General features: G+C 34.8%; 1 long non-coding RNA gene across 1 annotated transcript; it reads left to right on the top strand.

Moving 5' to 3' along the window:
• Positions 1-12,263: 12,263 nt before the first annotated feature.
• Positions 12,264-67,291, top strand: LOC141485923 (uncharacterized). The gene is made up of 4 exons (XR_012467536.1): positions 12,264-12,636; positions 12,719-12,865; positions 66,829-66,878; positions 66,962-67,291. It is a non-coding gene; the product is annotated as an uncharacterized lncRNA (long non-coding RNA).
• The last annotated feature ends 65,569 nt before the right edge of the window (positions 67,292-132,860 follow it).

Genomic DNA, 132,860 nt, shown 5'->3' with positions numbered 1-132,860 from the left:
GTTTCGAGAAGGAACGAAGCATCATCAAAAATGATCTCCTTCGGAATGTTCACTCCAAAGCGATAGTGGAAGAGACAGCAAGAGCCTGGCAAGGAAGAGAAGCCGTCGCAGCCAGTACTTGATTTCCCTACATCAGAGAATTGTCGGAAAGGATGAGAAGAATTGGGTCCAAGTACAACATCAGAACCTGCTTCAGATACGGAAACACTACCTTTAGCAACCTCACGAAAACCAGCCCATCAAACGCGGACTCCGATTCCAAAAATTGCATTCACCAGATACCCAGCGAGTGCGAAAAATCTTATATCGGTGAAACTGAGAGATCATTGAAAGTTCGCATTGCCATGTGAAAAAAACAAACACAGCGGGAAGAAACTAGCAAATCGAGAACAGCACAGCATGTTTGGACTCATCAACATAACATCAAGTGGTCCCAAGCATAATCAAGCCAAAACCGGACCACTCCCGCGAAATGGTCAGGCCCCGCCAAACTGGCGAAGCGGAGATAGGGATGACGGGATAGGTGGGAGAATTAGAATGACCTATAAATAGTCATCTCTCGAAGTAATGAGTCGAGTCATAACCCGAAGACGATTGTTCAATTTTCAATTGTTTCTTGTATTTTATTTCATTGTAATTTCATATCTGCGTTCTTTTGATTAATATAAATATTACTTTCAGCTTCTCATTTTCATTTCATTGATTTTTTCAGGGATTTCGAATCATTTTATGGTTGAACGGAAGAGCAATATCTGCCTAATTCATCATATGCAGATGTTGAATTCTGCATTTGTTGGGTTAGTTTAGTACCTCCTGTACTGAACAACCTTTCAATAAAATAGTTTATTATCGTCATTATTATTATATTAGACAATGGATGTCTGAAGTGATGAAAGTATATCGAATAGTTCTTCGTAAAGCATTAAGTGTCCTTAGGTAGGAATCTTCATCAAAATGGAAGTTGAAAAATATTGACTATGTCTGCACCAACTCAAATAAACAATATTTTGGTTTAGTTTTATTCATCCTGTCATAATCTTCAATATTTCAGAACATATTTTTCAGACTTCAGCAATATATTTTATTTCAGAAAACGCTAACAGACCTGAATTATAATGAAACATTATGAAATATCTATGAAAAAAACCATTCACTAGTATTTTCATTCATAAACTTCTTTCTTTATATTGACAAAAATTGTGATATTCTCAATCGTTCAACTAAACCAGAAAATCAATTCGTCTTCGCGATTATAGCATCGTTTCATTTTAACAAATCTACATACAACATTAATGAATTTTACATATCAACCTACTACTTGAGTCATTCCGACCATTGATTATTACGTTATGAAAATCCGTTCGATAGTTTGTAAGTTCATCATTGCTTTTTATCGTAACAGGAATCGCGCGTTAAAAAGTGAGACCTCGTTAATACCTAACTCGCATGGGTTTCGACTTTTGAGAATTGTCGCTTGCAGGAGGACGAGAGCTGGATCATAGAAAACAGATTTCAACATATATGTGAAGTATTTGACCAATACTTGATGAAAGCACAATATATAATATCGCTTCAGATATCTAGATGCAGCGAAAGGATTTGTGTCTTGATATATCATAATGATGAGTACTTTCAATCAATTCGATAAACCTACGAATAATCAATATATTCCATGTTTTTTGTATGGTCCTATAAAGTGCCTATTGATATTCATGGAGTTTTTTTCTTTGTTTTCTGCTTTCAAAATATGTATAACTCATAATGCAAACAACAGCCTCTCCGAAAGGAATATTTTTTCAGGATGAAAAAAAATATACAAGTTAGATTGGAATATTTTGAAGTTAACAAATATCGAGAATTACTGAAGTTGGAATTGGTAGCAAATATCACCCCTTCAAATATCAAAAACTGTGGGTGAGGATAAAATAACCTTTGGTTCATATTGAATGTGGTTTATGAGGATGTGAAATGCTAATAATAATAATGAAATCCATTATACATTGACTCACACTAGTTTTTTGTACGATTCTTCGTGATAGTAGTTTATGAGTCATTGAATTTGATGTGTATTCGTGAAACGGATGAGCTTTTTGTTACGATCGTCAATGGTAACAAAAAATCGTTAATCGTCAGTCTCTACCCAACCAGAATATTTTTGATGATGCGGTGTTGCCATCTCCATCACCCTGTATATAATATAATTTTTAGAATTCACAATGATTACTTGACAACTTTTCTTGATATTTACCCATACCTATCTGTTACCGTTTTCGAAACATCAATTGAATTAAAAAAAATTTCCTCAGAAACCTTGATCTCTAAAAATACTGATAACTTCGATTTGCAGAATTTTATGGCAATAAAATACTCGGAGGCCTTCCATACTTCGGCGTAATCTCCGTTAATTCTATACAGAATGGTGAAAAATACAGTTTTTTCGTTTGGTTGAAAAAGTATCTGAAAGTTAATCATTTTGAATGTAACACCCTGTGTATTATTGAAATTCCCGAAAGCTATTGAAATTTGCTTTCTTCCTATGCATATAGCTAACTTGTCAAGTTTCAGACTCATGAAAATGTCCCTTCTAAATAGTATTTCCATTTGGCGGGCCATGATTACTATTTGACAATAAGGTTGTGACATTCTCCTGATAATATTGAAATTTTCGTCAATACTCGAACGAAACTCTCATGAATTTGTTCATTATTTTTGGACAGTGTGATAAAATTATCAGCAGAACATGTAAAAAGTTCAACGGAAAGCTTCAGAATCTACCGCTAATGAACCTTAAGAAATTTGGGCGGGTTTAGAACAATTTCAATATGTTTGGGCAAATAAAAAAACAACGAAAAGAGTTAGAAGTGGAAATATTGATATGAATAGTTACGAAAAAGTAAAACATTCATGTGGAATATTTCAAAATATGTACAAATCGCTACCCGTTCACTCACAAGCACTTCAAAATGCGGGTTGACTGCTTCTATTTTAGCAGATATGATTTCATAGGGATCCAAATCTTCAAATTTTTGGTTAATCCTTTCTAACAATTCATCTCTCGAATGCACGTATGTTTCGTAAATTTCTTATTTGAATACTCTCTACAGATGGTGATCTGGTGGATTGAGATTAGGTGATTTCGATGGCCAATTCCATGGTTCCAAGCGCCTTATCCTCTGATCGTTCAAAAGTCTGTCCAGTTCTGCGTTCACTTTCCTTTTACAATGTGCAGGAGCTTCTTCTAGTTGGTAACAATATTTTCGATATCCTTCAGTTACAGATTATCGACAAAGCTCTCTACAGCATTTTCCAGAATATTCAGGTAACTTCTGGATGGTAATAATTCCTCGCGTACCTCAATACCTTAGCAATATTGCATCATGGCAACTTTCCCTATTTCCATTCTGTTTTTCTAGACCATCTTTCCTTCTGAACTTATATTGATTGTGATCCCAATAGCCCTATCTGTCGTCTCAAAATGTTCATTGCATGGTAGTATCAACTCATACTCCACTGAGGCATCCCATATATTTTCTTGCACGACTTCGATGCTAGGAAGGAGCTCATTTCTCCATTCATTTTCGGTGATTGGTTGAAAACTCTGATAATCATCTTGTGGCAATCTTTTCTTGTAGTATCTTGTACTGTTAGTACTCTAGTTTTTGGACGATGTCTTACCTTTTGAGCTGAGCGCCATTTTTCAGCACTTTTCTATGCTTCTGTTGCTCTTCAAATTACTGTTCATGTACTTGCTCTATTTACTCTCTTGTTCATCTACTTTTCAGTTTTTCAGAGCAATTAGACAATACACTTACAGACTTACAGCATATCTGAGTTTTTGTTCAGAGTTGAACATTTCTCCGAAGACTCCATTCAAATATTTTATTTCTGTCTGTACTTTTTTCAAAATGCTCTTTGGTGATTTTCCTTCGGGCTGCTGGTACTTCTTTTCTAGTTCTGTTTTCTCTGTCGTTAAAGTATTTCGTCTTTGGGATCCCTCTGGTAGTTGGTCTTCTGAGTTAGGTAGAGACAGAGGTCTAATCCTGGGCAGAGTCCAGACTCTTTGGTCGATTTCAGTAGTATCTTCACTCTCTCCAGCTTGGAATGCCACCAGGAAAGAACCACACTCACTGGCTGATTCGACACCCCTTTCCTGGACCAGTACTAAGTCTACGACATTCTGAATCGTAGGATTTGAAATTTCTAGGTTTTCTATCATGATTGTTCTGTTCTGTATTTGTCTGGCTTCTCACCCTCGATTTGCCTGGCAGAGGAGGCCCTATCAGTAGCGAAGCTACAGCTCAACGTCATCGTATAGTAATGAGCTAAAAAGATAGAGATGGTGATTTATATTTACAATAAATGACCAGGGAGCATAATTTCCGAATTCAAATACTAGACAGCTCAAACGAGAATTGTTTTCACACCAAATTGTAAAATCAGGAAGGTTGTTACACTTCCCCTATGAAGAACCGACGCAGATTGCCGCGAAATATCATCAAAAGCAGCAGATGAAGAAATCTGTGTTTATTGGAATCAAGTTATTAACGCGTATATTAGGCAACACTCTACATTCGATTGCTATGCGGGTAGCCTGTTTTTCAATTACGTGAAATTTCAGCAGGCAAGATTTTTCTAAACACAAACAATGGTGATGATAATTCCAACAAAGTCGAAATATGAAAATGCAATGAGATTGTTTGATACAAATTGTAAAACACGATGATATACATTCATTTCATAACTGAGTGACTGAGTGAACAAAGCACCCACGTCGAACCGCCCGGCTACCGACCGACCATACTCCATCAAATAGTGCTTTATATTTGATTTACATTCAGAATTGAACTAAACATTTTTGAGAGCTTTTGCGCTGAAGCTTGCTCAGCAAGTGACTCGCGAGGAAGAGAAGCCGTCACAACCAGAACTTGCACTTTCCTACATCAAAGGATTATAAAAAAAAATAAGAAGAATTGGGTCCAAGTACAATATCAGAACCTGCTTTAGATCCGGAAACACTATCCGTAGCAGTCTCACAAAAACCACACCACCAAACGCGGACTGCGATTCCAAGAATTGCATTTACCGGATACCCTGCGAGTGCGGAAAATTATATATCGGGGAAACTTAGAGGCCATTGGAAGTCCGAATTGCCGAGCACAAGAAACACACATCAAGGAGAAACCAGCAAATGATTCCAGCATGATTGGACTCATCAACATAATATCAAGTGTTCCCAAGCTGAAACCATCCTCGTGGAGGAACACTGATTCAGGAGGAAATTCATTGAAACCGCATATATGTTGCCCAACAACGCATTCAGCCAAGCTAGCATAGAAATACGTAACATATGGAAATCCATAATTGATGTGAAAATGGCCGCCAAACGGTCAGCTTCCGCTAAAGCGGTGAAAGGGAAGAGGGGATAGGTAAAAGCACTCAAATAGCCTATGAATGGTCACATTTAGGAGTATTAAGTCTAGTCATTACAATTGTGGATACTAACTATCGGGACGTCGTGAAGTAACTTGGCTTGAAATCTTTTATTTTTTTTTCATTGTTCAATTTTCAATCGTAGCTTGTATTTAATTCAATAGTAATTTGATTTAAGTTTTTTTTTCTCAATATAATTGTTATTTTCAGCTATTCATTTTAATTTTGTTGGATTTTTCAGGGATTTCAAATCATTTCATATATTATTAGACAATGGGAGTCCCAACTAATGAGATTCAAGTTGAACTGTAATTGAAATTCGATTATTTCATCAGTAAAAATATCGGAATTTCAAGTTGCTCAGCGTCGTCACCCGGTATACAGCAAACATTTTCCAGTTAATATTACAATATTTGAGTTCTGATTTGTCTATGAATGGCTGTTGAAACTACAAAACTACTTTTGCTTATGCCAAAGGCTAAGTACCAACAAGATATTGGTGTAAATTGGGTTTTTCAGACTAATTTTTGATGTTGAGTGAAAATAATTTTTCGTGAATCTTACATTACAATACTCTCAATCCAAAATATTCATCAATAGGGAAAATCCAATATTTCAATGAAAAGGATTCCAAATCCTTGTCTTCCACATTCATCGTCAAAGAAGTAAAGCCATCCTGTCCACCTAAATCTTTATTTCAACAGACGTTTGAAAGTCTAGTGATCCATGTAAAGCTGGCGGAATGCAAATCGCCGCAAGATTTTCGCAGCGTTGCCAAAATGGAATCTCATCTTTATCTGAACTAGTAGGTAGGTATTATAAAAAAATGTTTGGTAATTGTTGATGTTAATTTATCCACATATATGAAAAAATCATAAATCAATCGTATGCATACTAAGAAACTCCCCTATTGGAGAATATAGTAACTAGTGTGTTTGAATTACTGAATTCTATAAAGTCTGATACAAATTTCAGAGTCAAGTATAAACATCTAACAACATCATCAGTCAGAGTTTGGGTCCATGACCATAGTCATAGGCCGTGATAAAATTCAATCTTAACTACCAAACGTTTCATCTGTCGAGATATAAACTTGTCCTCGCAGTCAACGCAAATCCACTGATGATGTCTGCCGCAGTAAGACAAAAAGTCTGTTACATCATGTTCCATTCAATAACGACCCATACCCCGTATTTTATTCTCTTCGAACTATGTCGCCTTTTTATATATTTATTTATATTAGAGATATTATGTTGTGATACGATTTTATAAGGTTCCTTTACGTACAGTGACTATGCCCATAGAATCACAGTTCCATATCATAGTGATTTTTCGGAGTCTTTTCATCTATAAGTTTTTCAAAACGAACCTACAGCGATATGAACCACGAAACAATTGATAATCTCAATGTCTCCTATAGATCGATGGGAAATAAAGTAGTTTTATAAAAAACTCGCGCAGTTTTTAGAGAAAACTCGATACTTTTCAATAAAATGTCGAGTAGTTTTCAGTCAAACTTCTCAAAATATTAAACTCACTACTAAACGTTTGAATAAACAAGAACAATAGACAAGCTCCAAAAATTACTAACTCTTGTCAAATAGAAGTCCCTACTTCATCTACTTGTACATCGGAATTAGAAGAGTTTTCATCTAAAAAAGGAAACATGGTACAAATACTATTAACTACTGAACCAATTGTCGTTGGTATTCTAGCGGAGCCCAAAATTGACATATGTTTGATACAGCTCTTCACCGAAGATTATAAACTATTCTATGTTTCGAAGGATGAAGTTTGGGATCATTATGATGGTAAAGTCACTTGACCTCTTTTAGCAGAAGAATCGGAATCCATTATTGAAGTTCACCTTATTCAGAGGATGGTCTTCAAGAGTGGAAAAAAGATCCGCGAGAGTGGTGGAGAGAACATGCCTACAATTACCCATGTTTGTTAGAGACAGAGACAAAATGTCAAGTCGTGAAATCAAATTTTTCTTATATTACTTCGTGCTAGATTCTGCGAAGACAGGATATATTTGCTTATTTCATTTTAGACGTTGTTCTCTTGCGAATTTGGTATAAAATGAATAAAAAATGCTCTTTGTCGTTTCGAATCGGAAGTACAAGTATATTTGTTTGAAGGTGATTGACAATGTTTCATGATGAATTTGACTTATATTGTCTGATATTATATGAAATGAATTGAAATCCCTGAAAGAACTAAAAGAAAATTTAAAAGGAATAGCTGAAAATAACAATTATATCAAGCAGAAAAACCTGAAATGAAATAACAGTGAAATAAAATACAAGTAAAAATAGAACAATTGAACAAAAAATAAAAATCCAACCTGTACCAGTGTTGTAGTGTTTTGTTCGTCTTTCATCAATGATCAGTTGGTGTTAAAAGAAAGTAAACCGGCTTCCTCACACAAAAATACAGTTGAACTTGAATCGAGGTTTACAGTTGTCTAATGAAATGTCAAAACAAATAATTGACTATTTTGAACAATAGAAACCCCATACCAACAATATTGCATCTTAGTATTTCAGAGATTCAGAAACAGGGATAAACAGTATCGTTTGAGTATATTTATTAGTAGATAAAACGTAAAAATGTATTTGAATGCACTCATTTCTGATCCTTCTCGACACGTAAATGGTTCGAAACCAGACGCTTAGGCGAACGATTTGTCTGTATTTTTTTTAATAGGTATGCCATGGATGCACCGTGTTAGTTTATGCAAAACCGCGTTCACCAAATCGCAACAAAATATTTTTATTTGTGTTTATTCATATCGGAGACCTTTTCTTCCAGCTTTCAGCAGGAACGAAGACTACCATCAGAAACTGAACCACCACGGGACTGAACATCAGAAGGTACCTAATCGGTGAGTCCTTGTGGTCACGAAATCATTCAAAATTACTCGATGGTTGCGAAATCTTATGATTTGAATCATCAATTTCAGACTTAGAGAACATCGGATTACCATTTCATTTCTATATGGCCAACTACGACTCTTCTACTTTCAATTACGTTGTGTTATTTCAATCTTTTTCATATATACTTTTGTTCGGCATCATTTATCGCACTCTATATTTTCACTCGACACTCCTGTAGGTTTTATTGTCAAACAACTCTTTCAAATAAACTTCTGTAGATATCATCAGGTTTCTCTAACAACCTTTTATCAACTGAGGCTAAATAGCTTCTTCCAGAAAATCCATTCGATATGTTTTTCCATAATTTGCATGTACGTAATCATATGAATTTTCCACAGTACACTCTGTAGAATTATGTCTGTTCACTGAAATGTTGAGTAGGAGTTGGCAACAGAGCACTGTCATAAAGTAGGATCTTTCGAAAGAAAACCAAAAGAGGCGAGGCGGAAATAGGCCCTTGTGGTCGAGAACAATGACGGTCATTACTAACGATGGAAGGATACCGTTTGTAAACATCGAGGGAGAATTCAGAGCAGAAGAGTTAATTGGGTCACCTTTGAAGTTTGGCGAAGAATGGAAATTGAATTCGATGTCAGAGTTGAGAAATGATGTTGATCGACGTTAACTGTTTCCAGGATTACCGGGCATGGAATAATTGACTAGTAAGTGGAGTAGAGATGCAAATAATTGAATAAGATTATGAATAATAAACAAGAAGTTACATGCCACCAATATCATTCAGTATGTTTATTGTTGTCGCCAATGTTTACAAATGATCTAAAGTTCTGGGTAATACACAAATAGGTACCTTATATTGACTTTTGAGAAAGATTCTTTCGGATTTCTACTTCTACGTCAATAAATTGGAGTAGACTATTATGCGTTGGAAACGTTCCAGATGAAACTGGAACAACATATCCTTTCGTTAGAACTTCTTTATATTATGAACGTCGAGTTACACAAAAATCACTTTTTTTCATCCAGCTTGTAAACTGAACATTTATTTCACAATTCATCAGATACTCTACACAACATAATATATGAGTTTTGGTTTCAATTTCTCCATTTTTATACAAGAAATTGTAGAAAGGAAGGAAGATTTCCATTGAGTTATGAATAAACTCTCCACAAAGATATGTAGATTATGCCTAGAATGTACTTTTAGACACAAACTAGAGAAAACAGTACTCTAGAAACGAATACCATCACATGCACATTTGATCACACGAGAGAAAAAATACTTCTAAATACAACTACTTTGAATTGAAGGGGTTATATTTTTAGGAGTGATTAATTTTTGGGAAAGTTTTTGGAGTAGTAGAAAGCCAAGAACTTTCTTTCCCAAATAACAACTACTTCCATATGAATAATGCTATCCTTGATAATAATCAAAGAATTTCCACAATTTTTTTTCTGGTCAGTGTTATTGATTTTCATCAAGTAGTGGATCAGTCCATTATTAATATGAATATTGAATCATACGATAATCACTTTTTTCTTTTCAGTTTGTACCCCAAATATTTTTCATTATATTGCATCAAGTATCATTCGTACGAACGCTACATAATATTATACAGGGACAAATAATGATAATAAATTTCACTTGTGTGAAATACTATAATCTTCAATGGAGAAAAGTAGTAGTTTCGGGATTGCCTTCTTTTCATTTTGTGTTTGAAAGCAACTCATATACATTATCTACAAAACAAAACAGTATATTCAAAACTCGATTGCCATCTCTCCCTTTCTTTGGAAATTTCTCCACAATTTTCTGTACGAAAATGGAGAAGTAGAAGCCAGAAACTTTTACCAAAAAAAACTTATTTCTAATGAGAATATATTCGTAAATCAAACATAATAAAATATGAAATATTCTAAATGTTAGGTTTCATCATTTACTTCAATGATAATAATATTCAATATCAGTAATAACTCTGATCATCAAATATTCGTTCAATATCTGTTATTATTATGGGAGCGAAATTTTCCAAAAATATCTATTTATTCATCGATTTCCATTTTGTCTCCTTCAAAGTAGTCGCCCTTGGGTAAAAAACACTTGTGCAAGCGTTTTTTCCAATCCTTGGAGCAGCTCTGAAATGCACTTTCAGGTATGTACCTGATCTCTCTCAGCGATTATCTCCCCAATCGTCGCGAAACAAGAACGCTGTCCTTCCATGGATATTTTGAAACTTGGGAAAAGAAAAAAGTAACAAGGGGCAAATCTGGTGAATACGGTCGCTAATGCATGTTTACGGTGTTGTTATTGGCCAAAAAATTACGAACAAGCAATTACGATTAAGCGTGAGCTGGTGCATTATCGTGATGCAAAATACATGAATGGTTTTTCCACAATACTATACGTTTTCTTCGTATTGCTTTCCGGAAGCGTACGACCATGTGTCGAGAACTCCTGATATACTACGTCAAAGTAATCGAAGTAAACAGTGAGCAGAACCTCGATATTTAATCGAACTTGGCATTCTTTTTTGGTCTTGGCTCCATTAGGACCATTGGACTTTGGTTTCGATGTCATAATCATATATCCATGAATCGTCACCAGTTATGATCCTTTTGAGAAGATATGGATTGCCTTTGACGTCACTCAACAATTCCTGAGCGATGCTCATGCGACGGACATATGGTCAAAATCCATTTTGGAACGAAATTCGCTGCTACAATTTCCATGACTAGAATTTACGAAAAAATTGCATTGTTTGACCAACCGATATGCCGACATTCTCAGCAAGTTTTCTAATGGCGAATTGACGATTCCCCATAACAATTTTCTTCACTATCTCAACATTATCATCGGTTGTTGATGTGCTGGGGCAATAAGGGCAAGCGTCGTCATTCAAGTTTTCTCGATCTTCTGTGGAAAGCTTATACCAGTTGCTTTTCTGAAGCTATAAAACAGATCCCCACGTTGTTGGTAATCTTTGCTCATTATCCCTCTTGTTCATATTACTAGGTCGATTTTCAATTTCGATAGCCTCTCTGATTGTTCCTTGGGACTCCAGACATAGTCCGTTCTGGTACGAATGAATTTGCTTTGTTGTGTTGGCGGAGAATTCTGCTGATTTTGTCTATAGCTCCTGCAATATATGGTAGTGTGGTTGTTATGACCGGTGTATCTCGGGTTTTCTGCTGTTTCCGGATGATCTTGGAAGTCACAAGCTGAAATTACCTTTTCATCAAATTCAAAGGGGTACATTGTTAAAAGAGATGATTTTTTGGAAAAAAAAAAGATTTTGGATTTCTCCTTCTCCATCTCCATACAAAAAATGTGAGAAACTTCCAAAGGAAGTTTCTCGTCATTCTCAATGGCGAACATCGATGTTTCGAAGTTGAACACTCGTATTATAGCTTGTTTTATACTAATCTGTTCATTGGATTGCATTTACCACTGAAACCCCATTTACTGGCATGGAATCTATTGTAACGGTACCAATTTGTTCCACATGGTATAATCATTCGTAAACGTCAGAATAACAATTTTCAAGCACCCGTAGATCCCTCTCTCCTTTTTCGTTTGTAAACTGGTGGGCCGTGAGATTACAGATTTGTTTACTTTCATTAAATTGATAGACAGTACCTTTCCAATTGTTATTGAAGTACTTTCAATGTAGATGGAGTGCGATGTACCACCCTGCTCCAATCTTTAAATATCCCTTTCAAACTCTTTCAAGTATATTTCGGCATCCTATTGGCGAAATGTTACACATTTTAAGTTTTTTTTGTAGAACCGATCCCTATGAAAATATATGTTCATACTTGCAGCACACCCAGTAGTCAAGGTCATAATTAAAGATCAACTACCGTATCCCTGAAGGAATGTTGATATTTCATTTCATATTATATTTTGAATATCTCAGCGGAATTGTCTCTGAGAGGAAATATTCCCCATAGTATTCATCCCTGCTTTTCCAATCGTTCAGTAGATTGTTCCAGTTTGGAAAATGCATTTAAATGATTTGGATATTCTGAAACAGCTCTATTCGATTGCCCATTGGTTCATCACACCTGTCCATGACGTATGGTCATGCGCTGGAATTCATATTATTCCGTTTCAATATGATGATCCTACGGATTCCATTTTTGAGGTTGCTTTGTGAATGTTCGAAGAATATGTTTATAGAAACATCTCTTTGAGGATTATTTCCGAGGGTCTTCACTTAGTGGAAACAGTGCCTAGTTTTGCTTGCTTGGATATAGCATTTGATGTAAATTGGCCTTTCACTCTCTTTGGAGGATAAGAGAACTTCACGTAAGTGGCACCAAATTTTCCCCGACTTTTCAGCATCGCCATTTTGGACCTTCAACTCATGTACTTTTCCTTCCTCTTATAGGACCTGTTATCGTTTCATAACTTTCTTCAGTTGGTGTTCACCATACAATCGGTTGATAATTTACTGGAAAAATTGAAGCCATTGCCCAAAAGATTGTGAAATAAAATTCCGATTGGGATTTTTGGAAAACCCTTCCGAAACTTGAAGGTAGGTTTCATTATGGTTCTTCCTTCTGTATATATCATAATAAATGTATACTTGTTTGACTTTCACGAGCTTGTGGTAAATTTATTTTCTTTATTTTTACATGTGAGAATAATCACAAAGGTTATATATTTTTTTTAATGAATCGGAAACAATTCATTCGGGTTATTCGTAATTTTAAAATAAATTCGGTTAGTGGGTTGAAATTTCAATTAATATTTATGTTAGAATTTTTTTTAGCTAGGAAGAGGTTGCTAATTAATTTCGGAGGAAATTATTTTCCATCAAAAGGTGAATTTTATTTATCAGAAATGGTAGCTACGAAGTTGATTTGCAAATAATTAATTTCACGATTTCTGCAGTCCTCCGAATGTTTTTTTAATTGCTTTTTGTTTCATTCGTTATCGGCATAGATTTTGTCCTGACCTTCCGATCGAAATCACTAGCGAAATATGTATTAGGTTTTTTAAATTCTCATCATATTTACCGTTCAGGGAAAACATTCGACCGGTAATTTAATTGAATAGTTTATTTTTTTTTACATGGAACTTCATCCAAGAATATTTATTTTAGAATCTAGGGAAGGAAGGTGAACAATATTGGCGACAATTAATGTTTTCTTTCCTCAGTTTTTCAGCTTATACCGGTAAGCTGAAATGTGTTGTTTTTTTATCAAATGATTATTCAGCTTTATTTTCATTATTGAGTTTAGTTACGTTGAAATTACTTAAATGAGTAGTTTTGTTAAATATTCCACGGCGAGGTTGCCAGATTTCATGGAAAGCACAGAATTTCGTAAAATAAAAATGAAAGGAACATCGATTTTTTTTTAAAAGAATTGAATCAGCACTTCTGTTGTCCTGGTGGAAAAAAACAATTCATTATGTTTATATAATTTTGTAATGGTTTATTGGAAAAAAAAAATTCATGCAGCGATTATTTTTAACGGCCATTGAAAGTTTTCTTTTTTTTGTATCTGAATGCATTTGGTTTTATTCAAATGGGAGAAATTCTAACTCTTTGAATTCTTCCTAGCGTTTTATGGGGCAGTGCGGAAGCTGCATTTTTATTTCATTTGAAACATCCGTTTGCCGAATATGAATGAGAGCTGTTCACTCAATAGTGGGAAAATTATAGAAGAAGGACTTTGTTTTTTTTCCTGAATTCAGTGAAGTCAGGGGTTTCAACCTTGAGTTCGGCACTTCAGAATATATCAAGCCACGCAAGTAGACAGTAGACAGTCGCTTTTTTTTAATATTTCTTTTCTCGCCACTTGCCATAATACCTTTATATATAGACAATATATTGTACAAAGGGGTAGAAATTAGTTTCATACTGATGATTTTATTTTATGTTTGACATACGTGAAACGCGCCTTTCGCTCTGGATCCAAAGCTAGCGGCTGTTTAATTTTGGGGTTATTTATGGTTTCTTTTGGTTATCTTGAAACCTACATTAATTTCTACCACAATTGATTGTGACTAATAATATTTCAACTCCAAATACAAATTGTATGTACATAAATATCATTTATTGATATGAATTCATATACTCAAAAATAATATGATGTTTTCGTGAAGTATTCATAATAAACCAGATCATTATGTAATTTTTTTTCCTTATTGATGATAATTCAGTCCATTATACCAATTTTTTTTTGTGACAGGTGTGTTTAAGTTCATTTGGTAATTTAGGAACAGGGTTCAGACAAGCATTCGGAAGGGGTAAATTACCTGGCGCCCACAATTAAAATTCAACTTGCATATTTCTCCCACTTCAGTCTTCACTCAGTTAGCCGGAGCCGAATTCTTGGGCTGTCACAGTGACTACCCAACACCGTAGCGTGATCGAGCGTTACATTTTGGCGCCCAACGTGGGGCCTGTATAAAAAATATTAATATAGAATTTAGGAAAAAAACAGGGTAAAAAAAAATTTTTTGCGAAACTTTGATTTTTTTTTGATAAATTGGAGATATTTTGGAAACCTACTCTTGCAGTTTGTGCTGAATGATTTATTCATAAGTTTATTGACAAGCTTGAAAGATTTTTTTTTATTTGTTGAGTTGTTATCATTGACATAATCATTTGGTATAATATGGCTCGTAAAATGCAGATCAATCGGTTAGACAGAGACGAATTATGTTACGAACTAACTGTTCGTGGTGTCGCAGTGGGTACTGTCGATGAAATGCGTCATAGGCTCTCTGTAGCCTTACAAATGGAAAAAGATGGGGACAGCTTACGATACCCGGACTCCTCTTTCATCTTTTCTGATGATGAGACGGCGGTTAAGACGGCTTTGGATGAGTTGACAGTCCTCTTAGCGAATTTTGATGGACAAAGAACTAGTGGCGGAGGACTTAAATTTCAAACGAAACTTTCTTATGTATTGGGACGTATTGATAGGATGGAACCAAAGGACTGTACAGAAAAGACTACTAAGGCGGATCTTGTGGCACAAGCTTTGATTTTCATGCCTCTAGGACAGTTCCCTCCGGACTTTCGCAACTACAAAATAGAATCATCAATCAGGCTCTCAATGCAAATATTCAACCAGTAGCCCACTCGTCTTTGGCTGCCGTAACCTTTCCAAATCAGGTCGCTTCAGATGGAAAAATGATTCCACCATACAAGTGGAACATAAAGAAATTTACAGGTGATGCTAAAGGAGTGTCAGTTACGGCTTTTTTTGAGATGGTAGAAGAGCATCGATTGGCAAGACACGTTCCCGAGAGTATTTTACTGGATTCTGGCATGGACTTATTTGCTGAAAAAGCTTACCAATTTTATAAGGATTGTCGTGGTCGTGTTGATAGTTGGGAGGAACTTGTTGGCGAATTTCGTGATGAGTACTTATTTGCGAACCATATGGACGCACTGTTTGAGGAGTTGCAAAGGCGAACTCAGCACCCGATCGAAAGCATTGGAGTCTACTTTGCGGTTATGTCTAACTACTTCAGTCGTTTGGGATGTCCGATGTCCGAAGATTCAAAGTTAGCCATCATCATGAAAAATCTCCATCCATTTTATCAGGATCGTCTTAGGGATCCGTTACCTATAAGTATTTCTGAACTTCGTGATACCTGCAGGAAAATGGAGTCCAGGAGAGACGTGATCAACAGTTATGTCGAACCATCGATTCGTAGGGGAAATATCATTGAAAAAGATCTGGCGTTTGTGGACTTAGCTGAAAATATCTGTGCAATGAATGTAGCTTCTACTCAACCTGCAACAAGTGGACAGGGGTCCTTTCAAGTAATTTGCTTCAGATGTAAACAGCCAGGACATCGAGCAGTAGGTTGTGCTTCATCAGGGAAACGGCAATGTTACGGATGTAATAGAGAAGGATTCACCAAAAGAAACTGTCCAAATTGTTCCAATAAGGGAAACGGACACGGGCATTCTTAGAAAGTCGAGATAGGAATGCTCGTTCAAAGTACTCGACTACACCTCTCCAATCGGTATTGGATTTCATTATTGATCATGCAAAAAATGATGAACGTCCATACCTCAAAGTGGAAATATTTGGAAAGCAAGTACTGGGTCTTCTTGATTCTGGAGCGTCTGCTACGATCAGGGGAAGTCGAGGTTGGGATATCATAAAGGACTTTAACTTAGTACTGGACACATTGAAGCATACGACATGCACTGTAGCCAATGGAAATGTTTGTCATAGTAGTGGTGAGTGCGAGATACCATTCTCTCTTCGAGGTCGAGTCAAGTTGGTTAAGGTATTATTGGTACCGGAGTTGCATCATACATTGATACTTGAAATAGATTTCTGGAAAGCGATGGGAATTGTACCTGATCTAAGACATAATGGCTGGCAGTTTTCAAAGGAAACCTATCACCTGGGTGCAGTTGATCATCTACGTAGTCAAACTATCCTAACAGAAATGGAGGAAATTAGATTGAAGGCAGTGATCGGTAGGAATATGGAATTGATGGGAACCAGATTAGGGTGTACCAGTATGGCGGAACATGTGATTGTTACTCATTCCACTCCTATTAAGCAGCGATATTATCCCATTTCATCAGTAAATCAACAACATATCAATAAAGAACTTGACGAAATGCTGGCCAATGATATTGTGGAGCCATCAAGAAGCGCCTGGTCTTCTCCAGTTCTTTTGATTAAAAAGAAGGATGGGAGTTATCGATTCTGCGTAGATTATCGAAAATTGAATGCTGTCACTGAGAGAGATAGTTACCCTATTCCATATGTGTCACACACCTTAGATAAATTGGGGAATGCGCATTACCTTTCATCACTTGACATTAAGTCCGCTTACTGGCAGGTGCCGGTTGCTGAGGCATCTAGGCCATACACTGCGTTCACAGTTCCTGGGCGAGGATTGTTTCAGTTTAAGCGTATGCCATTTGGTCTTCATAATAGCCACGCTACCTGGCAGAGACTTATTGACTCTGTCCTCGGTCCAGAATTGGAACCTCATGTATTCGTCTACCTAGATGATGTGGTAGTCGTTACTCAAACCTTCGAAAAGCATCTATCCGTGTTGGAGGAAGTCTTCAGGAGACTTCGCGAAGCTAACTTAACCATAAGCATTGAAAAGTGTCAATTTTGCCGGCCTCAGATGAAGTACTTAGGTTATGTGGTCGACAGAAATGGGTTACACGTCGATCCCGATAAGGTGAGTGCTATGATACGACTACCTTCTCCTCAGTCAGTTAAAGACGTCAGAAGAGTTATCGGTACGTTCTCCTGGTACAGAAAGTTTATACCTGATTTTGCCACAGTCATTTCTCCGATCACCGCTCTACTGAGGAAGGGGAAAAAGTTTGGTTGGACTAGTACATGCGAGGAGTCATTCCGGAAAATTAAGAAGTGTTTAATATCAGCACCTGTTCTGAACTGTCCTGACTATGATCTTCCTTTTATTCTTCAAACCGGTGCATCTGCGTATGGTATTGGTGCCGTTCTAACACAAGGTCTAGAAGGCGAGGAAAGAGTTATTTGTTACCTTAGTCGCCCACTCACAAAACAAGAGCGTAACTTTTCCACAACGGAAAGAGAGTGCTTGGCCGTCTTATGGGCCGTGGAAAAGCTGCGTCCTTACTTGAAAGGTGTACGTTTTACGGTGGTACCAGACCACTATTCACTTGTTTGGTTGCAGAATTTGAAGGATCACACCGGAAGGTTGCCAAGATGGGCGGTGAGGATGCAATAATACGATTTCAAAATTGTTCATCGGAACGGGACTTGGATCCAATATGAAATTTTTTTTTTAATTTCGTCCCAAATGTATATTTGAAATGAAGAACAACAAGAAGCTATAATTATCAGACGGTTTGAAGTAAAAAGAATACTTCCTTATTAGTCAGTGGGCTACTGTGTAGGTATATCGAGACTGGCTTGAATGTTTAAAGTTCATTTGCTTTAGAAAAAGAATACTAGTATTTGAGGGAATCAGCCGATACTTGATGAATATCCATAACGTAATCAAAAAACACTTTTTTGTCAGATTTTCATCAAACAGTTTTACAAATACGGAACACGTTATTTGCCATACAACGGCTTCTTCAGGCGTTATTCATGCCTTAGCGGCACAATTGACAAAAAATAGAAATATGCATATTTCCATTAGCATAGAATAGGCTTATGTGGACTAAGCAGATTATTGGCGGACACAGAGAGTCATAGCATTCTGGAAATGTATTCTGACTCAGTGCTTCAAATTATCAACTACAATCTACAGTGAAATGAACTCGAGACAAATTGCAATGTCTAATGTCATCAACACTCTGTTCAGGAGGCTTCATCGTGATGAGCTGAAGACTGTTACTTAGGATATAAAAATCAAAGGAATTTTTGGAAACACCAGTAGGGGGAAAATGATCTATAGAATAGTAGAGGAGATGACATACCTCTCTAAGGAAACGCCAACTATGGGATCGACAGAAGAATCCGTCTTTGAATAACAAAAATAAAGAGGCTATTCAAAGCTATTAGTTGCATTTCCACATCAGAAAATAGATTTAGAAGAGAATAATCAAATTTCATTTGATCATTCGGTAGATTCTCAGAATTCTTGAATTTCTAAGCACTACCAAAGATTAGGTTTGAAACATTCCTCTTACATATGTAATACTGTATAGTTGTGGTTAAACTCATGCACATCGATCAAAACATAGTTTGCAAATATGGAATTGGTCTTCACATTTGAGAAAATACTCTTATTCTCTTTTATTCTTTGAATTAATTTTTCCTCGTTTGGTAAATATAAAGTTTTGAGCAAAAATCACAAGTCAACTGATATAGGTGGCCCGTTTCAAAAAACGAACGCCAAAAAATGTCAATGTCCTATGATGCTTATTATTGCACAGTAAAAAGTATTTCTTTTAAAGATCATAGGCTGCTTTGAAATTTTTATCTCTATTGGAGAAACCATTAAAAATGTCACTTTTAATGACAGTTGTACAAAAAATATTTAAATATAACATAATATAAATTGATTAAAATAAAATAAAAACAACAATAAAAATCAATTGGCGCTCCGGGGCAACTTCGTTGATTCCAGTGGCACATTTGATTTTTCAGCTGCAGGAAAACCCGGAGAAACTATTACTTCCTGCCAACAGCGCCATGTTCACAATAGAATCACACTTATTTTACTGAAGAAAACAAATTTCTTGTCCTTTCAATGACATCATTCGTTTGATTATATATTGCGATGATGAACTATTTTGAATCAAGAAAATATAATATTATCTCAAAATTTACCACCTATCTGAAGAGGAAAATAAACTGTTTCAAATGGAGAGCAATATCAACTTGATCTGAAAATATATTGTTTATTTGAATTCAAAACTGTATCCCTTCAAATAACACAATTCGTTTATAACAAGAGTTTTGTGTATCTATATACAAATCTATATTATTATCGACTGAAGATAACAGGAATTTTGTATAGAATGAACAGGATTTCTTTTGAAGTATTTCATTCATTTCAGTTTAAAAAAACTGTTTTATTTCAACATAGATATTATTGGAAAGAATTTAAATTTAGACTTATGAGAAACTAACAATGTAGAACAGTGTTCGCATACGCGCCAGTATGTGAACGAAAGTGACGTTGGTGTGTTGTGATTTTAAGGAGGAAGTGTTTCATGTGTCTGTAGGTAGTGCACTTCTTTTCCGATTATTTTGTATCTGCCATAATGAAAAATATTTTACAAGACTGGAGACTTACACACTTGAAAGATATTTTCATGGGTAAGTATTATAATTGGATGAAATTTAGGTGTTTGGGTTACTTGACAAAAAAACTCCGCTATATCAGTAAGTACTGCGTTGTATACCTAGTACCGAAAAGAAAATGGTAACCTTTGACAGCAACTCTTAATTTTGCCCTCATTCTGTGAAACTTACCTCAATGCTTTATGATTTTTCACACATGCATTATTAAATTTGGCGAGCTCTGTTAGTGTATATTAATTTGAACTGAAAAGTCCTCAACGTTGATTGAAATTCGCCAATCTCTTGTTTTGAACATAACTTTTATCTTGTTTTAAATAACATTACTGGAGTTTTTTTCCCAACTTGATGCATTTATAAAGTAATAATGATAATGATTTCGCTTTTATTTTTCATAGTGGCTTGATCAAGCCACCCTAACAGATAAAACAACACAACGATGGACATCATTTACGTACGTAGGACACCAAACCAAAAAACTAACAAATATCTTCAAACCACTGAACATCAACATCACATACAAGCCGAACACGAAGATAACACAAAAAATAAACAAATATGAAAAAGAAGAAGACAAAGACCAAAACGGGATATACAGTATACAATGCTCGGACTGCAACAAATTCTATATCGCTATACGAAACAAACATAATTTCCCCCCATCAGAGAACATAAAACTCATAAAACAAATCAACAAGGGAAACCGCATGGACATTTGGGAAAACTTGAACATCCATAAATTTAACAGTCATAAATCACTCATCGAGAAACAAGTACAAATCAAAACAAAACAAGATCTCACATTCAATATATTAAACAAAACCATACACATTCCTAGAGAAGATCTAACACAAAGAATAGTACCTGATGCAGTACAAATACAGGCAAATTTACCTGAAGTACCTGAAACACCTGAGTTGAGACGTTCGGACCATATAAAGAGGCAGACGACAGGATGACAAGTTCAGTTTGAGGAGTGCCTAGAAGATGACAGTACGACCAGCTGTCGAAAGCGCTCGCAGATAATTGATAGAAGATATAAAACTTCAAATTGGTATACCTGTATGGGTGGTACGTCTGGATGGTTTACCTGTATGAGATACCTATATAGCATGATTAGGGCTAGCTCGCATTAGTTTCTAGTTTTAATCTTCCTCTTTGAAGATGATCACTTGGTGATCGAAACACGTGTCGATGTGTTAAAAATAACGATTTGGTGTAATAATCATTACCTACTTTCAACACTGAACTTTTCGTTCATTCATCAAATTTCATTTCTCTACAACCTAGTGCCTCAAGAAATCTATAAAAATACCTGAAGTCGAAGCATTTCAAGCTCCCTACATATTGACATATTGATATCATCTTAGAGGTGAACTTTGTTTTACCTTTTTGCTAAAACAAGTATGCCTCGTTATATGTTCTATAAGAACAAATTTTATTGATATATTTTGTTTTCAATAAATAATATACAGATTTATTAGGGCTAGTTTTCAATATGATTCTACTCAATAACACTGCAATATATAGTATTATGACTATGAAAAATGAAAGCGAAATCATTATCATTATTACTTTATAAATGCATTAAGTTTTTATTGAGTATAAGATTATACTCAATAAAACAATCGCATAATATCTCAAACAAAACTATTTTTCTAATACTGAGTGAATTGAAAATCAAAAATATATGATTTCATCAACAGTATACTTTTTCATGCAATGCTCCCCGTGAAAATATGGACGTTTTTCTCCTCAGAAACAAGTTTTGAAGTATTTGAAAATAATTTTCTTTTAATTTTTTCAAATAAATGTTATGTTGTTTCAGAAGGCTCAACCTTTTGATATGAAAAATGAGCGATGCTACCCAAGACGCCATAGGTTCAATGGCATTATTATTTAGAACTGGGGTATGGTCTATAGACGTAAAGGTAACAGGTTCATTGGCATTATTGTTCACAACTGATGAATTTCTAGATGGCATGGTCTGATCTATATGTGTACCTGGAATAAATAATGGCTCTTACTTCATCATTATCGACGATGCCGGTGTTGAGATTTGGAGTGATGGTTCTTTCTATTAGATTTTCCACAACTTCTGAAACAGATTGCCCTAGTTCTGGGTTGGGACGATCAGTGACTTGACTTGGCAGATGGTCTAACATGATTCTCAAAATTCTCAAGGAAAACTTGAAAAGCATCCTCTTGCATTCAACTTGATCCTTTAGCTATTACGATTGAACCTGTTGGGCCGTCCCGAATGAAGTAGTCTTGGATTCGTTTACGTCAAAATATAAACAGAGGTGGTTGCTGAAATATGTGAAAGGGACTCCCAACAAAGCATCTGATATATATTTTTTTTTGTAAGATTTCTAGCGGTAGAATATGTCAGTGTCGTACTCCTCCCAGCCTGTTATTCTGTATTGCAGTAGAGATTCTACAAGAGCATGGTATGGTGTATTTCATCAGTTCGGACTTCCATTGTCTGATATAATAATAATTAATTTGAAATCCTTGAAAAAATAAAAATATTCACCAAAAATAACAATTTTATCAAACAAAAACTTAAATTACAAAGAAATAACAGTTATCACCTGAAGACCATTGTGAATACTAACAATCGTAACTTGGTTTGGAATCCTTCAATTTTTATTTTTAATTTTCAGCTTTCATTAATATTTCAATTTTTATTTTTTGGTTGAAGCTTGTATGTTATTTTCTTGTAATTCCAGTTTTTGTTTAATAAAATTGTTATTTTCGGTTAATATTTTTATTTTTTCAGGGATTTCAAATTAATTTATATTATATTAGACAATGGAAGTCCGAACTGATGAAATACACCACAAAACATTGTCAACCACCTTCAAACAAACAGCATGGTATAATATTTTCAGTTTGGGAAAAGGAATAAAGTTCTTGAACTAGTAAAACCTGTGAACGAGGGACCGAATTTTCTTTGAGAGTTCCGTAATGTGATTATTCCATTTCAAGAAACTATCGATATAGACTCCTAGGTACTTAACCATTTTCTCAAGTACAATTTCTTCATTCACTATCTTGACGGTGAAGCTTGGTAAGTTCGATTCATTAGATGTGGAAAGTAAGTGTTCTTCATATTGACAGTCAGTATATTCAGTTTGAACCAACCAGTAATTTTTTTTTTATGTATTTTTATGGTTGTATGAAGGTGGTTGACAATGTTTCATGGTGTATTTCATCAGTTCGAACTTCCATTGTCTAATATAATATAAATTTATTTGAAATCCCTACAAAAAAAATCAAAAAGATTAACCGAAAATAACAACTCAATCAAACAAAAAACTGAAATTACAAAGAAACAACATACAAGCTACAACCAAAAAAATTAAAAATTGAAATATTAATGAAAGCTGAAAATTAAAAAATATTATTCACAAAAATTGAAAAACTAAAATTAAAAATTAAAAGATTCCAAACCAAGTTACGTCACGACGTTTTGATTGTTAGTATCCACAATCGTCTTTGGTTTATAACTGTTTGATAACTGTTTGATAAATTTGTTATTGTATAATCTCTTTTAATTTTTTTTTGCTGGGATTTCAAATCAATTTGTATTATATTGTACAATGGAAGTCTGAACTGATGAAATGTATTTTCTGCTTCCTCTTTAACTTCACCTAAAGAATCATCGTCATAAATGAGTGCCGTGTCATCAGCAAAAGAGAAAACAGTGCATATGGATCGTATTTTCAGTAAATAGTTTATATAAGTAGGAAACAAGACAGGTCCCCTAGCAGGCTTTTGGACGGTAGTTATTCCAAAAAAGAATCACATCTCTTTTATTAAAATTAGTAGCGCGAGCTATGCTAGTATCGTTGCATAAATAGCTTGAGCCACACTTCTCCTGCTTTTTTCATTTTCCTCCAATAACTCTGGATTCTTTTCCATTATATATTTTGGCTAATTTATATGCGATGACTCTTGTTTCTTTCGTCGTCAGCTCATAATTAGATGCTGCACATGTTAGCAAATACTCGCATAATACATTCTCCTCCTCTTCGGTAAAAATTTCCGGTCTGTTATAACCCATAGATGGAGCCTCGCCTATTGGGTTTACTTGATGAACCTCTTTCTTCTCGATATATCTTGACGAAGACATGTAGTTTAGATTGTGAGAGGACGTGGCATCTCTTAGACTTTTATATCTCAATTCAACCTCTTCAAAGGTAAAGTCGCAAATTTCGTCACTAGCAGTTCCTTTCTCAGTCTTTCGTGTATACTCGTAAGGCATTCTGAAATAAAAAAAATAGTCATTCAACATGCAAACATCACACCTCAAGACTAAATATTATTTTTATCAAAAATTCATTTTTTGAGAAAAGCTATCATTGCAGACTATACTTATTAGGCTAATGTACGAAGACACAAACGAACATCGCAAATTAATAAAAACATTGTCAAAATAGCCCAGCAGAAAAATGAAGTCAAATATAGAGGACTTGTGACAAGCTGTCACAACGACTCAGTCCGAACAATAATTCATATTTTCTCAACATGATGCAAGGAAAAAAGATCAATGCAATGCTTTGACATGACATGATTTGAATCCTACTGAAGTTTCGAAGTAAACCTTACTTTTTGCTTTTTTTGCACAGAAACGTCGTAGTTCCACAACCGTTCCCAAATTTTTGAATATTATGTGATATGACTATTTTTTTTCTCACACCAAATATGAATATCAGACAATTGGATTTTTATCCTGTATGCGAGAGTGAGATTAGATCCATTCAGAGTCTCTACATAATGAAATATTGATAATAAACTTTGACTCACATATTGTTTTTTCGACATAGAAGCCAACAAATTGTCAGATTTAAGTAAGAAGAAGGCACGTTGTAGAGGTCGGTCAATATGACCTTCAAATCGTAATTCACAGTCTACTGGAACACCTGATTTCCTTGTTCATCAACTGAAATGAGAGGTGAATCATCGATTATAACTTCAATAACTTCAGATGTTTTTCAAAACTATCTTACAGAATTATCTTACACAACCGATATATTATATTTTTCTTAGGAGATTCATAATGGTTTTTATTTCTGCTAACGATGCAAAAATCTTCTCCCGACTCCTCTGTTCCAGAGCTGGTCGTGGAGGTCATCATATTGGAATTTCAAACCCGACATGAAAATTCAAAACTATGACAAAACCAGTAAAAGTCTCAAAACTGAAATAGAGTCCATTAAACGAAGTATTTTCTTTCAGACTACTTTCGAAAAAAATTTTATCAATTCAGACGACACATCATCTCACAGTTGTTTTTGAAGTTATGTATAAACCATGAATAAAAGAAAATTCAAAGCATATTTCTCAACTGGAGAATTTGTTGTTGACATCTCCTATAACTGATATATTCAATCAATCAATTTATTTGCATATTATCAATACAACAGTCTCTTTCCAGAACATTTTTTTTGAAAGAGAGAATTTCTGACCTATCATTATGTTACGAATGGGGAAGAAGAGCTTTATTTTATTCTACAAACGAGTGGAATGTTTGAATAAACATTTCCTCATTATATTTTCGCAAAATAAACTCTCAAATACTGAAAAAGTTTACAGAATGAATGAATTCGAGTGCGAAGTGAATATAATAATGGATTTTTGATGGAGTTTGGTAATTTGTACAATTTAGTTTGAGCTATTACAGTAAGTTTTATTTTCGTAGTTTCTTATTGAAAGAAGTATGTCACATACTTTTCCCATAGAAGGAATATGCGAGGCAGTGAAATAAAATGTAGCAGCAGATAAATGGAAGTATGGCAATAAAAAAAAGTTGAATATTATGTGGATTGAACTTTCTTGTACAGACAGAAAATATATATTATGCTTTATATAAAATCACACAATTCACTCAAACTACTCTGAATTGGATATAAATATATCGTTTGCAATACTTACTCCGATGTAATTTCATCCCAATTTCGAAAACAAATTGTTTCCTAATAGTACAATCATGACTTGAACTTGAAAATCAATTCCAGGTATCTAGATGTAAAAAACGAATGAAGTGAGTACAAAACGATTATTAATGTAATGAAATGCTTGTTGTTATTGATATTTAATGTTTTCTTGAGTGATTCAGTTTTCTAGTTGCTAAAAATAGTTATCATAAAATTAGACTCCTGATATATGATTGTATTTAGTCTAATTATTATGAGCTAAGGATAGTTTCATTAAGAAATTATTACGTGATGCAGATATATTCTTCATATAAAAAATTGTTTTTCGAAACATCGACCGTTGAAGGAAGTTATTAGTATAAATATTCAATTGTTTTCTTTTCAATAGATTTTTTTGATGCATAGGGAGAATTCATGGTTATAAGTTACTGACTTGGCTCGGAATCTTTTAATTTTTGCTTTTCATTTCTTTTTAATATTTTTTTTAATTTTCATCTCGTGTTGATATTTCAATTTTTTAAATTTTTTACAGTATATTGTGTATGATATAATATCATACTATGAGGAATTCTCATATAATGATGTTCTGTGCTATGGAATTTTCTAAAGGGTCCTATTCCGTATGTTATTTTCGTTTCTAGATCCATTTGTCGCAAGTATCGATGAGTTAAGTCTAGCGAACATAACACTTTTCAAAATGAAAATCGAAATGAGGGATAAGTTTTTTTTCTATGAAGGTAGGTCGGCATCTATTTCCAAATTCATATTCAATATGAAATTCAGAATATTTTCTGGATGCACAACAATTTTGCTGAAATCCATTGCGCTTTCATAAGCCACGATTTTTAAGCTGAGATGGAAGTAAAACATATACTAAGCAGGCAATATTCATCTAGGCTGGACATCATTAGCTACATAGCATAAAAATATTCAGTGGGATTACCACCACTTGGATGATGTGTGTTTTCCAATTCAGGATGACATCAAGATGGGTTTTTAGGAATTTGACTTCTTTGGACAAATTGTTTTGTATTAAATAATCTGGCACCAGGAATTGAAATCATCGGTGGAGGTTTTCATGTTCAAAAGTTGAGACTGACACTGTAATTATAGTATTATCAGCAAACATCGAGTTGTATGGTCGTTCTTCAATATCACAATTTGCTAGCATTTAGTAATAAGATAATTCATTCAATTGAAGTTTTAGAACTGACAGATTGAAGGCTCTACTTTACAGAATTTTTGCCGAGTAATTATTGTCGAGTTATTTTTGGCGAAGGTGCAGGTTCTCTCATAACTGTTAAGATATTTTTTGTTACCTTATCTCTTGATGATTCGATCAGAGCAATATGAACTGATTGAAACGCGACACTATTCCACTATCCATGCTACAATGAAACGTTTTTCAATTACGATGCATTTATTTTATTTCCACTGTTAAAGAATAAGAATAAAGCACAAATCAAAAAGCGGTAAGTGATATATCACTTGTTCCGCTTCAAGAAACGAAAACAGACAATATTAGTGTGAAATTCAAGATCGATGTGCATTAAAGTACAGAAAAAATGAAATAATTAAATCTTTCAGAATATAAATAAGTATGTGTGAATGATGACTCACTTATTTGGTGATGATTCATGATCTCTAAAAATGGGTATCATTAAACCAATACATAACGGAGGTAGTAAATCAGAAGTTAGTAACTACATACCGATATCATTAATTTGAACTTTTTCTAAAATAATAGAAAAAATGCTAAAAAGTAGAATTTTATGCTTCATAAATGCGCACAAAATCATTTCAAATCATCAATACGGATTCAGAGAAGGTAAATCCACTGAAGATGCTATATATGCCTCCACAAAACTATTATATGAAGCAACGGATAAGAAAAAAACAGCTTTAGGTATTATTGTGGACCTCTCTAAAGCATTCGACACCGTTAATCATGAAATTCTACTAAATAAATTTTATTCGTATGGCATTAGAGGAAAGGTACATGATCTCTTAAAGAGTTATTTGACTGATCGACATCAACAGATATGCGTAAATGGAGTCATCAGTGAGGTGTGAACTGTCACGTGTGGAGTTCCACAAGGAACTGTGTTAGGACCAATATTATTCACTTTGTATATTAACATTTTATTGTCTATGAATATAAGGGGAACAGTTCTCAGCTTTGCTGATGACACAACGATAGTATATGCAGCGCGTTGCTGGGAAGATGTGAAAGTCATGGCCGAAACCGATTTTCAGTCAATCAAAAAATGGTATCAGTTCAATAAATTGACGCTCAATATAGATAAAAACCGTAATCTTCCATTCACATCCTACATTAACAATTTACCTCAACTGGGAAATCTGTATGTTAACAAAAGTACAACAATACCAGAAGCAGAGTCTGTCAAGTATCTCGGAATCATAATAGATAGCCACTTACGCTGGGATAAACATACTTATATAACAAAAAATATTAGAGGACTTATTGGCAGATTCAGATGCTTAAGACAGTGGAGTACTTGATTGTCATCTGGAAAAGGTGAATTTATTGCGAAAATGAATTCTGAGAATTATTCACAAAAAAAAAAATTACCTTTTTCAGTAACGAACTCTTTCTTTTGAGTGGAACACTAGATATAAGACAACTATACTGCCAAAACGTTATTATGAACATAAACAAATCTAAAATTGAACTGAAAGCCATCGATCATAGTTATTCTACTCGAAAAAGAAATACAACTGTGCAAATTCTCAAATGTGAAAAAAATATTGGACAACGATGTACAAGCTTCTTAGGTCATAAATTGTACAATCATTTTCCTCCAGAACTTAAATTGATTAATAACATCAACTCATTCAAACATAAATTAAAAATTTGGATGCAAACCACCGGAAGACAGTTTTTTAGTGATATAGTCAACAACAAAATTTAATGAAAACATAACTTTTGTAAATCATATATTATTCCATATCTAATCTGAATATATGATGATGAAATTTATGATTACGACAAAATGCCTCGATTGTGATGAAATTTCCTCGAATATGACAATCTCACTTTTATTGTATTCAATACTCAAATTGAATAGTGAAGTTTCCACTTTCGACAAAATACCCCGATTCTGACGCAAATTTCTCGAATATGACTCCTCATTATTACCGTATATATTTCAGTTATAAGTGTTAACCTTATTTTCGCTTTTACTGTATATAGTTTAATTATAAGTGTTGTCAATATATTCATCTATTTTACAGTTTACGTATGTTTCTATATTATGCTTACTAATATCTAGCAAATGCATATCATACTCGTATAATTGTTCAACTACATATTAGGTGCTCTCAAAATAAAAAAAGTATTATGAAATACAAAAGTCTTATTATAAAAATGAATGCAGTGTTTTTTTTATTTATCTGTAATTTGAAATGTGAAATACTTGAAAATATCAAATCTCATACTTGATTTGAAATCAAAGGTGGTAATATTGTTACAACTTCGGTTTGGGGGGTGACTCAGGGGTAGCTTCATGAGGAAAATACCATGAAGGAGTCACCAGCACACTAAGATTCTAGGTTTATTGCCTAGGAGTTGTACACGGGGGTTCTTTCCCAATCAGGTCTTATCAACAACTGTCTTATTATAATACATACTAAAAGCATCAAATATAATACATGTTGACATCATCAAAATTATCAAGTCGAGGAAATCAGCTACCGCGGTCCAATCTCGCTCCTTACGTCTCGTGTTGGTCATAGTGACATTATGTCGCGTCGTTGCATCGATGCTAAATTAAGGGTAGAGTCCTTGACCGCCATAGGTCATCATCTTGTCACACTCCCCCTTGCAACTGAGACATCGACCCCGATGTCCGGATTAGATTGACGACATGTATCCAGCGTCCAGAGTCTGTGGCTTTCTTGATAACTGATCCTGCTACACAAGAAAAATTACGGCAGTACACAAAATCTTAGACTCAAGGTCTAAGGTTTTCAGGCATCTATCTCACAATCTTATACTTATCATTATGGAATATTTTCCTTGCGCAAGGAAAAAAAATCTATGCTAATATTTCTTATTCTATTCTTTTATATCTTTTAGTACAGTATGAATTAACATTAGAATGGTGTGTTATGTCGACATCTTTTGTTTACCTTTTCTTTCAGCACTACTTTCCTTTTTCTGCATTTCTATAACTTTCTCTTTTCCCCTTTCTAGCGATGACAATTCACGCGATTGCAAGATCTGTTTCTTTGCTCTTAGTTTTGCCAAACAATAATACGCACTCCAACCAGTAAAGACTACTAGAACTAACAAAACAAATATGCACTGATATTATTTAACGCTGTCGCTGATACTGTGGGAATCGTGCCAAATCCTAACAAGTAAGGATTTATTATTATTATCACTATGATTAAAATAGTTACAACGCAATTAATAGAGCTCACAATTCTCCATCTTATTGTGTGGAAATACGGATTGTCCATAAATAATGACTGACTTTCTCCAGCACTAGGAAATTTTTGTTTTTCGAAATGATGTACAAATTTTGGAATTTTCATAGTCCAATTCTCATTTAGACATTCCGAAAAGTTTTCAAAATTCAAATGAGTATATGTAGTCATGGAATCTAATTTAAATGAATCAAATTTTGACCACATAGCGGGTAAAACATGCTTGAAATTATAGTCACCTATTCCTCTTGTATCAGAAAGAAAAACTTCTGAAATCAATATTTTTTGTCCCAAAACTAAAGGAAAATCATATGGTATATTAATTTCAAGAGAGCCTAATTTATCAGCTTGGTTACTTTCTATGTTTTTTGTTTGATTGGAAACACCAAATCGGCTAGGACATGCGTTATAAAGAATTTGATTTACTAGAGTACCGTTGTATAAAAAACAAGTCAGTTTGCATACATCTATCAACTCTGGTGCCACTAGCTCTAGATAATAAACAAGGGTTGTCATTTTCTAAGCATGCTTTCACAGCAGGTGCAACAATAATTTTAATTTCTTCCTTATCTTTCGCTAACAAAATATCGTTTTCGTTGAAAATACATGTTTTATCAATCCAAGCAAAAGGCGTGAATGTGAGACGAAAGATTTCCCAGTTACGTTTTATCAGCTTTACCGGTAATTTCAATGAGATAACAACGGCGTCGCTCATTACTACGCAAGGGCAATAGTGAGCCGTAGGTATCCTGTTACATCTTCTGGTTCTATTACAAGTTCATGTCCTTGCTTTTCCAATGACTTTTCAATTCGAAATAAATCTTTTTGAAACGTTTTTAAATCTATAACGGAAATTTTATCGAAAGAAAATCGGTATCCATCGCAAAATCTTCTGACTGGTTATTAATCACATTACGAATTTCTTTAAAGGTTTCAGCTATTCCGTGAGCATGATAATTTGTGTGGGATACGACCGAAGCTATGTCAGAACTGAAATTTCTGATTGAATCAACTATTCTATCCGATTCCATAGTAGATTCTTACACCATGATTCGTTAAATAATCTTTAGATGTTGTGAGAACTATCCGTTCAAGAAGTGGATTAACTTTGAATGCTGGCAATTGGCGTCCATATTTTTTATACAACATTCCATATCAGGTATTAATCTCTTCCCCAATTGTCCGTTGTTGGAACTTGTGTCTTATAAACTAGAGGGACGTACGACTGATAAACTAAGAAATTTGGCAACTTAGCCCAATGAACTCCGGATACTGTACTTATTTCGGAGTGCCCCCGTATTACGAATGAATTCAGCAGTAAAAATCTTCATATTGAATTGTTCACTTTTTTTGCTATCCGCAATGAAGCTGAGATTGATTTGATCGATTAACTTTGCAAGATCGCTAGAAAAGTCTGAATAGTTTTTCAATTTTCTGAAATTCATTTTTCAAACAATAATTATGCAATGATAACACATCGCTAGAAAGTAGCGCGATGAACTAGTGAGATGAACTCGAGTTATGCTTTCGCAGCGCCTTCCTTGAACGGCTTCATTCTTTCAAAGTGCACTTGGTCTTGTTTTAAATTCTTACCCTTCTTCATTTCAATCTTATAATTGACATCATTTATTTTTTCGATTATTTTATACGCACTGAACCATCGATGGATTAATTTTTCTAACTTGCCGACTTTCCAAATTGGCGTATATACTAAAACTTTATCGCCTACTCAATAATTAACATGTCGAAGCGTCTTATCATATCTGGATTTCTGAGTTCTGAAATTCTTCGTCGGATTCTTCGCTTTCACTTGCAGTCGGTAAACCACTTTCGCACTGGAGTTTTTTGCGTCGGAGTCTACTTATCATCAAGTTGTCACACTTTTACAAATTGTCCCTGAAGTTCACGGGGTGCCCGGCGCATCCACCATATTTCTTACAACTTCGGTTTGGGGGTGACTCAGAGGTAGCCTCATGAGGGAAATACCATGAGAGAAACATAAGAATACTCATATACTAGGTTTATTGCCTAGGAGTTGTACACGGGGGTTCTTCCCAGATCAGATCTTACTATCAACTGTCTTATTATAATACATACTAACATCATCAAATATAATACATGTTGACATCATCAAAATTATCAAGTCCAGGTCAGCTACCGCGGTCCCCTCTCGCTCCGTACGCCTCGTGTTGGTCATAGTGACATTATGTCGCGTCGTTGCATCGATGCTAAATTAAGGGTAAGTCCTTAACCGCCTTAGGTCATCATTTTGCCACAATATTGTCATCGCTCAAATGAAATTTTCATGGTTTTCTATTTTATGAAATACTTATTTAACTTTCTGAACTTACATCATTTCTTATTGGTTGTATTATTGTCGGTATCGTGTTGTATATTTTGAAAAAGACATACAAGTACTTATGCTATTCGTAATATCGAATTTCCAACCATAGGACGGTTTGTTTTTTTGTTCCTTGTGTTAAAATCGTGTCCAAAAATATCGGCTTGTTTTATTAAATGATATTTAATATTCGCACAAAAATAATAGCTGTCTCATTTCCATTACCTGATAGTCTTTGTACAATTCATCAGAGGAATACCTTCAGTTTCTCGATGTGAAGGAAATCGAAAATAGAAAATTTAAATCATTTGAGATAATTTCAATAATATATATTATATGTGATAGCAACAGTGTACAATAGTGACAGAATCTTTGATTGCTTGAAATGGGGTGATATGTCATTATGAAAAAATATTTCTAACCAGAGTTTGAAAATGAAAAGATTCGTGATTCAACATAAGACCTGAGCAGCTGAATAAATAGTGCTCTCTGGTGTAGGATAACGCAGGATATTTTAAGCTATGGTTTCATCCGATTGCTGTACGATAAAAGCTGCAGATTTATGAAATTTAACAAATTTTGGCTAATAGCAATTCCAGCTTTCCTTCAAATATGGCCCAATTTGAAAACATAAGCCATATCTTAAGGACATAGTCTCTAAAATCACACACACAGACGAGTTTCAAAAAAATATTTGCACTCGATCAATTTGAACATACAGAAAAAAACATACAGAAAAAATTTCATATTCTTTATATGTACTATGTTATATCATCATTATCAGCTTCAGATTCAATTGAACCTCCCCGTCTAATCCCCTACGCACAGACTTGATCTTCTGTAGGTTTGCCCATTTATTCCCCTTCCTTGCTTATCTTCTGCACTGTGTCATATGTATGTACAAAAATGTAAAATAAGAGGAGAATAAATTATTATTATTATTATTATATCCAAAAAAATACCTTCACATATATTTGTGGTTACTTGATGAATAAATATGATGAAAATAGTGTTTCGCTATATAATAGCTTCTCTAGGCGTGTCTTTACGCCTGAAGAAGATATTTGAGGATGAAAGTATTCATGTTAGTGGAATTTTACTCCTAAAGATACTTTTTTCAATTTGAGAAAGGCAATATTGTAGCAATAAAGTCTGAAAAATTTTCTAAATTTATGAGGAATCGGGCAGAATAGAGATATCGGAAGATGAAGAGTTATCTCAATTATGAACTCGAAAGTGATATTCAGTAAATGAACGAGTCAAAACAACAGAGATAGGTGCTAAAATATAGTTTTTGAGTGAAATTTTAAATTACAGCTACCCAATCGGGTGAAAATACATCCGACACTTACCATACTTTACAAACATAGCAATCTATTAATGGGTATCTAACATCAATGTGAGGTCCTACCAGATGAGCAGATCAATATGATTATATAGAGAGAGGTTGAAACTAAAAATGAAATCGGAAGTGGATGCCATAACATCTAGGAATTATAGATGAGAAATGGAAACGCTGATGAGTCTTCCACAACGAAACGTTTATTCATTTATTCATTTGTTTTCGAATAGTTAAAAACCTCATTACATTAAAGCAATAATTCGTATAGAAGGTGTCAATACAATGTAAATCATAAATAGAATTCTGATATGTATTCTGATTGTATCTACGAGTAGTTATTACACAAATGGAAGGAAAATGGAAGGAAAAAACATACATAAGTTATTCTGAGCTTGAAAAGTATTTTCAAAGGCGGTTTTTTTTATTGGTTGGGAAAGGGACCAAAAATGTTCGTAGTTCACTGAGAAAACCCATTATTGTACCTATTCTGGTGTCGTATCAACCCAAAAATTATATTAACTTTGCCTGGTTTGGTGATCCAAAATATTTTCAAAGGTGGTTTTTTTATTGGTTGGAACATTTTTTATCCCTTTTCCAACCAATAGAAAAAACCGCCTTTACCAAACCAGTTAAAAGTATGTTTTGAAACTATGATAAACTTGTTTGAAGATAGAACGAAGTTGATATCAGACATTTACAGAAAGGTGTTCGCTATTTTGATCATTGTAATGTTGGGTGAACAGTTGTTTGTTGATACGTATGGTACATCAAAGAATTGAATGAGTCTTGTTCTGCCTTTGGGAATCATATATATATATATATATATATATATATATATATATATATATATATATATATATATATATATATATATATAGGGTGACCCACCACATTCGCCTCGGTATTTTCACCACAAAACTATATTAGGGTTCCGTATAACTATCTCTTCTGGTTTTTACACAGAAGGCGTTTTTATATTTTACTTATTAGTAATTTTTTCATCTTAAAAATGGAACACCCTATATTATTATGAAAAGCGAAAATGCATTCTTGAAGTAATTTCATCAAAAAATTAGGAATCTTAAATAGTTTATTATTTCAATATATGCTCAAAATGGTGTCCATTATTCTCGATGCATAGGCGAACTCTTTCTTGAAATGGGTGCTGAACTCTGGATAACATATTATGCGAACGAAACGCTCTTCTCATTCGTACTTTCATATCCTGAGGTGTAGTTGGCGGTGTATCATGAACAATACTTTTGATTTATCCCAAAAAAAAATAGTCGGGACTTGTAAGGTCCAAAAAACTGGCTGGCCAGTTCTGTGGACCCTCTCGTCCTATCCATCTATTTGAATATTGTCGATCTAACTCGTTTCTAACACGTCTAGCAAAGTGTGCAGGAGCACCATCTAGCTGCATCCACATCCGTTGACGAATAGGTATACTTTCCAACAGCATAGGCAAATTAACCCTAATAAATCCGTGAAACATGACGCCGTTTGAATGACCATAAAAAAAGTAAGGACCTACTACTTGCGTTCCAATTATTTCACCACACACATCAACAGACCCTCTGTGCTGGAGATCAAGGGTTCTATAAATATTAGGGTTTTCGTCAATGTAGTAGTGAAAGTTATGTATGTTAACTGATCTGTTGTTATGGAAAGTTGACTCATTGAAAAAAGCACATAATCAAAAAAAATTTCTTCATCACCAAACTTTTCTAAAATCCATAAACAAAAGTTTAGTCGTCGATCTTGTCTTCAAAAAACAGTTAATGTAGTTGAATGCGATACAGGTGGAATTTGTAATTTTTAATTATTCTTTGGATACTCTGCCTGCTCATTCCAGTTGTTTCACATATTTTTCGTTGACTTGTGTGAGGGTGTTCAATTAGAGATAACATCACTAAATATTCATTTTCCTCATTTCCAGTAACCGGTTTTCGCCGTTTTTGCAACAGACAGGCCGCCTGTTCTTCGGAAAAGCTGCAACAACGTTTCCAATGAACGCTTGTTAGAATACCTTAGGCCATATACTCTTGACGCTAATAAACATTTTTCTTCACACTCACCGATTATCAAAATCATCAAAATCAATTCGTTCTTCCTGGGGATAATTTCTCATTTTACAATATTTCAAAATGACAATAAATTTAAACTAGTTAAAACAATCGTAATGGTTTGATTAACAAGTTGTGTCACTGTCAAATACTTTTTGTTTCATAATAATAAACGTAAGCCAGAGCCTTCTATTATTGAAAAAATTGTAGAATAGGTTTGAAATAGGTATTTATTCCAATATGAAGTCTAATATATTTGCTAAGAAACAATAATCAAGACACATGCAACTTCTCATTTTGAAGAATGCTTTTCAATATTTCAGAAATGGCAATAAATTTTGGTTTTTACATTTGCCTGCATGTTACTTTAGATATACCTTATTTTCAAAAATTTAAACTTGTGCTTCTAGCAAATCCACGTATTCTTAAAAAAAAAAGGTGTTTAAAAGGCTTTTCGAGCTTTTTATTATAATAAAGCGTATTTCATTTTAAAGATAAAAAAATTACTCATAAGTAAAATATATAAACGCCTTTTGTGTAAAAAGCAGAAGAGATAGAGAAACCCAATATATTTTTGAAGGCAATCTACTCGTGCGTCAAATTACTTCACTAAATACGAGGTGTTATTTAATTAAATGTGTGTCCAAATTTTGAGGCCATTTTTGTCGCCACTCGGAATGATATTGCATTGAAAATTTCATGTGGTAGTTAACTTCAACCTTTGAGCTGAGCAGTACATTTAATCACGAGCAGCTCGTTACACGTTACAGGGTGAAAACAATTTTTGAATTATGGTCTGTATTTTTAAATTTCTCGAAATATCTCAGAAAGGGTCAGTTTCAAGTATGGCAAATATAATAGTAACTCACCTTTATTTTGTCTATAGTATCTAAAAATGTGAAAAAATATAGGGTGTTCCATAAGAAAAAATATAACTTTAGTATGTAACTTTTTTGGGTATTTTTGGGTATTTTAAAATACTTTTGTAATATGCTCCTCATGGAGCCACATATAACTGTGCTGAAAGTTTTTCTCTAATAACTGGATAATTCAATACCATTTATCAAGTGATCGTGCAGTGTCTTAGTTGGTTTTCGGGAACAAGACAGGACAGAACATTTGGATATATTGAACGGAAACTCATTTTTCATACTCCATCGATGAACATTATTGATGTTCTCTTGCAGTTTGATACAATCCTGTGAATTTTCAATCTGACTATAAAATTTTAGGTGGTCTGCGAATAACGGAAACTCAAAGTACTTCAAATTCCGAGTTAGATCATTATTGAAAGTAAGAACATATAGTGGAACCAGGTTTGAACTTCGAGGGACTTCAGAGTTTTCGCGAAATTTCCCTGCACATTTACCCCCATATTTGAGGGTTGAGGATGATGAGTGAATGTTAGATTTGTTGACGTCAACTATTTTGGAACAAATCCGTGCTGTTCATCACAAATGTTTTCGCCAACCTCCCCACACTCTTGTATAGACGATCTATTCAAACAGTTTCGCAATAGTACACAGCACTTTTATTGTCCTATAGGGGCATATATGGGCTGCAAACCAGCTGGAAAAAAGTGCGCGTATCACAACGGTGAGTTTTTGTTACTACGAATACCCACTACATCTAATGTGGAGAGTATTTGACTGTGTGAGAATTTGACGTAGGAAGAATGATAAAGCCATTGTTACGAAACCAGATTAGGATGAATTCTCCATGCTGGATTGATCTTTGAGATGCAATTGATTACACAATATACGACGATTAGTCAATTTATTCACAAGCTGATCTTTTGAAAGTAGTTTGTGAGTAAATTTTCCATTGTTGTAGGAACTTCAGACCGGTAGACAGGTTCTGGAAAGGATTTATTATTTATTCAGGACAATACAATTCACGATACAAAAACCTACAACAGAACAGTGAAATCATTGAAATGAATCCAACATAATATTGAAGTATACTCTTACATTTGAGTATTGAGTGGAGTCAGTGATTACGTGAACGTATTACTCACCAGAGAGTCCATGCTTGCAACTATGGACTCTCTGAGTCATATAAATTATCACATTCTTCTATACTAACACTTTCATACTAGCACTATATTTCTTGCGTGGAACTTGTACGTAATTTTTATTTTACCAAAATCATTAAACGATATTTGGAATTGTAATTTAACATTAATCCTTCCGCGAAATATTTTAAGAATGTTATTTCCCATGTGAATAGCAATATCACAGAATATTACTGCTAGATGGTGCTGCCTTTTGATTACTAAATTCATTTTACCACACGGAGAAAGCAGAAACTACCATACAATATGTATATCAGGATTCAACAAAGAGCAAAAACATAATGAACGGAACTTGATTCTGAGTTTATCTGTATGAATTAGTATCCCTGAACTATTCGTTATTCGCAGAGTTCACACAATGAAGTAGGTGGAAATGGGATGCAATTATGGAATGAAGCGTTTGCCAAATGAACTGGGGATAAAATCGATGTTGAAAATGTCAATTCTCTCATTATCATATCTCTTTATCATATTTCCTCATGGTTTCGGGTTTTTGAAACACATTGAATCATTTCAATATCTCATTCATTTACAAAATTAACCTATTCTTTATCGTTTCTTACTATTATCTTTGTCTCCGTCCATGTTGATCCTTTCTTCTGTGATATTTCACTAATGACTCAGCTCAACGTATTTTTGTCTTCCTCTATGTCTCTGTGTTTCTGCTTTCCATATCTGTTCGGTTGTTCTTGTGTTATTTATCATTTGTAAATGTCCCCACCAAGCTAGTTGTTTTTTTTCTATATATTTTAGAGTTTATATCTTGCCCTTTTCAAAAGCATGTATAGTATCTTCTCTATTCTATTGTAAATATTAACTGTCTGTTACTACTCCTAGAAATGTAATAGATTTCACTTGTTCTATATATTCACGACAATAATTTTTGTGTCTATATTATCTTGTACTTTCCCTACTGCCTTTTCCAAATAACCTGTTCGAAAGAGACCAAACTATTGGTTACCGTCTCTAATTTTGATACTGAAATAGAAAATGGTTCAGAGTCATTGTTTAAATAATGATAAGTACAAGACGCTATCCCTACATTTGAGTCCTTTGATGAGTTGTTTCATCAGCTTCAAGAGTTATCTCAAAGCATAAAGTATGGGTCAGGCGATAATAAATGAAGCTTTTGTACAACTATCAAGACACACTGGCTTGAAACGTGCCTTCGAAACACGCATGGAGTCTCAGAGTGAGGATGAAACTAACATGTAAATAACGTTTGTTTCGTGAGTGGAACTCACTTATTAACTGGCTACCGTCTGGAATAAATGAAAACCGATATTTTTCGTCAATAGTGTCCACACAATGTGTTGCATGAAAAAGTATTCATACGAAATTTGCTTTCTTATAAATTGATTATTATGTGGTTTGTATTCGGTGACAAACCGATTTCTTTTGTCAAAAGCCCCTATACACAACGTGATGAATGGAAAAGTATTCATACAAAAGTTACCTTGTGATAAATTGATCATTATTTGGTTTGTATCCGGTGAGAAACTCTCCGTATAGAGTGGTTTCTACATATTGAAAGGTGATTCATTTCAGAAAATGAATTTGTCTCAAAACTATATTTTTCCTGTTCTCCCTGTTTCCCAAATGCCGGAGGCAATCACCGGTTAAGATAACGGAAACAATAGAATAATACAATATAACGAAGTTCTTGAAAGCAAAACCATAATGAGTCAGTTGGATTTAGTTCCCGAATACCAATCGCAATAACAAGTTAGCGAAACCACCTTTCATGGAATAACCTAACCGGATGAAATACGAGTAAAATGCCAAAATGCGATATTAGTTCGAGGGATAATGAACTAGCGAGTAGAAAGTCCTTCGAAAACAATGTTGTCGACCACGATTTCAGTTCAAAGTTTTCCCCTTGCCTCGAATACTCCATGATTGGTATCATCTTTCTCTGCCTGATTGGAGTATATTGATATTTTCGTAGTTACTCTTCGTCTACAACGTCGAAGTGAATACAAGTATTTGTTTCTAAGTATCTGTACATGTGGTTTCAGTGGAATCAGTAAATGAAAAAAAAAAACATTTCAGTTTAGATTTTCAAACTGTCCATAACCACAATCCATAAATGGATGAAAATATGCTCCCAGCTACCTTCGACTTCAAGTGCGCTCCGTCAACCAAGATGGCATCATCCAGAAATTAACTGTTCAGTAGTTCAATCTATGCAATACAATTCATCTCCTGATGACGCCAATTCGGATGATGAAACTTACGTTGAGTATTTTACTCTGTGGGGGCAGTGTTTACTATGCATTCTTCATCAAAGATTCATTTCTACTTTTCATTAAATACATGTCTGCTTTTGTGGATCTTCTCACTATCTCCAAGTGTGTGATAATGAATTTTATCATTATTCTATTTTTTTCAAACTTCCACTAGCACTGAATCACTAACAACATGAATGAGATTCGCACGAGAAGTATACATATACACCTGTCATAATGTCACATCAGCTGGTACCTGATAATTGATAGAAATAACTTTCAATAAACTTCAATTCTGAAATAGGAAAGTACATATCTATCTCAAGACATATGTACAGTACATGTCCACCTAAATATACATAAAATACAAATTCGACTTTCACCTGAAAAGCGATTCGCTACTACGTTGCAACCTCGTTACATCACGCGTCTCGCTCGCTCTGTAGGGCCGCTTAAATTTAATTTGTTTTGTGATAATTTCAATTTCGTGATAACTTCTAAGATATTGATTTTCATTTTATGGCGTAATGGACAATTAAAATGTACTGGTTGCCGGAGGTAATTGATGTATTTGACTCATCAAGAATCGATAGCGTATCCTTCTGAATAGTAAACGTTATTTCAGTATTTCGGTCTTTCAGGATCTATGAACTGAAATATAGTTCTCGAATTGAAATATTCTCCATAGGATTTCGCACCGTCATCCAAGACATTCTGAAAATGTCATAAGGATTCTCTTCCAAATGTACTCTACACAGAAGACATTTTTTTTCAGAAATGATCCACAGGAATATGTCCATTCAGAATTTCTTCCTTCACCTCTATTACTTTCATAACTGTGTTCTTTGAAGGTATACTTCTGGTATCGTATATCAGCCAATGATGTTGATATTGACGAAGAAATACTTTGTCTGATGGAAGCTATCGGCTGAGCTACAGGAGCAAACATTTCGCGATCTGACCTTATATTCCAATATTTTCATTATTGTTTAACATGATTCTGATAGAAAAAGGTTAACATATATCTCAACATATATCAGAACGTTTGCAACTTAGTCTGGTATAATCTAAGAATCAATTTTTCATGTATACATACTGTAACATTTCATTTTTCCACGTTTCATATTATACTGTTTGCGAGAAAATTTGAAAGCAAAAAAAATGTTCGTTGATTTGAATTGCAGATTGTAACATTCTAACCATTGAATTTCACTAGTTCGGACTTCCATTGTCTACTATATAAAATGATTTGAAATCCCTGAAACAAGTAAAAAAGAATAATTAAAAAAGAATAGTTGAAAATAACAATTATATTAAGAAATCGTCTTCGGGTGATGACTGGGTCATCACCCGAACGATTGTAGATACCAACAATCGAAACGTCGTGAAATAACGTGACTTGTTTCAGGGATTTCAAATCATTTTATATAGTAGACAATGGAAGTCCGAACTAGTGAAATTCATCACGAAACATTGTCAATCACCTTCAAACAAACATTCTAACCATTCAAAATTTCAATTTTTTATTTACACAGATCTTGTATTTTTATGAGCAGTATCCAGTCTTGTGATGCACTGTTTGTAACCTTTGGTGTGGTAATGAATATCACTGGCGTTTTTTTCCAACACCAAACCGTTATTTGATCAAACAGTTTGATCTTCCCCTTGTAGATGATCACTTGGTGATCAAAACACGTGTCGAGGTGTTAAAATAACGGTTTGGTGTTGGGAAAAAACTCCAGTAATATTCAGTCTGCAGTCTATTTAAAGTCCATATTGCTTATTTTGATTATTGTTATGCATATTACGGTTAGGTAAACAAATTAACGTAAACAAAATCAATGGTTGGTGATCAAAATAGAGTGAGAAGTGAGGTACTGAGTCAGATATCTAGTTTTAGTAATTTCATACTTAGAATCCGTGTATATGTTTGGAGAGACTGGCCATAAAGGTGTTAACATACGAGTTCATGAACTCACTTCTATGTATGGAAAAATTTAACTAGTAACTAAGTGAATTGTACGAAACTCTGATAGTTATTGAAGTGAAAGTTATTATAGATATAGTCATTAAATGTCAATAATTGCTTGGAGGAAATAAATATTTAACGAGTTTCTCTTCCACAGTTTTTATTTCTCTGGATTGAGAAGATTATATTTTTATTGTTTGTTGAATATTTTGGTCCGTTGACAAGAAAAGTTGTTGATCGTAACTTCTTTTGGAGATAATGCTCGTCGAATTCAGACATTAATGGTAGTCAAGCATTTTATTGCAGGAAAGTTCTACTTTTTCACCTCATAACAAAATGAAACGATAATAATCCATAAAGAAGACACATCATCTGTTCTGCTGAAGATAATGAGTTTGCATAAAATTACAGAAATGAAAAAAATTTTTTTCAGAAAAATATTTGGCATCTATGATAATAATTAGGTATACAATTTGCACAACTGAAATGGAAGACATCATGAATTCAACTTGGAAGAAGATGTTTCGAGTTTTGATACACACTTCCACTCGCCAAATTCATAAAACCGATATTTCAATTTGTGTTGCGGATGGAATTTCACCTGAACACAACCCGATTCAATGAAAAAATTCAGGAAAGTTTCCTTGAATGCCAATTTTTCTCATTTCAAAGGAGAAATCTTCTATAGATACAACGGACATCATTCCCAAAATCTCTCAGAAATTATTTAATAACAACACGAAAATATTTGCATGTTGTTAGGCTAGACAGTGAAAATCTGAGACAGAAAACTAAAACCAGATCTGTGAAATGTCTGTCCTGTTATACATTTGAAACGAGATAATAGAGTTTGGCAGACATAACATATTTGGCGATACAAATTGAAATAAAAAACGCGATTGAATTAGTGGTTTGGGTCGTTGTATACGAAAAAACTACCACTGTTGTTGACGATAATAGTTGCATATAATGGCTCATGTTCCAAATTATTTTCATTTTCTTGGTTTATATTTTGAGACTCAGTTTTCTTTCTGGGAAAATATCATTCAATAGTTCCAACAATGTGAACGATCTGAAAGGAAGCAAAGAATGGAAATTTGAATTCGCACCATTGTGGCTTCTTTATTTCAGACATTTGTACAAGATTACGACGGAATAGGTTTAACATTTTAGATTTGAAATTTCTAAATCTTGATACTCTTCAATAAACTTTCGAAACATTCTACCAAATAATAGACGGTTGGTTAGTGTGAGTGCTCAGTTTCACTCACTGAATGTAATTATATGAATGCAGGACCAATCCCTACTCTGAAACACTTCTCACCGTATAGTCTCATTCATAATGGGATTGTTTTTCCTATTGTATATGGTTCAAAATATCTGATTGTCAAAAGTATCGAAATGATTCATATTTCATTATAGAATATTGGGTTTATCTCTAACAGATGTATCGAGGTAAGTACGGAGTTGGTGAGTGTTCAATGAAAGAGCTCCGAAATTCAGTAATTCTTTTTGTGATGATGAAATCTGTAAATGAATTAATAATGTGAAATGGAAGTTGTTAGTGATACAATAACGTTATTTCAAGTCCGTTTCCGATAAATCATTTCAGAGAAGTAAGAAATGCCCATTAAGTAGATCTTTTGTAAAACAACTTATAACTTATGACCTTCATTTAAAAAAACACTGAACACTATCAAATACCTCACGATATTTCAGAAGAATATGAAAATGTGTATTTTCTCAGTCGAAGAAATACCTATATTGATACGGATGTATTCAAAAGAAATTTTCATTATCGTATCATTACAACGAGATGATCATTGATATTTTGAAATAACGTTATGAAAAGGTCGTATGATAAATCATCATTTCGAAAATATTTGAAAACTAATAATTTTTGTTCCTCATAGAACAGCTCATAAATCATGTGATTATGACTATCATTTGTTGAATGTTCATTTTGGGACGTTATATGTACACTATTTTGATGCATTGAATATTCAGTAATACATAATACCTCACGAAGTGGCTTAATATAAATCATCCATCATTTTTTATTCAATATCTCCAAATATATTTACACGATGGCAGCGCAAAGTATCATTACGAGAAATTTTTTTTTTTACATTCACTGCACACCATTTATATATTTATACACCTTACGATTATGGAGAGTTTTTGAATGCTATAATGCTATGGATTATTCGTACCTCATTTCCCGATAGAACATAGCCTTCCCCACTCTCAACCAAAGTCACATGTAACTTATATAACAAGCTCAAGGCCATTTATTGAGAACGAAGTCTAACATTGAGGTCTAACTACATGTTGAAAGTCATATGTGGGCTGACGTCATTCAAGGCCAAATACTCGGAAAGACCCGTGTTCAAGGTCATACAGCGCACACACGACCCGAGGTCAAGGTGAAGTGGTGAGGAGAGTTCAGTTTATAAGATGAGAATTCTGTACATAAGTCCATCGTCGTCTTTTCTATTAAGTACTGAATAGCTCTACCGATTGCTAACTGCTGCAGATATGCTCTTCTAATAATTTCATTATATTATTTCATTATATTATTAAATCAGGCACCCTCAGCATAATTTTCTATAACGTTCAAATGGAGCACATATCGCAAGTCGAATTATTACTCACCAGAGTCACCTGACCCACTACTCCCAACTTGATTTGTTTACAGAAGTTTGAATAGTAAACAGATTGTTTCCGAAATTCAAAATTAAAATTCAATCGACATAAGTTTCCTCATTTTCATGTAATAACTGTAGGAGTGAATACATTGGTAAAATATCCAGATTACCCAAAAATCGGATTGCTTTCCACAAAAGTGATAGTAGATTTCACCTTGAGAGACATGCTGTCTGCAGCTATGTTTTCAGAAAAGTTTATAAAATGAAATGCAACTCAACTTAAATTATTGATAATTGAAAAAGTATATCTGAAAGATTATTCCTGGAAATGTCTTTTATATTAACATCCGAGAATTGTCTCAACAGAACGTTGTAGCGTTTAGTTTGTCTTACTTTAATTTTCTATAATTTTTGAAATAAATCCAAGACAAGTCAGCTCATACAGGACACCATTCGAACACTTTTGTGTATGGTTAGTTGCCAGCTCTCAATTAATGAGGAATTTTAAAATATCTCACCTTCCATTTGTCTGATAACTGAGGTGTATTGAATTCGATTGGTAAAACCAAGCACGATTATTTTCAAGGATAAGGCTTCAGTTCGATGATTTTTTCCTGTGAAGGCAGATGTGCTAAGGTGGTTGTGAAGGGACACAGTTTTTGGATTTGAATTCTTCTTTCTGTCCTTCCTGAATTGAGTAAAATAATATTCTGGCTATTTTGTAAACTAGCCTTGAAAATTCCAGTTTTTTGCCTAATCAAACCCTCTTTAGAGGTAAGTCTTTAAGAAGCCCCAGAAATTGGAGAATACTCTGGATACCTTTTTGTGTTAGGTTTGCTTCAACTAAAATTCAGGCAAACAAGTAGTTTATGTTGAAAAGAGTGAATCTATGTTACGGTTCCCAAAATGCAAGAGCGGATTTATAAGATAACCGAAATGTAATGTATTGAAATCATATATTTATGCACAGCATCCACCCTGTATAACATTCAAAACAATTCAGTTCAGTTTTTTGTGCCTAAAGACAATCAGAATAATTCGACCTTGAATAACGTTGATAGGGAAAAAAGGAAAGGAAAAAGGAAAGGATTTTTTTCTCTGGGAATGAGAGTTGAGTTTGGTTATCTTTTCTGGAGCAAGAATTTTGAGCTCATCACTTTGTGGATTTGAAGAAACCAAAATATTCAATACGGGAATAACTATATTTGGGTTATCTAAAGGAATAACTCGCCCACAGTATTGGGGATTTTTATTAAGTACCCGTTCTCTTGTCAAATTCCAATCTTCAGGCCACACAACAAGTACGGCCTTCTTATTACCACCTCAAGTCGATTTTGTGAACTATATCCTGGTATATCTCTCGCAAGGCTAGACCACTACACCCTTTATATCTCTGATTACGGTCTTCCGAGGAGCAAGTTATCTGCATGGAAAATATCATTGCCTGAGTGGACTGCTTACATGGGTTGGATCGTGCTGCTGGAGACTATTCCCCCATATCCCATGCATGTAAGGTCTTTCCTGTTATGTATTACACCCTCTCGCACGACTTCGAATGAACATTGTGGCACAAATTGCGAATTCTAGAATAAACCAAGTATTTACCACACCTTAAGTTTAATCATAAGTTGCTTACATTTATATCTGTGAACCCAAAAGTATACTTCTGGGCCATAAGCCTGTAATCACCACAAGCTTGGCGTGTTTGAAGAAACAATACACTTATCCTCCAAGTGGACCCACCATCCCTCTCCGCTGAGTTCCGGCAGCCCATAATTTAGTTCCTACGTAATAAAGTAACCCGTTTCAATCTACGACAACGGATGTTACATCTAATCTCTTTGCTGTTGCATATGCTATTACGTCCAACTCGGCTAGAGGCTAAAAGTACAGAACTTTCTGATCTTTCGCTTTTCTTCAATTGTGTGGAAAACGTCCTTGGTGGTGTCCAGCTAGATAGTGTTCTACCTCCATTTTACTGTTATGTGAAGAGGACCGATAAGGCCAGAACTTATCATTTATCTCAACTTATAATGTTATTTTGAACCTATTTCAAATTTTTATAAAAAATATAGGGGAAGTGCTACATATAAATCTCTATAAAATATCATGATTATGATGCTATAATGTTGTGAGCTGATGGGTAAGCATTTTTGAATTATGATGTGATATAATCTTGCAAAATTGAGTTCTCAGTCTTCCCCAAAAATATCTTCGATTTCAATATCACAGAAGCCTTTTGTTTCACATAACTTTAATGTACTTGTATTTATTTCAGTTGTTTACTATTTATGATATTACTTAACAACCAAACTCCACAAAAATACGTTCCCATCAATTATCTCCATTTAATTTCCCAGCTTTATAAATGGTTGCTACTTGTGATTCAACAAAGTTGGGTGGCGCCCACTTCAATGTTAATTTGAATTTGATGAAAATAATCTTTTAACGAACCCATAATGCTCTCCGGCCAAAAGCTGCCGTTCGCAAATAAATGTACAGCGGATTATTGACTTATCAATAATTTGCTGTTACAACATCACCTCGACAAAACATATGCCTTTTTGCTTGTTACAGACAAAGATATATATATATATATATATATATATATATATATATATATATATATATATATATATAAATTCCAAAGTAGTACATTTATGAAATCTTGCCATAATAATTTATTGATTTCATGTCCCCTTTTATATATAAGTCAGTAATAGTTTTTTTTTTCTTATAGAGTTTGACATTGGTGTTTTCTCATTGGGGTAGACACAGTTTAACACCAAATTTCTCACCACTCTTGCACCAAAACTGTTTTGTTGTATTTTGTTCCATAATTCAGTATGGACTAACATATTTCAAAGTGAAATCTTTGACATTTGTCATTGTCATGATTTTTGTCTCTCTCTTTTCTTTGAACTTGGCACAGGGTATTCTACCGGTGAATTATAATTTGAACACATTCGAATGTACTAATTGCAATTATTCATGAGGAATCGAGTTATATTTTAACTTAGTGACGTATTTTATTGTATTGACATGTATTTCTTTTATTGTTTGTTATTTTTGACACGGTTATCCTCAACAACAGTGAGTTTTTATTTCATCTTGTGAATTAACCGTGTTTTGCAATGAAGAGCAGATAAGGCAAGTGTCTTACGGCGAAACATCGGATTTATACCAGTAAGGATGACAGTGTTCCATGTAAGTGAAATTTTACTTATTCATATTGTGAAGGAATCCTGTGAATGATATCTAATTCGATTTCATACGGATGTTTGGAACACATACGGAATGAAGAAAAGTGTTTTCCATATAATTCAGCGTTCATATAAAAATATTTGTTTCGATAGTATTTCCCTTTCATTTCATTCAATGTTTATATGGAAATAGTTGTTGCGAAAGAACATTTATTTCCAGTTTGTGTTTGAAAGTTATATCGTTGCATGATCTTCACATCTTCATTGTTCGATATTTACCAAACACGGCATTTCCTTATATGAATATAGCTTATGCATCTCAATATGGATATGATTACCAAAACTTTTATGTTTTTAGTTTGGGACCATCAAAATTGTCTAAAACCTTTCTACAACAATTTTGGTCCTTTGGTCCTTTCCGATGTCGCTTTATTACATAAATTATATCACGTCATGAAGGGATACTTTTATTAAATGAGTCTTGTCGAATGTCATTAGACTGATGATCAAAGATTTTCACTCAGATTTTCATCAAATATTTCCCTTGATAAAGATGAGGGGAAACCATCAACTAAATTTGAAATCTGAAATCACAACCATTCAATTCTGAAAAACATATTTTTTGAAAAATTCAGAAGTTATTTACTTTTGTAGAGTTGTCCACAATAACTGTTCCATATTTCATTTCAAATTACATGAAATATAATCGAACGGCATGTCACTTGAAACTTCTAGAAGAGGGTGAAATATAGACTCAGACACAAACACCCACTTGAGGTTTGAGATTTCATATATGAGTGTTTGTTGTAATGGAATATCCGGAATAGCTTTTCTTACGACAGAGATCGATTCGGTGACAATGGTGAAAAAATCGGTTGCCAGATATTGTTTTCGTTCAGATGACTAACGATATGCTCTTTCCGTTTATATGATATATGGAATGGAAAAATCGTTGTTCATCATTTATAATTGAACGTTGACTGAATTGAGAAATATCATGAAATATACATAGACAAGATAGTATATTAATAGCAATCAAAAATATTTTTATGAGAAAAGATCCCCAAATACTGTTTCTCAATTTACATTAAAGTTATTCAGACTTCGATGGAAAAAAATTTCAATGAAGAAGCATAAGATAAATTTCTGGATGTTTCGAAAAAGTATATGCAGTACGATGCAAATGTATGAAATAAATAGGATATTATAAAATAGGTGTCTTTTGAAAAAAATTCAAAAACACGTCAACTTTCATTTCTGACGGCTTATCTTGTGATATACAAATGACGTTTCGTTGGCGTGATGACGTGTCATGTGGTACCTCATTTAAAAGGTCTACTAATCGTTCATTTAACGGTATGATTTTTCCAACATTCCTCTCTACAGGGTGAATAAATTCGACACTACACGTTTCCCACAACGGATTCAATATACCCGGAGCGTAGGGCAACACCGGTGTCTCGTCGATACCGTGAGAGTATCGTTGATGGTAACATAGTACTCTTAGGGCCGCGTTATGTCGATGGATATAGGCAGAGACCGCATATGCTGGACATGCTGATAGCAAGTGCATTAAGGTATCAGACGCCCCGTGACAGGCCCTTCACCTTATGTCATGAACCTCTACGAGTATACCCATCACGCGATTGCGGAAGACTAAGGTGTTGAAAACACCATCCTGGCAAGTCATGATGAACCCCTCAGTTTCCAATTTCAGCCCACTAGACCTGAGGAAAGCGGAAAGTCAGGCACTTTGTTGAGCCAAGATCTTCAATGTTATTGAAGGAAACCCCACGCATTAGTTCATTATCGTGTTTCCGCAGAAGAGAGGTGATCTTTCAGCTTTTATATGAGCTTTTTGCTGAACGTGTTCCAACTCGATGAAAAAGTTGTGATCACCTTGTTGAGTGTCGAAAACTAACGAGTTCATCAGCTGCTAGGGCAGCTGTCCTAAAGAGAAATGCTCCAATTCCTGCTTTTTCATGGTCTCGAACGATGCGGAGAAGGGCATCCGAACTCATGACAACTTTGCAGGTTACATCCAGTGAAATTCTGGCATGTAGACATTCCAAACTCAAAACTCCACAGCCTCCCTGATATCGGGGAAAGTACAATCGTGGAATGAGCGATTTGCTATGCAAACTCCTACAGAGAAACATCATTTTTTGGGTCTTCACGTCGAGTTGATACAGCTCCTCCCGAGTCCAATTCACTACTCCAAACGAGTAGAGTAAAATTGGAACGGCAAGCATATCTGTTGCATAGCATATCTACAAGCTGCACATCCTTACCGTAGTCCGCGCATCGTCCTCTTTCGAAATGGACCATTGCACATTTGTATATCCCGAATTCCATACCGATAGCATGCGTTTACCCTTTCACCACCCTCAAGGACTGATGGAGATTCTTCTCTCCAGATGCATAACGTTCAAGATCATTCACATAAAACAAATAAGTGACCTTGTGCCCGCGGTTTCCAGGGGTGCCACAATTATACCCTCGAATATTTATGAGCGCAACGGATACTGGCAATAGTGAGATGCAGAAGAGAAGTGACCCACCCTGTTTGGACTCTTGCTTGACCAGATGTTATGGTGAAGCGAATTCGCCAGAGTGGTATCAGTTGTTCAATACATCTCACTATTTTGTGGGGCACTGCAAGGCATCTGAGCAAATGCAAGATGAGCTCATGCGATGATGTATCAAATGCCTTGCGGTAATCGATCCACGCCATAGAGAGGTTACGCTTATATTGTATCGAGTCTTGCGTTACACATCTATCGATGAAGAGGTACTCTTTACATCCAGCAACTCCTCTTTTTGACCCTCTCTGCTCATATATGAGTTCGTACACTTGATCAACTGCGGTGAATATTCATGTGTAGAAGATGCTTGTAAACAACTTATAACACTAATTCAAGCATGTTGTCAGTTTGTAATCCTAAGAAATCGTAAATCTCCGCTTTTGGGGATGAGAACGGTCCTTTCCTCGACAAACCAATCCGGAATCAGCTGTTCTGTGCCCAGACATGAGTCGAAAACTCTGGCTAGATGGCAGTAGGTGCTTGTTAGTTTTTTCTACTAATAAGTGTTCAGCCCATCTGGGCCTGGAGCAGGAAAGTTTTTGGTACCCATAAGAGCTCTTCGAACATCATACGGGGTTGTCGGCTTGCGCAGTTCATTGAGCTCAAGCTGTCGAAGCTCTCTGTTGAAAGCTTCGAACTGCGCTTGGTCTGTAGTGGCTAAGTTGAGTGGCTGCGTGTGTTCATAGATATCCTTCCGGAACGATTCCCACTGATCAGCGGTTGGCGGATTATCTACAACACTTGGAGGCTCTTCAAATAAGCGAGAAGGTTTATCGTGGAACCTAAGGTTTTTCGCGATGGTTCTCTCATTATTATCATTATCAGTATTATAATTATTATATAAGAAATAAAAAATAATCATTACCAAGGATAGATACATAAGTATAAGAAAATAAATGAATTGAAATAAAGTAAATATTAATCTCTATCAACTACCCACACAGTAGGGCCTGATAAACGTCTGTCGGAAGACCACTACTTTTTCGGCTGATACCATGCTGGATATCAAATCATATCCCACAAGATTCCTCACATACGCCAGTCCTGCAGATGTTTCGAAATTTATTTCAAAATTTTTATTTTCTCTATAACGTATGTATATCTCACTTTCGATTTCTATTTTGGTATATGGGATATTTTTTTCCGGCTTGAGGCTTTGTTCACGAGATATTTCGAAACCGCGGTCTGCAGGTGATCTACTTGGATAATTTTAGCATGGTCCTGCTGTTGCATGAACGATGTTGGAAACAATTCAATATTCAGCGTGGTATTAGTCGGGAAAGTAGTTGTTTTCTGACAGATGTTTATCAGACCCCAATGTGTAGGTGATAGGGAGAGATTATTATTCCAAAATTCATTTAAAAATATTCATTTCTTCTTATACGTATATATCTCTTTTCGATAATATCCACTTTTGATTTTTGAAGCTAAGGTATCATTGGCCAACATCATGTATGCATTCATTTTAGGACTAGACATCAAGTTCCTCTACGGATTCGTCGGGGACATAGTAACAAACTGTTTTGGAAATGAAGAAATTCGGTTTGACGTGCCCTCTCAGCCTTTTAGCAGCATCAAAGTGATGTTACTGAAAGATTCTGGAATCCGGATTCCGGGCACAGCTATCAATGCTGTGGCAGCATTGATAGAGCTTGCTTTAAAGCAACAATTTTCGTGACCACATCTCTCATAAATGGTAGCAATCAGACCCATCAGAATAATCCACCCTATAATAATAACAGAGTGACTTTCAAGGAATGGCCATTATCAGGCACTTGTACCGATTCTAAAAATTACCAGAATCAAGAAAGTACTTCCTCTACAGCGTGCTCTACAACCTGCGAATGAACTCATTGAATCTATCAGGAAGACGTGGAGCCATCTGTCTAAAAAAGATGTAAGCAAAGCCACCCGATACGTATAGAGAACGAAAAAAAAAAGAAAAAAGAACGAAATGTTTGTGAAGGTCAAAATCAATGGTCGCCAGTATCGATCCAAACATCGGGTCGATACTGGCGATGCCAAGCCCATACGCCAACCACCGAGACGACTTCCCTTAGCAAAGCAGAACGAAGCTTCATCCATTGTTAAGGACATGTTGGAGTAAGGAGTAATCAAGGAATCAAACAGCCCCTGGTCATCACCTGTTGTGTGGTGACTAAGAAAGAGGGATCGACGAGATTATGCGTAGACTACACTAGGCTTAATGGCGTCACCAGAAGATATTCTCTTTCCAGAATAGATGACACCCCGATCATTTTAGTGAATGCAGATGGTTTCCAACATTGGACCTGATAAGCAGATATTTCAGAAATGGAAATTTTGGGCTTAAATGTCACCGGATGTGATATAGAAGAGAAAAAACTGAAGAAAATTATCTCCAGCTGTCCACGTGAAAGCTGCCTGAAAACCCATATTCGTACAAATATAGTTATAGAGGAAAATTACTCATTATCAATTTGAGATGAGTTTCATTTTGAATACGTGTTTGATGAATCGTTTCACCTATTCCCTTGCCAAACGACAAAATCCATTCAGTCGAAAATTGGGGTATTTATCCATCCTCACGCGTACAGAACACAGCCGAATATTATGAACACCTGTGCGATTTCGTAACAGGAATTGACTGCTTACAAATGGCGAAATTTTCCAACGGTTTAAATTTTCATCACGAAGAAATGGAATGTAACGAGCACTGGAAAACTCAATGGAATTTATGTCACAGATGAACAATGAAATGTTCATGATGAAACATTAATTATTTCAAATCGATACATTTCTGTGGATAAAATGATTTTCATTCACATTTTTGATCAGTTAAATGATTTGACGAATCAACAAAGAATTTGATTAACACTTCCGAAATACAAATTGAAATCATAAAACAACAATAACAATCAATTGGCGCTTCGGGGCGAATTCATTCTGGAAGTGTAAATTCAAACCCAATTTTGATTAGAATTTGATTTCAAATTTGAACATCATTTTTTTCTCTGAAGCTGAATTTATGACAGTTAAATACTTGTGATGCATTGACTATTACTGAAGTTTTATTCCAACACCAAACCGTTATTTTCTAATATATCAACACGTATTTCAATCACCAAGTGATCATTTTCAAGAGAAAGAGTGAATAGGTAGATACTCAAAAACAGCAAGAATAATTTTTTTCATAATTTATTCTATTTTTTCAATTACACATATCGCCAAAATTCTTGGAATCTCCTCGTAAATTGTAAAACAAAATATTTATCATAACTGGTTTCTCGTACATTTCATCTTCATTTCTTTCACCTGTGCCAGGCATACAAAAATATTCACAAAAACAATTTCCTCTAATTTTAGATACCAATGTTTAAACAGAGGTTGATTCAGCGTAGTTCTTCTTTGAAATTTTACCTGGCAATAGAATTTCAGTGTTTCATAGAGCATCATGCAGCTTTGCATGATGAGGGTCTGCCTAATCATCAAATCGCGGATAGACTAAAGATTCCCCGCACTTCAGTTATCCGAACAGTGCATATATACCAGGAAAGTAACAGCATTAACTGTAGACGTGGCACCTAATGCAAGAGAAGATCAGTATCTAGCAGGACATGCAAGTCGGAATCGAACTATAACAGTTTCAGCAACCCGAACTCATTCAAGAAGAACGATTGGTCGATTAATTTTCAGTAACACAATACACAATTTGCATTTCATGAGTCCATTAAGAGTACCCAGGCTACGTCCCAGACACACAGCCGCTCGTCTACAGTAGGCACAGGAATACAGAGACTGGATTTTAGCTCAGTGGCGAAATGTCTTTTTTTCAGACGAAACCAGATTTGGTTTAGTTAGTGACAGTCGACGACAAAGAGTTTGCTAGAGAATTCGTTCCATACCAAGTAGGATCAGTAATGTTTTGGGGAGGCATAATGCATGGTCGTCGTACGCAGCTTATTCCAATTCCAGAAAATATGACAGGTGATAGATATGTTTGAAATGAAATTGGAGCCAATTTCATTTTCATGGATAACAATGCTATGCCCCATCACGCGAAAAAAGTACAAAATTTACTAGGGATTGAGAATATTGAAAGATTACCGTGGCCAGCGAATTCACCAGACATGGATCCCATTGAGCACATGTGGGATTTCGTTAAACGAGCAATCACCAACAGAATTAATCTACGTAGCACCCTCTCGCAACTTACACTCGCGGCCCAAGGAGAATGGAACAACATCCCAATGGATATCATTAACGCGCTTTTTCCATGCGCTTTTTCCATGCACAGGCGAGTTAACACCTTACTGTAGAACAGGAAAGGATACACCAAATATTATTGAATTTTTTATTTCGCTCTAAAATGGTTTTCTTCTTCATTTCAGATTCAGATAATCAATTTATTATGCACTATTTTTCGTTTGTATTTTTTTTCTTTTTTAGTAAAATCAAATTAAATGTACTTTGTAATACACTTCTTGACTTATGATAATAGTGTCTCATTTAGACAAACATAAAGGGGTCCAAGACTGTGAAACAAAAAATTATAGAGAAGGTACGCGCCGCACCGGTGGTTCATCATATTGGAAAATTGTCAAATGTTACTGGGATCAAACACGTTTCTTTGGAGTGTTTCTCGTAATATTTCTTGGTCCTATGCTAGTTTGCAATAGTATTTTTCCTCAAGTAGTTGTAATTGAAATTTGGTGAATTCTGTGTTTGGAATCCATTACAGAACATAATTTTGGCCCTATTCGAGTAGGATTGGTGTTTTCAAAAAATTGCATCATTTTTTTCTCTTCTCCGTATTGGTTTTAAGTATAAAAACTGTTTGAAGTTGTCAAGCCTTCAGCGGTGTTATCAGATTGTTCAGTATAAATTTCAGTTCAAATATTGATATTGGCTAGGTTTGTATTTTCTAGTTTCCTGAAAGTTGTGTTTGGAATGTTGGAAGGTGAAATTTCCAACCAGATATCAGGATTTGGGAAGATTTTTCTTGGAAATTATTGAAGTCAAAATGGGTACGGTGGCAGATAGAAAATTTAAAGTGGTAATAGCAAAAAAAATATCTTTTTTCTATTTCCCAGGAACTGTATGATACATAAAAATCATTGGAAACGGTTCAAGGAGTTGAAGCTCTAGATACTATTAGGGGAGCTCTGAGGGGAGCTTTGAAATTGGTATAAAACCAGATCAATGAAGTGAAATTTGAAATAGATGATGAATTTGTATCAGATTATAAACTTCTTTCAACAATTGATCAATTTTGTTGTAACATTCAAATGGCTACAAAAGAGATTCAAATACCTGCTGATCGATCTAGTGAATCTAGTGGTGATTACGGCAATATTTTTTATAGTAGATAATACTACCTCTACCTCTGTCAGAAATTGATTGAAGTACCATAATTTTAAAGAGAAAAGCTTTAGTGCAAAAGTATGCCTCTTTGACATATTTGGATAAAATTTATTATCTAATGTGAAGTTAACGAGGATCAGCCTCGGGAAATTGTGCGGGATTTTCTTTCACCGGCGATGATTATAATATTTTGAACAAGGTTCTGATCGAAGAGAATAAAAGAGGGATGTGTGCGGAAAGTTATTTACAAAAAATTTCCAGACTTTGCAGAGTGCATCTGCAAGAATTTGTATTTATTTCTAGATAACGTAGCTGTTTCGGCCATGAAAAAATTGTATCTACCAGATTTATCAGATTGTAGATTGCTTTAACAGATTTAAGCTGAATTAGGTCACGATACAGTTAGGGCTTTTGGAATAAAATAAGATAGGATAAAAATTTCAACTTATGAAGATTTGATAAAATTACTGCAGAATCAGACAAAAAATTTACATCGGATTAAAACACCATCGATGTCGAATGATGATAATAAACAAATAGAACAATCAAATCAAATCTTTTTTGGTGAAACAGAAAAAAAATGGAGTGACTTGCGTTTTCTGTCAGAAAGCAGGTCACTACTTGGGTAGATGTGAAGAATCCAAATCCTTGTCACCGGGACAAAGATATGAAGAGAAAATGGCTGGTAATAAAACTGTCAAACAAACACAGGAAAATATTTTTACCTGACGAGCGGTTATGTACAGTGTGTTCTAAAATATATCACATTTCGTTTACATTTAGAAAAAACAAATTCGGTTAGTGGATCGAATGGGAATGTGACCTCAGGATCAAACAATGAGAAGGGGGAAACAGTTAATAATGATACATCAGCAGTTGATGTACATTAATGTTCGGAACCTAATGCGGTATATCCAAAGGATGATTCAAACTATACAATTGTATTGTGGGTATTGTAGAAGGTTGGTCTTGAAAATTTCGAAAAGTTATTCTCTGTTATATGGTTTGGGAAGTACTCTTCAAAAAAGTAAGGTAAGAATCGTTTCCATAGATGCTTCACGGTATAATGCAGCGAAGAATTATACAGTTAGGGCATTAGTGCTTGATACAACCACCAACATGTTACCAAAATTCAAAATAGATATGAGCGCATTTCCTGCGTAAAAAGGGGTAGAATTAGCGGTTGATAATTTCGACCAATCTGCGGAAATTGATGGGATTTTGGGAGTAGAAATGTTTGCTGATATATTTATTGAAAGTAGGTTGGATTATTGAGGAAGCGGGTACTAAGGTAGCGGTAAAAACAACTTCTGGTTATGTTTTAATGGAACTAGTTTCAATAGTATGATCAACTCATTCATTATTTTTCTTGGTACAGGAGAAACATTCGATTGATCAACTTGTTCGTAAGTTTGGGGAAATTGAGGAAGAGCCTAAAGGTCTTGTTTCGATTTGGAAAGATTGCAAAAAAATGTAAGTTAGTTCTTGCAGTAGGAACTCTTCGAGACGCTCTTTGAATTTCGGGGGACCATTTGAATTTTGCTGGAACGTTTGGATAATTTTGCGAAATAATGCACAAGTTCGGGTACTCTCTTTGGGAAAGAAATTTTTATATAACATTTGTGAACTGAATACAATAAAGCAATGCACGATTTCATGAACCAAGATCATATGAAATTATTAGATAACGACACCAAACGAAATATCATCGTATATTGATCATCATCCAGTCATTGAACCAAATAGTACAAGCGCTCCAATGCGGATAGTTCTAGATGCTGAGCTACAACGGATGAAAGTGTTTTCTCAAATGAATAAGATGTCATTTGGCAAATTATAGGCAGACTCAGTTACTTCACGATTGAAGTAACTGAGTATCATCGACGTTATCAAATGTTACTGATAGGTATCAGTTCGAATCGCCCAATAGACACTTACCTAATTGAAATATTTGCTTTTGGATCAATGTATTCTTCTTCTCAAACGGTTTCATCCAGCTTGCCCTGTTTGTTTGTTTGGATTAAATTTAGTTATTTAAGTTTAACCCCTCTCCTGTTGGTAGATTCATTCGATATTTGATACCCACCTTTAGTTTTGATGACATTACGATTTATTGAATTCTGTATCATTGTAAATCCAAGTTGGCTTCAGCTACAAAATGGCGGAATGTATATTGTTCCACAACTACCGCAATATGAATATCAAATGATATGGCTTGACTAGTAGAATAGTAGTACACTTTGAAAAAGATGCAAATTCAAGATGGCCGCAGCTATATAAACAAGCCGATCATATATTTTTCACAACTACTTCATTATGAGTTTCAAATGACAGGGCTTGACCAGTGGAATAGTAGTACATTTTGAAAAGATGCAAATTTAAGATGACTTCAGTCACAAAATGGCGGATTCCATATTTTTTTATAGCTACCTAAATGTAGGCATCAAATGACAAGCTTTGATTAGTAGAATAGTAGTACATTTCGAAAAATATGCAAATTCAATATGGCCGCAGCAACAAACTGGCGGATTACATATTACCTTGTATTACTGAGGCACTGAATGAACTGACTAGAACGAGAACAATTGGGTAACAAATGGTAAAAATGAAATAAAAAAAATGATCATATTCAACGGTTTCATTGGAAAAATAATAATAATGATGTAGACAATGTACTGAAAAATAATTCGAAAGGTCCTAGATTCACTACTGTCCTCAGCAATCTACGGTATTGATCAAACAAAAAATAATGATTTCGTTGGGCGTATTAGTGACATATTTACTGAGGTTACGCTACGCCCAACGATTTCATTATTTTTTTTCGGATCAATACCGTATATTTCTGAGGAGAGTTGTATGATGACTGCTACCTTGGACCTCCCGAATTATTTTTCAGTTTTAGGTACATAATTCTTTTTTTAATTAAAACGATTAACATATTTGTTTTACTTATTTTATTTGGCTTTATGCACTCTCAAACAATCGATTGGAGAGAATATTTTTCCGGTGCGATATTTGTGTCCCGTAATATTTACAGAATATTGTCGAAATTCAATGGAATTTTTTAATAAAATTCCAATGTAAGAGCGCTTATCTGGAAATACTTTTCTCCTCAGATACACAAGTCGTCTTAGGTATAATATAACATACAGAACGTGACTGACGTTTTAAGTTTCAAGATGGACAAACCGGATCAGAAACGAATCGATCTTTTCGAAAACCTAATAAATCACTCAAATAGAATTTTTTAGGGGTCAAATAAAACTATTTCATGCTGAACAAATGGATTTCAAAGGTTTTTTATGCCTAATTTGGTAGGTATTTGAGTAGTGAAAAATTCATAAAGCGAATAATCTTCACAGTTCTTTAATGAAAATAATGAGAGAAACTTGGATAATCGTTCTTGACTCATGTTGTTTCAACAAGAAATGAAGATAGTGGTATACAGGCTGATTCACGGTGGATGGCACATTAGACGTTTCTGGTGAACCAGACAACGGATCACTTTGAAAATTTAATGGAGGGCATATTCGGACATTCTCTAGCCAACTAAAATATTTTCGGCAATGCGATGTTGCCGCTTCTATTAGAAAGCAGTAGCAACTTTGATTTTTCAAATGGAACACTCTGTATATAATATTATTTTTGGAATCTCCAACAATTGCCCGACAACTTTTTTTGATATTTCTCTATACCTATCTGTTACCGTTTTCGAAATAAAAATTAATTTCAATTTTTTTCTTCGAAAATCATGACTTCTAAAAATGCCGATATCTTTTAGTTAAGAAGTACTATGATATCGAAATTTGGTTTGGAGTTAGGTGATACTTGGACACTTCCCACACGTCAGCCTAATCTCCGTTACTTCAATACAGGGTGGTAAAAAAATACAGTTTTTTCGTTTGCTTGAAAAAGTTGCTGAAATTTGATTATTTCAAATGGAACACCCGGTATATCATTGAAAATTCGGAAAGCTGCTGAAATTTGCTTTCTTTCTATGTATATCATACCTATACCTAACTAGTCAAGTTTCGGACTTATGAACATTTATTTGTGAAAATGTCCCTTCAGAATGGTATTTCCATTCGGTATTTGGTAAGCAGGCCATGATTACTAATTGACAGTAGCGTTGTGACATTCTCCTAATAATATCGACATTTTCGTCACTTCAGAAGTTGCAAATACCTTCAAAACGATGTAACAAAACTATTCAAACGAAGTTCTTATGAATTTGTTTATTATTTTTGGACAGTGTGACAAAATTATCAGCAGAACATGTAGAAAGTTCAATGAAATGTATCCGAATCTACCGCCAATGAACCTCAAGAAATTTATACGAATTCAGAACAATTTCAATATGTTTGGATAAACTTTAAAAAAGCACCAAGAAACTTGAAATTGGAAATATTGATATGAATAATTATAAAAAAGTAAAACAATCATGTGGAATATTTCAAAATATGTTCGAATCGCTGGCCGTTCACTTTCAAGCACTTTAAAATGCGGGTGTTGACTGCTTTCGTGGTGGCAGATCTGATTTCATTGGGATCCAAATCTTCAAATGTTTGGGCAATCCTTTCTAACAATTCATCTCTCGAACGCACGGGTATTTTGTAAACTTTTTCTTTAAACATTCCCCACAAATAAAAATCTAATGGATTAAGATCGGGTGATCTCGCTGTTCAATTCCATGGTCCCAAGCGCCTCATCCACCGATCGTCGAATAGTCTATCCAGTTCTGCGCTCACTTCTCTTGTGCAATGTGCAGGAGCTCCGTCTAGTTGGTACCAACAGTTTCGATAATCTTCGAGTGGCAGATTATCCACGAAACTGTCTACAGTATTCTCCAAAATATTCAGGTAGCTTCTGGATGTTAATGACTCCTCGTATATCACGTACCTCAATTTGTTGTACATTAACATGCAGGAGACATTAAAACTAAATTTTTCTTGAAATCCGGCTTCTTTTGTGACGTGAGGATTTTCACTGGACCAATAATGACGATTTTTTCTATTGAAAATCCCTTCTCTCGAAAATTTCGATTCATCAGTCCAAATAATTTTATTTCAAAAAAGTGGATCTTCTTGAATGCGTGTCAACAACATTTCACAAAATTCTACTCTCTGTTGAGGATCTTGAGGCTTCATTGCTTAAATTTTGGTGAATTTATAATCATGCATTTTATGTCTTCCCAAGATTCTTTGAACCGATGAATATTTTATACCCAAATCTTCTTCAGCACTTCTTACCGATGACTCGGGAAATGCGTGAAAATATGCTAAGACATTAATCTGGTTGTCTTCGAAAGTTACGGGTCGAGGCAAGTTTCTTGGTGCTTTTAAAGTTGATCCAAATGCATTGAAATTGTTCTGAATTCATATAAATTTCTTGAGGTTCATTGGCGGTAGATTCGGATACATTTCATTGAACTTTCTACATGTTCTGCTGATAATTTTGTCACACTGTCCAAAAATAATAAACAAATTTATAAGAACTTCGTTTGAATAGTTTTGTTCCATCGTTTTGAAGGTATTTGCAACTTCTGAAGTGACGAAAATGTCGATATTATTAGGAGAATGTCACAACGCTACTGTCAAATAGTAGTCATGGCCTGCTTACCAAATACCGAATGGAAATACCATTCTGAAGGGACATTTTCACAAATAAATGTTCATAAGTCCGAAACTTGACTAGTTAGGTATAGGTATGATATACATAAAGAGAAAGCAAATTTCAGCAACTTTCCGAATTTTTAATGATATATAGGGTGTTCCATTTGAAATAATCAAATTTCAGCAACTTTTTCAAGCAAACGAAAAAACTGTATTTTTTTACCACCCTGTATTGAAGTAACGGAGATTAGGCTGACGTGTGGGAAGTGTCCAAGTATCACCTAACTCCAAACCAAATTTCGATATCATAGTACTTCTTAACTAAAAGATATCGGCATTTTTAGAAGTCATGATTTTCGAAGAAAAAAATTGAAATAAATTTTTATTTCGAAAACGGTAACATATACGTATAGGGAAATATCAAGAAAAGTTGTCGGGCAATTATTGGAGATTCCAAAAATAATATTATATACAGAGTGTTCCATTTGAAAAATCAAAGTTGCTACTGCTTTCTAATAGAAGCGGCAACACCGCATTGTCGAAAATATTCTAGTTGGCTAGAGAATGTCCGAATATGCCCTCCATTAAATTTTCAAAGTGGTCCGTTGTCTGGTTCACCAGAAACGTCTAATGTGCCATCCACCGTGAATCAGCCTGTATAATTCAACTGAAACTATCGTACTAATCATATATTTTATTGCTCATTATTGAAAATTGATGTTGAGAATAACCTCATCAACATTTTACATGAATTGAATCATGTTTCAATATTCTTGAGGTACATCATTGTCATCTTGATTATCTTCAACATTTGCAGTAGGCTAGCCTGAAATCGCTTTGAATCGTTTAGAATGTTTTTCATTCACAGGCTTCATCAGTGAGAATGAATCAGTCAGAAAGAATTCACGACCAAAAGTTAGTAACGCGCATGAATGAATTAAGGAGATTCCCATTATGTCTACCCCACGGACTAGGGCATCAAAGGCAATGGCGTTATTCATGTCCCACATTGTCAGCTTTCGCTGAGGGCTGACGTGTATAAAATTCAATAAATTTCACGGAGATGAAAAAAGTATACGTGGTTCAGTAATTAGAGTGTGAGTAGTGACAGTAATCCATATTATCAATCATGGATAGTATGTTAAATTGAACTGAAGGGTGTGAAAAATCTGTAGATCCAGAAAAGTGCGAAAAAAGTGATAGGGACAAAATATTGAAAAATAATGAACATTTGGGTAAATAATACGTTATGTGAGTTTTCGAAGTGATATGAATATCAATGAGTGGAATGATTTTCGCCTTCCGGAAAAGGAATTCTGTTAAAATTTTGAAAATTACTGTCAGGAACAAATAAGTTCGAAGAGGTGTTTGGTTTAATCAAACACATTGAACAAATTCCTCGTTGAAAATAACTAAGAGATAATACCGGATAATATGAGTTTTTTTGGTCATCAGCTTAAAGGGGCTATAAGATTGTGTTTAATATAGAATCGGTGAGGGTCGGTTCACACCCGATGATCGTTTCTGGACTTGAAAAAATTGAAAATTAGTGGTTATGGATTTCAATAAAAAACGGAAAAATACACAGGAGATATATCTCATCCGAAGGCGAGGATGAGCAGAACGCCAGCGCACAAACAACATGAATTGGAGGACATGATTGATGGAAAAACAAACAAAAAGGCTAGGATGATTGACAATGTTCTACAGGAAGTCAGATCCGTCATGAAAGGGATTGTTGAAGACATCCTGAATGAGTTGAACACAAAAAAATGTATCATACTTGAACCGCACTCTATACAAGGGTAGTGACGAGGACACATAGAAGAAAACCAATAGGAGGGAGCTACTTATGTGAAATATACTAGGGAGGAAAGGGAAAAATACGGAGGCTGACACTCTGACTGCCATGATTGGGGATATGGTCAAGACCTTCAAAGGTCCACGACCAGTTCTCAGGTGGCAAGATCCAATTCAACCGCGAAGAACAGAACGCTGTAAGCGAAGGCTTACTGGAAAAAAGGAGACTGGAAAAAAGGGGAGTAGGCTGAGGTTGTTAGAAATCAAGCAGTGCATGATGAATGGGTAGGAGAGTGATAGATTTGGGAAATGAAAATGCATGAGAATGAAAGGAAGGAAGTGACAGCACAGACCATGAGACCAGAAGGCATGATTGGGTGGTTCAATAGCATAGGTAATAAATGGGAGAGTTTGAAATGTACGATTGAACACTTAGATGGGTGACTGAAAAAAGGTATGATCAAACAGGGACACGAAACGGTACAGGGATAGAAAATGAAGAGTAGAACAGATCAGAAAAATATGAGTAAGAAGACAAATGAGATACTAACCGAGAGGTCTGGCTTGTCAACGAGAACAGAGATGGAAATTGACAGGAAAACTGACGTCGGATCTGAAAAAGTATAAAAGAGAAGAAAAAGAAGAAAAACCAATAGAACAAAGAAAGTATATGCGGCCAAAATTCAAAAACCTAGACAAAAGCAAAACGGAACAGGATGGAAGATCCACTACCTGTGGAGAATGAGATAGTCATAACGAAAAATGACCAAGAAGACAAAACACCCACTACCAGGATTGTTGGAGAGGCACCCTTGAGCAAAGGGTGTTTCAGTTATGTCGACACTGTGATAAGAAAGCGCACTGGAGTTGTCTCGAGTCTTTCGATACTTGAAGATCTCCCGAGGTAACTGATATCGTTGATTATCACATCATCTGATAATTAGGTTAGGGTTTATCCTTATTTATTTTACGGAAAAAATTAAACCCTATTTCGCGTGATTTTATTGTTCAACAGTGGAAATTATTATCATGTCGAGTGAATTCAGCCTAACCTAATGTGGCGACTTATATTGTCTATTAGAGAGGGCAGTTAATTTGTATTTTTTCAACATTTGTAACCTTGTCACAAACGAAGCCACGGTTCAAACTTATAGTGGAAATGTGGTATACAAAGGGGTAGAGGAAGGAGATTTGTACTTTTCTCTATCGTTTTGTCACAAAAATCTTCCCAGTCAGAACATTTATATTTTCTATAACTGACTGAAAAAAAAAGTCAATACTGTGAATGATTCATTTTCCATCTGTGGTCATCACTATTTAAATTACGAATGAACTGACTTGTTACTTGATGAAAATCAATAACATTATCCATGATGATGAGTAAACAATTTTCACGAACTCAAGTACCCATATCTGGGGTTGCGTTCCACACGGAATACTGGTAAGACTTGACTGGTCCTCAACACCTCTAACAGAGGTGCCGTTGCTGTGAAATAGCCACATGCAATTGTGGCCAACAGTGGACATGAATATGAATTCCTATTTATTGTAGTCTCAACGAGCAATCTCGTAATTCGAAATATCTCATCTACACAAGATTATTTTAGTGTCTGACCAAGACGTCAATATCTTAAGGTGCGTATTCACCGAAAAACCGAGCAGGATCGAGCATTCGTGTATGTTTGCTCGTGTTCGCTCATGTTTAGTAAACTCATGTAAAAAAACGAGTTTTGAATATCAAAATCCCGTTCACACTAAACGACCGCGAACAAGTATTTTCTTTGATGTACCGCTTTCTTCTCCATCTTTCCTAAACGCGAACAAGCATACGTTCGCTCGCTAGCCCGTACTCACCAGACGATTATTGATGCAGAATGCTCGTTCACTCTTGTTCGCTCGTGCTCGTTTTTTTGGTGAATACACACCTTTAGCATATCGTAGCATATTTGATTGCCGTTTGTTTGAATGTAGCTGACAACGTTCATCGGTGAATGTTATTGGAGATTTGAACTTCTATTCTCTGGCAAGATGATGAAAGATACGGAATCTACGAGAAAAAAAAGTATTCAAATATTGAACATTTTCAAAATATTTTCATTATCTATTACTCATACACCACTCTTAGGGTCATATGTGACAACAAACATGCTGTTATTTGCGATGAATCTATTGTTTGGAATGAATGTGATTCTTGATAAAATCTAAATCTGACATCGATTACCATTGGTATAATAAAACTCCATAAATTAATTGATATATGATAACTAAAGAAACTAAAGAAAATTGAGAATGATAAAACAAATGTATATAGAATTAAAATAGAATCATATAATTTCAATAAATAAACTCAAAACTATATTAGAATTGATTCAAAATCTTTTTTTTAATACAAAAAATATATTTAACTCCGTATCGAATCTAGAAAATTCAACATCATGGAATCAATTCGAAAACACAATTGAATATGTCAAATATAAACTCTGATAGTTTCGAATGACTTTTAGATTACTCTGTATAACTCTCCATTGTGGTAACTCTCCATGGATCCGTTCTTCTCACGATGATTGAGCGAAATTGAGGTAATATCAGAAATTTTGTATCAACTCTTACAAATTGCCAAATATTGATTGCTCGTTGTAATTTTTCTTCATGTATTATTTTGCATCCATGAACACATTGAAATAAAACAGTTGAAAAATAAAATAAAAATTAAAAGATTTCAAGCCAAGTTACTTCACGATGTTTCGATTGCTACTATCCAGAATCATCTTCGGGTGATGACCGAAGACGGTTGTGGATACTAGCAATCGAAATATCGTGAAGTAACTTGGCTTGGAATTTTTTTTATTTCATTGCTAAGGGTTAAATTTTCAATTTTTTGCTCAATTTTTATTTTATTTTAATTTCATTTCAAGGTTTTCGCTTAATATAATTGTTATTTTCAGCTATTCATTTCAATTTTCAATTTTATTTGTTGTTTCAAAGATTTCAAATAATATTATATCATATTAGACAATAAGAAGCCTTCAAACTTCAAACAAACATGTTGATATCATGTCGTATAGTTTGGAAACTTTCCTGTAATGAAATTTTCTGAAACTTTTTCACCGGTTGAGAACTTGCTAATTCATCTTTTTTTTTTCAGGGTTGAATAGGATCCGAATTTCATCATTCTACAAATCTAGAGAGAAACAGGTATTTCATCTTCAATTAAATTCATGTGATCTATCACCAGTAATATTTTCAAACCGAAAAGAATGTTTCTTTCGTACTTTCAGGGAACGAAATGTCAACAAACATTGAAAGTGTTACATCGCACGCAATAGTGACAAGGATAGATACATCGAAGCACCCTTCTCAAAATAATTTTCAATAGCATGACATGCAAAATAAATATAGGTTCACAAAAAAGTATTAGTAGCAGAACAATACATTTTATTTCCTCAATGGATACTTCCAGGCTGATCTGAAAATATTAATCACTTGATTGCAACAGTTTTGACTGTACTATTTTCAATGGTCCTATTTTCAGTTTTATTTACAATTTCATATTATTATGTATTCATATTCTCAACTTCCTATTGAATAGTATTAGTGTTCGAACTCAACTGTTCATATTTTTTCATACTTCTGTTTGATATTTTCATATCTCTCTCTTATGTATATATATATATATATATATATATATATATATATATATATATATATATATATATATATATACAGGGCTATTCAAATTCGTTTCTGTACATGGGGATTTCGTAAACAATAAGACATAGAGTGTCGGTTAATCTCTGGCAAAGTTGCGTATTTTAGAGACATATCCAATGTAAAAAAATCGAATGTAGCTCTTTTGGTTCTGGAGATATACAGGAAAAACCAAAAAATTTCAAATAATTTTTTTGCCTATATCTTCTTTATTCGCAGGCATATTGAAAATCTGTCCACATTTTGCTATTGACACTTAATGTGGGCTATAAGAATATGTCCATGTTAGACGATATCCTGTATAATATACAGGTTGTCGTCTAACTTGGGCCACCCCCATCTTTGAATTTTTAAATATGGACCTGTAGTTTTTGTTGTAGTTTTTGTATCGTCATCACTTTATACTGAGAAATTAAATTCAATTTTATATTTCGGGATGTTTCGGTAATGTTTGATTATGATTGTATGAATTATTCCCTTTTAAATTACGGACTTGGAAATTGGTTGACTGAGTTAAATGAGAGCACAAAAGCAATTTTCACGTTTCCCTGTGTAGGTACCGAAGAGTTTTTCGAGAGTTTTTTTTTTCAATTTTAGGTACCTATTCATATTTTTTCCATTACTTCAGGCGTTTTCTACAATGAACTTCGAATGAGAAAACCTTTTATGATTATTTGAAACATATCTACATCAAAAATATAATATATTATATGTATATGAGCAGAAAAAGGAATGCAATAATAATGAAGTAATTTATATACACACAATTAACGGCTCAATGAATGTTCGAATTGGAGTCCTTCGATTTTGGGACATTTTTGACCTCGGTTTTCCATATTATTTATTGCCGTTAATACACTCATTTGCTGTATTGTTGCAAAATCATTCAATGGGCTTATGGCCCATCATCAGTATGGTGCAGCCAAGTGTAAGGAAGGGCAACACCATCCTTACACTTGTCCAAAAGCCCGAAACACGTGTCTATGGTTTGCCACTTTCTTGACTGCTATGTCCGATATTAACTTCTGTTTCTATATCAAGACACTCAATAACTTTCATATTCGTATAATTTCCTGGACCCGGATGTCACGCAGGTAGCTATAGCTGCCTCCGTGGTGATTTTGATAGTTTTCTTGTAAACACAAGATCTATCAACTGAAACCACAAATGTGTGGTTGGCTCCTGCTGGTGGCTCCGTGCATTTGTATTTCTATCTTTTGGTAACCAAGTGTTGCCCATCCTTACACTTGGCTGCACCATACTGATGATGGGCCAAAAGCCCGAAACACGTGTCTATGGTATGCCACTTTCTTGGAAATTGATTTGAAAGGATGACAAACGTTAACATTGTGAGGAAACAAATCATTCCCATTCATCATATTTATTAATTTGTATTACCATTGATGCATTTTTCTATAAATAGTGGGTATCATCAGAAGTTCTAGGTTCGAAAAGATTCTCATGTTGACTGGTGAGTGACGAACTCTTGTGGTGGAAACGAGAGTTGGGCACACTATCAATTTTGCCAATCATTATAGGTAGAATGGGATAAGGCGTAATCATTACTCATCCATTTTCCGCGCTTATGCGAATATCTGGCAATATCTCTACTCTGGCGTTATTCCAATCCACACTTGATGATCGTACTTGACGTAAAGCCAAAACTTAATAGAGATATTGTCAGATAATTATTTCCAAATTTATATACAACCAAATGATGCAGAACGTTTTATGGGCCTATGCAGATACACAATTACTTGGCAAGATTCCACAAAATCTGGCGATATCGATTTTCATAGATATCGAACATTTAAAGTCACACGTTGAGAGCAGAGAATTGCTCATGAATTGTGATGGAAAACATGCTGATGGAATATTTTAGAATGTAGTGGCTTTGTAATACATAATTTCACATCGTTCTCTTTTAATGGAAGTTCAGAAAATGAAATGAGGCTGATGTTATTGAAAACGTATTCCACTTAAAATTTGATGAAATGATGTTATCCTTTTCATATAAGCGTTCGTTTTCTCAATGAGGTATATTTTTTTCGACTTTTCATTATGTGAAATGAAAACATATAAATAAAGAAAATATGAATGATCAGTATAATTGGCATGAAAAAAATCATTTTGTGAGTGTAAACAAGTTTTCCATTGGTACTTTCAAAATCAAATTCAAATTGTATTGCATCCATATCATATTACCAATGAAGAGATCGGATTAGTCCAAGACTACATTTTTGAATGTTATGAGACATCGAGTCAAAAACTGAATTTGAATCGGGTATTTTAGTGATGCATACTTCACCTCCTGTGAAAAATCACAAGACCATTACAAAAATAAAGCAACATATGAAGAAGTATAAGAAGATCAGTACTAGAAGTCACTAGCCACAATAAGTTCGAATTCATATAGGGAGTAAAAGCATCCATCGCCCAGTATTTTTTTAATTTGCGTTTGAAAATATCTGGACATCTGCTCTCTCAATTCAAGGGTCAGAATGTTGAATATATACATATTGCAGTATTAACTGGTACTTTTTCTGCATGGATTGACAATTTTTTTTTGGTAAAATATTTCTTTTGTTTCTGGTGTCATACATGTGAATATCGCAATGCCTTCTAAAGCTGTTCATATTTAAACAAATGTGAGTCAACAGTTTTAATATATAAATTGAGATCACCGTGAGAATTTTCTACTTTTGGATTTGGAAAGTGTCTACATGATGTTCTATAAGATAAGTAGAAAATACTTCTAATAATACATTTTAGCAACACGAACACTCCTTGTAGTTCAGACGCTTGACCCCACCCAACGATACTATATGAAATAGCGGAGTACCCCATTGCAAAGTAAACTTCAAGCAGACGTTCTCGTTCCAGCATGTTTTGGAGTGTAGTGATCACACAGAAACATCTGTTCAAATTGCCACAAACAACATCGACATGCGGGTTCCACGATAGATTGCAGTCGAATTGTGTTCCTAAGAACTTCACCATCATGGATGTCTCAATTGACACTTCTTCAAATGAGAGCGGTGAATGCAAAGGTGTTCTATATTTGCTATAAAACTCTACATTCTGTCTTAGCATGAATAAGCGTGAGTTTATTTTTGAAGCACCAGTCCTTGAACTCTATCAGGATTGTGTTAACCTTTTCGAAAAGTCTTTCAGATGAAGTATCTGACACCGTAATGCAAGTATCATCTGCATACATAAGCACCCTTCCTTGAGATATATGAATGTGAAGGTCGTTAATGTAAATGAGGAAAATAAGAGAATCCAGTCGGTTTCCCTAATATCTGTTCCAAATTCCTCTGAAATGACATCATCACTCTCAACAATGAACTTTCTTCGTTCTAGCAAGGACACGATCCACTTATTGATTGGTCCGCGGACACCAAAGTTATTCAATTTATCAAATATGGAAGAAATATTGACCAAGTCAAGAGCTCTTGTAAGATGAAAGAAAGTTGGGACCACAAATTCGCCAGAGTCCATTTTGTTGTTGACATATTGCACAAATTTTATCGTGCTTGTTTCACTTGATAAACCACTACGGAATCCATGGTGGTTGTCACATAAAACCTGATATGTGTTGAAAAAATTTGTGATTCTATTACTTTCTCTATCAGTTTATAAAAAATATTCAGTAAAGCGATTGGTTTGTAGTTCTCAATACTACTTGGATCACCTTTTTCAAAAACAAGAATTATGAAGGCTAATATGAGGCTATAGGAAAATTTACGCTGCAATTGATGATATGCTCGAAAGCTAGTGCAATTATTTCACTAATGTCTTTGATTACTGAAATCGGAATTTCGTCCGGACCATTCGATTTTTTATTCGGTAATGAGTTTATAACCTCAAGTACATCGTCATTTGTGACAGGTTTGTAACGTGCCTTTTTAGTTACGGGTTTATGCAGTCACGATTTTTATGACAAGCATCTATCGGTTCACCTCAGTGGAGACGGGGTGGGTTCAAAGTATGTTGATAGCAATATTTGGGCGCCAGGTAAATTTAATTGCCGATATAGAATGCCTGAGTATTAAACTATTCCCCCAATTTACCAAGTGGAATAAAAAAACAAATGACAACGTACCAGTACCAAACTTGTATTACAATATCTCTTATTATGGCTTTGTACAACGGTGTGACCGATTGATAACATTTGGAAACAAAACAAATAAATTCACCGGAATATAATTTCTATAAAAAAAAATAACAAATGAACAAAAAAAAATTCACGATTTCTACACATCAACTCTCGAAATAGTTCTCTCAAAATAAATAAAATCTCGTTGACAAAAGAACTAACTCAATATATATACACAAGGACATGAAAATATAGGATTCAATACCGTACAACCTATATAGGTTTACACGATAATATTGTGCATTAATACGTCAGAAGCTTTGGGCCCATAGCGCAGACGCCGCAAAAATGTTTAAACACACATGTATAAATACAACTATTTATATAGGTTGAATGCAAAAGGTTAAATTCGATATTTCTCTTAAAATGAATAAGTAACAATAATCTATAGGTGTCTAGCTTTTCCCACTACTTGCGTGTCTTGATGCCTCCTTGGTCGTTGAATGAACTGTCGTGAAGGCTGGTAAGTTCCCATATTCCCTTTCTGTCTTCCAAGAATCAGTGTCATCCAAAATCTAGCCGTACCAAACAACCCTTATGAAGAACCAAAAACAATGTATCAGATAAGTATCGAACGTTTGCAAAACAAACAAAAAAAAACTACTGGAGGTCAAATCTCCAGAATTATTGATTACCAATTTTGAACCATTAAGATTTATTGAGATGGTCTGGTCTTCCTAAATTTATTAAATTTTAACGTTAACGGAATATAATAAGAAAAGCCGAAAGTGATTGAATGTTTATACTGCCCCCCGTATATAAAAACGAGACATTATGATCTATATATCGGTTACAAGTAAATTAAGAAGCTAATAATGATAGTAGCAGATCGGTCTAGATTGGAGTCCAATCATAACACTCCTGAGGTCCATCCGGTATATTAATGCATTAGAAATAATAATAAATGGGAACGAACGAATATAAAGGCCATTGAAATGAATTAGGTAAAGTAACTTTCTCAATCAATTCCTTAATTTTTTTTTCATGGCAAAACAGGTAATCCTCTTATTTTCAATATATTTTATGATAAGAACACATCGGATATCCAACTATACAATAAAGTACCACCGTTTTACTAAAGCCTGATTTTGGAAATATTACTTGGAAAGAAACACAATCATGAAATTCATGTGTACAAGCAACCATCTGTCTACCAGAAAGAAGATGTTGCTTTACACTTGGAAATTCTTTGACGAGTTTACAAATTCCCTCTTTAAAGTGATTACAATAACTATGTCAAGGCAAACCGAGAGTACTTAATCATATACGTGACCTACCTTTCTGTTTCTGATCGTATACGTAACTTTGTAAATGTTAAGAGGCAGAACCTTGCGCCTTTGTTTTGCTGATCTTCTTATGATTTTATGTAAACGTTAGAATTTCGATAGCCACTAAAATTTAATGAGAAAATTAGTTTGAAGCATTTTTTTTTCATTCGAGAGGTAAAATGGCGTGACTGACTTACGTATAGTTAGCTTTATTAATCCTCCTAAGAGTGCGGAAATATGGGTCATCCCTTCCAAATTCGCAACGATATATTTGGAACAATACCCAATACACACTTTCCACTTATTATTTATCCAAATGAACCTACTTCCGTCAGGATGTTTGAGAAAACATTTATGTCTATTTGGAAAATGCTAACTATCACGTACAGAATAGGGCACCGATCTCCAAAAAAAAAGTGAGAGGGCCTCGGTATTCTTCCTTCCTCTCGATTTATCAATCCCATTAAGAAAAAAAAAACAATCGACTACGTTAACAACTTGCTGTCACTATTTTGGACCAATAGGGTAGCAAGATAGAAAATAAGTATTTTTGATCGTAGGAAAATCTAGTAGAATAGTTGAATATCTGTATAATACACGAGATACAATAGAAATGGCGGCGAAAACACCGTTGTTTTTAGAGAAAAATCACGGAAACTCTTTGAAAATGTAGGTTGGGCACACTGGCAAACCAGATGTGTCCCTAGCTGTGACGAAAAGTTCGTCATCAATAAATGACAATTCTGTCGATTCCATAATGAATAAACGAACAATATCTACAATATTTACAAGTAAATTTAGACCGTTACAGGTTCAAACAACATTGATGCAGGATTAAATTCACCTGTGTTACATTGTGTGGAAAACTGTTGACCAAAATGTTCATTCAATTTATCAGTTATCACTGTTAATAAATATTGTCCAAACACCTGAGCCATGTTTTATGGTTCGGTTAGGACCTCGTTATTGAAATTAATTTCAAATATTTTGTTAGATTTATGTTTCTCTTTAACTTTGGTGACAATGTGCCAAGGCGTTTTCGTTTTGTTATCCAATTCACTAATGTTTGCATTATAATGAGTGTTCTTACCAATGTTCCTCCTCAGTAATTTATAATTTTCTTTCACCGTTACATCATCTGTTCTCTTGCGTAACCAATCCAAATCCTTTAACCTTTCTCTCATTCGGTTTAGTTCATGTAAAAATTTGATTTTGTCACTTTTTATAGAAAAAATCTTATTTTTGTAGTTTTTATAGATATCGAAATTAATTTTTGCAAATGAATATCTGAACTCGTTTCTGGAGTTCTGATCAATTTTTCTGTAAGAATAATTTTCTACATTCGTTACTGGAGACCCGGGTCAAGATAAGTGGTTTCGATTCAAGTGTATTTCGAAAGCACTCTGATGAACGAGGCTCGCCAAGGCAATCTGTTGCAGAACGATCGAACGATCAGTTTCAAAACGACTAGGTGCTCGCATTGGGGAGCCTCTTTTATATATGATGAAATGACGTCTTCGTAAGAGAAGATGACATTGCCTTCAGTTTCAGGCTTGCTCCTTCTGGGGCAGTTCAATGGTTCAGCCTGGTACCACTGACGGGTCGAAATAGCGCTGTAAAATAGAGTCAGAACCTGTAGTATCAAACCTGTAGCATCAAAACAATTGTACCACTCTTCTTGGCGCGATTTCCACAAACTAACTTGACTTCATCAGGAGATAATCGAAACTGATATGCTCGCCACATTCATTGGGTTTTATCAGCGCCAACTACTGAATCCAGGGTGTGGAAAGTGGTCATTGGTTCACTAAGGTGAAAAAAAAATAAAAAAATTATAATAATGAATAATGATAACAATATATAAAAAATAAGCAGGGATTGCCACTAACACCCTTGGCCATTGTCGAGTTGCGCCACCTGAGCAACTGGTGCAAAACCGGACCGGCATCCCAGGCGCACCCGGAAAGAAGAACACTATTCTCCCACCGGTGCTGGCCGTGAGTCCTCTGGGCTAACCACCCGGTGGACCCAACACTTGGTTCCTAGCAATCGAGGAAGGGGCTAGAGCAAGGTGGTGGGACCCATAACGATGATTTGCCTACCGTTGACAACCCTGGCCACGACAATGGACGCTTTGAGTGGACGCATGAGTTGAGACATAGACTTATGCATTGCTACGAGAGTAGTAACCCCGCACGAAGAGGGTACATGGCGAGATTGCATGCTGTGTGGTTTGAAGCACATCCGGAGCATGCCGCCTTTTCCGCCCAAAATCTTAGGAATTACGTATCCTATCTTCGGCGGCAGGGCTATATAGCTGCTAACGCCTGCTAACGAAGTGGTAGAAGTGACAGTTCTACCAGCCGTTGGCACGGCTGGAGAGGAGACTCGCATCATGCCACCAATAGAATCAATCATACCACGCAGGGCGCTCCACAGAATTAGGCCCCTGAAGCCACAAGAACTGGCCTGTTTGGATGCGGAGGTTCATAGTGTTTCAACAGAAGAGGCTGACATCTGACAAATCAACACCGCCGTGTATAGCGTCTTCCAATCGCTTTCCGAATCGGAAGGACGAAATTCCGGCCCTGCGGTTCGGAAGATTGAAAGGCGTGTACACAAGACGAAGGTTAAGATCATGTCGACGAGACAACACGCATCTCGTATCCGAAGTGTGATGGATTACAGGGCGACCAACAGACTTTTCACGCCCGCAGTGCGGCGAATATCTACGACGTATCCATCACAGTTTGAGTCAAGGCGTGCTGCTGATCACCAAACAGCACTGCCTTCATAGAATACGAAAGATTGTGACTGCTAAGAAGTCACTAGTGAGGCGAGCGAGAAGTATCGTGGAAAACCTCAGGTTCCGCGAGAAACCTTCTCGCTTATTCCAAGAGCCTCCACGTGTTGTGGATAATCCGCCGACCGCTGATCAGGTGGAATCCTTCTGGAACACCCGCAGTCACTCAACTCAGACACTCCAGCCCTAGCGCAGTTCGTAGCTTTCAACAGAGAGCTTCGACAGCCTGAGCTCACCCGATAACTTCGGATGAAATTCGAAGAGCCCTTGTGGATTTTAAGAACTTTGCTGCTTCAGGCCCAGATGGGCTGAACTCTTATTGGTGGAAAAAACTACCAATCACCCACCGCCATCTGGATTCCGGATTGATTTGTCGACGGGCGGACCGTTCTTATCCCCAAAAGCGGAGATTTGTCGATTCCTGAGAATAACAGACCCATAACGTGCTTGAATTCGTGTTTTAAGTTGTTTACAAGCATCTCATATACACGAATACACGAATCAACTGCAGTTGATCGAGTGTTTGAACGGATTATGAGCAGAGAGGGTCGAAGAGAGGAGTCGCTGGATGTAAAGAGAATCTGCTCATCGATAAATGTGTAACGCATGACTCGATACAATACAAGCGTAATCTCCCTATGGCCTGGACCGATTACCGTGAGGCATTCGATACAATTTCGCATGAGCTCATCTTGCATTTGCTCAGATGCCTTGCGGTATGCGACAAAATGGTGAGATGCACTGAACAACTGATATCACTTTGGCGAAATCGCTTCACAATAACATCTGGTCAAGCAAGAGCCCATAGGGTGGGTCACTTTCAGAAGGGGTGTATTTCAGGGGGATTCCCTCAGTTCCCTTCTCTCCTGCATCTTACTATTGCCATCATCCGTTGTAGTCAGAAATACTCTAGGGTATAACTGTGGCACCCCCGGTCATCCATTTGATTTATATGGATGATCTCAAAATGTATGCATCTGAAGAGAAAGATCTCCATCAGTACACGCATGCTATCAGTATGAAATTTGCGATAGACAAATTTGCAATGGTTCATCTCAAAAGAGGACGATGCGGGGTCTACGGAGAGGATGTGCAGCTCATAGATGGAAGCATCCTACACCATTTGGATGCCGAGAGACGTATACTCACCTCGAGGTGAAACAACGCCACTCACAAGAGGTAACAACAGTGAAAAACTCTCTCCGCGGCAAGTATCAGCACAAACTTCGTCAGATCTGATCATCGGAACTGTCGAGGAAGTTGTTGCAATCTTACTCTACTCGTTCGTAGTAGTGAAGTGGACTCGGGAGGAGCTGTATCAACTCAACGTGAAGACCCGAAAAATTATGCATCTCTACAGGAGTTTGCATCCCAAATCGTCCGTTTCACGGTTGTACTTTCCTCGACAACAGTGAGGCCGTGGACTTTTGAGTTTGGAGTGTCTACATGACAGAATGATACTGGATATAACCTGTAATGTCGTCAGGAGTTCGGATCCCCCTCTCTACATGGTCCGTGACTATGAGAGAGCAGGAATTGGAGCATTTCTCGATAGGGCTGCTGCCCGAGCAGCTGATGAACCCGGTATAGTTTTCGACACTGAACGAGGTGACCACAACTCTTTCATCGAGTTGACCCGTTCAGCAAAAAGTCATATAAAAGCCGCAGAGATAACCTCACTCCTGCGGAAACACAGGGATAAGCCAATGCATGGGGTCTTCTTCAATAACATTGGAGACATTGGCTTATCAAAGCGCCTGACTTTTGCTTCCTCAGGTCGAGTGGGCTGAAGTCGGAAATTGAGGGTTCATCATTGCTTGCCAGGATGGTGTCGCATGATGGGTATAGAGATTCCTGATACAAGGTGCAGGTCCTGCCGCGAGGCGCCCGAGACCCTAATGCAGTTGCTATCAGTATGTCGAGCATATGCGGTTTCGGCTTATATCCATTGATACAACGCGGCGCTAAGAGTGCTATAATACCATTTACGGCACTCTTACGGTATTGACGAGACACCAGTGTTGCCCTACGCTCCGGGGGATATTGAATCCTTTGTGGGAAATAAGAAGTGCCGAATTTATTGGAACTATTCGTTCCCCACCCTCAGGCTCATACAAGCTAATTAGCCTGATGTAGTCCTTCTCGACCACCATAATTGTCGTGGAGTTTTCAGCTCCTGTCGAGACGAATATCGTCCGAAAAGAGGAGGAGAAATGGATAAAATATCGAGATTTTTTCTTCGAACTCTGCAGACTCTATCCAGACCACTCTGTCGAAATGGTTGTTATGATTATTGAAGTCCTTGGTGGAATGATGCCCTCTCTACTCTCGAATCCCAAAATCATACCGGCATACCGCATTAAGGCAGAAATCTTAGCCGGACAGATGCAGAAGACTGTCATTCTTGGCTCACTGCGCTTACTCAGGGCACATGATTTTCGGACCCAATGATCAATCACCTCACGGTGTGGGGAGTGGTCGTTGGTTGATAAAGATGACGCGCCCTCCTGATTGTATCGGGGCTTTGGGGGATAGGGCCTGACCAGAGAATACTTTCATTCATAAAGGAAAAGTAGATAAAAAATCAATGAAAGGGCGAAGTTCAGCCGAGGCTGTTTTACAACTTAACCTAGGGGATGATAGCATGTATTATATAGAAAAATAAAAATAATTACCTAGTATACATTGATAAGTGAGTACTGAGTGAATCTTTGTAAAAGTAAGAAAAAAACAAAGGCTATGAATTTCAAAGTCAATATAAAAAATCTATTTAGCTCCAATAAGGTTAAATATATAGCAAAACATACAAAAAAGTGAGACAAACGGAAAACCGTTTGAGCAAGGCATAACATGAATATATTATCTATCCAGATAGTGCCAATTGATTCGTGTATACACATTACAAAATATTTGAATATTTGAATATCTCCAATTATGTCAAAGGAGTATACAATTTTCAGACGAAATTTGCAATTGGTCACTGAGGTGAAAACAAAACTTTTCTGAAATGTACCTTAAACAAAACATAGTATTCTTTCGAAATATATATAATCAAACTCCAAATAAATATCATGAGAACAGATATCATCACTAGGAATGTATCCTGAAATAACGTATTTGTCCTGAATATGTTTCTACTACCTGAATGAATATTCATTTCATTCTTATGGTAGCTTTGGCATTATGAAATACATCATATCGTTATAGAAAGAGCTTTTCGACAAATGCGTCTCGACATCACTCAGATATTCTGACATTTCATTGGAGGTGGTTCGGAATTTGTTCGCAGTGAGAGAAGCTATAACTCAAGAATCGAACAATAGGATATGACATGTGGCGAAGTCTCGTGGAAAATACGTGGTGCTCTTGTAGAGAAAACTACATTTTTCCTATATCACAGATGAATAGTTGTGAAAGTCTTTCACTTTTCCAAACTGTCAGTGTTACGTATTTGTAAATATATTTGAATTCTGTAATCAATAAGTGAAAGAGCATTATCTGACATTCCTCAAAAGTTAGGATAGTACCGTTTAATTCAAAAAATTACCAAATCAGAAATTAACCGATAAAAGCTAATTCCGTCTTTTCTATTATGCTTTCATGGCACAAATTTTAACAATCTTGTTACTTAAAATTGTTTGTGTACTCCATCTGCTAGATGTTTGTCCTATTTTTCTGATTATGATTTTGACAATTGTGATTACTTGCCTGATATTAATTTGTTGATTATAATATTATTTGCATCAGTGACTTCGTCATACATTAAAATTTCATTCAGATGTTTTCTGGAATGGCACTGTTTATTGTGTAGTGCTGTAATCATTTTGAGTGGATCCTTGATGTATTTGAGTGGATATCTACTTATTTTGCAGGCGGTTCCTTTCATTAAAGTTCCTCAGGCTCCATTCATGAAGGCTCTAGAGCTCGCACAGTTGCGAGTCCATATTCGGGATGTTTCCTAACTATGGTACGACACTTCAGATGGTAATTCGTTAGGTCGTTTTGAGAAAAAAAGTTAACATGATTATATGTCCGTAGTTGCTTCGTTCCTGATATACAGGGCATTAAAGTTGAAAAAAAACGTGTTGTTTTTGTTCTAGTTTTTAATTTTCTCAGAATCATCAATTGAAAATGGAACTTTCTTATCGCTTGTATTACTTGCAAGATTATGTGAAAATGGAAGTTTCAATAAAAATGCAGGTGGTGGAAGACCAGAAACTGTAACAACACCTGAACTGGTAAGAGCTACTCCTGATGAGGTAGAAGAAGATCCTTCAAATAGTACCGACAGGGAAGATTTTACTGCAGCTGGAAGTCAGCACAAAAACAGTCTGAACAGTTCTAAAAAGGAACTTTCTATACCCATATCACAAACAGCGGGTCCAGGTTCCACTGCTTCGAAATTTTCACCTAAGATAAATGTTCTGCAGGTGGTTGATTCATGAGATGGCACACAATAATAATTTTTCACAGAAAATTTTCCCAAGATGCCATTATGAACTTCCACAATGACCATTTTTGGGCCGACGAAAATCCCAACGTTATTAGAGAAAGTCATTTTCAGCAATAATTTTCGCCGAACGTTTGATTAGAAATGATTGGTGACTACCTAATCACTCCATTTTTTCTACCAGAAAGATTGACAAACGGTGAATTTCCACTTGGATTTTTTGCGAGATCATTAACCCATTTTGTTAGAAGAAATACCAGTGGTTTATGCACGATGGGGCTCCAGCTCATTTCAGTGTTCTTACTCGTCAGTATCTCGACATCACCTACTCTTATCGCTGAATTGGACGTGCAGGACCTCAAAATTGGCCAGCTCGCAGTCCTGTTGGTCATCCGGAAGCTCTTGTTTATAAAACTCCTGTACTAGATGTGAATGACTAGAGGAATCAAATAACTGTGATTGCAATGTTATGGGGAATACTCCAGGATTACTTTTGGATTTTATTTTATGTTGTCCAGGAATAAAAGTAATGTAAAGGATTCCATGACTTTTTCTCTACATCAAATATGAAGTTCGAATACAATATTAAAAATAACGACAGTTAAAATTTCTGGATAATCTAGTTATGAGAAACGCTGATGACGACTCAAAATTTAAGGAATATAAGAAAAATACCAGTACTTTTTGATATATTTTCAACGTATTCAAAAAACAATTAAAGTTAAGACACACCCGAAATAGCCATTTTATGGCGGGAAACGTATTGCGTATCATACGTATCACACTCCTACATAAATACGGGTATAAACAAATGAAGATTAGATACCAGTCAGGGAGTAAATAACACTAGAAACATTATTTGAGGTAATTATTCGTCTGTATACGTATTGCACATCAGAGTCGTTATAGATAACTGTAGTATTCATTTACATCTTCTTTCTATATTTCCTTGTCCCTAAGTCACGCAGATAGCTGTAGATGCCTCCGTGTTGATATTAGGATATCCAAGAAATTTCAAGTCTCCTAATTGAAACCACAAATGTGCGGTTAGTCTCCTGTTGGTGACTCCGTTCGTTGGTGCTGTTTTCCGGTACTTGTTTTTTATCATGTGGTAACATTACTATATTCTAAACCGTAACAGATACGAAGACGATTAAATGGGAGGAAAGGGAACAATACAATGCTTGAAAAAAATGTACGGGTACTCACGCCCTTCTCGAGTTATACAGGAAAAACCAAAAACGCTGTTTTTCGTTTTATTCGAATGGAATTGTTATTTATGGAAAAAAAACATGTCATTATATTGGAAGTGTACAATGACAATGTAATAATAAATATTCGATAAAACATTTCGTGTCAACATGGCCACCATCAACTTTTTTTATACCTTTTTCATTACAGATATTGATAGCGCAATAAATTCACAATCCATGTAATATTTATACAAAGTATGCACCAAATGGGACACTTGTTTATTAAGGGTTTTTCGACAAAAAGTTATTATTCACAAAAGTTTGTGCATCTCCTGAAACTAAACATGCACTAACGAAATACTGTAAAACGCACATAATATACGAGGAGCCTTCGAATATTTGATTTTGAAACAAGAGTAAACTACTCTTATTTTGAAAAATTCCTGAAATGCAATTTGGAAAAGTTACTCAACATTGAAAAACACATCTTGATTTGATGTCATGGACATCTGAGTGGATTTTATTTTTTTACCAATTTTTTTTAATGGAGACTACGAAAAAAAGTTGCTGAAACGATAAATAGACATCATTCTTTATACGATGGTTCATTGTAAAAGCCTGTATGTAATATTACGAATTACACAACTATGGTGTTAATCACGGTCAATTTTTTTTGAAAAGTAAAACAATTTTCAAAGTTTTTGGTGTAAAGTTATTTTTATTTTTTGTTAACACCGAAAATTACTAAAAATTATACAGTATTGTGACAAGAATTCAATATTCAATATCAAATCACAAAACATCAAAATGAAATAGGTATTTTGGAACAAACTGGTTGATTTTCTGGAGATTATTGTTGGAGAATTATTTTCGACAAGTAAATCTCATGAAAAGCAATGAGTTTGTTCCGAAATACCTATTTCATTTTGATGTTTTGTGATTTGATATTATTGAATTTTCAGTTTTTATTACAAAACTGTATAATGTTGGGTACTTTTCCGTTTCGACAAAAAATAAAAATAACTTTCCACTAAAAACTTTGAAAGTTATTTTTATACTTTTTCAAAAAATTGACCGTGGTTAACACCATAGTTGTGTAATTCATAATATTACAAGCTTCTGAAATAAACCATCGTATACAGGATGCTGTATATTTATCGTTTTAGCAAGTCCCCATTAAAAAAATTGTGTAAAAAATAAAACTCCAGTTAGGTGGCCATGACTTCAAATTCAGATGTATTTTACAATGCTGAACAACTTTTCTAAATAACATTTCCCAAGATTTTCGATAATAAGGGTGATTTACTCCAGACTCAAAATCAAATATGTGTTTTACTGTATTTTGTTGGTAAATGTTCAGTTTTAGGGAATGCACAAACTTTTTGTCGAAAAACCCTTAATAAATGAGTTTCCCATATTGTGCATACTTTGGGGATGACACTGTATAGCGTTTCATCATCAGTGACAACAATTTTGAATTACGGTCCTGTCGTTACTTTCTGTGTGAATTGTTTAGATTTTTCGAAAATATAATTCGGACAACCCAATAAATTCGACAGGTAGGTTCGTTCTATTTCGCTTTGGAAATTTTTGTATTGCCGTAATCCTTCTCTCAAGGCTTGTTTCTCCCTAATCAATCATAGTTCGTGATATTCTTATAATTCTCAATCCTGAAAGTAATGAAAATATCAGTTTTTGGTCGAAATTTGATTGTTGTATAATTTGGTATGATCAAATAGCATCTCAATTCATTAACCATCTTAAACGCGTAGGCTTTGCATGTTCCATAGGAAGATGTAATTAGACTATTTGTCTATTTGTTTATTGCTGAAATTTTCACCTACGGTTTTCATTTGCATTTTGCAAAGAAAAACGATTGGCAAATGCATTCTTTCCTAATTTTAATAACCCTCATGAACCCTTCACAATATCATGTGAACATACCTCAACATTTCACCAAATGCCACTTTGTCATCGTTCTACAATGCATGAGAGCTAACTCGAAATACATTAAACATGTTCGGTCATATGAAACGAACTCAACTACTCTCCAGTCCTACGGATCTACCATTTGTTTTCCTGTCGAGATTCCAACTTGACAAGATGACATACAATGTAAGCTTTCTGCTGGAACTTAGCACGGATTGTAAATGTTCATCGCTTGCATGTGTGGCACTTTGTGAAAGCATGTTTAGTTAATTTCGTAAAAACTGCGGAATGTTGTGCTCGCGCCAACAAGAAGTTTGTGAACCTGTCTGAACAGTGCAGATCTGAAAGCTAAACCGACCGTAAAAAAGTTCATCATGAATTACAGGAAAGTAGGGGATTCTTCTCGAATTGAATCTAGTGATAGCTTTCAGATAGCAAAACTATCCAAGGTGTTCGTAATAAAGCGACTATCGGATTTGCCCTTATTTATTGTCGATCTTTTACACACTCATAATGATGAACAGTCAGAAGTTCAATATGAAAAGCCAACTGGAAATTTATTTTCATATGGAATTGTGGAAAATCAGTATGGTGAGAGTATGATATCAATCATTTTTGAATAATATTATTCAGTCCATGCGTTTGCGTTGATTCCAAGGAAATCAAATGTATCATCATGTTACAGTTCATTTTCCCAGTAGTCTTATTATAGTTGAATTCCTAATAACAAGCAACTTATTTCCGAACGTTGGTAACTGAAGTTAATGAAATTTCCCTATCATTCAATAATTTCTTTTTCAAAAATATAATTATAAATCTCCCGGTATATTATTCATTGGTCTCCGTGCGAACTATCGAATACAATCATGCCCGCGCTACGCCTACCCTATTCCTTCGAATGAAAGGTGCGAATTCAACAAAGAGAGAGAAACGGTCAAGTGTCGTCTCTCGTTTCCTCGAATCCTTCCAGCAAATATTAAGTTTTTTTCAAATAGGTTTGTTGATCATTCGTCCCTCGAATTTTGGAATTCTCGGTGCACATTGAAAATAGGACATTTAGTCAGTAAGCGAGTGTACTGGAGATCAGCGACTTGGTATTGTTATAAAGTTTTGTCGATTTGAGGATTATTGCAGGTATAAATCATCATATAGGAATTAGTTTGATGCTCCAATTGATACCAATCCTGAAATCTTCTGCTTCTATGGATTTATGCACTGAACTCTACTGAAGGAAATTTTGTGTCTTATCATTTTCTTTTGGAAACCTACTATTGAGTAAATGAACCCTCTAATATTGAGGTAAGGCAAAAACAAACATTGAAAATAACTATTCATCTCCCTTGTTGTGTTATATGCTAAGATTCGAATGGTATAATTTTTAGGGTTCCAGTTTTGGATTTTTCATTTCCTTGAATGCACCACAGATCACTTTCGATTTATTGCTCGACGATAGATTGTCTGGGTGAAATAGGAAAAGTCCTCAAATCCCGTCAAGCTAAGATCCGAAGTATTGTCGTAGGATCGGTATTCGTGAGGACTATTTGGTCTATTTTTTTTTTATACAATATTGCAAGAAGGATACGTCCGGTAAGCGAGTATTTCTTCATTCTCTATCTATAATTTCTACCGCTGGGATTGCTGCTACGATACTGCAAAAACCAAGAAATACCAGTGCAGGCTCTTCCTTAATTATGAACATTTTATTATCACCTGAATATATGAGACCATATTTTCTTATGTCATAATAATAATAGTTTCATTTTGTGAGCCAATTATAGCTATATTTGGAGATTCATATATGAACGATATGTTGTAAGTTGTCAACCATAGTTATCAACTTGTATTGGTTAAGGGATATCTAGTAAATCAATTATTTTTATTGGACATTAAGTGTTGATTATTTATGATCGGTTGTTATTTATAATTTTCGATTATATTTCTTTCCCGTTTAAGTAAGTTTCTTGATGACACAAAACCGTATTAAACGGGTGGCGCCCCTTTATTTTATATAACATTTCTTTTCTTTTGAGTTCCCACGCCCACACCACTGAGTGAGCAGAAGGGTTTTGGTCAAGAAACAATAATGCAGCATAATGTCAGATATTTATAGAATCATTTTCATCTCATTGTAGATGAAGGTTCATATTAGAATTGCCCCCGTAACAATCATTTGTAGAGAATAATACATATATCATCATTTCTGGAAAAATATTAGAGTTAATTAAAGGAATTTGATGAATCGAAAACAATGTTTGCTCCAACCTCCAAATCGTGAATGACAACCTTTCATTTTCAAAGTTGATACAAATTTGCTGGTGCTAGTGCGAAACGTCGTATGTTGGATTTGAGGATTTCACAGGAAACTCATCAAAATCGATTAATTTCTTTATGATTCATCAGCAAACGTCCAGAGCGAATGATAAAAGTCATGAAACAAAAAGTTATTATAAGAAAATAACCAGATATCATAATATCTACATGATATGAGCACTAACAGTAGCAATGTGCATCCTAATCCCGTTCAAAATGTGTTTTCTCGTTATATCTCCTCAATATCTACTTATGAGAAAATTCCACTCGCTCGAAAACATATTTACTGCTACAAGTTGGACGACTAAGAAAGTTTTTTCACAACAGCGGCCATCCACAAGTAGAAATGACAAATCTTTTGTGATTGAATCAGGATGGTTTTTGCTCCTTCAGAGTGAGTTGGGTATTTCTCAATCTTTCTGATTCGAAAGGGCTATTTTTTTTCTGCTTGATTCGGCCGTTACTTGATGAAGATCCATAGTAATTTCAAAAACTACACCTCACGATTCGATCTCCACAAACTTCATTTGAAAAATATATCACAACATGTTTTGCTAGCACAGAAGCTTTATCAATCACTTGATTTGATGACACGATTTGTTCTTCACATACTTTATTCGAGAAATGTATCACAACATGCACCCAATGGGTGCATTTTTGTTGTTGTTATTGTAAAAGCCTGTCATATTACGAATTACACAACTATGGTGTTAACCACGGTCAATTTTTTTTTAAAGTGAAACAATTTTCAAAGTTTTTGGTGCAAGGTTATTTTTATTTTTTGTTAACACCGAAAATTACTCAAAATTATACAGTATTGTAAAAAGAATTCAATATTAAATAATATCAAATCGCAAAACATCAAAATTAAATAGGTATTTTGGAACAAACTCATTGATTTTTTGGAGATTATTGTTGGAGAATTATTTTGAACAAGAAAATTTCCAGAAAATCAATGAGTTTGTTCCGAAATACCTATTTTATTTTGATGTTTTGTGATTTGATATTATTGAAATACAGTATTCATTACATAATTTTGGGTACTTTTCGGTGTTGAAGAAAAATAAAAATAACTTTGCACTAAAAACTTTAAAATCATTTTACTCTTAAAAAAAATTGACCGTGGTTAACACCATAGTTATGTAATTCGTAATATCACAAGCTTTTGAAATAAATCATCGTATACAGGATGCTGTCTATTGATCGTTTCAGCAAATGTTTTTAGTAGTCCCCATTAAAAAAAAAATGAGTATAAAAATCAAACTCCACTTAGATGGCCATGACTTCAGATCTAGATGTATTTTTCAATGCTGAACAACTTTTCTAAATAACATTTGCCGAGATTTTCGAAAATAAGGGACTTTACTCCAGACTCAAAATCAAATATTTGAATGTTCCTCCTATATTACGTGTGTTTTACTGTATTTTGTTGGTGCATGTTTAGTTTTAGAGAATGCACAAACTTTTATCAGGAATAACTCTTTGTCGAAAGACCCTTAATGAATGAGTTTCCCATATGGTACAAAATTCCATTGCCAAAATCCGAACTAGGTTTATTAATGCTCGCAACGGCTGCAAACTTAGGATAAATCAAAGCAGAATTAGGGATAAACTTTTTTCAATCCCAACGGGTCTAGATCCTTCTGGTCGGTGGCTAAAGCTTTTCATCAAAACTTTACAAAATCCATAATTCTATCTAGAAAAAGCAAATCTACTAGCTGAACAATTTGTGATTGTGAAAGACACTACACACTATCCTCACACTAGACAACACAAGATCACACAAGATCATTTTTGATGATGTCTAGTTCCTTCTCGAGACCTTCCTTTGTATTACAGAGCCCAAAAGCACGGTCTAATAGAGTCTTGATGATTCATAAAAATGATCTTCAGCGGAATGGATACTCCACAGCGATGGTAGAGGAGACTTTGGCTAAAAGACAGCAGGAGCCTCGCAAGGAAGAGAAGCCGTCACAACCAGTGCTTGCACTTCCCTACATCAGAGGATTATCGGAGAGGATGAGAAGAATTGGTTCCAAGTACAACATCAGAACCTGTTTCAGATCCGGTAACACCATCCGTAGCAGCCTCACGAAAATCAGGCCCCCAAACGCGGACTGCGATTCCAAGAATTGCATTTACCGGATACCCTGTGAGTGCGGAAAATCCTATATTGGTGAAACTAAGAGACCATTGAATGTTCGCATTGCCGAGCTCAAGAAGCACACACAGCGAGGAGAAACCAGCAAATCAGGAATAGCAGACCATGTTTGGACCCATCAACACAACATCGAGTGGTCCCAAGCTGAGATCTTGCACAGAGAGGAACATTGGCTTAGGAGAAAATTTAAGGAAGCCGCATACATGTTGTCCAACAACGTATTCAGCCAGGCCAGCGTAGAAATACGAAACATATGGAAACCCATCATCAAACGAAAAATGGCCAACTCCCGCCAAAACGGTCATCTCTCACGGAATCAGTGGAGCGGAAAATGGAAAGCAGAGAAAGTGAAAGTATTTCAACGACCTATAAATAGTTATCTCTCGGAGAAATCAGTCCAGTCATCACCCGAAGACGATTGTAGATACCAACAATCGAAACGTCGTGAACTAACGTGACTTGGAATCTCTACACTTTTTTATTTTTTTATTATTTTCTTTTTTCATTCCTTCAATTTTTATTTATTCAATTATTATATTTTCACTTGTAGGTTATTTCACTATCATTTCATTTCAGGTTTATTGTTTGCTTAATATAATTGTTATCTTCAGCTATTCTTTTTTTTTAATTATCCCTTTTTACTTATTTCAGGGATTTCAAATCATTTTATACAGTAGACAATGGAAGTCCGAACTAGTGAAATTCATCACGAAACATTGTCAATCACCTTCAAACAAGCAGTTATGTTCTCGCTGTCCCATAACCTCCCAAATAATGTGAAATGTCTTGGTATAACCATTAATTCAAAGTTAACTTGGAAACCCCATATTGACAAACTAGCAAAAAATCTATCATGCAAGGTCTATGCAATCAGGCAGATAAAAAATAAAGTCGGTAATGAAGCTGCCCATACCGCTTATCATGCAATGTTTTATAGTTCCTTAATTTATGGATTGATAAACTGGAGCACATCTGTTCATATCTCGAGAATATTCAAAATTCAAAAAAGAGCAATTAGATCTTTAGCTGGAATAGGTCCAATGGAGAGCTGTAAGAAATGGTTTATTTGGTTCAATATATTAACTCTGCCATCATGTGTAATGTACTGCAATTTGATACACATTCAAGAAAATTTACAAAAGCTTACTACAAACGGTAACAACCATTCTTATAATACTAGGAACAACGATAATATTAGAGCACCAAACCAAAGAATAGAAATAACAAAGAGATGTAACTCATACAAATCATTGTACAACTTACTGCCCCGATCAATGAAAAATGCAACCCTCGCTAATTTTAAACGGAAACTGAAAAAACATCTCTCAGAGAATGCTTACTATGATGCGTCTGACTTCAGCTTCACAGAGTGACTATCGTCAATGTAGGTACTGTCTCTATGTATCTTTACTTTTACATTTATTTATTTACTTTATTTTGTGCTCGTATCATATACAATTTTTATGTACTACCTACTCCTTTTCGGTAATTTCAATTGTAATTTACATTTTTTTATACATTATTGACTTGTCATAGCACTAAGGTGTGATAACTTGACCAATAAAAAATCTCATCTGATCTAATGATTTCATTTGAATATCACTCAGTTAACTATATCCTCAACTAGTTCCTTCATTTCTCTCATAGGTAACAAAAATAATTCGAATGATATGAAGAATGAACTGCACAGGTGAGACAGACTACTTATTCTGTTTCTGGATTCTATTGGAACTTTTGTCAAAAAATTCAACAAAATTAACAAAGTTACGGATTATAAAATAAGCCAAAAAAAAGGTATATCTTCCCCAATCGTTCAATTATACCCAACACCTAACCATCCAAGTATTTTAAATTCACAAAGGTTTGAAAGAATGGATACACTTTTTGTAAAAGACCCCTATAGTCAACTTCACGAATGCCTTTCAGATCAAACTTATTTCTCCGCTTCCGAAAATTATGAAAGAGGTGTCATTCGATTCGTTATAGCATGTAGATTCAGTGGCTGCTTGCAAAAATAGCAACAAATTAAAAAAAGGTTAATTTTCTGAAAATATCTCAAAAATAATTCTGGAATTTTTCAAATTTGAAATATCTTCAAAAAGAAGATTAAATTTCCCAAAAAAGTTCTTTTTCTCAGAAATTTAGGGCTAATATTCATAATTTTGTCATTGAGTTGCAAACACTTCCTGAAACGGATACTCTGGCTTGCGTAAGGCACGTCAATTTTGCACCATTATTGGAAAAATGGTATTTCAATTTATATATAATATGGAATATGAGTCTTGAAAAACTTCAGGCACCTACTGGATGAATGAATGAATAATGATTGACGATCAAAAGAAATGTATCGTGATTGTCCAATTAATTATGCACTAGTTGATCAACCAGTTTTCTCTACTTGAACAGAAACATTGCTAGGGCGATAATTGTTTAATAACAAATCTGAGATTTTTTGTATTTTTGTACTATGTACTTTTTTGGAAAGGTATCAGAATAGATTTCCGTTGTAAAAAAAATATAGTAATTTATTTGTTTTATTGTTTGTTGAAAAAGTTCATTTAGCATTGAAAATATATATTTTCCGATATCGCTATCGTTTTTTTCTGATCAGAATGCATGATTGAATGAATGCATTTTTGAAAAATTTCCCCCTCTTTTTATTTTGTTTTTCAATTTTGAAAAATGTTGAATGGTTTCAGAGATATTTGCAAAAAACCAAACCCAATTGCTTTTTTGGTTAATTGTTTATAACTTTCACCATTTTCGCAAGCGACACTAAATTATTTACAGAAATAATTTACGCGCTATTGCGAATCGAATGACATCTCGTTCATATGTTTTGGAGGTTTGAAGTTAAACCTGAAAGGCAATTGTTAACTATAATATATCCCTCTAACAAACGAAGCCACCAAATCAACGATAAATGCGTGATCAAAGCATAATTAACACGTGCATTTGCATCAATTGGGTGAAATAAACAAGCCTCCTTACGCTGGCCAATCAGATGCAACTGTAATCGGCGGGCGGAATTCATTGTTTCAGGTATACCGCTTCAGTGTCGGAGTCGTCAGTTACGTTATAACGCATGTGGTGTGTGCATACACGATATTTTAATGTTCAATTTTTTTTAAAATGTCTAGTACTGATAAGGCTGAAGGAACTGCTAATTTGTGTCCCTACACTCCACCTAAAAAAAGACCAAAAAACTGCACCTCAATAATAATGAAAAATGATGTGATTATGAATGAATGATAAATGATTGTCTTCAAATTCTCAATCTTCCTCTTGAAGATGATCACTTGGTGATTGAAACACGTGTCGAAGTAGGGTAAGATGGGGTAATGCCGGTCAGTTAACGATATTTGAGCATTAAAGTGAAAATACAAAACCTATAATTATTATAATGAAAGCAAAAGATAAAGTAACATTTATTCTATGTAATTGAACACAATTGAAAAAAAAACTGACATTTTGTAATATAAAACACTCAATTTGAAAAACTTCTCATTGACCGGAATTGTCCTGACCTGTGGGTATTACCGGTCATGGGCATGGGCAATACCGGTCATACACAAAAATCACAAATATATCCCCTCGGTGTTTCCTTCCCGGAACATAACTGCTTCCCGGAACATTGTCCACATGTTGTACATCTATACCAAACTTCACTATTTGGTCCATAATCATTGCACACAAGGTAAACATTTGAATCTGTTTCATAATTTTCGCTATCACTACAGATTTCCATATAAATATCAGATTCCGAGGACGACTCTGTTTGTTTTTTGCTTAATTTTGTTCGAAGTTTTTTCCGGGTAGTGATCTCTGCAATCTTTGGTTCTTCAATACTACTTTTATCAAGCGAGTCTATTATGTTTCTCTTAGCGTCCTTTAAACCTTTTCTTTATTCGTCTTACCTTCATTCTTCTCCAGTTTTTCATTCTTCTTAAATTATTTTTCTTGCAATAGGTCCTTAAGAGGTGTAGAAGTTAGAATGGTCGAGTGCTGTTTAGGTCTCCGATTTGGTTTTTCAACTCTCGTAGTCTTTTTTGGTTTTGGAAGGAGATCTTCAACAGTGCAATTGAGTGAGGACAGAGGTTTTGAAGTAGAAGGTGTTGCAGAGACTATATTTTCTGAAGAGTAATGTTGTTTCGAGCATCCTGTCACTTCTTGGCCCAGCCCTATATCTTGAGCAATATCATCGTCAAGTTTAGTATCATTTTCATTGATGAAAACAGTTATTCCTTTTGGCTCATTTAAAGCTTCAGCAGCCAAGTAGTCTTCATCTTTGAAGACAGGCGGGTTAATGGGGTAGATTCCGGTTGCTTTGAACCCTGCCTCTCCTTTACCTACCGATGCAGCGTTAGCAAAAGCTTTTCGAAACAATGAGGCAACTTCATAAGGTGATATTTTTTCTCCTGCATGGGATTTTATGTAGAGATTGCACTCATTCCTATAATAGGACTTGAGTGGTCCGTAAAACGAAACGTCTAATGGTTGAGTCCTGTGAGATCTATGGGGTGGTATTATTTCCTCTGCAAAAGTCATAGGCTGCCAGTGAAACGTGACTTGAATGGTTATCTAATATTAATAAGACTTTGTCAGATTCGGATGGTTTTGCATGAACCACAAAATGTTTTAGCCATTTAACGAATAGTTCTTCTGTTATCCAACCATTCTTGGAACATTTATATGCAGCTGCAATGGGACCATCTTTTTTCAAAAGGGATGAATGCCGCTGGCGAGGAAAAATAAACATTGGAGGTATAAAACCTCCAGCAGCACTCATTGCACAAACAACTGTTATGTTGCGACCTCTTTCCCAGCTTGTCGTCGAACCAACCCTCTTTTGACCTTTTGCCACTAACACTTTTCTCGGATCCTGGACCGTGGAAATTCCGGTCTCGTCGACATTGTAGATGTTTCTCGGTGAAAAGTTGTGCTTCTCATTAACTTATTGTAAAAGTTCATAGAACCGGTCGACTTCTTCTTTATTGAAGGCAGTAGCCCTGTTTAAACTAGTTGCTTCTGCTTTTCGTATTGAAATTTGATTTCTCTTTTGAAAGGCTACCAGCCAATCGCGACCTGCTAGTTTTAATTCGGTATTAAAATTATGGGTTATGCCATTTTTTTCAGCATACTGAAATGCCATGCGTCGGACTTCCTTATTGGTACAGCCATAAAATATAGATGCTAGATATTTTATTTGGTTTGCCATTTCTTCCTCCTGCTCCCTGGTGAAAACAGTGTTTCTGCCCATAGTAGGAGTAACCATTTTTTTCTTTTTAATTCTGTCTTGCAAGGTGGAAAATGGAATTTCAAATCGTTTAGCAGCAGCTCGCATAGAAATCTCACCTTGTTCATATAATCGTTTGGCAGCATTAAGATGTTCAACAGACCACTTTGCCCTCTCAGTTTTTCTGATAGTGGCTTCGGCATCTGTAATAAAAAAATTAAAAAAAACATTAAATAATACGTTTTTTATGTGGGCAATGCCGGTCACTTGACCGGTTTTACCTTCACATGCATGCCCTTATTCAAAAATCATTTGAAGTCTTAACGGTTTTAATAGTATTCATATTGAAGCGTAAGAGGATTAAACGGTGTAGTAACCTACTCTTGAAATAGGTATAGTTCTAAAAAATAGTGAATATAAGTACTTACAACTTATTTTCAGAGTTGGTGTAACTACAAGAAACACCATAAAAACAAAACCGCCAATCGTGTTACTTCAGCGCTTGTCTCTGACTGAATCTACTCAAGGCGGTCGGTACGACAATACTAAAATCCGCCGCTAGAGCGATTCGCTGTTGCCAGATTCAACTCCTTTCAAGGTAATATTGGTATGACCGGTATTGCCCACTGACCGGCATTGCCCTATTTTCCCCTATTCAAAATAACGGTTTGGTGTTGGGATTAAACTCTAGTACTATTCATTACTACACCGAAGATTCCAAGTATGAATCCAGATATAATAGATACATTGTTGACGAAATTGCTAAAGCACATGATAGATTAATATTACATCTTTCTCCTTACCACTGCGAGCTCAACCCAATATAGCTTATTTGGGCGGACGTAATCAAATCACTTCATTTCTTTAAGACAACATACAGTCGTATAAGATAGAGTCATGGTTACAACCGCATTGTAGTACGGTCGGGATTTGAATGAAGAAATGTACAAAAGGAACATAACACTAGATTAAGGATTATATAACACTACGAAGACATGTTCACATATACATATACATAATACACATAATATTGACTTAATAAAAATACAGATTCACATTAAATAAAAATTCAAGTATTCATTTAAAGAGTATAGACATTTCTCAACCAGATATTCTTTGAGTTTTTTTTAAAGTACGCTCATGTTTTAAGCTTTCAATGGAGGAAGGTGAGTTGTTGAAAATCTTTGCGCCCTTTCGAGCTGGAGCTTTATAGGAAATATTGCGTTTAGAGAGTGGTAATCGTAAATCATCTTTACGACGTGTTGAATTCGTGGAAATCGTTATTTATGAGAAAAAAAATCCCTATTTTTGAACACAAAAATACAGACTTCAAATACGTAGAGGCCTGTAAAGGTCAGAATTTCAAATCTTTCGAAGATTTCTCGACAATAATAGTCTTTTTTCACTTCAGCAATAAAACTAATGATTTTTTTTCTGTGATACGAGGACGTTATTCGATAGTATAGAGTCTCCACATGGGCAAATACCATACTTCAGTCGACTTTCCACTTGTGCATAGTATAAGTTTATTGATTGTTGCTGTGTCAAAACAACTTTGAGATTCCTGAACATATAGTGGAGAGATGAAAGTTTGGAAATCAGGACCTTGCAATGTTCTTTCCAATCTAAATGTGAGTCAACGAATAGTCCTAAGAATTTACAGCTGTTATTTATAGGCAGAGGTGTGTTATTCAAAATTATATCTACATCTACCAATTCCCTCTGATGACTATGGAATTTCACAAGGTTAGTTTTGTCTGCATTGAAATAAAAAGTGTTTTGATTGAACCAAGAAGTTAGTTGGCATAGAGCAGTTTCACAGATTTCTTTTAGTTCTATTTGATTGTTGTTGAAAATCAGTAGAGAAGTATCGTCTGCATAAATAGTCATCTCAATATCCGAAAAGGAATTTGAGATTTCATTTATGTAGAAAATGAAAAGAACTGGGCCCAAAGTAAATCCTTGTGGAACACCTATATTATTATCGATATTGGCAGATGTAACATTACGAATTATATTATTTTGATGATGTTTCAGAGTCACATACTGACAACCACATCTAATAAATGATTCTAACTATTCCAGACAAACACCTTCAATACCATACTTATAAAACTTTGATAAAAGAATATCGTGGTCCACACAGTCGAAAGCTCAACTCAGGTCACAGAAAATGCCCATTGGGACCTCTCCTTGTTCTATATGGTTTATGAGATTGTCATAGAACTCATAGATTGCGCTAGTTGTTGATTTACCTGGTCGAAAACCATGCTGGCTATTTGTCAAAATATTATGCTCATTGATAAAATTCATCAGCCTGTCCAAAAATCCATATTCGAAAACTTTCGAGAAACTACTGCAAATCGTTATTGGTCTATAATTTTCCATGTAATCGGGACAGTGTTTTTTATAAATAGGAATGACTTTCCCTTTCTTGAGTGTTGTGGGGAATTTTCCTGTTTCGAATGAAAGATTGAATAAAGAGGTCAAAGTTTCTATCATAACATTCATAACTTTTTTTAAAACGAAAGTGGGTATTTCATCTGGACCTGCGGATGTTTTACTTTTCAGCCTATCACTGAGCAGATTAAATAATTCCTTAGGTGAAAACGGTCTGGGAAATAGAGAAGATATAAGAATTTCTTGGGTATTGTTTATTGCAGTATTTGACTGGGTGATCTTTTCTTTAAGTTCTAGCGGGACATTTTTAAAAAAGTTATTGAACAGATCTGATACAATAACTGGGTTTTCCACTTTTATATCATTGTAGAACACATTAACATTTTTCTGTCCTATTTTGTTTTTATTGTTCATTTCGGATATTACTTTTCGGGCAGTTTTGCCCGGATCATCAGAGTTGAGAAAAGTATTATTCCTTTTTAGATTCTAAAAGACGAGAGTGTCGTTTTCGTGCGTCTCTGTAAAAATCAGCCAGCATCGGGTATTTTTTTTTCAATAAATAAAGATTCAACTTACATCTAGATATTTTGACATCAATGTCCACCCATTTTTTAACGTTAGGTCTTCTACACACCCGTCGTAATGGATACCTAATGTCAAAATAATAGAACATCCCTATGAAAATATCGTATGTATGGTCAATATTATTAATTTGATAAAGTTCACTCCAGTTTTCATTGCGGAGTATAGTTTCGAAATTCTTGAGAGATTCATCATTATATATTCTTGTATGAAACGTAAAGGAAGTTTCCCTAAAAAACTATGTTGTCAGAAAAATACCTGTCTAACTTTGTGGTTACAAAAATATTTTCAGTGAAGCTGTTTCGTCTATTACCTCTGAAAAATGAAATAATTACGTAGGGCATGTGAAACATAAAGTAGTAATGAAAATGTTGAGATACGACCATCTAATAGATGATTTGGTTGACAGAAACCGTTGATAATTAATTTTAATGATGATTCTTCTAGTAGCAGCTCTTCAGAATCAATAATTGGTCTGAAATGACAAAATGATTTATTATTTCGATATAATTTTTCAAGTTATAAAACTGTTTACCTGTTTGTCCTGCTGAAATGAAATGACCCTATTTTTTTTTTGTAGTTCATTTGATGTTAAATACAGGAAATTCTTTTTATTCTCTTCATTACTCAGTATTCCAATAATTTTCCTACGCCCAGCTGCAGATTATCCAAAAAATTGGTCGTCCCTTAGTGTGACTTTGTACAAGCAGCCTTGTTTGAAAGATCACGTGCACTATGCATGACAATGTTTTGGAGCACTCCTTTTCTTAGATGGACAGAGACCACTATAATATATTTTACGTACGTCTGCAGGAACTGACTACTGCTGACCATATAGTACGAACACATTCAATAATCAAAGTTTTTTTATGAAGAGCGTAACAAACGATAAGTAGAAATGCATAATTTCAAGTATTACTCTTACGGTGAAAAAAGATCATTTACAAAAGAATATAAGCGATAAATAATCAGAAAAAATTAATTTCACGTCACTTCACTTACTGTACACACATATAAAATGACGCATTATAAAAGTTGATATACCTTCCATGAAAAATTTCAAATGCTGGAGAAAACATCGAATTTCAATTGGAATGAGTTCAAAATCAGTCAAAAACAATATTGTTGCAAAAAGTATCCGAACAAATCACTAGGTCAAATCTGCCGAAAATGTCTCATAGAATTGTTTAAAAAGTGCAGCTAGAGATAGATGAGCTGAAAGAAAACCTATCTATCATGAGAAACAGATAAAAATAATTTTCTCTCTAGTGAATAACCCCCTATAGCCCACGACAAAAGCAGCTCGTGAGAATGATATCTCAACAACACTCAAGATATGCACTGAAGATATTACATAAATTACATCAATACTTTACTGAAAATTGCAGTTTTACATTTTTCGAGAAGGTCACACTCGAATTCCAGTGGAAATAAATGTCTGGGCAGGAATATTGGGAAATCATTTTGTTGTTCCCTTATATCTAGAAGGAAATCGGACTGGTTATCCATATTTGTGAACTCACTAGAATTTCATTTACCCACAGATTCAAGAAATTGTAGGTCACCATCAAGATAAATTCGAAAATGCAGTTGTTTTCCAACAAGATGGTGCGCTCCCACATTAGTTTAGAACTGTAAAGTATTAGTTGGCAGGCGCAGACCGTTGGAATTGCCTACTCGTTTACTGAATTTGACTCCTTTCAATTTCTCATTGTGGGACTATATCAAATTGAAAGTTAACGATACGTAATCTGGAACAATACGGGAAATTAGATGAAGAATTACCAAAACATGTGTTAGCATTTCCCCAGAAACATTGTATAATACTAGAAATGAGTTGGTTGAAAAGGGGTTGAAATAAAATGGTCTCGTATGCCCATGAACTTCTCACTCATCCATTGCAGAAGATGTTGCTAATTCATTTTTCTTTCCAATAAACATTCATCTCAAGAAAATCTGTCATAGGGAGACGGAGCTATGAAATTCTAATCCCAAATTGAAACATTATTGAATCCGTAAATAGTTATCAAAATTCAAAAAGGTCACGGTCAGTGGATATACAATTGAAATGCCTTTCATACGAATTATCACAAAATCCCTCCTTTATATTTCAAAATGAAAGTTTAGAACGTCTTCTTGGCGTGATATCACACTATTGTTTTCTTCATCAAAGAGTACTTCTTCACAAAAATTTAGTCTCTTTCCCCATTCGAAATTTAGGAGAAGAGGGTGAATATTCGCGTCTGTAATGTAAAATTATATGTTTATAAACTATCAAAACTTGAACAGAAAAACATTTATTCTTCATAAAGAAGTCAATGTTTCTTGATATATTCTGGGTTTTCAACCAACCATAATGTGAAAACTTAATGGATTCGGATCGACAGAAAAACGGTGTGAGTAAAAAATAGGGCAAACTCATAAGATCAACCCAAAAAGTTGGTGGGTAATAGGTATGAACCGTTGAGTCTGATTAGTCAGTACTATATGTTCATACATTTTTCATAGAAATGAAATAAATCATTTAAAAATAATATTTCAACACTTGACTGTATTGAAATGACTATAAGTTTATAATATGAGGTAAATTTTCAGAATGTTAAAGGGTAACAACCTAAAGAGCTTCAAAGAACTGAAGACAGTGTTTGTCAAAAATAACACCAAAACCGTGTTTTATCCGGGAAAAATCGTTTTGCCGAAATAATGAAATTGAGGAAACGATGAAAAAGTTCAACGTGAATTCAGTAATTTTTGAAGTGCTGTCATTCAAAGTGAGTTTTTTCCTTTATGGGATTTTTTTGTTCGACTTTTAAAAGCACGTCTGGAAAATATTAGCATTACACTATAACACTACATTTTCATCTTCATATTATTTAAAGATCACACGACATATTACAAAAAAGTGAGGCAATCTTCTACAATAATGATGAAATTGTGCGTGTTCCGGAAATTACTGTATCAGAAAAACGAAGGCACATAATGGGAGAAAATGAAAAAGTCTGTTCATGTTCACTGGAAATAGCAAATAACGTACAACGAGCATCTGAGTCCCGTAAGTTACCCATTCAGTCTTCTGTTGAACAAATATGCTCTTCAGAGAGCACCTCTCATCATAAGAAAGTTTTCATCTATTGCAACTTCAAACTGTTACTCTTGTCTTTTGTTTTGTGAGAACTTTCGCGTTTCCAATTCCTCTATCATGTGCTCTGATTTTCAGAAAGTTATCAGTTCAGGAAACCAGCTCAACTTTCTGTTGTTATCGATAGCTGTTGTTGGTTTCCTTAATTGGGTAGTGAATTTTCAAGAAATTGAGAGAATTAAGGAAAGGCTAGAGTTGTTTTCAACAGTCTGTAGTGAGCATTGAAAATATCGACTACTTTTTAATTTGCATCTTCATTATTACTGAAAATATTATTTTTATGAATTTTTTCAGTAGCAATATCAGTAGCAATATCTCAAAGGTGTACTTCCCATTCGACATTGAGAATGTCGTATTTTGTGTGTTACAACAGGTTTCGTCATTCCGGGGTAGAAAATCAGTGATTTCACTTATCAATGTTTGGCTACGTATGTGAACTTTGATGAATAGAGAATAAAAAATTTATTCTATTGGAATTGTATCACATTTTAGACACTCATGGAATATATTCAAAATTGATTATAATTCGATATTTTACTTTCATTTAGTGCATAGTTAACTTTCAGTCAATTTCACTTAACAAGTATAATGAGCCAAAATAATAAATTCATATGTTGATTCGTTGAAAACGGTTTCATCAGTTAACAAATCATAGAATAATGCAATTTCAAATCTATTTTCCACACTAGTATCAACCTCAGAATATATTCTTTCAAAATTGAATTTTTCAGCCTCACTCTCGGAAAATGTCTACAGTTTCAGTCTTTTATATTCTTAGAAGCTGTTGTCAGGAGATAGAGATTCTCTTGGCTAATTAGGGATCAAATATCAATTTTTCATAATTATCTGTTTAGAAAAAATGTTTCTCCACTGCTGACAGTTTTCACTAGCCTCAAAAGTATGCGATGAGCTACTTAAAAAATCAAAATACTAGTAAACAAGCTATATTTCAATGAAAATGGAAGAACATTTCGAGAATCAATGGATAGTTTCACATTTTGTGTGAGTAGAAATAATTTGAACAAACTCAACTAACTCGGAAAATATTGTTCATCTACTTCAACTCTCTCATTTCAGTCCGGAAAAAATGCTGGTTCTCTCCCATCATTGCTTTCTGTTTGGTTCGTTTAAAACAGAAACAAAAACACATACCTTCATAGTCAGAATATAACAATCAATCTCAATTTAAACATTATCCATATGCTCGACAAATATTTAACCTCCTTATCACTTGGTTAGGCAGTAGATTTCCATTGAGGGTAGTTTTTGAATGATAAATTATGCAGAATCAATAGAAAATCCATCTGGTCATTTTCCTGGATCAGAAGAAATAACAAATTTATTATTATATAATTATATCAGTTCAAAGAATTGGTACGAAGGTTTTTTGTAAAACAACATAATAAAAATTTTGTTCAGTTGATTTGCCTGAAACTCCGGTTAGAATTAGTGAGACAAACTGCGTCTTTCAAAGTATACAGTGTAAAATTTTGTCCCAAAAATAGACTATTTATGTATTCCGCTGTAACCGGTCGAGATATACAAAATGATATTCGTGAATGTCAAGCACTAGTTATTGCGCATTTATTGACATTAATAATTTACTGTTCATCATTGGCGTGCATATGGGCAATGATATCGATGTTCTTAATGGTACACCACTGGGATATTCCAAACTGAAAATCGTTTTTGTTTCTTTCAGTTGAATTTGTGGCAGTCTCTTCTGCTTTTTTTATTATAGAATACTGAACAAGTTAACTCGAAAAATTGACAACATATCGAATGTGAGCAACTTCTCTTTATGTGAAATTAAAAAAAAATGTGTATCTGTTTCATATCCGACGTATACAAGCTATACTACCTAGAGTTTTTTTGCTCCACCCAGTATTTTGCCAGTGGATTCTTCATCAAATTGGCGTTCAATTTATTAATGAAGCCAATTTGGATGACAATGTATGGAAAATTTACATAACGATAAACTCTGGGATAAACATGGAATATTTGAAACTCATTTTCAGCATAATTTTTCAGTATATGTAAGGTTTGGAGTACTTGAAGATCATTTGACAGGTCCTTCCACAACGGCCAACAACTCCTCCCAACAACCTCCCAACTTTTTTTTTACAGGAAGGGTAACTTGTTCTAAATAATTTCTCTACAGCTGGGACAATAGTTCTGGTTCATGCATTATGGAACACATGCCCATTTCAACAATGATGTACGTAATCATTCAGGTAAAGTAAATCTGAATCTTGAATAGGTAGGGAAAGTACAAGTAACTGCCCTACTCGATCACTCGATTTGAGTTCGATAGATTTTTACATTCAAAGATTCTTCGAGTCTTTCGTTTATCCAAAAATAAGGCATGGTGCAAATATCAACAACATACCAATACTAAGCCAACAAAGAAAACCAACGAACAATTCAAAAATATCAGAAACAAACAAGAAACAAATTAAAATAGCTCCAACACAAGTTCTTGAGAAACTAACACGGTAACTAGCAGTGAATGCAATCCACACTTCCCCAAATATAACAGGTTCAATATCATCATATTGTTTTTGTGTCTCTTTCATGGGATTTATGTGTTACTGGTATACGTCGATGATGGAGATATATCCTGAATTGTCCAGCAGTAATTTCAAACTTTTTCAAATATAAGCCGCATCGGCAAAAATCTTGTTTCCATTTTTATATTCTAGTCCTAACGGAAACCTGGCAAATACAGGATAACTCACTGCATGAAATTGAGGGATATAACATGGTTTATAGTGGAGGTAGAATATATCAAAATGATGGTGTAATCGTAAATGTTAAAAAAAATCATGAAAACAGAATCATAACATTGAGTATTAATATAAATGTAAAAGTAATCGTACTTGAATTTGGAAATCAACATTTTGAAAAATCTGCTTTATATCGTCCACCTTCAACACCAGAAAATGAATTTATTGATGAGATCGATCATTATTTAAATAAAAATAAAAATAATAACTATTCTACACATATTTTTATAGATGACATTAACATAGATATATCAAGAAACACTAGAAACACAAATACCACTAATGAATATCTGAAAATAATATCTAGTTATGGATACATATCATATATTAATGAATATACACTAGAGTAGAAAGAGATACAAATTCATGTATAGATCATTGTTTAATTGAAGATTCTACAAAAATATTCCATTACAACCCAATAATAATAGAATCTGATGTTACTGACCATTTCTCAATAATACCACAAATATAATCGGAAAAATAAAAACAATATGGCAATCAAGAGACTTATAAATATTTTGTTGATAATGGAAAATTACTGAATTTTGCATAGGAAGGAACTTGGATCGAAGTGTACGAAGCTGATAATACTTGTATCAAAAAAGCAACAAATATATTAGTACATTACAGGTAAAAGCACAAATAAAGTCATAATTGAAAGAGGAAAAATCAAAAGGCATCCTTAGATGACAATTGATCCATTTAAAGCAGTAAAAAAAGAGAAGCTTCAAAGAAACATGAAAAATGACCCTGATCTAGAAAATAAAATAGTATCTAAGCAATACAACATATTTTATGAAAATTGTAGAAAAAGCAAAAGCAGACCATTTCCAAAAAGAATTGAAGAGTAACAAAATGAATACATAGAAACTATGGGAATTGATAAATGAATTGACAAATAAAAAAACACAAGACAAAACTGAGCAATGTGTGTATAACGAACGACAAAAAAATCGTTGAAAAATAGTTTTGTCAATTTTTTTTGTCGAAATATAAAAAAAAATATATTTTCTCTAATTCACTCACGATTTATTGTAAAGAATCTTTGCCATTATCACGAATTTTAGAGATATATATCATAAAGCTGTATTTTAATTTTCTATTTTCCATTTGGAATCATTACGAATATTATCGCCAACATTTCTCCCTGTCTCTACGGGACTAGTTAAGTCCAGCCTGACGGCCGTTTCATCCTTTCTGCATAATTTACCTCTGTAAGTTTTGGCAGCGTAGAGTCCTGTAATCCTTCGCTACGTTGCGTTTCTGAGGTTCCTTCTTTTTACTTGATTCTCTTACTCCAAATGTATTGATTGTTTGTCCTATTCATTCTCGTTTATCAAAAAGGGCGCTCATAGTTGAAGATTTGTTTTTAATTTTGGGAGAAATACTGAAGGTTTCTATGAATTATAAAAGTAGATATAGGTTTTCATCAGAAAAAAAAATTGGCCGTATCTTCAGGTATATCTTTAAAATATTCGTTGATCACTAAATTTGTCGATTATTTGAATGTCATTCAATTCATGGAAATAAAAAATGCCTCTCAGGTTATAGAAACGATAGGTAGAGTTTCAAATGAGAAAAAAACTATTACCGGTATTACAATAACCAGTCATTATAATGAGAAATCAATGGTGGACATTGACCCTCCTTCCGATTTGATAAACACTTGAGAGGGTATACAACAAACTCTTTCAGTATATCTTCATTTCGACCCATATATGTTTGAAGAAAGATTCATTATCTCATTTCATTATTAAAAAATATTTTCATTATTTTGTCAATATGAAAGATTACCAATTCCTCCAGTTTTGTTTTCACTCTATTGTTCAGAATGATGCTGTATCAAGCAATATTGTCAACATTATCAATAATTCCATGATATAACTATGTTATATGATAAAAGTGGGTAAAGTTGTTCCCATCCATAAAAAGAGAAAACGTGACATAATTTCTAACTATAGGCCAATAACGATGCCATCGACATTTTGAAACATTTTTGAATACTCATTTTTAGACCGCCTGTCATGTTTTCTTGATTCTAATGGAATAATCTCGGAAAATCAGCATGGGATCAGACCGAGAAAGACAACAATATCTGCAGTACACCGCTTCTATAGCAAAATAACGCGCCTTATTGATGCTATCGAGTGCCCTGTTGGGATATTTTGTGATCTAATGTGTGGATCATGATATTTTGATAAAAAGGCTATACCATTATGGTGTGAATGATAATGCACTTACATGGATTACAAGCTTTTTACAAAATCGCAAACAGTATGTATGTTTGAGAACTGAACAATGCGATGAATTGAGGGTTACAAATTCTACATTAGCTCATATCAACGTAGGTGTTCCACAGGGTTCTATTTTGGGTCCTGTGTTATTTCTAGTATATATTAATAATATTGGGAAACTATGTGAAAATGTTCGTGTTACAATGTATGCAGATGATATATCTGTACTTTTGTCAGATCATTCTGATGAAATGCTCGGAACACGTTGTAATTATCTGATTCGATCATTGGCTACATGGTCATATAACAACTCATTATTCTTCGATGTGGATAGGACACAATATCTTAGGTTTAACAACCGTCAAAAAATTTGTAATCCGATCTTACTGTAAATCATAAACCAGTTTCCATATCTGCCACCCATGTCAAGTTTTTAGGAATGTGCATTGATGAACATCTCGATTGGCAAATACATTGTTTGAGTCTGATTTCAGCGATTCATTCGCAGTGCTTCATCTGAAACATTTGAGAACGGTACTTACACATTCTCAATTGCTGATGGTATATTAAGGGCAAGTGGAGAGTTGTATGCGCTATGGTGTTTGTTTCTGGAGATGGTCAACCACATCTCAGGAAGTTTTCATTGCACAAAAAATCATCATGAATATGCCTTGTACCGAGAGCTGTAAAAGTTTTTTTAGCAAATATAAAATCTCAACACTTCCATCGTTATTTATTTTTGAATTATGTCTCTATATTTTCAAGAATAGAGATAGTTTTGTGAAGAATTCTGATATACATCAAGTGAATCACTTCCATATATCAATTTGTAAAAATGGAATAATAAATATATTCCACAAAGGTGCAAAGGTGCATATGAATATGCTGAATGTAGGAAGTGAGTTGAGCAAGGTCAACAAATTTCTGAACACGTAACAGCACACCTTGATAATGACAAATGAGATTTTGTCGAAACGTCGGTGAAATTAGAGATAATATCACATACACGGATCAAATACCCGGAAAAACCAGTTCAGCATATTCCTATCCGTGAAAACTTCAGATTTCATATTCAATACCTTAACGGGGAGATGAGGTCAACTAAGAAGAAGAAGAACGCAGGTAAAACTCAACAACGTTTAAATAGTAGGTAGTAGAGGGTTTATGGACTAATCTATTTCTGAACACATAACGAATACCATTTTCCCATTATAGTAGGAAGTGAGTTGAGCAAGGTCAACAAATTTCTGAACACGTAACAGCACACCTTGATAATGACAAATGAGATTTTGTCGAAACGTCGGTGAAATTAGAGATAATATCACATACACGGATCAAATACCCGGAAAAACCAGTTCAGCATATTCCTATCCGTGAAAACTTCAGATTTCATATTCAATACCTTAACGGGGAGATGAGGTCAACTAAGAAGAAGAAGAACGCAGGTAAAACTCAACAACGTTTAAATAGTAGGTAGTAGAGGGTTTATGGACTAATCTATTTCTGAACACATAACGAATACCATTTTACCATTATAGTAGGAAGTGAGTTGAGCAAGGTCAACAAATTTCTGAACACGTAACAGCACACCTTGATAATGACAAATGAGATTTTGTCGAAACGTCGGTGAAATTAGAGATAATATCACATACACGGATCAAATACCCGGAAAAACCAGTTCAGCATATTCCTATCCTTGAAAACTTCAGATTTCATATTCAATACCTTAACGGGGAGATGAGGTCAACTAAGAAGAAGAAGAACGCAGGTAAAACTCAACAACGTTTAAATAGTAGATAGTAGAGGGTTTATGGACTAATCTATTTCTGAACACATAACGAATACCATTTTACCATTATAGTAGGAAGTGAGTTGAGCAAGGTCAACAAATTTCTGAACACGTAACAGCACACCTTGATAATGACAAATGAGATATATATATATATATATATATATATATATATATATATATATATTTATATATCAAAAATGAAAATTCATGGACACAACACTCCAAAATAGTGGGCAAACCGCGGACACGTGTTTCTGGCTATTGGCCTCATCAGCACGGTGCAGCCAAGTGCAAAGATGGGCAACACTTGTTTGCCGAAAATAGGAAGCAACACATACGTACGGAGTCAATAACAGGAGCCAACCGCACATTTGTGGTTCCAGTCAGAAGACCCAGAATTCCCAATTTGATTTATATCATACACACTCAATAACATCTATATGAAGATTAAATGAGATTGTCGCAAGTCATATTTTTTTGGTGAACTTGCATTTATATGGAATTAAAAAATTCACGTTATAGTCTGCGTGACAGCGATTATGCAAATGGAGTCTCCATTCTAAAGATATCAAACAATTGCATCCACTAATATCGCCAACTGGATTTTATCCTGTGCATAATAGGATACGCTACGGACGGATATTCCTAAACTAGACACTAGGGGCTTTATGAGTTATGGTGGACGGCGCGAGCATTAATTTGTTTTGCTGGTGATTCATCGTGCTGGCGAGTATGTTGCCCATCACTGCTCCGGTTATTAGATGTTTCTCTGGATATTCTGAATGCTGTAAATTAGTCTGTCAACTGCTGTGACTGAATACTACTACGTTGTTCGCTGGATGAATATATTCGTGTCAGTATATTTCTTTATACAAATTTCATTTCATATCACTACCAAGATATATCTATTATGTTACGTTAAACTGAACTTTTAATTTGCAGTAGCAACAAATATGGTGTAAAATTCAGAATTGTTACTTCACCAAGTGATGTTTAGTTCTAGTCTATCTTTCAACTCCTGCATTTATTAAATGTTCGAAGTAAACATTATTATAGTTCAATTCCGAATAGAAGTATAATAGATAATTTATTTCAACAATTTTATACACATCTTGCGCTATATATTTTGTTATGCTTTCTGACTTATACATAACAATTGAAACAATTTTTTGGAACATATCTTGGGGTTTTGATGAAATACGGTATATGTTATAATCCGATTTATATAAAGAAAATTTTTATGTGGCGTGAGGTTGTAATTTTGATCAATGAACTTGATTTTTTCATATAGATGTATGTAATTGAATGATATAACATTAGTCATTGTAAAAATATTATATTTTTTATTTTGACTCTTGAAATCCTGAAGATTGTATGAAATTCTTTGAAACTTCCTTATTTTGAGAGTGTATCTCGAACAGGAATGTAAGACTTTCGATACAAATGAAAGAGCATAGAAAACGCGTCATGTAATATTTTTTCCTTTAGTTTGCCAATATCTGGTCTTCAAATCTTTTGTGTTGTATCCGGCCAAGTCATATCTGTCAAAAAGTCAGTATAGTTGGCTAGTTGACTCTCCCACTGCTATTCCGGCCAATAGGCGTCATTCTGAGGATTTTTTCAGGATTCGCATGTTGATGATATACAAGTTTGAAAACATATAGTAACGTTGCATAACGGAGTTGTCGAAGGCTGGCCCATTATCCGTGATCACTAACGTATCACCCCCTCCAGGTTCAAAACTGCACGATATTTAGCATTTCTACAGGTCGTTGCATATCAGCATAAACCCATTTCCATGTGGAGAGACATGATATCGTTACGGCGCATTGATCTCATGACATTTCGACTCAGTAACTCGATACACCAAGCGTCCTCTCACAAAAGCTGGAACATAGACTTTCTGTCTAGGCCACAAGTGATACTGCCATATTACCCTGAATATTCCATCCTGGGCAGGATGACCAGAAGCCGAATGTTCATGGTGACAGCAAACTCAGCCAGGTGACTCTCTTTCCCCATGAACTGTACTACGGTAAATGAATACTTCTGTAGAAGCAGAGCCCAATGAATCAGTTTAGACTGGCTGTTCTTGAATTAGTTCAGTCAAGCTAGAGCCTTGGAGTACGTAATTCTAACAATGCACCCACAACGAGAAGACATTCTCCTTCTCTGACATAGTACTTCAATTCAGCCTTCTCCAGATTTACGTTGACATGGCTGATTATTTTCATAACGGTGCTACCCTGATGCATCCGTCTGCAACGTGAACGGTAATAACATATAGGGACGTACTAAAACCATCGATTCAGATGTGGTTTTATTGATTTTCACGAAAGCCTCGTCAGCATCTTCAGTCCACTGAATTCTGCAGTTTTTTTGACGCTCCGTTGCCATGAGATCAGTTAGAGCTTCTTTTGATACTATGAGCCTGGCTATGAACTCCTTGAGCCTCCCAGAACCCCAATGGGATAACTTGCTTGTTTCAAGTTCTTCGGCCTGAGATAGTTTCGAATCGACAAAATATTAGGTCTAGAGGTCGATTCTCTTCTTCTGTGATGAAGTGTCCTAGGTACTTCAGCTTCCGCTGTGCGAAGGAGCACTTTCCTGGACTACATCAAATTATATGTGCTAAGAACCTTTTCAATACCAACCGCAGATTGTTTGAGTTTTTTTTTCAATCCACGAACCCTACGTCTGTTTACTTCTGTTATCAGACGCTGTAACGACCCTGGTGAATCACAAAATCTGAACGGCATCGAGTTCAACATATAACAGATTCCCTCTGGAGTCGCAAATGCTGTATATGCACCTTCCAATATCTTGCTTTCAGATCTAGACTGGTGAACACTTCCGCCTATCCCAGCTCTTCAATCAATCATCTCATATATATTAGGCAATACTGATGCGCAAAATATTTCAGTGCCATCCTTCTTTGCCACTATCACTACAGGACTCAGGTATAACGAATGACTCCTACTAATTACTACTGCTGCAAGCATTTTGTTCACTTCTTCTCGAATCAGCAGTGTCTTTCTACCTTCACTTGCTCAACTTGTGCCGCGCAGTTTGAATGGCGTGTCTTCCTTCAACCAAATCTTGTGCTCACCGGCTCTTGTGATTGGTTGACGTGACGATTCGTAGAATGTGTCTGCAGGTTTCTCGATGTTTTCAAAATTCTACTGCTCCCTTTCTCGGTAAATGCTCAACAGACCCTTCAGGAATAGGATACTCTTCTTGCGAAATATACCCAACCTCCGACTAAAAGATTGTTCATCTTGGTTTCTGGCCGATATAGCCCGTTCTTCTCGAAAAATTACCCTTCAGTTCATGAACTGCTGATCGAGGGCACCCTAGTAGTAGGTCTTAGATGAGATTATCCACAACACAGACTATGACGATATAAGGCATGTCTTTGATGAGTACCACGACCTCAGCTATGCCATTACTCGATGAGCTAACTCCGGAATCAGCCAGTTGTCAGGAAATCCCTTAACACTGACGTTCTGCCAACGCAGATGGTCGTAGAAGATTCAGGGAACTTCCACGATCCACCAGTGGCTTCATCAGGATTTTATTTAGAATTTGATATAGTGTGTTCACGTTGACTTCCAACTCCTAATACGCTATCACTACAACTTTGAATATTTTTTTTCTATATGGAAATACTCTTTTTCTGTTTTAATACATGCTTCTTCCACAGGACTCCATCCTGTTCAAAACAATCTGCTGTCTTCTAGAAAATATACATTACATCGTTTTATTCGTCTCTCCGATACGACGAATAATATCCTTCAGCTTTTCCTGCTGATCCTTGTTCCTCACCTTCATTTTTGTGCTTGGGTTCGATTGATATTCTCTGCCGACATGTCCTTCGAAGACTTGTCATTTTCCCTCAATAGGTTGTGGCTGTGGCTTAAGAACCCGTGGCCTCCCGGGGCCTATTTCTTGTGGCACGGTTGCTTCCTCACTTACTTTTGGGGTTTCGGGCACCCGGTGCGTGGTGCTATCTGTGTCTGTGTGATTTTTTTATTTGTTACCTATCTGGTAAACAGTTCTTGAATCTAGTTAAGTTCTCCCCAGTCCTTTGCCTGCGACAATGACATTCGTACGTCAGATCGTGAGGGTTGCATCATCTGTGCACCCACTACTTCTGATATGCACTTTCTCATGTCCAGGAGTTGAACCTGTTCCTTAATCTATATCACTCTTACATCATCAGTATCCACTCAGTACTGATTTTCCACAATATTGTTGTCAAGCGCCATAGAGTTTTCGAAAACTCCGAAATGACTCACAACCCTTTCAACCATTATCTCATCCTCGTGAGTCCAGGTAGGTTCACTAAACCACCTCCTGATGTTCCAGCCCTACGTGTTGAACATAATTTTCTCCGTAGCGGTAGGTGTCTTCGTGGAAAGCGGGAATATGACTTCTTCCCACATTACGCCTGATTGGTTGCTTGAACCTTCTGGCTTCGCAGAACCAAGTGTCAGGCATATTGACACTCAGTTTGTATTTTCCAGATCCTGCAGATACGTGGTACTCCTGTGCATGGTTTGTCTACCTCCTGGAGGTAGGATGTCTAGTCGTAATTCCAATACTGTTGATCCTAGATATTATTCCGAAATAGGTAGGTAACATATCTCTCGCGAATAATCGCGGTTTTTCGATTTTGTCACACCCAGGAGAGTTACTTAACCCTCCGAACCGAACTCCAGAAAGGGGGGTATCTTCAGGATGGAAAGAACGATTCGTTGCACTGTAACATGTCCCGAAGCTCGAGTCGGTGCGTCAATCCACTAGGTAGGAATAGATTATGATTCAACCTCTGCAGAACTAAAGATCACTCTCATGTTACCACTTATACCACACAAGATCGAATTACACGACCGAATAAAGCATTTTTTTGTCCTCTCGCTGGAGCCGCAACTGCATCCTACTCCCGATCTGCGTCTTCAGACCTAGTCAAAACAGCAGAAATGTTGTCGAATAAAACTCATCACTTATGGATTTTCCAGCCTTTAGACCCGTTTTCATGCACGCACTGGCATTAGAGACCCAACGGTACCTATTAGCCTCTAACTTCACTTTCTCTATGCTTGTTATCGTGAGAACTACAACGAGCGATGATTGATCTTAATGACGTAATTAGTACGTTTTAGGGGAAAATTACGGTTTTCACTTTTTGAAGACATTTTTTCGTCATACGAAAGATCTCATCATCCTGAACAATAAAGAGAGATGTGCTGTAAATGTGTTGATCTTGGCAACAGAACATAATAAATACAAACGGCTCTTATTAGAGATGGCCTTCATCTCACAATCACCTCACCTTTTGCATTTGGATAAAAAAAAATTATGGAACGTCTAATTAAAACTATACTATATTCTTTCAATTTTGTAAACTACATATTCAACGTTAGAACAAACATTATTCAAAAACTACATTTCATATTGAAAATTTCATTCAACACAGTTTTTGAAAAGAGTTATAACATTGGTTGAATTCTTTTTCATTAGGTAACTTATGAATACATTCTTACATCGTATTTTATAATACTGGTTTTTGAGTTGGCGTCACTGGTACTTTGACCTTAAAACACTATGATCTTGAACTAGAGTGTCAGATATTTTCATTATTCCGTTACAGCCATCGCAAAATTTCAACAATAATAACTTCTGATTCAATCGTTGATTGTGATTTTCATGAATGATTATTTAAAATAAAATTGACCTGTTACCGAAACAGAAATTGCCAACATATTTTTTCGTACATATATGTGACTAGTTGTTGCCCGCGGCTTCACGCGCGTAGAATTTAGTTTGTCACATCAAGTTTCGAGACACTATTTTAAACAAATAGTCAAAATATTTTTTATTGACTCAAAACTGTAGGTTTCCAAATTCAAAATTAACGAAATTCAATACCATCTTTAAACCCCCATTTTTCCCCCTTGGGAATGGAAATTCTTGATTCCCTTTCTTGATGCCCATTCACGGTATACAAAGAACCTTCCTGCATATTCCAAGACTCTAGGTTCAGTAGCTTCGACTGTACGTTAATTTAAGAGCGGGCAACATCTAGTAATTTATATTTCTGCTTAAACAATACAGTAACTAAAATAATATGACAACTGCACTAAGTAATGAATAGCTTCGAGAATCAAATTATGTTATCTGTAGAGAAATTCGCAAACCTAACACAAACGTCAACGACGTCTACCCTCACGCGTCAGCCCTCGTTCGGGTCGCATTCTCGGCGATAGCGCTTCATTGCTTAGACCGTTTTTCTACCTCCGTGCAACGTACATCGTCGTCTTACAGTATACGTGACGCGTAATGGTTTACTGCGTTGCGTCAAGTTGATCTTATCGTTATAACTTTTGAATGATTCGTCCAAATTATTTTGTGTGAAAGTCATAGTTTATCCATATTAAATACTTGAGACAACTATTGTATCAATTTTCATAAGAATTTGAGAGATATAATAAAATGTGCATTGTGAAAAGCATCCCATATAATTGTATTCATGGCTCAGTATTTTGCATATAGTGGCTACTGCTGGCTTTTATTTGAACTATTTAAGATGAACAATCTTATGTATATTCACATGAACTGTGTAAAATATCATCAGAAATTGTATGACTTCAATTACAGAAATACAAAATAAATTATTCTACCTGAACACTGAGCGACACTGTATGAACACAATCTGTTTTATATGAAAATTAGGTTTTTGAAAACCTTTCCTATTGGAGTACCAGAAATAATGACCGAAAATAATATTATGTTTGAATAAAATTTGAATTCATGCAACTTGTCAGTGAAACTTTTCATCAATAACTTTGCCTACTTCGTCAAAGAAAGTATATGATGTCGTTTCGGGAAATTGTTTTGATCCCTTTTTCGAATGCCGATAAAAAAATTATTAAATCTCACACAAACATGTGAATGCCCAATTCGAAATTGAATCCCGAAAACGTTTGTCCTGTTTGTTTGTGGTCTTAACGAATATCTAGACCAGGAAAAATTTCATTCGGTAGGTACTACCTAGTTTGTTCTCTTCAGACATAGCTACCTATCATTTTTATTAGTCACAAATGAATGGGTGTGATAATTCTAATTTAATGCTTTTTGTATGACTTTCCCGAAATTATGTATTGGATCTTGAATGGATAAAAGATTTATTGTTTTTATTATTTTGCATTTTTCATCCGATAAACTTTATGATTGATTTGAACATTAATTAATCATTATTGTAAGCCAGTTTATTTCTCAAACCATTAATTAATTATTCCAGAATATTTATTCAGAACAATTCGTTTAATGCAACTCCAACGACTAGAACCACAATTAGAAGAAGGATCCACAATTCCAACTACATTCGAAAAGCACGTATCCCTCCGCAATGCCGGAATTAAATAAATAATTCTAATTAGTGCGACAGACGGAGAAAGTGGTTTTTCAGTTAATTAAAACGGCGTGCACCCTAGTCGATGATACACATCTCTTTGAAGTTCAAAGTGATTTCGATTACAAAGGAGAGTGAAGATACAAAATTTGTTCGAGCGTTCACTGGGAAAAGAACACATCCAAAAGACCACAAGTTCGGTGAATGAGGTCTTGAACTCGAATTGTGGTAATTCCGTTGCGTTTGTATTGCAGTCGCATCTGTTCGCGTCCGCGGTATTTTCGATTGGATTGGTAAAATTTTAATAGAATTTACATTATTCGATGTTGGTTGCGATGCGTGTGTCAGAAAATGAGGAAAGTGAAATAGTTAAAAACAAACACAATATCAAAATAACATAATCTAATATAGTTACTGGACGACACTATATGATAAGTATAAGGGGGCTGAGACATTTTGGTGTATGTAAAATTAACTAAGTTGACAAAAATTTCCTTCAGATAATCTTCTAAATTTGTTTATGGGACAGTGCTGTGGATTTTGATAATTTCAATTGAAAAATGAGAGACGTCAATTCAACTGAAATTTCTCTTATTTGAAAATCCTGGAGAATTGAGATTATTTCATCATCATGATTGGTAAAAAGTACTTAAGGCAAAGAGGTTTTCAAATTCTCCAATATATCCATATAAGGTGAAGCGAAAAAATGTAGGCTATCAAAGTGAAGATGTAGATAATTTTTAGCAGAAAGTTCGCATACTCACTTAATTCATTTCAACGAAAAGTGTTGAAAATTATTCATGCTCACCTAACATCCTATCATAATGTATATTTCAGAAACCCAGTTTTTCAGCATTTGTTCTATAATGTCACATATTTATCAACACAGATAGGGTAGTTTCTCCTCATACTTCCACGAACTATGAAAATAAGTAACGGAAGCGCTGTGCAATGACTCATGTAACAAGATAAGCTTCAGCAGTCCAAATATTGAGTTCAAACACACTTTTTCATTCAGATTGAATCGAATTGAACTCTTGATAGTTCGTATTGGAACCCCTGGCGTAAATGAATCCGTTGGAAACACTTTCCCAATACCAAAACAAAAATTACGGTCTCTCGACGCTCATTCCGCTAACCTAGTTAGCTTCCTCAGGAGATCATTATGAGTGTCAGTCGAGAGACCGCAATTTTTAATTTTTTTCTTGTGTTGGGAAAGTGTTTTCAATAGATAAATTGAACTCATTTGTCAAAAAATAACACAAATCGAGAAAAAGATGATTTTTTTTCACCAATAGCATTCCGTATTGCAACTAGTTTATATTTTAATTGTACCAAACCGACAATCAAAAATACTGAAATTTGTATTGGAAAATTCAAAGTCCACAGAGAAAATAATTCATACAGAATAGACAATCAAAAACGTATCACAAAGTAAAATTGTTAGGATATGGATTTTCTGAAAAAAAAACAGAAACACAAGCCTGTTTTCGAGGGTTCTCTGAGTTTCGTCCCAAAAACCTTTGCGAAACTCAAAACTATCCTGCAAAGGTGTCACACCTCCCTCTTCTTGAATATGGGTGACAATTGATACTTTTTTGAAAAAGATATCAGATTCCCCATCCACTGCTCAAATGCCAACAATACGTTCTGTGAAATATGCTGAGAGAAAATTTTACTCAAAATGTATTCACAAAGTGAATGCTGGAAATATCGGTCAATAACCTTGAAATATTTCCAATCAGTGAACTGATCTTGAATAAATATAGTTTGAAAAACACGCTTTTGAAGAACATCGAACTAAAAAGTAAAAATAATTGTTTTTTAAATGAGCTCAAAACAGTAACGAACGAAAAATACTAGTATTATTGTGAAAGAAGCGATGGGCACAAAGCGCCCACGCTTTTTTCACAATAATATTAGTATTTTTCATGCGTTATTGTTTTAAGCTTATTTGAAAAAATATTTTCAACTTTTTAGTTCGATGTTCTTTGAAAGCATGTTTTTCAGTTTTTCAAACTATATTTATTTTTCATTTTTTAGTTTCGTATGCTATAAAAGCATGGTTTTTAGTCTTTTTGAACTATATTCATTTTATCTAAACTTTGGAATCAATCAGCCGTATATTGTTTAGAAAAATAACCATTGATATTTTCCAATTCCGGAGAGGGAGCCTGAAACTCAGCTACCAAGCCCAAGGCTGCAGGCGCGCAAAGGAGGGTTAGAAATAAGGCAACAGTTGCGCGTGTTGATAAAAAAATACTTTTTTCAAATGAAGAAATACATGTAAAGTGAGCTCGAATTATATCAAAGAGGTTACCTATAGCGCCATCTGCCCGCGAATAGATCAAGCAATAATGTCGATATATTGTAATGAATCTGAAGCCGGCCCTGATCGTTATCTCAGACACCAAACATATGACTAATTGCGAAAGGAATGATCTCGGCAAGTTGCCGCGAATAGTCTAGGCCACTACCGAAACAACTACAGAAAATCTACCACGGTCGTTGTCAATATATAAGCCAGCTTCTCGTCCCGAGATGGCAGTCTGTACCTAGAAAGTGAATCGTGCGTTCAAAGAAAAAATTCCAACCGTGAAGATAAATTATGCGTTAGTTGCTAAGTGTTGCATATAAATTAGTTGTGATAGTTAATTATTGTTAAAAATAAATTTGTTTGAGACAGTTAATTTTTTAATTCGTTACAGTATCAAGGAGGTTACATATATATACGTACATACCGGTGGAGCTAATATAAAGCGTGTAAAAACAATGTCCATTAAATCTAAAACCTCAAATTTCTTAGGTTCGGCAATACATTTGGATCGAAAATTCCTCCCCTTGAAAAAAGTTTTTGGATTCGCAAATGAAAATTTTCCTGGCCATTTATGACACGATTTATATATCACATCTTTGTTCATTGAATACTTGCGGAGGCTGTGTTATACGCAACTACTTGTTGCTTGCAACTTCCTCCGCGTTTAATTTGGTTTGTCACATCAAGTTTCATGACAGAACATGTTGAACAGTCATTTACAATATTTTTTTATCAACCTAAATCTATAGATTCCCAACTTTAAAACAGACGAAGTTCAATACAATCATCAAACCTCTATTTTCCCTCTTGGAGATGGAAATTCCTGATTCCCTTTTTTGGTGCTCATTAACGCTTAACAAAGATCCCACTTGCATATTTCAAAATTCTACGTTCAGTTTTTTGGCTGTACATAGGGGTGTCAATCAATCAATAGGCACTCACTTATACAATATTGAATAGCATCAGCAAAAAAACCTAAAGGATCAGAATGAAATACATTGGTAATGGATAAACGAATGTAATGTATGTATTCACGTTTTTTACGTTTTGACGCCTGATCAGCTCAACGAATTCAAATATGAGGTGGTATATAGATAGATCATGACCTGGAATAACACATTCGGTACGTTCCCACGGTAACGCAGGTAAAACAGCGGGGAACAGTTAGTATTGTTCAAGTGAGTAGGTTCGTATTTATTGACTGACACCCTTATTTTAACGTACAGCCAAAGCTACTGAACTTAGAATATTGAAATATGTTGGTAGGTTTTTTATATAGCGAAAATGAGCATCAAGAAGAAGAATCAAGAATTTCTACCCCCAAGGAGAAAAAATTGGAGTTCAAAGATTGTATTGAAAATGAAAACCTGAAGTTTTGGGATGATTAAAGAATATTGTAACTATTTGTTTAAAATAGTATGTCACGCAATTTAATGTGACAAACCAAATTCTATGCGGGTGAAGCCGCGGACAACAGCTCGTAATTTATATTTTTACTCAAAAATACAGTAACTGAAAAATATGCCAACTGCACTAAGTAATAAATAGCTTCGAGAATCAAAATATGTTTCCTTCAAAAAAATCCCAAAGCTAACACAACCGTTAACGACGTCTGCCCTCACGCGTCTGCCTGCGTTCAGGTCGCGTTCTCGGCGATGGCGCTTGATTGCTTAGACCACCCCTCTACCCCCGCGCATCGTTCACCGTCGTCTTCCAGTAAACGCAACGCGTAATGTCTTACTGTGTTGTGTCAAGTTAATCTTATCGTGACAATTGTATCATTTTTCATAGGAATTTGACAGATATTCTAAAATGTGCATCGTAGAAAAAGTATCCAATCAATTTGTATTTATGGCTCAGTAATGGCTACCACATGTGAGATAGATATATGCTATCGTGAACTTTCATTAGAAATTATTAAAGATAAACAAACTCACGGTACATTATCTTCATATAATTCCAACGGTATAGGTAGCGCACGCCAAGTGAAAGAGCCACAAACATACATACATACATTTAACCATCCTCACAATATATTCAATATTAATATAGATATAAATCAACATTTATTTGACCAATACACTCAGTTTGCAATTGTCACATACGAAGAATCTAAGAAGTTATTTTTCAACGTATGGTGGAAGTATACCTATTATAAGTACATGACAATGCACAACTCCAATAAAATTATATCATTCAAAACTTAGCTTGTTTCTCACTTTTCAGATAATTTCATCCATTCCTTGTAGATATATCAAATTCATCCCCTGAACACGCCATTTTGGTTGGTGAAATGCGCTTCGAGTTTTATAGTTTTGGTATTTGGCACAGTGCTTGTTTTGGATTTATTTTACGTCAGAGGTTTCAGTGCCAGTTCCAGTTCGAGTTGAAGTATCCTAAACATTTATTTTAATCTTGAACTTTCATGTTTCAATTTTTGATGAATCATGATATGAGCACTTTATAAATTGAACTGCAATGACCTCTTATGAATGCAAAGTTATAGTTGTAATATTTTCACCCATGTGATAAACTCAGCTTTTCTCTCTGATTCAATCTCCCACTCAATACAATAGCAAAAATAATCTCAATTCACTGACTTTTTGAAGTATCATTCGTCGTAGTCTGTGTGTCTGTCACATGGATCATAATAAGCAATTGAGACTTCATTCATCAAAATCGGCTCAATAGTTTCGAAACTACTGTAAAACATATAGACCGGAAATTCAAGCTACATTTCTGGGAATCACATTACCTTTTGAATATATATGATCATCATAGTTTCAAAGTTGAAAATGAGTTTGACCTTTATTCCATCAAATATATGTTGAAAAATTGAAAACAGTAACTCAAGTCAAAAGTTTTTGTACGGTCTTTGAATATGACTGTCATATCTCCCAACCATACGCCGTACTAGAAACTGAAAAGAACTCGTTCTTAAAAAAATGACTCAAATATGCAGAGAAGATGAATTCACATACACCTTTTGTGAAATTTGTTTTTAAAATCAAAAAGAGCCATTTGCCGTACGAATTTATGATTATGAAACGGTATGTGAGGTCAATCCCTACCCTTGAATTAGGACTCAGTCATAAATTTTTTTACAATTATTCTCACGTTTATCAATTCATGAAGCAACTAATTCCTCCAGCACGATGATATGGAAAGCAAATTATACAAAAGTCTCAAAAGTATTCATCACTTCGGCATATAGAGGTTATTTTTCCGAAAATTAAAATGGTTTCTATTTTGTTGTTAATTTTTTTAACGGCGTCTAGCTATGGAAGATCCATGTCATGATTATAATCTGAATGGATGGGAGTCATACAAAAACTTCTAGCAAATCATCCTAGAACTTGAGTTGTTTTCACATTTCTGAGATTTTCACGTGCGCCTCCCACAACTGACGGCATAGAGCTAAGAATTGTGGTAGTCATATATTTTTAGAAGGTAACATATTATGATAAGCCAGAAATTTTGCATGAACTTGCGACATTCAGTATTTCAGATCGTATAATTATTGTGTTGATTTCTTGGAGGTCTTCACAATTGTAATTTCATCAGAGCGAAAAAGTTGACCAGTTTCGGGTCATAATCAATTCCTGGCATATTGATACTACTCTTCTTAATTCATTGATAAACAGCGAACTGAATGTAACACAGATTGACGACTTTTATTCTCCATCACGCGCGTCACATTGGTCTGAGAAGCTACATGAATTTATTTTGTCGCACCAGTAATGTTATTCAGATTGGTGCTAAAGACACGATGAGGCAAGTGGCTTATTCCGAAACATCGGATGTCATGACGGTGATCCTGTGAGTAAAATTTCAGATCTTTCGTATACTAAGTATATTGTGTAGCAATCCTGTGAATGATATCTGATTTGATTCCACAACGAATGTTTGAAATACAAACTGAATAAAAAAACTAGGTTTTTGTGTAATATAATATCAATAAAATATCAGTTGTTTCGAATGTACTTTTTCTTTCGTGTAATTCTATCAGCACATCGTTTTGAAGAATTCGTTTTAATTGTTTTCTGTCTTCCTTCGGAAATTGAGCACATTTTTTGTATCAAAAGAAGTATTGTAGATGATATAATAAGGAAGAAATGAACAAAATTTCGTCTTTTCAAAATGACGAAAACCAAGATAAATATATCTCAGTTCCATACCACCAATACACGAAGATTTCCAAGGTGTGAATGAGGATGAAATTGTTAGTATATTTAGTTTAATATTCCTCTTGAAGATGATCACTTGATGATCGAAACACGTGTCGAGGTGTTGAAATAACGGTTTGGTGATAGGAGAAAAACTCAAGTGATATTCACGATGGAGAAGCAGAAAGTCAAAACCTTCCTTTCCCAAATATTACTCACTCCTAAAAATATACCGCTTTCAATTTAAACAAGCTTCCAATGGCTGGGATTGAATTAAATAAGCGAATGAATGTTATTACGTACTGACATCGATAGCAAGAGAAGTTTTAACTCATTCGTGACATAAATTTGTAATTTCATGAGAAAATGAAGTGCTTCATCTTGTAACGTCATCCAGATTGGTGCTGAATAGGCAATAACGCAAGTGTCATATATCGAAACATCGAATGTCCACTATTGAGGTGACAGTGTTCCATGTAAAGTGAAATTTTACATAGATATACTAAATTGTGAAGCAATTTTGTGAATAGTATCTGATTCATTGTCATGAGGAAGCTTTCAATAGATATACAAACTGAATAGTAAAAAGAATTCTATGTATAATATCCATGTAAAAATGGTTGTTTCAAAATTATCCTTCATGTAATTCAATGTTAATATGAAGACATCTGTTTCGAGAGGGATTTTTTTTTCAGTTTGTTCCTGAAAATTACTCCTTTGCATAATCTATAGATTATGTATACACATTCTTTCAAATAGTTAATTTTGAAATCAATTGCTCTCATCCTTCCTCTGGAAGATTCCCGCATTTTTTGTATAAAGATGGAGAAATAGAAAGCCAAAATCGTTCTTTCACAAAAATCAATCCTTTTCAGAAATATACCTCTTTCAATTTGAATTTTTTTATAAATCATGTATTGATCTTTCGGGTAACATAATATGATTATAATTGAGTTGAAGAATGTATATTTGTTCGTGAATACCTATCCTTCCAAAATTCTGCAAGTTATAATTCACACCATATATTCCTGAAAAATAAAATGTTTGATATACTAATTCACATTTTCGACAACAAAGGGATGTTCGAAGGAATTCTCTGAGGATCGTTTTACAATATCCGGAACTACGTGGCCCGATTTTTCTTTGATTAATGGTTTCGCGCCTTTTTTGAATTCCTCTTCTACTATAAATTAGAGAGTCAGCAAGCAGAAAGTGCTATATATTCGAAGAAAATCAAGTTATTTTTTCCTTCGAGCGAATTATCCTTATTTTTCCATCCTCTGTTAACGAAGTCTTTAAACGCATCTCCATTCGTCAAATAAGAAATCGAATAGAAAAAGTTTTCCTGCAGATGAAAGAAGAAATATTGGTTGAAAATCGTTCGTTATAATGAAGAAGTTACATTAAAAGCCAGATCAATGAAAAAATAAATATTTTTATTTGGTTTGAAAAACATACTTCTTTTCGTGATATGTAATAAACAATGTTGTTTACTCAAAAACTCAACAATCTCGGCTTTTGAATATATCATATATATATATATATATATATATATATATATATATATATATATATATATATATATATATGATGAGCTGTTTTCTCGGGTTTCGCTCCGTGTTCTGTGTATTTTCTCCCCATAAGGATTATTTTCACAACGTTTCGGCAAAGTCTCATTTGCCATCTTCTGGTGATGTCTGGTTTTTTCAACTAGACTAGTCTAGTTGAAAAAACCAGAGGCGGTCCTCGATTAAAGACAAAATGAGAAAAACCAAGAAAGTACTTGATATGTTTCGCTTGGTTTACGCAGCTATTTTCATCAAGTACTTTCTTAGTTTTTCTCATTTTGTCTTCAATCGTGGACCGCCAGCCCGGTACTGACGATGCCCAAAAGGCTGAAAAAGCTGTATACCGGTGGCTCTTAAATTGAAATCGATATGGGAGTGATCAAAAAGTACTAATCTATTTATCTTTTGATTTTCATGGAATTATTTTCCAGCAACTTGACTGCATTAACCTTGAAAAAAAATCGCATTATCATTGCAATTTGATTGCAATGATGTTATGACAACATTGTCATAACAAATGTAACAATAAAATAATTGCATGAAACGTAAATTTTTTTTTTTTGGAAATACATTATTTTTCAGTTTTCAGTACCAACTCTATTTCAGTCGACAAACTTTTCCTAATCGAATGAATAAATATTTCTGTCGAATGATCACTTCTTGAGAAAAGCATATCTTTCTGACATATACTTTGTACCTTGCACAGTTTTTGAGTTAAATGACCAGTAATAATCGAAAAATTCAAATTCACTTGTTTTTTTTTCTGTACGAAGTTCTATAAAATATATCGATTTATTTTTCTACAGACGTATTGCTCGTATTGAGAAATAGAAATATTGATTTACCAATATTTGATACAATAGTGTACATTTGGCACGTCAATTGAATACAATAGAATCATGTAAGAAAATAAATGATGAAAAGATAGATTGAAAACTCTATCGTCACATTTTTCCACATGAAAATATTTTAAAAATATCATTGTATAATGTAACTCATATTTGTAAAATTCACAAAATAACAGGTATATATGGGGCGAAACATAATATTTTCAATGCACAAAAAGTTTACACAATGAGGTAACTCAGGCGTTACCTGAGTTTTGTGGTAAAGTTTCTCCTCAGTAACACCCGACACAGAAACAGTGGTATCGTCAGCATGCAAAGTGGTGGCACCATATTGAATGTGATTTGGTGAATCATTAACATCCATTAAAAATAGCTGTGGGCCTAAAATAGAGCCTTGTGGAACACCAAGAGTCGTGCATGTCTGATTGAAATTCATTATATTTCACAATTAGTTTTCTATTTTCCATGTTGATATAACTCAGGAAACATTCTCTTATAACGATATTATATAATTTTTTAGAAAGTATGTTCCTGTCCACAGAATCAAAAGCTTCAGATAGGTCAAAAAATAGAATTGAAACATATTTGCCATATTTACCAATCATTTGAGCTGGCAATTATTATAATGCGATCTTGCAGAGTGAAATCTATTGCCAGATGTTCAATATTTTAATGACACTTTCCATGTGTGCTCCTGGCTTAACAATAGTAAGAATGTCATATACATTTTTGTCAATTTTACGTTCAATGAGGCTACTTGAATCTTTGCCATAATCATCAGCTAACAGTAAGAGCCTTTTTTTTATTGTCAACAATATTATGTTTATGAATATTGACAGTTTGATTTTCATCAATTGCGTTATTATTAATTGATCGTTTCCCCACGCCACTGACTTTGCGAAATAAATGTTCTTCAACAGACGTAGGTTGGTCTTTATTAGTTAGAAGGTTTGTTTGTGTGCTTACTGTTTTTGGTTTGGTTTTTGTTCTTTCGATACTATTTAAAGATGTGTTTTTTTTGAGTACTCCTATCTGTCCTTCTAATTCTCTGATAATTTCTTCCTGTTTCTGTATAGCTTGGCCCATTTCATCTTTTAACTTAATTGCCTCTTCCTTGAGTAATTTATGTTCACGTTTCAATTTTTCGATATACTTGTTTTTTGTTGCATTATCTCCATCAAGTTCACTAATTGTTTTTGAAAATATTTATTTGTTTTTCAAATAACTCCATTGATTCAGGAAATATTATTCATTACGAGTTGATTATTCTCAGATGGCACTGAAATGATGTTACCTAACTTCGGAAGAAATTATCCTGATTTTCAGATTATTCAAACCTTGTTTTAGGAATCATTTCAGATTATTAACAAGATGAGTAATTTTTTTAACATTTTTCTCTTCTATTGCACTATACTCGATCTCTCTTGAAAACTGACTGGGTATTTTTGTAATGATTCCAAATAAATCTGTATTTCTTCAAATATACTTTCTCATTCTATAAATTACGAAACAGGTAAGGATAACAGAAATATCGAACATTTCTTTCATTTAACCATTGAAATAATGTATCTGTGTGATTATCTTTCTCTTGCGAATACTTTCCTTGAAATTCAATAAGACACTTGTTTATGTAACTTCAAAGACATAATTATATCCTAGAGTGCTATGAAGAAATTCTCTGATGATATTAATCAAATCTTGCTTTTGATGCCGTTCATTGTTGATTTTGTCCCTTCTGAGTCATTACATTTGGGTCGCTTATCGCTGCGTCTGCTTCATTCTTTTCAAATTTAATAGAGTTGAGCAAAAAATTTGTATGAATGCTGGCTTTTATGTCGTCTAATTGAGGGTGAATTTTTTCTATTGTTTGATTCTGTTGTGGTCTAATGGGAAAAGCTTGTCTGCTAATAATTTCAATCTTTTGTTTTGGTCGAACTATATATTCAACAATAGAGTATACAATAATCGTTCTCAAAAAGAAACATCTGTAGATATAAGAAAATTGATATTTCATAATAAAATTTCAAAACATCCATCACTCCTAACTACCTAGACAGTAGGTTCTGCTAATTTCACGTTACATATTGAATTATATCCGAAATACATTTATGCAAGATACATCACAGAGGTTACTCTCGCAGATGTTTCTTGTTTATCCAGCAGTAGGACCGTGCTGGAATTTTTTGAGTAGATCACCTACAGACCGGTAAAGTCTTCAGATACGTTTTGATCTCTGTCAAGAGTAACTGTTCCTAGTTAACAATCTTCAGCTGATAGCAGTACTTCCTTACCGATTATTTCAAATTATCGACACAATCTACAGTTATTCTAATTAACTACGTCAGTTTCATGGAACATTTAATAACAGGATTATTTAAAAAAAATTGAGGGATCTGATCATATCGATTACCTATATTTATCCAATGAAAACACCATTCTCAAATACCAGAATTTGAACATACTTCTCGAGCCGTGTTTTGCCAACCACGATGGCCTCATCAGGGCGTCAATAGAAATCACATTCAGACATGTACATAATTACACTTAGACACATAGGTACATAATTACCTATATTTAGACATATACATATAGACGCCAACGTTTCTGGAAAAACACGTGCCATAAATACTGTTGCAGTTTCAGTGTTCAGAAGAAATTTGTTTGGTGAATGTATTCTCTGCTAAAGATTACAATTCTATGTTTGAGTACTTCTATGGCAAAAATACGCCATTTTGAAGTTACTGAGAAATTGGAACTATGAAAAAAGGATATGGATGAAGTTGAAGAAAAAATTATGGACTTCATAATCATGCATTGTACTTTTGTTACATGACCGATATTTTCAAAATTTATGATAAATAATTTTGAATCAAAGTCAAGAGCTCACTTCGTGAGAACCGCTTTCATCGTAGTGGTATTGAAAAAGTCAATCATCTCATAACAACAACTCTTCACTACTTGTCAAAAAAAAAATTCACGGCTATATTTAAGGGTGATTTTGGTTTTGTGAAAAGAAACTAGCTGCTTTTCAGAACTCTAACCGTTTATAAATGAAAATAAACAGTTTTTTTTCTAGTTCCTCTACATGTTCATTAAAGAATGAATAGTAATATGACTTCTTAGATATAACCGTTCATTCAAGAAGTCAAAGAACGGTAGTCAATCGGGTTGACTTCGGTGGTTTGCTCCACTCAGTTAATCGACCGCTGTGTGAACCGGTATGAACCGCAGGACCGGACGACGATCGATATTCACTTGTCATCGTCCAACCCGTGTTAGGAATCACATGTTAGTCCTTAGCACGCACAAGTTTCGACTTCGGAGGGTTGTTGTTCGTAGGGGGCGATAGCTGGTTAACGGAAAAAAATATTTTGAACATGCTAAAACGATGCTAAAACTGCTAAAAAAGGTCACTCAACTACGATACAAATATTTTATAGCATCATATTCAAAGACCAAGAGCGTGATTTATTTTCAGAAATGAAAGCGGCAGGGAGATTCTTGGTTAGAGCAGGAATTAGAGTGAATCATTTTGAGACTACTTGTAAATGAATTTGTTTTCCTTTACCTGCAAGCTAAAGAACAGTCTTCTTCAATAATCAACTTGAATCCGAATTTACAACTTATCGGATGGATTTATCATTCAGGAACAAATTTTCAATTCGATTTATCACCGAAAAGACTATACAACAAAATAAAAAATTAAAATAATTTCTTTCAGAGTGAATTGATGGATGTTGGTATTAATACTTGGTAGCAGACCATAGTGGAAAATGAGAAATGGAAGTTTCTATGTTATACCACTTGTATTTATAAATAACTTCATTGCAGTTTTGTTTGAAAATATCCTTATAGGCCAAAACTGCAGTAAATAAATACAAGTGGTATGAGAACAGAAAGTTTGCTCTCTCTTTTCTCATATCTCCAATAGAAAAACTAACACTTCCAGAAGAATGGGTTTGGTGAAAAGATATTCCCTTCAAACCGATCAAAGACGACATAATATGCAACTATTTTCTCAACTTTTTCTCAATTATATATTTTAACAATAAATAGTCTATTGAGAAGTGAAATTCACATAAGAAACAATTCGGTGATTCAGTTATTATTCATAGTACTGTTGTTATTGAAAGTATTTGTTGTACAGTGATTTTTTTTCTAGAAATCTATACCTACTTGCTATAAATGTAAAAGTCACTAACTAAACACTCATTCATTAATGCTTCTTTCCCCGGAATGGTGAGTCCTAGGAAGCTAAAATTTGATTTATAGATGGGTCTTAGATGGGCACTAAGAAATATTTTTCAAAGATTTCCACTGGGGAGCCCCCGTGCGGGTAAAAGGGGAGCGTTAACATATGAGAATAACTTTTTCATCACTGTTTCTCCGTACCGCTATATTTTCAAAAGCTTAAATTTTGTATGTAGGTTCGTTTTATGTTGTAATGATGCTAACATTTCGTATGTAGGTTCGCTTTTTCTCGAAGAGCTGCAGTAAGAAAGATTTTTGAATATTCCAACTGGGACGACAGCTACGGGGAAAAAAGTCGCGTTCATAAATAAAGTTTCTTTTCATCACTGTTTCTCTGTACCGGAATATTTTTGGAGGCCTAAATTTTGTACATAGGTTCGTTTCATGTTATAGATGAGGAATAAGGAAGGATTTTCAAATATTCTAACTAGGGCGCCAGCCCAGGGGGGGAAAACGTGTTCATAAAGTTAAGTTACCTATTCATCACCGTTTTTCCACATCGATATATTTTCGGAGGCTGAAATTTTGTATGTAGGTTTACTTTATATTGTACGTGTGCAAGAAGTGAGGATTTCCAAATATTCCAACTGGAATAACAGCCGCGGGGAAAAAAGTCGCGTCCACAAAACAAAATTATTTTTCCATCACTGTTTCTCCATGCCCTTAAATTTCCGGTGGGTAAATTTCTATTAAGTTTCAGCATTACACTCGGGCGGAGCCGGAGCGGTTTGCTAAAAACAGATAAATGCAAAACATATTTGCCTTTTGAAAGATAGAAAGAGCATGTAGCCAACCAAAGATTGGGTTCATTAAAAATTCCTACAGCATGGAACATTATGTGATGATCAAATGAGAAACGTGACAGATGATGGTTTTCAATCATCAATAAAATAGAAATACAATTCAGTGAATTGACACAAAGTTTGCAGTGCAATGTGTATTAATCAATATCTGAATCAACAAAATCATATGCAAATAACAACTACAAACTGCCGTTTTCAGGATGACAGTTATGAACAAACACATATAACAAAAATCGCTTCATAAAAAAGTTTCATTTACTTTTCCAGAATATAAAGATAATTACCCAGGAATCAAGAAATTTCGACTCCTTAACAAAAAATGCAAATAGTGCAATGAACTATTACGGTGATGATTTATTTATTAAGTAATTTGCCAGAAGTCATTTTTCATTACTGAGTGCACTGTTCATTCATCTTGAGGAAATACATCTTCTAACTAGAATATTCCTGGTATTGCCACATCATATGAGAGCAATTCAACATTAAAAACATATATATATATATATATATATATATATATATATATATATATATATATATATATATATATATATATATATATATATATATATATATATATATTCAAATTCGTTTCTGTACATGGGGATCTCGTAAAAGATAAGAGATAGAGTGTCGGTTGAATCATGGTTTAGTTACGTATTTCAAAGACCTATTCAATGCTGTGAAGAAATGGAATATAGCTCTTTTTTGTGTATATCTCCTTCATTCGCAAACATATTAAAAATCTGTCCACATTTTGCTAATGTCACTTGATGTGGGCTCTCAGAATATATCTGACTTGGGCCATCCCCATCGTTTCAGAACTTAGAGATAAAAAAATAATAGATATTTCCACCTCTGAATCTCTTATGATTTATAATTCGATTACTCCACCTTTTCATTCCTTGCCAAAAATACATAAACCAACGCTATCAATGAGACTGATAGTATCATGTATAGATGCACCCAATAGTAAACTTTTAAAATTTCTCACGAATATACTCACAGATGCTTATGAAACTGAAAAATCCCCATTTCGGTAAAGATTCTTTTTCATTTAGTGAATTCGTTAATGATTACAAAGTACCGAATAATCATCTACTCATAAGCTTAGATGTAATTTCTTTATACACAAATTTATCATTAACTATAGTTGAAAAATTTGGTGAAAAATGGTTCAAAATCAAAGAACATTATAATTTAGACAAAATTATTTTCATGAAAATTCTGAGGTTCATATTTGAATCCAATTATTTTTTTATCAATAACAAATTCTATATACAGATATTTGGAACACCAATGGGTTCAAATATTTCACCGATTTTAGCAAATTATGTTTCAGATGAGTTATTGAATGAATGTGTTTCACGAATACATTTCAATATAACATTTATCAAACGATTTGTGGATGATTTAATTTTGCTAGTACCGTCTGATGAAATTGATACAGTTTTGTCAATTTTCAATTCATATGATAAAAATATTCAGTTCACAGTTGAAAAGGAAACTGATAACAGCATTCCATTCCTAGATACTAGAGTAATAAGAACTAAGCAGAATACTTTGATAACTAAATGGTACCAAAAATCCATATGCTGCAATAAAATAATCAATTTCCATTCTTATCACCCCACTTAAATGAAAATCGACTTAATTATGTCAATGAAGAGCAGGATAGAAAAAAATCACTCATCAGTGTTTTCATCAAGAATGCTTATTCGATTTCAGAAACATATTATTCGAAAACTCTTATCCGAAAGCATTAGTAAATAAGTTAGTTTTTTGTGATACTAGACACAATCCTATCATACCTCTATCACATATAATTCCAAATTCATCAAGTTCATGAGTGTGAATAGGTGTGAGCCACAATAAACCCTTATGGGTTGCGGTGGAGGGTTGAATAGACCCACTCATTTTAGACCTACCTACCTACCTACACCTGTCTCATCATTCCATTTAGATTACAGGACATCGGCTACGAAAGCACATCTTCATCGGCAACAGGAGTTTGCATATTTCGATGAGGATCTAACTGAAAGTGATTTCGAATTGGGGTGAAAGTAACCGGGTTCAATTCAATGCCACAAAAACCCAGGCATCGGTTTTTTCCAAGAAAATGAATGTCTCCGAACCGGATATAATTATGCCAGGTCAGACAATTCCGCTTTCTGCTTCGATAACTTTGTTAGAGGTTAAAATGGACACCAATATGTTTTGAGACAAACATGTCGCTGGAATTGCAAAGGCTGCTTCTTAAAAGCTTGACAAACTCTTTCGAACCAGTACACTTTACTCACCTCAGCAATTTTCAATGCTTTATAAAGCTCAGATCAGACCTTCTTTTGAGTAGTGTTCTAATGTATGGAGCTTTGCCCCCAAACATACCCTGGAATCCATTCATAAAAGAGCCATCTGCCGGATTGGAGACGAAAACTGATCGTGCAACCTTGATAGCCTGGAACAGCGAAGAAAGATTGGAGATTTGTCTCCAGTAGGAAGTGCAATGAGAGACAGAATACAAATCTTGTCGGCTATCGATGTCAAAGCTTGGCTTAGCAACTGACCGCCTTGGGGAGCCTCGTTTACCTTTGATATTGGATGTTTCATTTCTTTGTCGATGAGATAGATGGCATCTTCGTGAGAAGATATGGCATAGCCTTCAACCATGATTATCTTTTGAGGACAGTTGACTCCAGCAATGCATTTGTGGTTCAAACCAGCACTACTGATACAACCCATGACGGGCCCAAACAGCGCATTCTGGTGTTGAATCACAAATGCGTTGTGCTTGGGCTCTAGTTTACAACTATCATATATACCTACTGTTCAAACAATATAAATAACTTTGTCCTCACTTCAAAATATTTCCTTTCGAAGATTTTTTCTTTCATATATTCGTCGACATGATTTTGAATTGAAACTGAAATTCTGGTAATCATACAAAAAAAGTTTGGTCATACTAATGGAAGTGGTGGAAAGATGCCGGATTCTAGTGAGAATATCGATAATCAATTATTCGTTGATACCTTTAACGAGGTAAAGTAAATGCGGTATTGACTATCATCAGTGTTTTCACTGGAAATCCAAGTTCACTGCATTCGCGTTCCTCAAAATGACAACATTATCAAACAATTTTCTTGAATTTTCGAGAGCCGCAGCGGCTACGAGTAATGAAATTAAATACCAATTATCAACCGATCTCTTTCAAAGTTAAACTCATTCGAGTCGGACCTCACAGTACATCCCGAAGTTGAAAACTCTCGAACACAAAAAGGAGAAAGGCTGGTAATTGCCGGAAAGTTTCGAAAACATAGTTAGAAAACAAATTGGGATTTAAATTTCAAATGAAGGCTGTATTAGTAAAAAATGCGGGGATAATGGGGTTCGATGTCACCCTGGGTATCCATCATTTCGAGAATTAGCAGGAGTGTAACTCGAGATAAACTCTTTATATTGGACAGTTTTTCACTGTTAGGTTAATTTTTTATAACACATTAGCTTGCTGGCGGAAACGATAGATGAAATGTTAGTAATGAAACTTTTGAGAAACAAATCTTCATTTACATTTGCTATATGAAAAAAACTGTTAGATATCGGATCATGTATGAAAACAAAGGTTTTATTGTACATTTTTTTACATGAGCTATCGACTCGTGGGAAACGGAGTTCAGTTGTGGTTTGGTTTTAGAATCAGGAATATATGTATAGTTGTGAGCCGGAAGCGTTTTATTTCATTCTAATACTTAACAATTGGCGACGACGATATAAGAAATTCCACGTAAATTAATTCTTTCGTTAAGTGTGGCAAAGTGAGAATAAAAACATCGAACAGAAAAAACAATGGCAACAGGACTTTTTGATTCTCTCGCTGTGTTTGATCACAAAAACTCAGACTTTTCTGTGTTTAATGAACGATTGAAACAGTTTTTCATTGCAAATGAAATCAAAGAAGAAACACGCAAAAAGCGATCTTAATGAATACTTTGAACGAAGAGTGCTATGTTTTGCTGCGTAATATATGCATACCTAAAGCCAAAACTTATAGTGAAATCATAGACATCCTAACTGAGTATTTTTCCCCGTAAAATCGTACTTTTCGGAACGTTTGAAATTTTACAATGCTCGAAAAAATATGAATGAAAGTGTTTCCGAATGGAAAGCAAAGTTGAAAAGTTTCGCTACAAATTGCAAGTTCAGTGAGGAGCAATTGAAAATAGTGTTGCGAGACATATTTGTAATTGGGATGAGAAATGAAAAAATTATGTCCCGTTCATTTGAGGAAGATGCATCAAGTGAAGCAGTAACGTTAGCTTCCGTAGTGAAAATAGCTTTAGCAAAGGAATCCGCTATTAAGAAACAAGAAGAAGTGCAAGTGGTAGCAGTGGAAGTCGCTAGAACGAATATTAAAGTTGAAGATGTTCATTTCAGTCGTTCCCCGGAAAGCAGTGAGGTTCGCAAAGGGATAGCAGCAGTATGTAGGACAGCGAAATGTGCTTTCTTCTGGAAGCATTTCACGAGATTCGAGTGAGTGCTATGTATGTGGTCGATTAAACCATAAAAGTTCTGAGTGTAGGTTCCCGAATAACAGTTGTTATAAATGCGGGAAAAAGGGGCATTTGGCACCAATATGCCAAAGAAAGAAGAAAATATCGAAATTGATAATGAAGGAAATGTAAAACCCACCTATGTTAAATTGATAATTGATAATAAACCATTCAGTTTTGAAGCCTACTCCGGCTTTGCGTATGCCGCAATTTCTGAAAGTTCATTTCAAAAGCATTTTAGAAATAAGTTACTTCAGAAAAATGATTTGTTGTTAAGAGATTATGTACAAGTTGAAGTATTTAACGAAGGTAAAGCTTACATATTGAAAATATATATTATTAAAAACGGAGGTCCACCATTAATAGGAAGAAATGGTTTAAAAATGTTGAACTTAAGAATAAGTAAAGTGAATAAGATCGAAACTAATCTGACTAATATAAGTTTTACTGTCAATCCTGATAATTTACTAATGAAGTATAGTGGCCGTATTCGAAAATAATTTCGGAACTTTCAACAAATTTAAAGTTTCTTTGAAATTAAAACCAGGGGCTGTTCCAAAATTTTATAAGGCGCGCCCTGTTCCATTCAGCTTGAAACATAAAATAGAAAACGAATTAAAAAGATTAGTTAATAATGATATTTTAATGCCTGTCGAACTTTCGGAATGGACAACACCCATCGTTCCGATGTTGAAACAATGGTGGAGTTAGACTCTGTGGCGATTTTAAAATAACCCTCAATCCTCAACTGGAGGTACAAAGATACCCTCTTCCGAGAATAGAGTATTTGTTTAATCAATTGCAAGGTGGTGAAAAATTTTCAAAAATAGATCTTTCTGAAGCCTACCAACAAGTGTTAGTGTCAGACGATAGTCAAAAGTTGGTTACAATATCCACCCACAAGGGGTTATTTTCTTTCAAACGCTTACCGTATGGAATACATTGTGCTCCATTTATTTTTCAAAATTTAATGGATAGTTATTTCACAATTCCCAAGGCAGTGTGTTTCTTAGATGATCTTCTTATCACGGGCAAAGATGACAAAGAGCATTACGAGAGATTAGAGTTAGTTTTACAACGTCTCCAAGAGTGTGGCTTGAAAGTACGTAA

This window comes from Leptinotarsa decemlineata, unplaced genomic scaffold (genome assembly GCF_025532065.1).
Source record: "Leptinotarsa decemlineata unplaced genomic scaffold, Ldec_3_MD MMD2_tig00026340_RagTag_RagTag, whole genome shotgun sequence".
In the NCBI taxonomy this organism is placed as follows: Eukaryota; Metazoa; Arthropoda; class Insecta; order Coleoptera; family Chrysomelidae; genus Leptinotarsa; species Leptinotarsa decemlineata.
The sequence above is the reverse complement of the archived record's forward strand: the minus strand, read 5'-3'. Positions and strand labels throughout refer to the sequence as shown.